The 144,179-nt window shown below is 42.5% G+C and overlaps 1 protein-coding gene and 1 non-coding gene across 2 annotated transcripts; one reads left to right on the forward strand and one right to left on the reverse strand.

Moving 5' to 3' along the window:
• Nucleotides 1–3,457: 3,457 nt before the first annotated feature.
• Mrps9 (mitochondrial ribosomal protein S9) lies at nucleotides 3,458–63,977 on the forward strand. Its single transcript, XM_021161505.2, has 11 exons — nucleotides 3,458–3,617; nucleotides 14,442–14,621; nucleotides 31,678–31,740; nucleotides 31,819–31,849; nucleotides 45,650–45,729; nucleotides 53,750–53,817; nucleotides 54,472–54,547; nucleotides 56,821–56,989; nucleotides 57,818–57,926; nucleotides 61,611–61,780; nucleotides 63,694–63,977. The coding sequence occupies exons 1-11, from the start codon at nucleotides 3,465–3,467 to the stop codon at nucleotides 63,783–63,785; spliced, it is 1,191 nt and encodes a 396-aa protein (XP_021017164.1). The 5' UTR covers nucleotides 3,458–3,464; the 3' UTR covers nucleotides 63,786–63,977.
• Nucleotides 18,649–18,780, reverse strand: LOC115032463 (small nucleolar RNA SNORA17). Its single transcript, XR_003838138.1, has one exon. It is a non-coding gene; the product is annotated as a small nucleolar RNA SNORA17 (small nucleolar RNA).
• Nucleotides 63,978–144,179: the final 80,202 nt, after the last annotated feature.

A 144,179-nucleotide genomic window follows, 5' to 3' on the forward strand; every position in this document is an offset into this window, starting at 1 on the left:
CACTGTAACTAGGCTTCAACAATAGCCTCTCATAGGCTCTCTTCATAGTGCCAAGCCTCAACTCCTTTGCATGACCCATTCAGTCCTGGGCCATCAATTGCAATTGAGGCTGCACCTTCACCAATGGCCTTCCATGGTCTCTCACAGTGCCTTCAAAACCAGTACCACCTGGGTGACTCTTACACATTACCAAGTCCTGCTGCAGCACGAGGTACAACCTTGGTTATCTCTGGAACACAACCTCTTTGTGCTCTCAGAAAACACTTCCCAGAAAATGTCATCTCAATGATGCTGGTCTCTTCTTAATCACAGCTAATTTCTTAGCTCCAGCTAACCAGCATCAATAGTCCCAGTAATGCAAAGTTTTCACTTTAGTAGTTCTGGTATCTTGTTAATCACAGTTGATTCTTCAGCCCCAGCTAACCAGAACCACAGAATCTTCATATTTGATTGTGATTAAAAGTCTTTAATCTTTCCTCTGAAATTTCACAAGCCAGGTCTCCATCTTCGGCACTGTTCTCAACATTATCCTCCAAGCTCCTACACAACATCCCACAGAGCTCTTAACACTGAATGTGTCTTTTGACCCAAAGTTCCAAAGTCCTTCCACAGTCCTCCCCAAAACATGGTCAGGTTGTTACAGGAATACCCCACTATGCTGGTACCAATTTGCTTCATGGTCATGATGTTTCGTCCAGGAATAGAAACCCTGACTAAGACATTGGTCTAGGATTATTATTCCTTGGTTTTCTTGTTTCTTGGATGTGGTTAACCTCTTCTGGTTGAAGTTTTCCATCTAGCACTTTCTAAAGGGCTGGATTTGTAGATAGTGCTTGGATTTTTTTTTTTTTAAATCACAGAATGTCTTATTTTCTCCATATATTGTGATTGAAAGTTTGGCTGTGTATACTAGTCTGAAATAGCATCTGTGTTCTCTTAGAGCTTGTAGAACATGAACCTAGCCTGTTTGACTTTTAAAAATCTATGTAGAGAAATCAGTTGTAATTCTAATTGGCCTGCCTTTATATGTTACTTGGTTTTCTACCCTTAGAGCTTTTGATACTCTGTCTTTGTTCTGTACATTTAATATTTTGATTATTTGTGCCAAGAGGAATTTCTTTTCTGGTCCAATATATTTGGTGTTCAGTAAGCGACTTGTTCCTTGATAGGTACCCCCTTCTTTAGGTTAGAAGCAATTTCTTTTATGATTTCATTGAAAATATTTTCTATGCCTTTGACCTTCCTCTATTCCTATTATTCTCAGATTTACTCTTTTCATAGTGTTCCAGTTTCCTGGGTGTTTTGTGTCAGGATCTTTTTTTTTTTTTAGATTCAACATTTTCTTTGACTGAGTTATCAGGTTCTTTATGGTGTCTTCAATGCCTGAGAATCTTTTTACGGTTATTTTGACAAAATTCCATTTCATTTTACATATGAGCCCTTATGCCTGAGATTCTTACTACCCCCTCTTATATTTTGTTTGTGAGGCTTGCCTTTGAGGTTCTTGTTTGAGTCCCTAAATTTTTTATTTTCAGATTTTCCCTCAGTTTTGGTTTTCTTTATTGATCCTGTTTTCTCTTTCAGGTCTTGGACTGTTTTATTGATTTCCTTTCACTGTTTGTATTTTCAGATTTCTTAAGGGGGTTTATTAATTTCCTCTTTAAGTACCTCTATCATATTCATGAAGTTTACTTTAAAGTCTTTGTCTTCAACTAAGTTTCAGTTCTCGGGGCCTATTGCTGGGATCTAATGGAGACGTGTTACACTGGCTGGTTTTTATTCTGTTTTTATGATGGCATGTAGGCATCTGGGTTTGGGGATGTTTGTAATTCTAGGTGCTGACATCTGGTCTTGCTTTTGTTGAGTGGGTTTCTTTTCCTTGTTTGTTTGTTTGTTTGTTTGTTTTCTCTGGTTCTTAGGAGTCTGTGGTGGCTGTGTGTTGCCTGGTAGAATGCTTCTCAGATCCAGCCAGTTGTGGCTACTGGGGGTCCCAGGTACAATGTGTTTCTTGGTATTGAGAGCTGACATTTAGGAATGAAGATGGGCTGGAGGGGAGGAAGTAAGGAGGGCTGCAGAGGGAGGGAAGCAGGGTGATCTACCAGGGTCTGTTTAGTCCCCTGGGAATGGGATCAGAGAGTGAGAAGAGGCCACAGCAGGTCTGCTACAGAGCTGGAGATAAGACTAGAGGGTTGGATTTGGAGAGATAGAGGGAGAGGTAAAGATCTGGAGTTAACCTACCTGCTTTTCTGGCCGGCACTGCCTCACCTCTAACTTATTCTTTTTTTCCAAATACTAGTCCTGGACTTCTGCCACTGACTGAAGAGATTTTTCACTAATGTAAAGGAAACAAACAAAGGGGAAAATAATGATTTCCCCCCTTTACTACAAGTATCCTATTTGGAGGTTTTTGTTTTTGTTTTTTTTTTTTTTCTATTTTTTCTGAAGCTATGCAATTTCTATTTCCCTAGAGCTGTTTTGTGAGGTGATAACTGTATGATGCCAGCACTTACTTCATAACTTAAAAAACAGACTTCTAATTTACATGTATAAATATTTTGCTTGTTTGTATATGTGTCTGTACATCACAGATATGACTGATCCCCTTGAAATTCAGAGAAGGTGTCAGATTGTCTAGAGCTGTAATTATAGATAGATAGATAGATAGATAGATAGATAGATAGATAGATAGATAGATGTGATTTTCCACATGAGTTCTGGGGACCAAACCCAGGTCCTCTGAAAGAACATCGAGTGCTTTTAACTTCTCAGCCTCTTACTCGGTCACGTTGATCTCGTTTTCTGAGTATGTTTTAAACTTCTAATGGTAATTTCAACATTATCAAATTATCCAATGATAATTTTCAACATTGGAAAACCCTTTAAGAGTGACTTATTCAATCACTCGTACCTGGTAGAGATAACCCTAGACTTAGGGTTAGGAAGTTCAAGTTTCGGAAGGCAATGACAGTTCACGTCGCTGCAGCCGCTCTTAATGGTTTTAAGGCTCAGAGGCAATCATAGGGAGAGCCATGAAGTTGAGCAGAGAGGTGCTTTTCCTCAGCCTGTGGGTCAGACAGCTAAGAGTCAACACAATGTGTTGGAAGCCAGAGTGGTTACTTGCTGGAAGAATGTCTTGACATAGATCTTTAAAACAGGCAAGTTCGAGGGGAGCAGAAGGCCTTGCGGGAAGGCAAGCGGACAAGAAAGCCAGGTTGGATTGGTGGAGTGAGAATAAGACTGTGGAAGGCTTGTCTGAGCGTGGGTACCAGGAACTCAGCTAGGACTACAGCTGCTAGTAAGCCGAAAGCCACGTGCAAGGCAACCCGCTGCCGCGCACCCAATCAGCGGCGAGGGGCTGGACTACAGAACTCCGCCCCTAGTTGCAATTGCTAAGGAAGCGCTTCCGCCTGGGAAGTCTGCGCCTGCGCAGTCTCCAGGCTCCACCCCTTTCCCCTCCCGCCAGAATGTTTCTTACGGCCAACATGGCCGCCCCCTGTGTGTCCTGCGTCCGAGTGCTTTCCCTTTGGCTCTCTCCCGCTGTTAGGGCTAGCCTCTGCCAGAGGCCCGGGTATTGGACAGCCTCGGCGGTTGGCTGGCAGACAGGGACCAGGTTCCAGGTAAGGTCCTGGGAGCTGGAGATGGCGGTCCGTGTGGTAGGGTGACGTGAAGCCGGCCCACCTTCCAGGGCTGCCAGAGCCCTCAGGTAGAGGTCGGAGGTCACGCTTGGGGGTCGGGGAATCGGCCGCGGACGGATCCTCTGCAGCCTCTCCCTGGGCTTTGAGGAGCAAAGGGTTCCGCAGATGGAAAGGGTGGCTGCCTGGGTCTTGTGATCCGTCCCGGGGTTGAAGGGGAGCCGAACTCTGCGCGACCCGGAAGATGTCGTGGGCAGAGACAGTCTGTGGAGCGAACAGAGACTTTACAAGTGCTCTGCGTTTGCGGAATTTCAGTTTTTGTAATTTTCCCGAAACTTTTTTTTTGTGTGTGACATTAGGAGAGCAGAATTTGACCGCTTCGCTCAATTCTGGGGTCGGTGTGAAGCTGGGATTTCTAGCTTGAGTCTTTGCTTGTCGCCCGTTTAATGTGGCTCATTAAAAGTGGGAGAAAACGAGCTTCGGCTGTAATTGCACTTAAGGTGTCTGTGGCATATTCTACCGGAGATTTCCAGTAGTCCTTTCGGTGGGTGTGCCCGTGACTCAGGAGGAGACCTAACTCTGAAGTCTTGTTACCTTGCAGGTTCTAATGGAAACCCAGGGAATAGCGCTCAGACGGTGTCCTGCAAGAGTAGACAGAGGAACAGGCCAAAAGAGAGGTCTCAAGAGATTGAGAACACGCGGTCAAACAAGTGGGGGGTGGAAAACAGAACAGTTTGAGTAGAAAGAGTACGAAATGTTGGAAAAGCAGTACTACCACCAGATATTGCCGAGAGGTTAAACGCTGGATCTTAGAACTGTTTTGCAAAATGACTGGCCACCTTTTTCTGTTATTTGATGTTGTAACATAAACCAATCTGTCCATTGATCTGTTAAACATCTGGGTTTCTTGGTTTTGAAAATTGGAAAATGTGTTGGACATTTTTATTTCTTCTATACATCTCTTTGAGACACATAATTGCATATGAGAGGAACTGTAGCATACAAAATATGTTTATTGGTAATGATTATATGGGGCAGGTGGCTCTCTCTTCCTCTCCTATATTCTGAACCTAGTGTACCCTTCTTCTTTCTCTTTATTCTTATAATTATGTGTAAACAAACACATTTTACAAAATGAGCCTTGCTGGGGTCACATCCCTTTTACCTTTTTAAATTATAGGGAAAATACATGTGTCTTTTATTATGTCTAAAGCTCATTCCGGCTGCTCACTACTTTCTTCCCACTGATGCATGCATACACATTGTCTTGTTACTTTTCTGTTGCTTCAAAAAGACACCTGAACAGGGAGAGACTGGGGTTGGCACAGGGTTTTGAAATCTTAAAGCCCAGCCCCCAGTGGGATACCTCTACCAACAAGCCCCCCCCCCCACATGTATGTATACACACACACAAAGACATTTAGAAACCTTTTTTTTTGTACAGTGCTTGTCGGAAATACTAATGTTTCTTAATGTTCATATTAAAAATCACTTACCCACTTCTGCATACAACATTAATAGCTGTATTTCTCTTGGGGCCTATGTTTTATAAAAAAAACACAAAAAACTAATGACTTTATGAGCAAATAAAACACTAACCAAGTAATTCCCTCCCCATTTCATATTTGGGTCATGTCCCATTAATTATGGAATCTCTTCAAAGGTCGTAAACAGCTTGAAAGGAGTAGAGGTAATAGAATAATAAAATGCATTTTACAAAGTGTTTTCATGTTTTGTTTACACTGGCAAGTGTATAGTAGGTACTGATATCAACAGAAACTGTGGGTGACAGTAAAAAGTTTTGAGAAACACTAATGTCACTAACATAAGGAAGCAAGCTTTACTTAGGTGTGACTTCTGGTTCTCACTTGGGACCCTTGCTAGCTGGCTTCCTCCTCTGCTGTCCTTACAGTATTTATGGGTTCTTACCCATTTCATATTATGCCTCAACACAACCACAAACTCTGAACATCCCAAATATATAGCAAATATATCCCAAATAGATAGCAGCCATATATGTGAGTGACCAAACTTTTCATAAAGTGCACCTGTACATGTTTGGATTCTGTAATGTGCTGTGAGAGATTTCCAGAAATAATACAGAAGAACCACAGACATGTATTTACCTGATTCAGTCTGGAGTCGACAGAGGGTGACACAGGTGATCAAAGGCAGCCCCCCAGGGAATGTGACAGTATATTGGAAGCTTCAGCAACAATTAGTCATTTCATATATATGAATGTACTTGTATAAGCTGTTTATATAGTATCTATAAATATTATGTAGTGATTATGCTCTAGAAAGATATAGTTGTACAACAATATAAAAGGGTGCATTATAGTCAGAGTAGGCTCTAGCAACAACAGATAATTGGTTAGAACTTAGGGACTGAGTCAGAGATTGGAGTTACCAAACCAGACACATTGTGACCACTACTTAATATGCCGATCCCTGAAAGAATGCATTTTGAGGGAAAGATTTGTTCATCTTTCAAACCAGTGGACACTGGAGAGCAAGTTTCAACCCTGCCTCTCTGTGGTCAGAGTTTATAGTATTTATGAGATAGAGGACAGTTGTCTGGGGTGTAGGAAAGGTAATCGGAGGTGGGTAAGAGTGCCTCGATGGTGGTGGTCTGTCATATATAACCAGCTTCCTGGATCTTCACACAGAACAGCTGTATTTTCTTTGTATTGCTATGATTAAAAACTCATGACCAAAAGCAAATTGGGGTAGGAAAGGGTCTTTTGAGATTAGAAGTTACAGTCCATCATCAAGGAGAGCAAGGCCAGGAGCCTTACTACATCAGTTATAAATCAAATCCCACAGGCTAATCTGATGGGGGCTGTCCCTCATTTGAGGGTATCTTTTTCCAGATGACTGTAGCTTGTGACAACTTGAAAAAACTAGCCAGCACATTGGCCATATTAGCATGAAGTCCAGAGGTCACTTGTTATTGGACAAAGAAAGAGCTGCCATTTACAAGGTTTGAGTTCTTTCCCAATTCTTGAAAAGCAGCATTGATCTTGTGATGTGTAGTTAGTGGTGTAATGTATAAGCTAGAAAAAGTCCACTGCTTAGCTAGTAGTCTCTAAGGTGGTAAAAGCAAGTAGCTAAAACAAATGGAGTAAAGGGTTAATCTTCCTTCAGTCTCAGTGGCATCAGGAGTTGGACATTTTGTTAAGTCCTCTTTCTGGTAGAGGAGGAGTTTGGTTTTTTTGTTTGTTTGTTTGTTTTTTTAAATTTTAAATTTGTCACAAGTAAACTAAATAGTGTTGGCGTTGTTGCGAACAGTTGATAGTTCCCTTTTATGGTGCTCTGGAAAAATTACATATGAGTTTAACAACCCTCTATGATAGAGTGAGTATGCTATTTTCGCTTTTTATATATTTATAGCTTTTTAAATAAAATTGGAAAACCACTGCTACTTTGAAAAATATTGCTGCAAATTTTGATGAGATAGATAGCCTTTTACTTTTTGTTTTCTAGTAAGCATTTTATTTAGTGCCTAGATCCTTAATTTTCACCATCCCAACATGATGCCCTTGCTTACTTGGATGGTCTCCCAGAGAAGGGGCATCACTGGCACACCTTCTGTGCTGTGGTTTCATGATAAATTTGTTCTTGTGTCTATGTAAGATCCCTATTCACTTTATTCTTCATGAACTCCCAACAATTGTAACATCTTAGATTTAGCGTATATCCATGTTGGTCTACAGTAAGGGCTTTATAAAAAATTACATTTTAATCAGTGACCAAAGGTACTTTGAATGATGCATGCTAAAGTTGACTTGCATCTTAACAGACATGTATTCAGTCTTGTAAATTATTTATCTTCCTTAGTTAATTTTTGACTGTATTATCACACACACACACATGTATGTATGTATGTATGGATATATATATGTATATATATATATATATATATATATATATATGAAAAGTGTATAAACATACACATATCAAAAGTACACAGGTCAAACTTTAGGACTTGTGCATGCTAATCAGATATTCTACCCAGTCCTAGAGTGTATATTTTTAACTATAGTTTTTTGGTAGTAGGGAAAAATAGTCTCTTTTGAAAGGTGTTTGCTGTATCGAAAGATGGCCTAGTCGGCCATCAATGGAAAGAGAGGCCCATTGGACTTGCAAACTTTATATGCCCCAATATAGGGGAATGCCAGGGCCAAAAGAATGGGAATGGGTGGGTAGGGAAGTGGGGGGCGCTATGGGGGACTTTTGGGATAGCATTGGAAATGTAATTGAGGAAAATATGTAATAAAAATATTAAAAATTAAAAAAAAAAGAAAGGTGTTTGCTCCCTTTAAGATGTTATCCTGTCCTAGACAAACTTTAGTGCATCTCTTATTGCCTTAATTATAAAAGTACCTGTCCACTGAAACTGATGTTTTCCTTATGTAGCCATTTATAACTTTATTGTTAGAGAGCTTGGTAATAGATGTTACCATCATGGCTTTCTCTTTTTCTACTTCCTACCCACTCTGCCTCCCCAGGGTGGTTAGTGTACATCCAGACATGCTGTTATCAGACATAATCTCTGTACAGTCCATCTCTAACAGAACCAGGGTTTTTCTTCTCTAAACATAGTTGCCATACAACCATTGTAGCTAAAGTGAATAATGATTTTCTCACAGCACTGCTTATGCTTGCCATAGTCACATTTCCCTAACAGTTGCACTCATAACTTTTGATTGTTATTGGGTTGTTTTAATCATCATTCAGTTATGGTCTATATGTTTTATTTGGTTGGTAAATATGCTGAATGTCTTAATATAGGTGATTGTGGAGTGAAAATGAGTGGTGATTTTTTTATTGGCAGGTTTTTTTTTTGTTTGTTTGTTTTTTGTTTTTTTTAATTTACGTGAGTATATTGTAGCTGTCTTCAGACACACCAGAAGAGGGCATCAGATCCCATTACAGAGGGTTGTGAGCCACAAAATGGTTGCAGGGAATTGAATTCAGGATCTCTGGATGAGCAGTCAGTGCTCTTAACCACTGAGCCATCTCTCCAGCCCTGTCTCATTTAATCTCCATGACCGCATTCTAATTATATTGAGCCTGCTGTTGATCTTTAGATTTTGTGTTTTTCCTTCCCAGAGAATTCCCCAGCCCCTGCCTGCTTTCACATGTAACTGCGTGCTCTCTTTTTTAACTTCTTTGTTTCTAATGGTGCGGGAGAGATGGCTCAGGAGTTAAGAGCATGTGTTGCTTTTGCAGAAGAACTGGATTCAGCTCCCAGCGCACATGCCAAATGAGCACAGTTGTCTGTAACTTCAGTTCCAGGAGATGCAGTGCTCTCTTCTGGCCATGTGCTGTATATTCAGGCGAGCCGGGACACACAGACACGTTTTTTAAAAAGCTATTAAAGATCACGAAACTAAAATGCTCATTAGTATATATTAATTATGCAAGATAGGTTTCATTATCACATCTTCATCCGTATTCCTAGTGAATATTGAGCATCCTCCCTGCTCTCCTCCCTTGCCCACCTCCACTTGTCTCACCTAGCAGTCCCTTTATACTTGTTGTCTTTTGATTTTTCTCTAGGCTTTTGAACCAGAGAGTTTCATTAGAATTGTGTACAGGAACATGGGTACCTTTTACCTAGTTAAATCAGACACCTTTCTTTTGCCTGTATCTGGAAGCTTCTAATTGATACAACTGTACATATAGTCAAAAAAAAAAGCTTACTATAACTCCTCTATTGGAGCCCGTATATAGTTTCTTTCCAGTCACCTTTTTTTTTTTTTTCCTAACGTGAATTCAGTCTTTACCTTTTTGAAAATTCCTCCAAGTGTTTTCCCACCTTTCCTATGTAGGTTAGCACCACAGTCTTCTTTGTTACCTTTTTATCCATTTAAACTAAAAAGAAACCACCCAATAGTGCTATAATACCATTAAAGTAAGTAATGTTGACACTGGCATCTGGCCAAATCTGGGACATCATAGCTGTCAGGATGTGTCTGTCTCTTTGGCAGTCAGCTTGATTAAAATTATAATTGTCTGACCTACTGATTATCTTTAGAAAGAAACAAATTTGTCACACTGTGTCTACTATTCCTTGAACAAAAATCTCATGAATGTTCTGGCATTATCACTGACTGCATTTGGGGATGGAAGCTATAGCTGATCCTGTCAGAACTGTTTCACAGTGGCAAAGAAATTATCTTCTGGAATTAAGTGTTTGGCCAAAAAGCTGCTTTTCTGCTTTGTTTTTCATTCAGCATCACCTTAATGGACTGTACCAAAGAGTATTTGGGGTGTGTGTGTGTATTATGTGAATTCATTGCTAGAATAATTCATATCTCTAAGAAATGTATTCATTGGGCTATTTCTTATGATATAACAAGTATTGTGAATTTCAGGATGTTGTATTTTTATGTGTTTAAGGAAAGATCCTAAAGAGCTTTTATGAAAAATGTTCCAAATTAGGGACATCTCCAAAAGTCTATTTAAGTGAACAGTAAAAACTTTACTGTTTGTAAATATATTTAGGCATCACTTATGTTAAAATTAGGAAACTGTCATCTCATGTCACAAACTCCAGAGAATATGATTGACAAGTGAAGAAACAAGTCAAGTGAGGCAACAACCCTTAAAGTCAACAATCAACTCTTTGACTTCAGAAAATGCTAAAATGTGGGAATCAAAGACATAAAGGACCAGTGGCCCAGGTAGATGCCAAGCCTGCAAATGGACGCTCACTCAGCTGAGTGGGAGCACCCACAGCAGGCCTTCTCTCTTGCACTTTCTATTCTTTGTGCTCCCAACGCATTTGTCTTAATTCTCAATTGCAAGACCACATTAATAGAATTTTTCTGTCACAGTATATAGTTAGATTTGTCCATATTATTATTGAATTACTGTTGGTAATCTACTGTGCCTATTTAAACTTAAGCTTATATAGAAATAGTAGATAGGATTTTGAGCTGTCTGGGGGTTCAGTTACCCCTGGGGGCTTGGAATGTTCCTCTCTACAAAATAACGCCCGCCCCCCCCAAGAAAAACCCAACCAACTAAAAAAATCCCTCGTCTTTTTACCACAACCATTTTACATTACATCAAGGACATTCTTAATAAGTTTGGGCGAGGGGGGTCTCTGTGAGTTGGGGCATGACCGGCTATGCCTAAGCGAAGCTGTCAAGGCATGGATTTTGAAGATAGACCAGCAGCAAAACTTATAATCTAGAGTGGCTGCAGGAAATGGGAAGGACTGCAGAAATGAAGTTTTAAGAACTGTACAGAAGGTAAAAACCAAGGGGTCAGAAATAGACCAAGAACATTTATATAAGCAGAAAAGATCATTGCCATGACTGAAATGCAGAATATTGGGAAAATTGAGTGGGTATTATTTAATTTCCATAGCTGATAGAAAACTTTAAAAAAAGTAAACATAAATGGTAAGATGGAAGCTATTAAAATCAATGTAAACAGGATGTTTTCATGTATTAAAAGCTCTGGTTATACACATGCATGCATGCACACACACACCCACACACACACACACACACACACACACACACATACACTTTCTAGTGGCTAGAATTTAAATGAAAAGTAGAGACATTGTATTCCAGGGTAGCATAAGTAGGAGGTTGACAGGGTTGCATTATGAGCCTACTGTTGAATTCAAGATAAAGTGCTTCATAAGGTGGGAAAGGTTTTAGTGCTAAAGGGTGCCATGTGCTCTAGCGTGCAGCTCTCTTCAGCTGCTGCATCAAGTATACCACTGTAGCATATAAGTTGATGGGAAAGGAAAATTGACAAGGAAATTATTACAGACACAGTATGGATGGACTTCTGGCTGCACCATTATGAAGTGCTTGTTTTGTAGTTTCTCCATGTGTACTTTAAACTGTATTACTGCCTTCTGCATGGGAAGGATTTAGTGTTAGGACCAGCAGGTCGTTCTTCAGTTACAGGGTCCTGAGAGAGAAGCAGATCAAAAGCTAAGGGGATAGAAGACCTTGGGATCTGGAGGTCTTGCATAAGCTATGTCATATGTCCAGCAAGCTTAGTAAGAAGAACAGCTTCTTACTATTTTGCAGGGAAAAAATTGGACAGAGCCAGCAAAAAGCTGACAGTGGGTCAAAAGTCAGTGGGAGCTAATTGAGAGTGTTTGTACTAGAGGAACAAGGAGGACTTCAGACTGATAGCTGGTAGCCCCTTAGGGTAGGAAGAGTTGAGATTTCTGGCTCTCAACTTCTCTAAGGCCCTGTCCCCAGGCTATTACTGACTCTGCAGAGTATATTCCTGGTTTTAGAGAAGGAGCTATGTCCTCCATACATCAGAACTCAGGGAAAGCATAGGATCAGCCTAGCCCTCAACCCTCTGGAAGAGCAACAAGTTCTCTTAACCATTGAATCATTTCTCCAATCCAGGTTGTCCGTCTGTCTGTCTGTCTATTTGTTTGAGACAGGCCCAGGCTGACCTCTGACTTGGCATATAGCAATTAAAGTTGTGTGTTGTCATGTCCAACTTCAAGTAGTTTCAAACACATACCTTTATCACAGATCTCTCCTGTGCACAGCCACAGAACCATCTACTTTCTGGGGTGTTTATCAGACATCTCAACCTCAGCTCTCCTGCAGTTGGACTATTAACTTCATACCCCGATTGTGCCTCTCTAGAAGCCCTTCCTGCAGAGCATGGACTCCCATTCACCTGAGGCTCGGACCCAGTGCCTGTGGATGGCTGCTGGAAAGTGTAATGTAACCTGAGAGACTGTCCTCGGGGTTACTTTAAACCTTGGGTTCAATAAACTGCATTTGAGTGCACTCTCCTCACCATGACCAAAATATCTGTTTGTACTGTGTGCAGATCTTCCTGGTATTGAGACAGTTGAAATGGTAATCTATTGTATTGCTTTTGCCCACAAATTCATGCTTTTGCCTGGATTTTTGAAGCAGAAAAGCATTTTTTTATTGCTTACATAGTAAGATTCCTCATTGCTGAAATTAGACCTAGAATCATAAAAACAACCAGCTAAAAGAATATGTAAAATATTAAACATCTTATATGATGAAATTCCTAGATTGAAGAAATGGGTGCTCTAGTCTTCGAGCAATGGAATTAAAGTAGGCTCTGTCTGTCTTCCCATAGAGGATGTGCTGAGCTTGCTTCATGCTCAAGACCGCAGGCAGTGCCTGCCCAGCTCTACCTATGCTGTGCTTTCCCCATTAATTACCTGCGATAAGATTTACTCTTATGAATTAGACACAGTAAGAGCTTAACAAGCATTAACTAATAACAAAATACAGCAGGTATAGAGAGCAGTATGTAAGTTAGGTGGATATATCGCTCTCCACTGGAGAGTAAACGTGACCCACTCATTCTCTCCTCCTCAGGTAACTGAGTCCAGGAAAGACAAAGGCAGGCAGGACACAGTGCCGGGACCTGAGCCCCTGGGGTCTCGTTTTTACTTATTAATAGTAACACCGTGCAAAGCATCGTTTGGGAATATAATTGTTGAGTAATTATATTTTTCAAAGGTGAAGCTCTGCTTTCCTAAGCAAAAATAAACTAAGGTTTTATGGAATTTTAAATTGCTGTTTCTTGCCCATTAAAGTGTGGGTTAAAATAGTTTTCACTCAATTAATTCACTGGCTATTCAGAATGTAAGTTTTACTGTTAATTGGGTATTGTAATATTTTCTATTTTTTCTTTCATTTTTGTTGCAACTGTAGTAGCAATTTACTGTAGAATGTTCTGAATTTAGGATTCTCAGAAAGGAAGGAGAAACATGTAGGAAGGACGGGCCTGTGTGTGTGAAGGAGATTTTTAATGTGTATGAGACCGAAGTAAGGGTATTACTGAGATTGTGAGTCTGAAATCTAAGTATTATTAGCAGTGTTTAAAGTCACTGCGGCAGAGACAAAATGGTGCAGTTCAGATTTGAAGAGAAGACTAGAAAGGTATGTCTTATTTTAATATTTGACACTGTTCATTGAAGGTTAAGGGCTCCTGCCTTGGGAGTATTTCCTTGCGTTGTAGCATAGGAGGACACACAACAGCAAGTGTGTGATAACTGCTGCCTCAAGGATGACAGGGAAAAACAAGACAGAAAGCCTTCATTTGCACAGAGAGCATGTTGAGCCAGGTTTACCAGAAATCTTAACATTGAGTCATTATAGGGTCATTATCTTCATTATCTTCATTTTTATATGTGTATGATATGAGAGAGAGAGAAGTCCTAAGCCATACTTTGTGTTTCTCCTTCAAACAGGGTGTGCCCACAGGCCACAGCACTATCCTCAACCCTCGTGTCTGGTTGAGTCGTGCATTTGCCTGTTTGTTTGTATTTTGAGAGGTCTGTTTATGTATCCCTGCAGGTATACCAAGTCTGGAAAACTTGTTCTGTAGACCAGGTCACCCTCATACCCACCCTGTAAGCACCGCTGCCTTCTGCGTGCTGGTTAAAGGTGTTCTGCCCGGTTTTGTATGTTTGTTTGCTTTAAGTGGTGATTTTCTCTTTATTCCTTATGTATCCAGTATGAGAGCTCACTGTCACCAACCAAACAGGACAAATGTGCTTATAGTCAGGAGGCACAGTGTACTGCTTGCAGGGCTTGACTCAGACGTGCTGAGCTGCTACTGAATCAATGGACTTGCAAGGTTTTGAGCAGAGGTTAGTTCTAGCACTTTGGTTGGGTGCTCTACCTCTTTTCTTTGTTACAGAATGCCTGTTAACTAAGGATGACAAATTATACTTTGTTGTATTTAGAGACAGTGGCCTGCTAATTCACTGTTTAATTTCAAATACTTTCTTTTCTTTCTATTTATGTCCCTTAGCTATCAAAGCTAATACATACCACAGTTGTAACAACAAAGAAAAATGTCCAAGCCTCAAGACAGGAATCATATACAGAAGATTTTATTAAAAAGCAGATTGAAGAATTCAATATAGGGAAAAGGCACTTAGCCAACATGATGGGAGAAGACCCGGAAACTTTTACTGAAGAGGATATTGATGTGAGTACAGTTAACTCCAGTGGGAAAGTGACTCTACAGGGCTGCGGGTCTGGACAGCACTGCTCTTAGCATAAACCCCTCGACTGCAAAGTTTACATCGGGTTATCAGAATAAGGGAAGACGCCTCTACTGTGGCAGTTTGGAAACATTTCTTTTTCTTTTTTCTTCCTTTCTGATACTTCACGTTGTTTGAGTAATTTTTAAAATGAATTCTGCTTTGATAAATGTACTTTGGCTTGTTTCCTATTTGTTTTTATTTTCTGTTTTCGCCATCTTCTTCCCCTTGGCTAGAGAAAAAAAATTTAATGTAATACTCAGAACCATAATTTCAAAGAGATATGCCACTCTGTTTGAAGCCTCACAAACTGTGTTCTGTTTTATATCCAGAAATGAGTGGCTTTCTTGATTTTTGATTCAAGGCCATCGAAACCTCTTAAGTACTTGTACAGTATTTGGGGATGTTACTTTGTTGTGTAGTTTAGATGATTTTATGTGTTGTAATAGAAGTACAGACAAGGAAAATCCCATAAGTAAGTTTTTGCCAATGTGTTTATTAAATATATATTTAAATTTTCAAAATGAGGATGTATTCTATGTCTGAGCATTTTGCCTGTTTGTATGTTTGTATGTATGTATGTATGTATGTATGTTTACCAGTGCACAATTGGTGCCTACAGAAGTTAGCAAAGGGCATCAGATCCCTTAGAATTGGAGTTGCATGTGGTTGTGAGCCACTACATGGGTGCTAGGAACTGAAATCAGAGCTTCTGCAAGAGCAACAGGCACTCCTGACCACAGAGCCATTTCTCTAGCCCTGGATTTTTTTTTTTTCCAAATTTGTTTATATGAGTACTATTATTAAAATCATCTCTACCCTTCCTTCTTGCCCTCCAACTCCTGAATGTCCTCTTCTCCTTTATAAATTCATGACTTCTTTATTGTTCACACACACACCCTACTGAGTTGGTTTAATGTTGCTTTTATGTACTTGTGTTTAGGGCTGACCACAGCTGTTGGGATTGAATAACCTATCAGGGGCTTGTCCCTAGAAAAAAACTGACCTGACATGTCTGTCTGTCTGTCTTGTCTTTTCCCTCTACCCATTACTCCCAGCAGCCTCCTATTGCCTACAGGGATGGACCTCGTGAAATTTTCCCTAATTACATTGGCATATTGATTGGTAGTATTGTTAGCCAATCTTGTTAGCAATAATATTATTGAGGTTTCATGGATGCATCTTCCTTGTCCTGTGTAGATACTACACGTTAGGCACCCCAGTCCTATGGCCATTCCCTGAGCAGGAAGTGTAGGGGTTATATTGATACCATTTGGGGTTGTGTCTACCATGGCCACTTACTTTATCCATTTTAACCAGCTGCAGACCTCTGTTCTGTAATGGTCTTCGTCTGATGCAGAACGAAGCTTCTTGGGCTGGAGAGATGGCTCAGTGGTTAAGAGTACTGACTGCTCTTCCAGAGGTCCTGAGTTCAGTTCGCAAAACTTACATGGTGGCTCACAGCCACCTGGAATTGGATCCGATGCCCTCTTCTGGTGTGTCAGAAACAGACAGGGACTCACATGAAATAAATAAATAAATCTGTAAGGAAAAAAGAAGCTTCATTGATGAGGGGTGAGAGCTACACTCATCAAGCTGGGTGACCCTAGCTAGCCATGGAGTGTGGGATGGCTGGGTGGGGAGTACTTTTAGCGTTGCTAGACTCCCCAGAGAAGAAGGAAGCAGGAAATTTAATAACTGTACAGGTGGATCTTACTTTTTAAAAGCAAAATCTAATATTGCTCTATATTTTAACTGAAGAATAACATTTTTAAAAACTTTGCATTGTGAATTTCATGTCAGGCACCCCAGTCCCACTCATTTCTCCCTCCTCTCCTACTTGCCCTCCACCCTTGCAACCTCCTCCCCAGCAGGGGAAAAAAATTTCGTTGTGGAAGCTGTCGTGTGTCCCAGTATGTCCCACAGGATACTCCTTTTCTACTCTTCCCTGCTTGCAGATGTTCATTGTTTTGATTTGTTTTGATCTGATATGGGGCCTCTGGCTTCTGCTACGCTAATGATACTGGAATCTCACTGGGACTCCTCTGTTGTTGCCCTGGGTCAGATCTTTGAATCTAAAGGCCCAGCCCCTTCATGCACTCCAGCAGTTCATCGATGGTGTAGATGTCTGGGTGGGCCAATTCAAAGCCCTGGATCTGGACCTGAGAGGTATCTGGCTCTCCCACTCTCCCACCCTCAGGGTCAGCTCACTAGCAACAACACCCACGCCAACCCTCAACCAGGGCCAGCTCTACTCTGCCACCCAGGTGAGGTACAGGGCCTGCTCTCCCAAGATGTGCAGCTGGTGAGGTACTTGGCCAATTTTTCCACTCTCATGACTCCAGATCCAGTGCTTCTGCCTGCCGTATATGGCAAGGGACAAGGGAGGGGAAGAGGGTGCTTCTCCCTTATCTATGCTACTGCCTAGCAGACAAGAAGCAGGGCTGGCTCCCCCATAGTTATGCCTTTGGGGGCTGGCTCACCCATAATCCCCACATGCAGGGCCAGCCCTACTGTGGTGCCCGGGTGAGGTGTAAGACTTATTACTTCATGAGAGCTGGGCCAGGGCCAGACCTCCTGCTCTCATGACCTTAGATATGTCTCCTGCCTGCCATTGGTGGCAAGGGACATGTGAGGGTGATCTCTCCCTCCCTGTACAGAAGACAAGTGATTGGGCCAGCTCTCAACCAGGCTCAAGCCCTCAGGACTGGCTTTCACATCCCACCTTCCCACACCCACCCTGCCCCACTCCACCACCATGTGCTCTACTGTGCTGCCCAGGCAAGGTATGGGCCACTCTTCTGAGTGCTGCAGCTGGTGAGGGGCAAGGACAGCTCTTCTGTGATGTCTAGGTGAGGGGGGTGTGGCCATTTCTGCACAGTAATCAGACATCAACATGTCCCTAGCCAGCAGCCAAGACCAGGGATGTCCCTCTGACTTTTGGTGGTAACAAACCTTTGCTGCTTCAGGGACATAGGCCCATATATGACCCTGGTGGCAGCACAGAGCAGGACCCAACCGAGGTTGGTCCCAGGTGGCATCACATCAGGCTGCTCCTCACTACCCTTAACTCTTCAGTTCTGCCTTCATTGTACCCACATCCTTTTGTTTCTCTTTCTCTTCTCAGTCTCCACCACTTGCTCTTCTTAGAGGTGCCCAGGGTCTCTGACTATCTAGGGTCTTCTCAGGAGTGGTTTCAGGAGTGCTATTTCCTGCTCACGTTATGGTGCAGGTCAGGGGTCATCTCTGGCATGGTCTGTGTGTTGTTGTCTGGTCTGCCCCCCCCCCCCCCCCACACACACACACAACTTCCCACTGGACTGGTGGTTGACTCATGCTAGCTTTCTGTCCAGACCCCATGGCACTGGTCTAGTGGCCATTTTGTGTGCCCTTCCCCCAGCCTTGAGTAAGCCAAACAAAACAGACCTTGAGTGGGCTAAACAGACCTTGAGAGCTTGCCACAATGGTTTTACAACCTAGGTGGAGTTGCAGCATTTGCAGCTTCCTACAGGAACTTTGAGGAATTGACCACCTGCTGAGCTTGCTTTGCAACTCAGTCCAGCTGAAACAAAGGATGGGTCTGTGGGTTCTCCCTATATAAACACGGTGCTGAATATGAAACCTTGAGCCTTGATCAGAAACTTTGTCTTGGCTTCATCCTTCTCTCCAGGTCCCTTTTCCAAAAAGCTTCAAAGCATCAGGTCCTTTTTCATTTCCTGCCCCCTTTTCAGGTAACCGAGTTAATCCATAGCCACTGGATGGCCACAATTTCAGGCACTCCTTGCCTGGCCTGCCTGGGTAGCTCCATTCGAAGGACTCCATGCGAAAAGTTGTCTGCTTAGGGTTCACTCCTGCCTGGGGGCCTTCAGTCCCAGGCGGAGAGTTCTTCTAGTCTCCCACTTGCTCCTGGTTCGGAAGCCTATGCAGCATAGTACTGGACTGGTGGTTGTCTCAAATTCGCTTTTTCCAGGGACTGTTAGATTTCTAGTCATTCAGATGCTCATAGGTCAGAACACTTAGGATAGACATAGCCTCTCTCCTGTCTGCCACCTACTGATGCACATGTGGCACAGCAGCCACACCTGCAACATTTCCAAGGGGAGGGAGGGAAGAGTAACATTTTTACCTTTTTTTTTTTTTTTTTTTTTTTTTTGTAATTTTAACTTTCTGAGTGATGTGAATATAGTCTGAGAAATTTATCAGTAAATAATTTTGTCATTTTGCAATGAGTGCTTTTGCACAAACTGAAAAGGTTATGGTATTATTAGTCAATATAATTTATAGGACTACTTTCATATATGCTTTCTGCTATTGATTGAAACATTATTCAGTATGTGACTGAGTACAGTTACCATGGAGGATTGATTCTAAATCCCCACTGATACCAAGATCTCAATATAAAATTGGTGTGTGTGTTTGTGTGTTTGTTTGTGTGTGTGTGTGTGCACATATGCACACCAGAAGAAGACATCAGATCCCAACTGAACCTAGGTCCTCTGCAAGAGCAGTAAGTGCTCTTAACCACTGAGCCATATCGCCTACTCTTAGGCATCTACTTTCTATCATTTGCTTGTTTCAGAACTTGTTGTATAAATAGAACCATACAACATTTAGTCTTTTGTGACTTAGCACAGTAGCTTCAATATTTGCTCAGTTTGTAGCAGTATTTCCATTCCTCTGTATTACTGATTTTCCACTGTTGGGATGGAAACTTACCCATCAGTTGATGGGTGTTTGGACTGTTTGTCTCCTGGGAATACTGCAGCTGTGAGCATGTATGCTCTGAGGACACACTGTGGTTTAAACATTCTTTTTACTTCTTTAGGATATTTACTATCATTGCTACGCTAAAGTCATGAAGATTTGCCTTCTTCTTTTGTTTTTGGGGTTTTATGATTTTATCTCTTACATTTAGGTTGTTGAAAGAAAAGGTCTGGTGTCTTCTTTTACATGTGGGTACTTTCTTATTCCAACATCATTTGTTACAAGGAATTATTTTCATCCATTGAATTCTTTTGTCATTTTTTTAACCCAAATACCAACTATGTAAACATGTGAAGGTTTTATTTCTGAACCCTCTGTTCGTTCTTTCTGTCTGTCTATCTATCTATCTCCCTACCTACCTACATATCTATCTTTCTGTTGTTTTAGTTTGGTTTTCAAGAACAAGGTTTCTCTGTGTAGCCCCACCAGGCTGGCCTTGAACTCAGAGAGCCTGCTTCTGTTGGGATTAGAGGTGTTCACCACCGCCACCCAGCTCATTATTTATATTTTTATTCTATTGCTATTGTAAGTCTGTTTTGACAGTTGTAGCTTTGTAGTGCATTTTAAATTGGAAAATATAGATGTTCTTATCGGCCGTTCTTGTATGATGATTCTGGTTATTGTCTGCCTGTGAATCTTTGAAAATTTAGGAGTAGTTTGTTGCTTTCTTCAAAAAGCCACTTGGGGTTGTTGTTTAGAACTTTGCTGAATGGCTATACCAGTTTTGGAACTGTTGCCACCTAAAGTTTAAATTCTGATCTATGAGAACAATAGATCAGGCTAGTTTAAATTTTTAGTATCTCTTAGGAGCATTTTGTAGTTTCCAGTCTAAGTTTGGCGCTTGTTAATCTTATATCTTTGCCTTTGTTTCTTAAAAAAAAATCCTGTAAGAATTATTTTCTTACTTTCTGTATTCTTCAAGTATGTAAAATTGATTTTTTTTTTTTTTGGTAGAAAGATGTCTGTTTCATAAGTTTACGCTGAGTGTTTAGTTTTCCTAAGATTTCTGTTGTTTCACTTTGGAAATACATAAAGCTGTATTTGTTTTACATCTGAATGCCTTTTAATTTCTTTTTCTCGTCTGCTTTTTTCTAATGGGACAGAATGTGAAGGTAGACACGGCCATCTTGCACTGGTGCTTAGGAGAAAGTTCGCATTAGTTTACAGTTGTGTAGGAGGCCAGTCCCAAGCATTTTGTAGCTGCTATGTCACATTTGGCAAGTTACTTTACATACCTAGCTTGTTGAATCTTTTTGCTGTTAACATGATGAATATTGCTTAACACTTTTTCTGTGACCGTATGCTGTCTTTTATTCTATTAATCCACCTAGTATATCATGCTAATTAATATTCAGATATTAAAATAACATCTGTGTTTATGAGATAATTCCAGTCCATCGGTTTGTGTAATTTTATGTATTTATGTATTTGGTTTGTGAGCATTTTGTTGTGGATTTTCGAGTTTGATGCTAGTTCATAGCTCTTTGGGTTTGGGGTCTGGTTTTTTTCTCTATGTAGGAGGAGGAGGAGGCTTTGAACCTCTGATCCACATGCCTCAGCCTCCCCAGTGGTAGATGATAGGTGTGTGCCAACATGTCCATGTTACATTACCTTTGATGTGCATGGAACCTAAGCAGCCTTTTGAAAGAATGACAGTCACTCAACAGTTTCATTGTTCTATCTAAAGAATAAGCATTTTCTAAAAATATGACAGACAATGAAGAACCAGTAGAAAAACACTCCTGATGTGCCTGTGACTTAACAGGCTTCTGAATGTGTCTGGAATCCACTGAGAGGGCTGGAGAAGCCATGAGGAGATGCTGTACCAGCTACTATGGCCTTGAAACAAAGCTGGTGTCTCTCTGGGCTTCAAAATTATTTTTGTGCAGTTTATTTTATTTTTGTTTAATAAATAAACAGAAGGTTTATCTATGGACCGAGAGGTAAACATTTTCACACTATATTAAAAATGAATTATGTTTTTTGGAGTTGCTAGTTCATTACTTAAATGTTTACTTTGAATATTAGTTTGGGAAATTAAAACTGTTTTTGGTAACTGTTTACATACTGTAGACATGGCTTATAACTTCATTCAGTTACCTCATTAAAAGTTTATAACTATAATTTTCACAGGTAAATTAAGTGACATTGAGACTATTAGTTATTTTACATATTTTCTTAGAAATTGATTTGCCTTATTACTTTGCTAATGCTGAAGTAGTAGGATCCCCCAAACATGCTATTGTATTAGGCTAATACATTTAAAACTTAAAACAATTTTTTATGGAATATAGTATCATAAAATGTTTTTGTTGAGGTGTCAATGACAGATATAAATTTGAAGACCATTTAGTCTGTTGTTGTTTTTGTTTTGTTTTGTTTTTGTTGTTTTGGGTTTTTTTTTTTTTTTTTTTTTTTTTTTTCCAAGACAGGGTTTCTCTGTGTAGCCTGGTTGTCCTGGAACTTATTTTGTAGACCAGCTGGCCTCGAACTCAGAAATCCACCTGCCTCTGCCTCCTGAGTGCTGGGATTAAAGGCGTGTGCCACCACACCCAGCTAGTCTGTTGTTTTAATAACAGCTTTAGCCAATTAAGCAATGAAATCATGAGTTAACATAAAAAAATATCCTATTGCTTTTAAAGTAGACTTTTAAAATGGAGTTGGATTTCTCTGAGGAATATAGATGCACAGCATGCAGAATCTTGATGTTATATTGGTTCGTATTTGTGATAAACCTGTTAGAGTTGAAGCAGTACAGGAAGCTATAGTACCTAGGCTGAGAAGGTTCCTTGCAGTGTCTCTAAAGCTGTGATTTTTAACAGGTCACATTGATTTTCTCATCAGAGTGTAAGGAGTATGAGCATGATATAATGTTACTGTTCTCATCAGTATTGTAGTGACAAATATCATTTACTGCAGCTAGAGCATGATACAGTGTTCTCATTGTATTGTAGTAACAAATACCTTCTGTTGCAGCTAGAGCCATTACATATGCCCCAGTTACCTTGTCACACTGTGCCTTCCTCAAGTGTGCATTAGGCAGAACCACTTGAGACACTGTTGAATACCGTGATTTGCCATTGATTGATTTCTTGGTCTCCTGTAGGATGGTGTGGCTTACCTAGATCCATACCCAAAAGCCCATATGGAAGTGAGTGTTTGCCATTTCCTCGATAACAGTGACATAATTCTGCAGTGCTAGACTGGGCTGTGTGTGATTGATCAGCTTCACTGAGTCTCACGTTTTATTACAATTAACTCTTGGCCTTTTGTTAATTTAGTGGATTCCCTTTGGCATTTTAGAAGGAGATGTAAAAGCAGACGCCGACAGTGACAGTCAGCTCTCATCAGAGCACTGCAGTTATCTACTCGGAATGGTTCCTCTTTCCTCTTATAAGAGCCTTAGTTATATGTCTACATATCTCTATTATCTATATACACCTATATATCTATATCTCTCTATATATTATCTATATAGATATTGAAAGGGAGATGGTATAGGTGATGAGCTGCATTTGGCAAATTCCTCAAGATACGCTGCTTAGGTATTTCCAAAGACAAAAACAAATTATCAAAAAAAATATAATAATTTGAAGCAGCCATTGCACTTGCTATTATGTATTTAGACGTCATAATGCTTATCTCTAATATGTGTTTATTGTAACATATTAATTAAAATAAAATACTGTAAGTTTTCCCTTTTTTACTATATCAGGAGTTCAGTATTTCACAAAAGTGAGTTTTCCTGTGAAGGGAAAGAACTGCCACAGATGGAAACCCTGTGTGTGAGATGCTCTGAAGGAGCTTCATCTGCTGTCACATGTAATCTTCTCCAGCAGCCCTGAGGTGGCCTTATCTGAAGGCTGTGCTCTGAGCAGTTTTCAAGATCAGGGTTAGGGGTTCGCAGCTTCTGAAGTCAATTGCTGTCTCATTCACAGAGCTGAGTGGACTTGGGTTTGCTTCAGGATTTCCCTTCCACTCTGCCTGCTCACTCCGGGCTTGTAGTGCATGGTTGCCCCTGTTGTGAATGGCCAGGGCTTTGTCCTCTGTTGCTGATGCTTGCCCTCTTTTCCTGTCTGTGTCTGTCTGTATATCCACCTCTAGCTTAGCTTCTGCCATAACTGAACTTGTTAGGAATGTGAATTACATTGGAGAGCAATTGATTTCTACTTTTCAAAGTTACCTTAGAGAATCAAGGTTGAGTAGAAATCTGGCTTCACTGAATATTGCATATATAATTTATGTGTGGAAATTATATTCAGCTAATATTACTATTGTTTTTTATAAGGCATTTTAAAGGGTACTAAGTGTTGTAGCAAAAATGAAAAGAAATCTGAATTTTTTTTTAAATAAAAACAGCTCTTGACAGTATTTGTATTAACTTTAGAATTATATCACTTGGAAGATGTGTTATTTTTAAGGCTACAGTAATATATATTTGGAATTTCTTAGTAATTACTTGCTATATCTAGCTATGCTAGTACAAGCCTGCAATCCCAGTATCTGGGAGAGGGATTAGGAGTTCAGGGGCATTTGGTATATACCAGGTGTTAGGCTAGCCTAAGCTACAACAGATCCTGTCTGAAACAACATCAAAAATTTAAAAAACTTTACTATTATTGTCCTTAATCTTTGTATTAAATTTATGTGGGAAATGTATTTTTAATTTTTTGAGGTTTACTTATTTTTATTTTATGTGTATGTGTGATTTGCCTGCATGTATATCTGTGCATGCAGTGCCTTTGAAGGCTAAATAAGATGTTAGATCCCCCTTTTAATTGCAGTTACAGAAGGCTGTGAGCTACCTACCATGTAGATGCTGGGCACCCAATGAGGATCCTCTGAAAGAGCAGTCAGTGCTCTTAACTACTGAGCCATCTTTCAGCCATTGTCTTAATATAAATAGCAAATTAAAATGAAATTAATAACTGACAGGTAGAAATTCTCCCTTACTTTCAATATAATGATTTAAGTTTTGCCTACTAACTTTAAGAGTTATATTGAAAAGAAGCATAGGAACCGTTGGCTCTTACCCACTGAGCTGCTCTGGGCTGCTGAGAACACTCAGAAGCTGGAGTGGAGAAGGGCAGATATTGGAAACAGTTGATGGTATGTGTGTTGTTGCCATGGCTGTTCTAGACCACAGGCTACTGCCTTATGTTGATGGGTGTGTAAAATTATCTGTCAGATAGAACACTGAGCTGAGAGGATTTATGTAGTGGGAAGGAGTTAGAGAAGAGACATCTCTGTGTACTAACAGCACGTGAGTGTGGGACATTTGACAGGGCACGTTCAGTTTCCTTCCTGAACTGAGGGCAGAGATGGGCTGGGGAATGGTGTGATCCAGTACCTGTAGCTCTTCTGGATGCTTGGACACACTGTCGAGCTAGAGCAGACGTGAGCAGCCCTGACTACTGACCTGCCGATCTGCAGGGTGTTAGTGAGTTTCCTAGTCTTTCTTCTGCATCAGGAAACGATTGTAGTACAGTCATGCCCTCATACTCTATTTTCCTTTTGACTAAGCACATAGTGGTGATAAATTCTAGGTTGGAGACATTGGCTTAATATTAACTGTGGTGAACACAGACGTGTGCTCGAACTTACTATTGCCTTTATTTGCAAATAAGAAGGTAAGTTCTACATTACTGTAGGATTTCAGGAAGAAAGCCAGCAAACTGATGTATAACACTGCTGAAGTCTACCAATTAGTTTTTAATTGGTATTATAGACCTCATTCTAAATGAGAATGTTTCATTCTCCGTAGTGTGAATGTGCTGTATGAAGTTTCTCTAATTGATTTGCTGTGCCCATTCCATTTGATGTATCATTTTTCACAATATTTCATAATTTGTGCTCACTTCTAATGAACAGAGTCGTTAGGACAGGCATGTCTAAGTACAACTGACAGCTAACATTAGGTGCCAGATGCAGTTTATAAAGCTATGTAGAACTGTGGAGAACAGTTTAAATAAATTAGCACCTGTACATTAGTCTCACTTGCTGGTAATTTATAAGCGAATCAGTAGAGATGACATTTAGGTAAGTCATTGATCAAGTTAACAGCTGCAGACCCACTGCCCAGCTGGGATACCTAATTAATAGAGATTGCATTCCTGACCCAGTGCTTCTGGGCCGAGCCTACAGTTCGTTTATACTTTTGACTGAAGCCTAAGAATGTAGTCAAATACAGTGCCTTCATTTTAGGAAACTGTTGAGTTGCTGATATTATGATTAAAACAAAACTTACATATCTAAAAAAAGAGATATTTGTTAATGATGCTAACTTTGTCACAAAACTTATATTTTTGCAGTTTACATTCTTTGTCTTTCTGGTAAGCCCATTTGTTTGGGATTAGACCAGGCATCCACATCATACTGTAGTGTTTGTACACTACAGAAATATTTAAAGGGTCTTCGTGTACTTAAATTGGATGTGTGTACTTAAATTGGATGTGCGTGCGCTCTCTCTCTCTGCCTCCCTCTCCCTCCCTGTGTGTGTGTGTGTGTGTGTGTGTGTGTGTTGGGAAGGGGAGGGCAGCCAGTCATTGAACCTAAACTTTATATGTAACAATTTCTTAACATTTGACAGTGTAAAACATCAGAGAACTTTGCCATTCATACAAATTTTGGGAACCACAAGAAAATCCCTTTTGTTTTCTTTTCCTCTAGCCAACGTTTTCTTTGGGTGAGTTTAAAACTGACAGCCTTAATTGTAGACTAGGATAGAGGTCTTGACTTGTTTGCGGTGTATGTACATATGTATTGGAGGTGGTTGAATCCTGGCATATAGTGCAGAGCATGCCCAGAGTCGGATTCTTACATAGAGGAGCAGTCTCCTAAACACACAGGCGTTTGGCCAGCTCTACCATGTGAGCTTACTTGAAGAGTCCGTGGCAGACTTCCAGCTGACACCCCCAGATTTCTTTTTATGGAAGATCGGTTATCTCCTAGTTTAAGTAACTGTTCAGTGTAACTGTGTTCTATGTAGATTGCTTAGGAAGAGAATTACAAAATTATGGTTACTTCTGTTGTAGTTGGGAAACTTGGTCCAATTAGACCCAAATCACCATTTGAAAATGAAGCAGCCTTCTTGTAAGATACTTGAGGGATACATGAGAGAGTAGACTCGGCCATGACTGCACTGGGTGTCCAGCACAGTGGAAGTGAACAAACAGCTCAAGGTGCAGAACATTTCCCTCACTCACAGACATCACCTATTATAATATTGACATTTTACACTATTTGTTATGCCAGTGTAGATGTTTTAGAGAAATATAATCTTTAACCCTAGTTTAAAATTTTATTTGATAACACCTTTCTGTCTGCAGCTGTATTTGTTGTTTATTCTTTGCAATAATTTTTTTTTAAATACTCCCTGGGTGTGGTGGTGGGCACATGTGGTCCCATCTAAAAGGCTAGATGTTTCTAAGTTTATATAATCTTCGGTATAGATTTCTTAGAAGGAAAATTATGAAATCTCGGGAGGCTTGTGAGGTGTGGCCTGCTGGAGGAGGCTTTGAGAGTTTATATAGTTAGCTTCCAGCCCTAGTCACCATACCTATCACTAACGCCACATCTCCCTGCCTCTGAAACTATAAGCCAAATAAACCTCTTTAAATTGTTTTGGTTCATGGTGTTGAATCAGTTGCAGGATTGAATAGAGGCAGAACAGAAATCAGCAGGTAGATGGGATACCTAAGGACAGGATTGAGTTTGGGAATTGAGAATTACCAATATTGGCCTAGATGTCACCATGATGTGGACAGTCTAATTGAGGTGGCTTATTCGCTTTAGTCTGCTCACAAAATGTGACAACAGTTGGAATGTTAAGGAGCCTTTGTGGTAGCTGTAAGTCACGTGGATGATGCTGACAGTGACAGGGTGAGAAGAGGGCGCTTCTTTGACAGAAATGGCAGAGGATGGGAGAGTGTGCAGAGCATTCCACCCCATGGAAGGAGGGAAGGAGGGAGCCAAGTGCATGTGCAGTGGGAATGGAACTGTAGTGTAGCGGACACTGAGCACAGGTCCTGGTTAGAAGGAAGGAGCTGAGTGATAGGAAACCCAGGTGGGAGGTGCTGCTGTAACAGTAACTGATGCTTTCTGTGAGATCGGCTCCTGTGTCTGGCACTATAGATTCTTCTGTCTCCTGACAGAATGAAGTGGGAGGCCATATTGTTCTTATCTTTCGAAAGTGGCAAGTGTCTACAATCGGGTTGGGATAAATATTTGTTAAATAAAACTTACAAGGTAAATGAGTTAATTTCTTTGGGAATTTTCTTGTTAACCTTACTACTAAATAGCTGTGTCCTTTAAAGCCAGTGAGGAAGTAAGTCTGTGATCTGAGAGGCTATTCCAGAATTAAATCACAGATTTCAGTTCTGACTCAAGGTATTTTTGGACTGTGTATTGTTACTTAACTGAAGATTCATCTGTAAAATAGAGTTAATACATATATGACTTATTCTTTTTATTTTATTATTAATCATCCCAGTTTACATTTGTTTACATCTCAATGATATCCCACTTCCCTGCTACCCCTCCACCAACCTCCATCCCACATCTGCTTCCACCTCCCTTTTGCCTCTATGAGAGTGCTTCCCTACCCATCTACAGTCTCCGCCCCATTGCTCCAGCATCCCCCTACTCTGGGGCATCAAACCTCCCTGGGACCAAGGGCCTCTTCTCCCATTGCTGTTGGGCAAGGCCATCCTCTGCTACATATGTATCTGGAGCCATGGATCCCTCCAGGAACACTCCCTGGTTGGTGATCTAGACTTTGGGAGAACTGGGTAGTCAGGCCAGCCTATGTTGTTCTTCTAATGGGGTAGCAATCCCCAGCCTTTCCTCCAGTCCTTCTGTCAGCTCCCCCACCAGGTTCCCTGAGTTCAGTCTGATGGTTGGCTCCCAGTATCCACATATGACTTATTCTTAAAATAGTATGATGTATAATATGGTTTCTACAAACTGAGAATTTTGTATTTGTGTAATATTTATCAAGAACCCACTTAGCCCTGCCTTTTTAAAGTATTTTATTTAATGTCACAACCAGCAATCAGATTCCAGGAGTGGTGGTGCCTGAAGCACAGGGCTGTGTGCTCTCCTGTCTCCACCCCGGCTCCTTCACTGCTCCCTTTCTCTGCAGTGTAATTAATGGAAGTCAGGTTTTCCCTGTATAGTGCCTAGGGTGTTCAAAACACACTGTAAGCTGTTCAACACAACACGAACGTAAAAGCTTATTCTTATTAATCCGTTGTTTATTTGAAAGTGCTTTCACCTACATTTTAACAACTGTGTATTAACTCGTTAAGTGAACCCAGAAAGCAACAGAAAAAAAAAATGTTTTCAGTAAAACCAGTGGGTCCTTTGTTTGCTTCAGAATTTGTGGGGGGAAAAATCTGCATAGAATGCCCATAGGAGCTGGTTGGAAGTAATAGGTTAGGTCAGGTCTGTACTGTCCCATGCATACTAAACAGATGCAGACAGCATTCTGAGAGCCTGTCTTCACTGTTCTTACTTGAACAACTGGGTTATTTTATTTACTATTCTCTCTCATTCCGTTTTTTAGTCATTACCCACCTTTAAATCTTTCAACTAGATTATAGCATTGGGTTTCTGTCTCTAAGTTAGAACCACCTTTCACTTGGATTTCGCAATTTTCTGCCAGGGTCTTTGTTCACTTGTTTTTATGTTTGAAGAGTGTTTCGCTCATCCTCCAGGTCCTTGCAGTGGGTTTCTTTTCCTTTGTAACTACCCTCTACCAATTAACCTTCTCACGATTTTCCACTGCTTACCACACTTGAGAAATATAAAGTGCAATGGAATTCTTACGTTTGCATCTCTCTTTAGGATTATTCAGTGATCACATGATGCAGTCAGTTTCGTGCTTGAAAGTGATGCCCGTGATAGCCTGCTGCTTATTGGAGGATGAATGGCTTGTGAGCTGACAGGCATACTAAATCTTCTGAGCCTGTGCACTTGCAACCCGGCCTCTGCCACGGTGCTGACAACCCTGGAGTTGCTTTGTGGATGTAAGGACAGGGCCTCGCAGGTGATTTAGGCTAGTCTTCAGACAGCAGCTTGGGTGTGGGAAAATCTGTATTATTTAAAATTTTTTTAACATTTTTCCTACCTCTTTGAAATGTTTCAAATTTCCACGAAATCTGAATGTTCGTTGAATACATGCTCTTCACATGGGTAAATCTTGACAGTGTTTTCCACATTTCCTTCACCTCTGTGTAGAATAATTTTTACTGACCAATTGAAAATCAGGTACACACCCGTCCTGTCAATATCTCCTACAGTGCAGTTGTCACTTCTAATATAACAATTCTATAATGTCACTATGTAAATGGTCTATATTTAGAATTTCCAGGTTGTCCCTCATTATCTAGTTGGTTAGATTCTAGACACCTGCTTGGTTGTTACACTCTGCAATTGTGTTCTTCCTCCTGCTCAAGGTTGGGATGGATGGAGGCACTCCCCGCAGCTTCACCCTGGGAGGCACATAGTCAGTCTCTCCCACTGCGGTTGAGTGCTGATGTGACTGCCCTTTGCCTTCAGTATAGCTCCACTAGAACTCTTGGGAAAGCGCCCTTTGCCCTTTGTTCTAGTTGTGGTGGTTTGAATGAAATGTTCCTAATAGTGTTCCTCATATTTGAAAGCTTGGTGTCCAGTTGGTGGCACTGTTTGGGAGGCTTAGGAGGTCTGGACTTGTTGAAGGAAGTGTGTCACTGGAGGTGGGCCTCAAGAGCTAAAAGACTTGTGCCATTGCTAGTTTTATCTTGCTTTTTGTTTGTGGTTTCATATGATCTCTGAGATGTTACTCAAGTTTCCTGACTGCCGCCATGCTTCCCACAATGATGCCATGGACTCAGACCCTCTGGAACTGTAAGCCAGAATAAACTGCCTTTCTCATGATATCTTGTCACAACAATGGGAAAGTAACTGACAAAGGAGGGTGATATTTGAGTCTGAGTTTTCTGGTCCCTGGTGGTGTGTCAGCCAGGGGCTTGTGATCTTTGCCTGGATCATGACTGACTGGGAAATTGTAAAGTGATGGGCTTTCTTCCTGTGCCATCTCTTCTATTCTTCTATTCTTATGGTTAGTACTGTTTATTCTGTTAAGCACTTTTCTTTTTTCCCCCCTGCCTCTTCCTCCAGTGTATATGTGTACCTGCCTACTAGATTACATCCATGCACACCTGCTTGTTAAGAGTGCCGTAGGGCATTGTCATTGTCTTTGATGTTCAGATTGTCTTGTGTGTGGATTGAAATTTGTCCAACTCTGGTGTAAGTGGAAATGAGTGAGGAGTGTTCAGCGATCTTTGTGAGGGGAGAGAATGTCTGTAGTGGCACTGGCTAAGCAAGGCCAGTTACATTCCTTGTGAGAAACGCACAGGAGGACTTGTTTGAAAAGTATAGTTTAAAAACTCACCGGGGCCAGAGTTGTTCAGTGTAGAGTGTGTGTTCAGTGTGTATGAGGGCCCACATTCAGTCCTCAAAAATCAAGATAAAATCTCTAGGGTAAAATATCAAGGACGCCATGGTGAACATTCTGCTATAAGTGAGAACTGCTCGCCAGATTTGTGTGTTGAGAGCTCTGTCCCAGCTGGGTGCTGTTTAGAAGGAGATGGCAGGACTCAGAGCGGCTGGGGCCTGCCTGCTAGAAGAAGTAGGCACTGTAGGGCAACCACAGCCCTTTATGCATTTCTCTCTGCTTCCCGGTCACCATGAGGTAAAGGTCCCTGCCATACGTTCTCAACACGATATTCTGCATTTGCTCAGAACCTACACACCTTACTGAAATGATGAGCCAAGATAAATCTGTCCTTTAAACTGTTTGTCTCCAGTATGGCACAGTGAATGAAACACAAGCCTGCTTGCTGCTGTGTGCTGGGGTTGGAATGACTACCCGTGGGCACAGTGCACAGGGCTGTGTAGGAACACCTCTAGTCTTTACCTGCAAAGGTAGACTTGTGGTATCACATTGTAGGAGTGACACCTTCTACAGCGTTGACACTCGAAAGTTGTCAATAGCCAGGTTAATAATTACTACATTTGTTTTATTTTTTTCTTTTGGGGGTATATGTGTACTAATTGTGCTTTGTCATTTGAACTGACATAATACATATGAAACTCTAGTTCAGTGTCTGCTATACAATAAGCATTCCATAACTTGGTTATAAGTTGAATGTGTTTTTATAACAGTTGTTAATTAACCTTTGTATATGTTTTCAGAGAGCTATTGCTTACCTTTTTCCAAGTGGTTTATTTGAGAAGCGAGCCAGGCCAATGATGAAGGTAATCCTAACTACTTGTTTAAGAATGCCTTTTACAATTTATAAAGTTACCTAATAACACTTTACATTTATCTTACAGCATCCTGAACATATTTTTCCAAAACAAAGAGGTAAGTTTGCTCACGACTAAGACGGTGCACTTTCCTTTTTCTGTATTACAGTTTTGGGTTACACTTCGGCAGTTTGTCTCATGGAAATGCCGTATAACAAAAGTACTCTATATAATAACTAATGGCTAGAGTTTGCAGATTCTGTGTAGGATATGAAGCTTAGACGAGTTAGAGCTTGTGTCTGTGCTGATGGCACACTAATTACTTGTATCCTGTACCCCGCTAGGCGTCTATGAGGAAGAATTGGGGGTGTAGGTCTGTGGGTGACTCGTGCAGCTCCTGTTTATGTGAAGTCTTTCTGTTTTCGTTTTTTAGAGACATAATTTTACTGAATGTGGAGTGTTAATCTCTTTTCTTCTCTTTTTGCCTTAGCCTCTTGCGTAGGTGGGGGTGACAAGCTTGTGCCACAGGCCACACTCCACCTCAGCCTCATTCTTTCTGTCCTAGTGCTTACTTCACTCTTAAAGTGCCTTTCAGCATGTGTGTGTATTTCTGAACAGACATATACATAAGCCACATACACATGGAAAATCGGAAGACAACTTGGAGTAATTGTTTCTCTGCTTGTATCACATGTGTCCTGGGGCTCAAACCTAGGTCAATAGACTTGACGGCAGGCGCTTTAACCATTGAGCCATCTCTCAGACCCTCTCCTCACTCTTTGAAGTAACTTTTATTTTATAGTTGTTACAAGTATCTTAAATCTCTTTCTAAATGTCCTGTGTTTATCAATTCTTTTTTTTTTTTTTTTTGTTTTTTTTTTTTTTCTTTTTTTTTTTTTTTATTATTTTTATTACATATTTTCCTCAATTACATTTCCAATACTATCCCAAAAGTCCCCCATAGCGCCCCCCACTTCCCTACCCACCCATTCCCATTCTTTTGGCCCTGGCATTCCCCTATATTGGGGCATATAAAGTTTGCAAGTCCAATGGGCCTCTTTTTCCATTGATGGCCGACTAGGCCATCTTTCGATACATATGCAGCTAGAGACAAGAGCTCCAGGGTTCTGGTTAGTACATCATGTTGTTCCAACAATAGGGTTGCAGATCCCTTTAGCTCCTTGGGTACTTTCTCTAGCTTCTCCATTGGGAGCCCTGTGATACATCCAATAGCTGACTGTGAACATCCACTCCTGTGTTTGCTAGGCCCCGGCATCATCTCACAAGAGACAGCTATATTTGGGTCCTTTCAGCAAGATCTTACTAGTGTATGCAATGGTGTCAGCGTTTAGAAGCTGATTATGGGACGGATCCCTGGATACAGCAGTCTCTAAATGGTCCATCCTTTCATCACAGCTACGAACTTTGTCTCTGTAACTCCTTCCATGGGTGTTTTGTTCCCAATTCTAAGAAGGTGCACAATGTCCACACTTTGGTCTTCATTCTTCTTGAGTTTCATGCGTTTATCAAATTGTATCTTATATCTTGGGTATCCTAAGTTTTGGGCTAATATCCACTTATCAATGAATACATATTGTGTGAGATCTTTTGTGATTGTGTTACTTCACTCAAGATGATGCCCTCCAGGTCCATCCATTTGGCTAGGAATTTCATAAATTCATTCTTTTTAATAGCTGAGTAGTACTCCATTGTGTAAATGTACCATAATTTCTGTATCCATTCCTCTGTTGAGGGACATCTGGGTTCTTTCCAGCTTCTGGCTATTATAAATAGGGCTGCTATGAACATAGTGGAGCATGTGTCCTTTTTACCGGTTGGGACATCTTCTGGATATATGCCCAGGAGAGGTATTGCTGGATCCTCCGGTAGTACTATGTCCAATTTTCTGAGGAACCGCCAGACTGATTTCCAGAGTGGTTGTACAAGCTTGCAATCCCACCAACAATGGAGGAGTGTTCCACTTTCTCCACATCCTCGCCAGCATCTGCTGTCACCTGAATTTTTGATCTTAGCCATTCTGACTGGTGTGAGGTGGAATCTCAGGGTTGTTTTGATTTGCATTTCCCTGATGATTAAGGATGTTGAACATTTTTTCTGGTGCTTCTCTGCCATTCGGTATTCCTCAGGTGAGAATTCTTTGTTCAGTTCTGAGCCCCATTTTTTAATGGGGTTATTTGACTTTCTGGAGTCCACCTTCTTGAGTTCTTTATATATATTGGATATTAGTCCCTTATCTGATTTAGGATAGGTGAAGATCCTTTCCCAATCTGTTGGTGGTTTTTTTGTCTTATTGATGGTGTCTTTAGCCTTGCAGAAGCTTTGTAGTTTCATGAGGTCCCACTTGTCAATTCTCGATCTTACAGCACAAGCCATTACTGTTCGATTCAGGAATTTTTCCCCTGTGCCCATATCTTCAAGGCTTTTCCCCACTTTCTCCTCTATAAGTTTCAGTGTCTCTGGTTTTATGTGAAGTTCCTTGATCCACTTAGACTTGACCTTAGTACAAGGAGATAGGAATGGATCGATTCGCATTCTTCTACATGTTAACAACCAGTTGTGCCAGCACCATTTGTTGAAAATGCTGTCTTTCTTCCACTGGATGTTTTTAGCTCCCTTGTCGAAGATCAAGTGACCATAGGTGTGTGGATTCATTTCTGGATCTTCAATTCTATTCCATTGGTCTATTTGTCTGTCACTATACCAGTACCATGCAGTTTTTATCACAATTGCTCTGTAGTAGAGCTTTAGGTCCGGCATGGTGATTCCACCAGAGGTTCTTTTATCCTTGAGGAGAGTTTTTGCTATCCTAGGTTTTTTGTTATTCCAGATGAATTTGCAGATTGCACTTTCTAATTCGTTGAAGAATTGATTTGGAATTTTGATGGGGATTGCATTGAATCTGTAGATTGCTTTTGGCAAGATAGCCATTTTTACAATGTTGATCCTGCCAATCCATGAGCATGGGAGATCTTTCCATCTTCTGAGATCTTCTATAATTTCTTTCTTCAGAGACTTGAAGTTTTTATTATACAGATCTTTCACTTCCTTAGTTAGAGTCACGCCAAGATATTTTATATTATTTGTGACTATTGAGAAGGGTGTTGTTTCCCTAATTTCTTTCTCAGCCTGTTTATTCTTTGTGTAGAGAAAGGCCATTGATTTGTTTGAGTTAATTTTATATCCAGCTACTTCACCGAAGCTGTTTATCAGGCTTAGGAGTTCTCTGGTGGAATTTTTAGGGTCACTTATATATACTATCATATCATCTGCAAAAAGTGATATTTTGACTTCATCTTTTCCAATTTGTATCCCTTTGATCTCCTTTTGTTGTCGAATTCCTCTGGCTAGGACTTCAAGTACAATGTTGAATAGGTATGGAGAAAGTGGACAGCCTTGTCTAGTCCCTGATTTTAGAGGGATTGCTTCAAGCTTCTGACCATTTACTTTGATGTTGGCTACTGGTTTGCTGTAGATTGCTTTTATCATGTTTAGGTATGGGCCTTGAATTCCTGATCTTTCCAAGACTTTTATCATGAATGGGTGTTGGATCTTGTCAAATGCTTTTTCCGCATCTAAGGAGATGACCATGTGGTTTTTGTCTTTGAGTTTGTTTATATACTGGATTACGTTGATGGATTTCCGTATATTGAACCATCCCTGCATCCCTGGGATGAAACCTACTTGGTCAGGATGGATGATTGTTTTGATGTGTTCTTGGATTCGGTTAGCAAGAACTTTATTGAGGATTTTTGCATCAATATTCATAAGGGATATTGGTCTGAAGTTTTCTATCTTTGTTGGGTCTTTTTGTGGTTTAGGTATCAGAGTAATTGTGGCTTCATAGAATGAGTTGGGTAGAGTACCTTCTGTTTCTATTTTGTGGAATAGTTTGTGAAGAACTGGGATTAGATCTTCTTTGAAGGTCTGATAGAACTCTGCACTAAACCCATCTGGTCCTGGGCTTTTTTTAGTTGGGAGACTATTAATGACTGCTTCTATTTCTTTGGGGGATATAGGGCTGTTTAGATCATTAACCTGATCTTGATTCAGCTTTGGTACCTGGTATCTGTCTAGGAACTTGTCCATTTCATCCAGGTTCTCCAGTTTTGTTGAGTATAGCCTTTGGTAGAAGGATCTGATGGTGTTTTGGATGTCTTCAGGATCTGTTGTTATGTCTCCTTTTTCATTTCTGATTTTGTTAATTAGGATGCTTTCCCTGTGCCCTCTAGTGAGTCTGGCTAAGGGTTTATCTATCTTGTTGATTTTCTCAAAGAACCAGCTCCTTGATTGGTTGATTCTTTGAATAGTTTTTCTTGTTTCCACTTGGTTGATTTCACCCCTGAGTTTGATTATTTCCTGCCGTCTACTCCTCTTGGGTGAATTTGCTTCCTTTTGTTCTAGTGCTTTTAGGTGTGTTGTCAAGCTGCTAATGTGTGCTCTCTCTAGTTTCCTTTTGGAGGCACTCAGAGCTATGAGTTTTCCTCTTAAAAATGCTTTCATTGCGTCCCATAAGTTTGGGTACGTTGTGGCTTCATTTTCATTGAACTCTAAAAAGTCCTTAATTTCTTTCTTTATTCCTTCCTTGACCAAGGTATCATTGAGAAGAGTGTTGTTCAGTTTCCACGTGAAGGTTGGCTTTCTATTATTTATTTTGTTATTGAAGATCAGCCTTAGTCCATGGTGATCTGATAGGATGCATGGGACAATTTCAATATTTTTATATCTGTTGAGGCCTGTTTTGTGACCAATTATGTGGTCAATTTTGGAGAAGGTACCATGAGGTGCTGAGAAGAAGGTATATCCTTTTGTTTTAGGATAGAATGTTCTGTAGATATCTGCCAGATCCATTTGATTCATAATTTCTGTTAGTTTCACTGTGTCCCTGTTTAGTTTCTGTTTCCATGATCTGTCCATTGGTGAAAGTGGTGTGTTGAAGTCTCCCACTATTATTGTATGAGGTGCAATGTGTGCTTTGAGCTTTACTAAAGTTTCTTTAATGAATGTGGCTGCCTTTGTATTTGGAGCATAGATATTCAGGATTGATAGTTCCTCTTGGAGGATTTTACCTTTGATGAGTATGAAGTGTCCCTCCCTGTCTTTTTTAATGACTTTGGGTTGGAAGTCAATCTTATCAGATATTAGAATGGCTACTCCAGCTTGTTTCTTCATGCCATTTGCTTGGAAAATTGTTTTCCAGCCTTTCATTCTGAGGTAGTGTCTATCCTTTTCTCTGAGATGAGTTTCCTGTAAGCAGCAAAATGTTGGGTCTTGTTTGTGTAGCCAGTTTGTTAGTCTATGTCTTTTTATCGGGGAGTTGAGTCCATTGATATTAAGAGATATTAAGGAAAAGTAATTGTTGTTTCCTGTTATTTTTGATGTTAAAGTTGGCATTTTGTTCTTGTGGCTGTCTTCTTTTAGGTTTGTTGAGGGATTACCTTCCTGTTGTTTCTAGGGCGTGGTTCCTGTCCTTGTATTGGTTTTTTTCTGTTATTATCCTTTGAAGGGCTGGATTCGTGGAGAGATAATGTGTGAATTTGGTTTTGTCGTGGAATACTTTGGTTTCTCCATCTATGTTAATTGAGAGTTTGGCTGGGTATAGTAGCCTGGGCTGGAATTTGTGTTCTTTTAGTGTCTGTATAACATCCGTCCAGGATCTTCTGGCTTTCATAGTCTCTGGTGAAAAGTCTGGTGTAATTCTGATAGGCTTGCCTTTATATGTTACTTGGCCTTTTTCTCTTACTGCTTTTAGTATTCTATCTTTATTTAGAGCATTTGTTGCTCTGATTATTATGTGTCGGGAGGTATTTCTTTTCTGGTCCAGTCTATTTGGAGTTCTGTAGGCTTCTTGTATGTTCATGGGCATCTCTTTCTTTAGATTTGGGAAGTTTTCTTCTATAATTTTGTTGAAGATGTTTGCTGGTCCTTTGAGTTGAAAATCTTCATTCTCATCCACTCCTATTATCCGTAGGTTTGGTCTTCTCATTATGTCCTGTATTTCTTGGATGTTTTGAGTTAGGATCTTTTTGCATTTTACATTTTCCTTGATTGTTGTGCCGATGTTCTCTATGGAATCTTCTGCACCTGAGATTCTCTCTTCCATCTCTTGTATTCTGTTGCTGATGCTCGTATCTATGGTTCCAGATTTCTTTCCTAGGGTTTCTATCTCCAGTGTTGCCTCATTTTGGGTTTTCTTTATTGTGTCTACTTCCCTTTTTAGGTCTAGTATGGTTTTGTTCATTTCCATCATCTGTTTGGATGTGTTTTCCTGTTTTTCTGTAAGGACTTCTACCTGTTTGATTATGTTATCATGTTTTTCTTTAAGGATTTGTAACTCTTTAGCAGTGTTCTCCTGCAATTCTTTAAGGGATTTTTGTGCTTCCTCTTTATTGTCTTCTGCCTTTTTATCAGTGTTCTCCTGCATTTCTTTAAGTGTGTTATTAAAGTCCTTCTTGAAGTCCTCTATCATCATCAGGAGATATGCTTTTAAATCCGTGTCTAGCTTTTCCGGTGTGTTGGGGTGCCCTGGACTGGGCGAAGTGGGGGTGCTGGGTTCTGATGATGGTGAGTGGTCTTGGTTCCTGTTAGTAAGATTATTACGTTTACCTTTCGCCATCTGGTAATCTCTGGGGTTAGTTGTTATCGTTGTCACTATTTAAAGATTGGAGCAGAAGCTGTGTTCCACTCACCAGCAGTCTCTAAATCCTGCGGCGGGGGTCGTGGGTAGCTGACGGTACCCTGGTGCTGGTCCAGCCGGAAGAGGCCTGTGGTCCTACTCAGGCCGTTTTTCTGCTTCCCTAACTAATGCAGTCTCTGGTCCTGCGTGCAATTGGATTGGAGCAGAAGCTGTGTTCCACTCTCCAGAAGTCTTAAGATCCTGTGGTGGGTGTTGTGGGTAGCTGGCGAGTGTCAGCTGACCCTGCGCCCCAGCTGCCCAGGTGCTTTTCTGACCGGAAGAGGGTTGTGGCCCTATGTAGGCCGGATTTCTCTCTCCCCAACCAGAGCAGTCTCAGGTCCCGCGTGATTGGACTGGAGCAGAAGCTGTGTTCCACTCACCAGCAGTCCCAAAATCCTGCGGCGGGTGTCTTGGGTAGCTGGCGGGTGTCAGGCCACCCTGCGCTCCCGCTACCCTGGCGCTGATCCGGCCGGGTGAGGCCTGTAGCCCTACTCAGGCCGGTTACTGCTTCCCTAACTAATGCAGTCTCAGGTCCCGCGCAATTGGATTGGAGCAGAAGCTGTGTTCCACTCACCAGCAGTCCCAAAATCCTGCGGCGGGGGTCGTGGGTAGCTGGCGGGTGTCAGGCAACCCTGCGCTCCCGCTACCCTGGCGCTGATCCCGTGTTTATCAATTCTTAGATATGATCAATTATAGCCTACATAACATTTGTTTCACAATAGATTTTGGGAAAATGAATGAATGCTGTGTACAGGTATACATTTATATGAAGTTTGAAGATCCAGTCACTCCAGTGAGGCACAGCAACTTGTAGCTTTCCCGATAAATATTGGAATAGCAGGAATTTGTTTTATTCTTCTCTTTCTCACTGGCTTCTTTGTGCATCAGCAACTCAGGCTTCTCACCGGTTCCTCTCTATCTCTCAGTTCTCTTCTATGTATGTGTGAGTTGTGTCTCTTTTGCCTTCTGAGGCTTTTTGAGTTCTTCAAAGTGTACCACTATTACTAGGAGATAGAATATGATATAGAATAATATAGAATAGACACCAAAGCTTCAGGCTGTTGCTGCAAAATGCCCACGTATAATTTTGAAAATATGCCACTATTGCTAGAATTGTCTGACATTGCAGCTAAGTGTATTTAACAATGCTTCTTTAGAAATAGCAGAAGTTCTGCTCTCTGTTCTCAATCTTACTGTATTTCTTATAGGATAAATCAGTTTGTAGGTATTTAGAAATTTAAATTTGGGTAAATTATGGCACTTGTACTGTACTACCATTTGTTTTACCGAACGATGGAAGCTTCTAGATTGAGTTAACATAAAACACATGTACTGTAAAGTGGTAAAAATATTGGGGGGAAATAAAGATACATGGCAGGTTGATGACAGAACCAAGAAGGAGCATTGATGTTAGACAGCCTGGAATTGGGAGGGCCTGGAAAATGATTCAGTGAGACAATAATGTTAATTTATGTTGAAAAGCCTGTCGTCAGTAAGTGGATTTGATGACCTTGAGCCTTTCTGTACCAATTACTTAGCACTGACAGATTAAAAAGCAGTGCTGTTAACTAAGACTAAAGAATTCAAATCGTCATGGTTTTGTAGTTATAGACACAAACCCAAAGAATATGTTTTCTATGCAGATGATTACCAAATAGTAACATACTTATGCATGGTGAAGTGAAACATTGAGAAAAATATAAACAAAGGCCCAAGAGTAAAAGTCATCAGTTAAGTTTTCTGACTTAAGGTCAATAGAAGTGTATCACTGTTGTATTAAAGAATCAAAATTGAAATTACCTACTATTTGTAAGTATTTGACAGCTTCCATCAAGTCCTATGGAATATGGTCATTATATCATGCAGGTACAAAATATGTCATTAGTAATTGAGAAAGAAAAATTAAGCTGATGAGTATAATGGCGAATTTAAAAGAGGGGCTGTAACACTGAATCACCTTTGAGAAAGCCAGTCAAGTCAGTCAAGAATAACATTACAAATATTTACTTATGTTTATTACTCTTATTTTGTGTGTGTGAATTAAACCTTGGGTCTCCTGTATGCCAAGCAGGCACACACTTTACCAGGAAGCTGACTGTGGTCCAGTGTTAACACTTAAATGGCAGTATTTACCTACTGCTCTAAGGACATAAGATATCTATGTTGTTATTGTCTAAATATGAAACAGTAACTCCATGCTAATTAGAAAAATCTTCCAGTAATAATGGTGGCATTTATTGCACGTTAGAGTAGGCCATTCACAGTTCTAAGTGCTTCATGTCTTATCTCAAAACTTTCTAATAGTTTTTAAGGCACAAACTGTTATTTTCCCCATCCTTTTTAATTTCCAGGGATGTCCTAACAGGAAGTGGCTGGGCATGTAGTTTGGCTCAGGCAGTGCTGATTCATGGTACAAATGTGTGACCCACACTCATAGACACATAGCTTAAAGACCAGTTTAATTGCCACAGTTACCTCAATCAGGAAAATTCTGGGTAAACTAAAATCCAGCCAGGCCACAAGTTATCAGGTTTGCTGAAAAAAAATACTGTCCCAGCAGTGGGCCAGTTAGTGATTCTTATTATGCCTTGAAGTAACAGAAAACTTGTTGTTGTATATATTGTTGTTGACCAAAACCAAACCAAACCACCACCAACAACAACAACGAAAACAAAGACTTCTAGTTTGCTTGCAAAATCACATAATGACTAAATTTGGACATAACTTACCCAAAAAGTGAAGCTTTCTTCCCCAACCCCTATGCCTGGGAGAACAGGGGGTCTCACTGTATATTCTTATATAACCTGAAACTTTCTATGAAGAGCAGGCTAACCTCGAATTCAGAGAGAGTCACTTGCCTCTGCCCCCTGAGTGAGCACGTAGAACATTTTTAAGAAACTACCAGGGAATATAACGTTTTTCTCAGAATTTTAAGTATGGCTTAACATTACTTAATGTATTAAGATAAGTGTTTTTATTCAAGGAGAAAACATTTACATAGAGAAAACAATTAACAAAATGGAGCCTTTTGTTTTGGATAAAAAGGCTTCAACTAGAAATGTAAAGAATCCTTGTTTGAGTAGGACTTTTCATAAGAAAACAGAAACATCAGATCTTTAAATGTGTCATTAAATTCATTGCATTCAGAAATAGCATACATTATTGACAGTTATTTGGAACCCTGACCATTATAATCTTATAAGAAACATGCAGGACTGGATGTTTATGCAGCTCAGTTGTAGAGTGCTTGCCTAGAGTACATGAAGTTCCAGCCCCAGAACCACAAAAACTATATTAAGAGAGTAAGTCAAAACCAGATAACTAAGGAAATTAATGGCACACAGATCATTTGGCAAACTCAAGGCCACGGGAGACAAAAGCTGTGGATGCAGATAAGTGATGGAGTATACTGAGCATGTGCAAGGCCCTGGGTGTAGATGGGTGATGGAGTGCACTGAGCATGTGCAAGGCCCTGCTCAGACCTCAGCACTCTAGAACAAGTAACAAGATACCAGAAAGTTCAGTTCTGTTCATAGATCACAGTTGCCTGCTGGAAGGAACTGATAAAACGTAAATGAAAAACTGTATTAAAGCATTACTGGGAAGTTATTGTTTGGGTGTCTGAAGTCATAGTATTAAGATTACAGGGTAGAATGTAAAACGTGGAAATTATGTGAGGATCTTGCTGCCCAGTGACATCAGAGTAGCCAAAACCACACAAGGAAAAATCACTGTGGATTGGATATGATACTAGTCTGATAGCTCATGAATTGCTGTCTTTCTCTTTGAGTAGACACAAACCATCTTAAAAATACTAAGTCCAACTATGTTAATACATGTGTGTGTGTGTGTGTGTAGACATGGGGAAATTTGTGGGTTTTAACCATTTTAAAGAATATTGACAGATGTATTCAGATGATGAAATTTGGATTAAGACATTAACAACATTACGTGTCAGGTTCTGAAGTCAAACATGGAGGCTCACCTCTATAATCCCAAAGCTCAGAAAGTTGAGGCAATAGAATTGCCAGGAGTTTGAGGTAAACCTAGGCTCTAAAAAGACGCACTGTATCAACCTTGAGCCTCTCCCTCTTTAAAGAAAGAAAGGAAGGAAGGAAGAAAGAAAAGAAAAAGTCAAAGAAAATTCACTCTGTAGAGTAGTAGTGGCTAATACAGCTAGTAATATTTTATTTTGAACATGAATGTGTTTGTGTTCCTGTCACTGCATTCATGCAGTGCCCATGGAGGCCAGAAGAAGGCATTAGACCCTCTGGAACTGAGAGTTACAGACAGTGAAGAGCTGCCATGTCAGTGCTGGGAAGCAAAGTCCTCTGTAAGAGCAGCAAATGCCCTTGACCACTGAAACATCTTTCTTACCCTAGCTATCAAAATGACAGAAAATCAGAAAACATAAAGATCATAAATTATTTTCAAGGTTAAAACTTTTCGTTGACAAGAAGACACCAGAAAATCTGCATGAACTTTGATATGGGCTTGATTTCTAAAATAAACTATTCTTGTATATTAGCCCCCCCAAAACAAACAAACAAACTGGATGGAAAAATAAGTGAAGGGTAGCATGCAGCTTGTAAATGAAAGCAATAAAAGTAGCCAGTAAGCACTGTAAAATACCTAAGGTCAGAAATGGTGCCCTACAAAAACAGTAACCAGGACTTTTTTCACTCCAGAGATTAGGAAGTATAAACATTATGAAGCAATTATTAGAAACCATTTAAATACTTATCATAAAGTTCCTGAATAAAATCTTAGAATCATACCATCATTTAGGCGGTAAAAGTATTGTGTTAACTCATTAGTCTGGAAAAGCAACTAAAAAAGTTTAGTGTAAATACAATAGAATGCCATATTTGTTTACAAAAAAGGAGATGGGTTGTGTGACTGACTGTGCATACAGTAGAGTGGCAAGGGTGAGGCCAGCCATCATTAAGTGGTGAGCAGTGAGCCTCACTGCACAACTACACTGCTGAAACCCAAAACAAGTAGAGCCAGCAAGATGGCTCAGCAGGGGAAGACACTTGCCACCAAGCCTGATACCCTGAGCTCAGCTGTAGGATCCACAGGGAGTATCAGAGAATGGGTTCACACACCATTATGCCCCTCCCTCAAATAGAGTAGTATGTTACTTGTGTAATTTAACTTACGTGTTTTGAACTCTATGACAGGGAACTAAATGGGAGGGGCCTGTATCAACAGCAGACATACTCTGCTTAGAACTACAGGAACATGGACAAGATTTTCATGGAAAATTAAGCTAAAAATCTTAAGGGAACACCTGATAAGTGAAAAAAAGAAAAGAAGATGATGATGAAGAAGGAAGGGAGCAAAGAAAGATAATAGCCCAATGTTTCTCTTTACCTTTTCCCTCCCTGTGTTGGCCAGTGAGCCAAGGCACTCCTCATGCTTAGATAAACAGTGTCACTGAAGCCCAGCTACATCCTTGCTGGTTTCCTAGACTAGTTTTTGAATTGCCTGTCCCATTGGATCTGGCTCTGGCTTCAAAATTACTAATTGGCTATGGTTGGTAGGTGTTGGGGGGAGATCGTATTATGTTTGAAGGTGTTAAGAAGTGGTGAGGGGTTTTGTAAGGAAGAGTGAGGGTGGCTTCCTGCACCGATCGGAGCAGAGACAGAAAGACAAGTAATAAGAGAGCAGCCCACGACAGTGCCGCTTAGCCAGACGTCAGGAGTTGGAAGCTTCTCACATGTTGGCAGCTTTAAGAACGGATGCACCTGAAAACCATTAAGTTCTGATGCTTGCTGTGATACAGTAAGCTGTGAGGTCTATCAAAGTAACAATACTGCATCGCAAACTCTATTATAATGTAGATTGAGTTAATCATGTATGTTTAGCAAGAATGTATGTGTGTGCATAGAGTTTATGAAGTCTACATTTGTGAGCACAAATGCACACAGAGCTGTGATTCAAGGTTCTACCCAAACTTAACAGTGGTCTTAGCATCACCAGGATGCTTGTCTGGTTTTGTTGGTTTTGCTTACTTTCTGACTGACTTGAACTATGCAATGAGAATCCTTTGTATAGAGTGCAGGTTCAAGTACTGGGTAATGTGGAAGACAGCATGGAGCATGTGAAAATGCCCCTGGAAAGTGTTCAGCCACCTTACCTCGCATGGCTGTTCTTTTCAGTCTAGACCTTTTCAACATTCATTCAGTGTTGTTCCTCCATTTTAAGTGTATTTACAATCCAATAATAATTATCCTCAGAGAAGAAAAAAGTCCTGCATATACAAGTATTTCAACAGAAAAAAATGTTTACTATTTAAAAACAAATAAAGGCTTTCTGCTTCCCAAGTACAAACTCTAGATACATTGAATACCCAAATATGACAGAATTCCAGAAAAAAAAATAAGAAAATAAGTTTAACCCAAAGCTCTAAAGGGTGTGTTCTGGCAGAGATGGATGTTGTTTGGAAAGGGTAAAGGAAGCCTGGTTGTACAGGAGCTTGTGGCCTCCAAAGATCCACAGCACACGGCAGCTGTCAGTGTGTCTGCTGTAAGAACAGGTCACGAGAAGCCAGCCATGTTCAGCCAGGTTAAACATTTCTGAAGAGTGGGCTCAGTGGTGAATACTGCCAGGAAGTACCAGGTCCCACTGTTATACTGATTATAGCATATACTGCAGGTTAAAGACATGGGGGGGGGGGGTTATACTATGTAGTAAGCCAGGGGATATGATTTTCTCTGTTTTCTCTTGACACAGAGTTTCCCCCTTATGTTGTGGCTGTTTTCAACTCTCTCTGGGAGCTTACAATGGGGTTGGAATAAATGATATAACAGGCAGGCTGTCCAGTGCAGGTGTGTTGTGCTGGGTTGCCTCAAATCTCAGAATATGCTCACTGACTATTGACTGTCATTTTTCATTTGAAAGATGTGGATCCTAAATACTTTTATTCTAACAAAGTGATTTGTGTTATCTTATAGATTTTATTTAAAACAAATGAAATAGCTCTTCAGGATGGAACATTTTATTAAGTACAGACATTGTTTTCTGCTAACTAATATGAAACAATAACTATCCTAAGCATTTACATATTAAATATGCCTAGTACATGCATTTTAAATATGGATAATTTTGTTATTTTAGATACTTTTGATAAGCTAATCTGAATCACAGATGTAGCCCATACTGTTGCTAGACTCAAAGTTTGGTTTATCTCTGACATGTTTTTGTTTTTATTTTCATTAGCAACCCAGTGGGGAGAAGATGGCCGTCCATTTCATTTTCTCTTCTATACTGGCAAACAATCGTACTATTCATTAATGCACGTAAGTATATTTATTTATAAGCTGTAAAACTCTTCTGGAGACTTCTCTCAGTGTCAGAACTCTCTCAGTGGGCAAGGACTTGCTGAGGTTTCTGATGAGAACCTCCTGTGCTGCCTCAGCCGCTGCATCGGTGTTTATGCAGAAAGTGCTCCTGCGCACACCTTCAAGTCCTGTCCAGGTGCGGGACCAGCGTGCTGTCAGGATTGTGAAGTCTTATGTCTGCTTTGCTTCTGCTACTCATATTACAGGTTGGACCATCCATTGGTCAGTGCGGTGTGTGAGAGCGAATCCAGGTCACAACAGGCTTTAGCAGTGAGGTCCTACTGTGCTTTTGCTTTTCAGTATACTGGGGGATTTTTGTTTTGTTGCCTTCCGAGAACTGTTTCATAGTATGGGAATTTGAGGGTGGTCCCCAAAACTGCTACTAGAAAAAAAAAGGTGGATGCTGGTCATCATTTTTAAAGACAGAACACATTATATTTTTAGAATCATGGTGTCAAGTTCTGTTTTATCCATACTATGACTTTTAAAGCTATGGAGATATTTGTGGGGCTTCCCCCATTTACAGTCAGAGGCTGGGGCCTCTGCACTCACTCCTCTGCCTTTAGGCCGATCTGCTGTTTATTTGTGCTTCACAAACCCAACGGACGAAGTCCCCACTTGTCAGGTACATTTATTTCTTAGGGAAAAAAGAAAACCTTCTTTTCGCTTTTTGTTGACCTTGGGCAAATGAGCTTCGTGCCCTGGCAGAAATGAAATGAATGACAAATGTTGAGTGTGTCTTTGCTGAGTAATGGGGCTGTGCTCCGGCTTCCACGGAGCCTCCCGCGCACAGCCCGCGGCTGCCCGAGGACCCCTGCTGCTCATTTAAATAGGTATGTCAAATCTGCCTCCAAACGCCGCTGGTTTGATCTGTGGTAATATTTGTGAAGGTTCCATATGGACTTGAGCCCCCTGCAGTGCTAAGAAATAATGTACAACGCTTCATGGTGCAGACGCAAATTTCCCCTGAAAAGGGATGCAGTGCCGCGTTTTAGCTGTCGGAGGGGATGATGGAGCTGACGCGCTAGGCCTGTCAACTTGTTACACGGATGGGTTGCACGCAGTGAAGCTGTGGAAAATCTGTGCCTTTTAACTTTTCTACTTAATCACGGTTGTAGCATTGCCTTTAGACTGTATGCTACATTAATTCTCTTCCTGCCTTCTGCCTTCATCCCAAGTTTCACGGGAAAAAGTAAAGTGTGCAGGTCTTACAGAGGAGCCTTATCAAACAGCTGTCATCTGACAAGCCATTTGCATTTGTTTTGGCTGAAACAGAGCAACCCAAGGGCAAGATCTTTTGTTGCATTCCATCATAATGAAGAAATTACACATTGTGTAAGAGGCCTGGCTTTATTTTTAGTTTGCCTGTGTGCTTTAAAAGGTATTGCTCCAGAAACTGATGGGATAGAATTTTTCTGTCCTCTGACTGAAATGTCAAATTATATTTGACTAATAAATGCTCTTCCCCTGGGTTGGGCTGAGTTTTGTTGCACATCGGAGAGTTCTTTGGGCTTTTAAATTTCCCTAACTCAGGAAACTCTGTTTGCCAGTCACATCAGCGTCACTTATGGCAAATGCCATTAATTAGAGCCACACTCACAGCCATATCATCTCATAGAGCACACACATCACTGGCTTCTGAGGTGCTTGTACTTGGAAATCCTCTAAGTGTTCACTGCTCAGCCTGCAGAGGCTCTTTCATGCTGAAGTGAGCAGTGCACTTAAAGTCCAACAGAAGCAGGCCAGCTGGGAGCCTTTCTCTCCTTTGTTCCGCCCTAACAGCCTGCAGCGGGGTTGCCTTCCCTCTGCCCCCGGCAGCCAGCGCAGGAAGCAGCCCCTGGAGAATGACAGGCTGAAAGCCTTAGGAATGAAGGAAGCTTTGTTGCTACCATTTGCTTTTGCAGATACAATTTTCTCTCAGGGTGACAGGGGGAAAGACACTCAGCCAAACAGCCTTTCCCACGTCTGAGCCGCTGTAACTGTGTGAGGCAAGACAGTCCGTGGTCAGGCTTGTTGATAAGGAAAGTGATCTCAAGCCTGTGTGCAGCTGTGTGAGGAGACCTTTCTCAGCTCTGTGAACCTTTCTTACTGTTACAGTCGTGCTGAGTCTTTTTAGTATGGTTGGCTGTTTGCATAGTAAGTATATGTACCTCATTACAACTAGTCTAAGATAGCTCTGATGCACACTGCAGTTAAGAACAGCATATAAACTAGGCATGGTGATGCATGTCTTTAATACCAGCTCTCAGAAGGCAGAGGCAGGCAGATCTTTGAGACTGAAGCCATCCTGGTCCTCAGAGTAAGTTCTGGATTAGCCAGGACTGCATCAAAGACCCTGCCTTTAAAAATAAAAGGCAAAACCAGTATATAGCTAGGCAGGACCCATGTAAGCTCAGCATTTGCAGGGCAGGTGCAAGAGGATGGCTGCAAATTCAAGACCAGCCTGGTCTACACAGGGAATTCCAGGCCAGCAAAGAAAGTTAGCAAGACCCTGTCTCAAAGTTTAAAAAAAGGGGGTGGAGTGTGGTATATAATGCTTTAGTGAATACTGTTTCCTGTTCCTGTACAGCTAGCTCATCGATTTTTGGGACATAATGAGATTTGTGAGGAAGAATGACCATGATAGAAACATGTATCCTATTTGTCCCTATGAGGAAATGAAGCGTACTGGGGGGCAAGTATGGAATGAAGGCACCCTTGGATCTGTGGGGTGCTCCTACTCCACGTCACATGTCACACGCTAAGGGCTCATTTGGAGGTCTGTTGCATACCCAACGTTGCTGTGGACATAACAACTCCTGTGTCTTCAGGATCCTGGGAAAATCAGTAAAAACACTGTTAGCAAGATGTACATTTATAATGAAAACCTGTAAAAAAATCTTGACACAAGTTCTTAAACAATTAAAAGTGGTTTTAAGAAATAAGAGACTTCCTGGGTTTTGTAGAATGGCTCTGAAGAGCTGAAAGGGAGTAGGTGCTTGACAGCTGTCTCCACCTGACCTGCCTTCTTTATTGAAACTTTATGGTTACATTCCCTCAGGAGCCATGTAAGCAGGAAGACATGCATACTTCTCAGGCATGAGAAGCTGCAGCCTAGGTTTCAAGAACAGAAGATGGGAAAGAGCAGGAACAGAAATTTCCTGGAAATGCTGAGCAAAGGACAAAGAAGGATCCCAAGAGTGATAGATGTGTGTTTGGAAAAGAAAGTGGCTGTGGCTCTGACAGATGAGGCTCTGGAGCCCATCCCTAGCACTGTGAAGTGAAATTGCTATAGAGCAGATATGCAAACAGTGGCTGGTCTAGAGAGACCTTTATATATGACTCGGTGAGATGGACAGAGGGCAGGGCCAGGAGTAAAGGCTGGTATAGCCTTGGCCTTAGCCCGGCTTTCCCAGAGCAGCCAGGTGGGAGGTTTGGTAGACTGACTATTCATGTAATTCACTTACTACAAGTGAGTTGAAAATTAATTGTATTAGTTTTTTTTTTTTTTCCTTTCTTAACTTGCAATGTTAAAAAAATTACCTATGATAACAAGATGTTTCACTGGCACAGTTTTGGGACTTTTAGTCAATGGTAAGCTATCTGCTATTCAAGGCTGTTCATCTTACAGTAGAGAAGTGGAAAAGGAGAGCAGGGGCCATGGTTGCTTTCAGTCACTGGAGAATGACCAGAAGGTGTTTTATGGGCCCTAGCTCCTCCCAGTAGCACCACCCTGGAGACAAAGCGTCCATACCCGGGGCCCTGGGTTGAGCAGGACAACAGTATCCAGACTGTAACAAGCCATTTACATCTTACTCTAGGAGGTGGTTATCTGACTCTGACCTGGGGACCCCTTTGTCTAATTTAATTACTAAGACATGGGTAGATGGTAGGACCCTGATATAGCTGTCTCTAGTGAGACTATGCCAGGGCCTAGCAAACACAGGAGTGGATGCTCACAGTCAGCTATTGGATGTATCACAGGGCCCCCAATGGAGAAGCTAGAGAAAGTACCCAAGGAGCTAAAGGGATCCGAAACCCTATTGTTGGAACAACATGATGTACTAACCAGTACCCCGGAGCTCTTGTCTCTAGCTGCATATGTATCGAAAGATGGCCTAGTCGGCCATCAATGGAAAGAGAGGCCCATTGGACTTGCAAACTTTATATGCCCCAATATAGGGGAATGCCAGGGCCAAAAGAATGGGAATGGGTGGGTAGGGAAGTGGGGGGAGGGTATGGGGGACTTTTGGGATAGCATTGGAAATGTAAATGAGGAAAATACCTAATAAAAAAATTAAAAAAAAAAAAAAAAGACATGGGTGGAGTGCACCACATTACCTGGAAGGCTCTTCAAGAAAGGGGACTTGAGACTTAGTGAGTCCAGCTTAGAAGTGCTGCATGTTGTGCAGTGGGATCTCTCATTATTGCTTAAGAGGTGTGGCCTACAGTTCTTGTACCCAGAAGAACACTTTGATATGTCCCATGAAACCCATGCTGGGACAGACAGACAATGTGAGTTTTTACATACATAAAGCTCGTTTGCCTTGTAAAAGAAGTTACTGGCATTTCAGAGATTCTGCAAGTTTTTTTTTTCTGACAACTTAAGTAACCCCAGTTCTTGTGCCTAAGGACCACAGCCCCTTGGGAGAGGGCTGCCTGCTTAGGCCACTGTAGACTGCCAGCCAGGGTCCTGGGATGAAGTGTCACAGCATCTGTGCTTGGCTTAAATGTTTCTAAATGTTCCTGTAATCCCGTGAATATTTAAACCTCTTGAATGTAATGTTTCTGTCTTTAAAAATGCAGTTAAAATAACTGTTATTGAGTAATTGTTTAACGACTGTGTGGAGTGCTTGTTTTTAAAAAGTCATGTACTGGGCTGGAGAGATGGCTCAGTGGTTAAGTACTGGCTGCTCTTCCAGAGGACCTAGGTTCAGTTTCCACCAGCCACACTGTGGATCACAGCTGTATATAGTTGGAGTTCTAGGGCATCTGACACTCTCATACGTCTAGACTTAAACACAGGCAAAACACCAGTGCACATGAAATAAAAATAAATAAATATTAAAAAGTGTGCACAAACACATATATATGCCTATTTAAGACTTCTTGGCATCAGGAATTAATTCAATCATTAATTCAGCAGTCTAGAGGTATTTTCATTTTCTTCATATATGAATAATTACTATTTTATATCTCATATATTCAAAGTGTATGGTTAGGAAAATAATGTTTTAAAAATAGGATTTAACTTGCTACCTCTGTTAATTCAATGAGATTACTTTTGTACACTTATTTATAATATGTGACTTTAATTCAAGCTGTAGGAATCTATGGGATGGGAGTCCTAAGCACACCAATGTCCTCACTGCTATCCCAGAGTGGTTCCTATGGCCTGGAGCAAAGACTTTTGCCATTTTTTGTTGAATGGCCTTTTTGATAGGTAAATCATTCACCAAGGGGTGGCAGGGGTCTGTAACAGAAGCATGTCACTTGCAACCTGCAGTACATCAAAACCTTTCTGAATTACATTGGTGCTTATTTCTATGGCTTTGTTTGATTCTCTGTGATTCTTCTAACAGATTGCAAACTGTTAGTGATCGCACGGTCTAAACTGGAGATTACCATTAATAACTACTTGGTATACCAAATGCGATTGACTTCTCCTGTGCTGCCCTCCAATGCAGTGTTATTTGTTTACTCGTCCTAAAATTGGAATTTCCACATGATTAGTATAACCCAAACAAATTGTGAAGGATACTGAGATTCATACTGCTAAGTCTCCGGCAAGGGCTGTTAGTTTAAGGATTTCTTTTTCAACCTGAGCATCTGGTATTTTCAAATTAAGGCACCTTCTAAATTTGACTCATACATTATGGAAATCTGATGGCACAAGGGGTGGATAGGCTTGCTTTGATTTTATGAAATATTAATCATAGCTGTGATTAATGATTCAGCATTTCACATCTGGGTTATTCCTGTCATATTTGAAATTACACTATTAAGTACAGTATATAAGCTTAGAGTAGGTGGGGTCATTCTAATTCTCTAGTGCCCCTAAAAAAATCAAGTGGACATGTAATAATGTACCAAAAGCTACCAGTGATAATCTGTGATGTTGACAGTTCCTGGCATATTTTATGCCCTCCACGATTTTCTATGTAAATCGTAACATATCTCTCCCGGGAATTGAAGCTATAGAATTTACTTCCCAGAGAACTGATGCTTTTAGCTGAACTGCATACAAGGCAGACTCTTGAGAGTCGTTTCTTACACTAACAGAGAGAATGCGTGGAAGTGAATGCCAGCACGGTGCTTTTACTAACTTGACTCTCGACAGCATCATTGGCCACTGCTATAGGCAGGCACTGTGCTAAGTTCTTTGTGTGGATTTCCTTATTGAAGAGTGTTTGCAGCTGATAGTGTAGATCAGCATAGAGGCGCCTGCATGCTCCAGGCTCTGGATTCATGTCCCAGAACCTCCTGCTCGAGAAACCCAGGGAGCAGCAAGTTGCTGGGCTTCACCAGTTCAGACATTTGTCATCAGTAAGTAGAACCCACTGTGCTTGACATTTGATGTACACTTCGCCATGCTCCCTTTGACATCTCTTTACTTAAATTATGTGGGAGTGATTATGGATATGAGCAACACCAGAAGGAAACAGTGTAGTGAAAGAATATTCGTAGAAAAATAGAGACTTGAAGTGCAACTTGGGTGGAGTCTCGGAGTGAAGGCACTTGCTGAGTTCACTCCTGGAACCCATGTGGAAGCAGAAAGGGAGAGCTGACTCTCCAGAGGCATCCCTTGGCCTCCACACATGCACCCACATACAGACAGTACACATGCTTACACAATAATAAGTAGAAATTAGAAAAAGATTTTAAGTGAAAACTGCAGGAAAGCCATTGGAAAATGGTTAATTTACCAGTCTGAACTTGAAACTCATCTATGAGGAAGGTCTTACTGTTACAGTAGTTGCTTGGTAACTCTAGAAAATTAAACCCTTTCAAAGAGAAGAAGGTGTGTTCTGACCATGCTAGTGTTCTCTGCCTGCATTTGAAGCCATGCCTCCAGCACTGCAGCCTCAAGTCCAGGGGCTAGTTGACTGGTTCTTTCCCTGGGGCAGAGCTCAGGCACGTGGACATGCTGTGTGTCCACTCGGTACAGGTGAGGAAGAGCTTACCAGTTGAGGATGTTCAGAAGGATTGATGAATGGCTCTTTAGAAACCAGTGTGCCGAGAATGTTTGCTCTTGCTTACCCTAATGCAGTGGCTCTCAGTGGTTCTCCACCTTCCTAATGCCACAAGCCTCTCATACAGTTCCTCACATTGTGGTGACCCACTCCAACCATAAAACTAATTCATTGCTACTTTATAACTGATTTTGCTACTCTTCTGAATTGTAATGTAAATATCTGTGTTTTCCAATGGTCTATGAAGGGTTCTTCCCTGGGGTCTCAACCCACAAGTTGAGAATTACTGCCTTAATGTGTTGTGTTAGCTGCTGAGAAGAGCATTTGTTTAGCATGATAAAATCTAAGTTTAGTCCCTAGCACTACACATACCAGATACAAGTACCCTAACCACAGTCAAAGAGTCTCTTAAAATCTTACATTCTAAGATTAAGTGTTAGGTAGTCGCTGTGCTATAGATGGCTCTCAGTGTAAAGAGTATATTGTTTAATAAATTAGAATTTTTAAAAAATGAAAATCTGTATTTTATTTATGAAACTGTAAGGAAAAGACATAGTTTTCAGGAATTGTGTTGTTTTAGCCATACTCAGTGGTGTGAAATGTAAAAGTTGTTGTAGACATTTTAAAGTCAGTTAAATGTTATAAATTTTCATTGAAATTACGCCCCTTGGTTCAGATGAGAACTATTTACTCTGAAGCTAGAGTGAGAAGGGAGCCCTAGAGTAAGGGGTGCTTGGAAGAACGATAAACCATGTCATCAGGCGCACTGTCCACCTCGCTCACTATCTGGGCACTGTTTCCCGTAGGACGTGTATGGAAAGGTCATGCAGCTGGAAAAGCACAGAGGGCCACTGTCAGCAAGCGCTGAGTCCAGGTAAGCTCTTGTCCTCCACTGCTTGCTGGAGGCCTCAGGTTTGCACACTATTTCAGCACTAAAGTTAGGTTTCTAAGTAGGTGATTCTTCCTTAGGGGAAAGCATTCTGGACTTACTCTTATGGATTACGTGGTATTTAATCATTCTTTTGGATTATGATATACTTAGCGTTTTCTGTATAGGTGATCGATCAGTCAGCTCCATGACCCTGTGCATGCATCCAGCTTATGACAGACCGACTCATAGATTTATATTTGTTCTTATACAGACGACACCTTAGTCAACTTGTCCAGCTTGTGGCTGTGGCTATGATTTTTTTTTTTAATTGGGACTTTATTACTACCTCAGCCAGTTGATAAGAAAATACTGTCTTCTGTATGCCTTCTGCGTAAATTGTACAGGCACACTTTTAAGCTTTAAAGAATCTGGTAGCTTTTAACTGAAGTTCATAATAACACATTTAGCGCTTACAGCAAAATGTTTACTCAGGTAGACTGAAAGAATGGAGCGTTTCTCCAAAATGGTATATGTAGGAGTACTCCTGACTAGCTTGAAAACTTGACTCCACATCATGAATTGCTACTGTGTGTAGGATCTTTTGTGATATAACTCTAATTGCATGCTTAATTAAAAATATATGTGATATTTTAACAGAGACCTGATTGGCAGCAGATGGCTGATTAAGGAGGAACTAGAAGAAATGTTAGTGGAAAAACTGTCAGATGAAGATGTGAGTAATTAATCTTTTTAATTTAAGGGGACCTGTGTCATGAGAATGCAGACAATTGCTGTTAAGACCCTGAGAGGGATGCTCCTCAGAGCATCCCAGGTGTGCCCCAGACACTTACCCTTGTTCTCACACAGCCCTTGTTGATTTCTGCAGTCAGAGGAGTGACACAGCTCATCTCCAGATCCTCCTCCTCCTTTTGTAAGTGCCCTCGTGTCTCCTGCCAGTTGTTTTAGGGAGTGAAGCAGATGTTGGTTTTTGTTCTCTTCAGTAAGGCCAGTGGTTAATTGTTTAAGCTAATGATGAATGCAAGGAGCCATCAGGTAGAAAAGGATTCAGCGCATGGTTACCTTCATGCATCTGTGTCTTTCTGGCTTACCTCATTCACATGCAGGTCTGTGAGGGCCATGGTTTGTGTCTTGGGACCTGCACATCCACTGTTTCAGACACTAAGAACGATGGCTCTGAGCTGCATTTTCTTAAACTTCACCTCAGACCTCACATAGAATCCTTGGAGAGCCATCCAGGAATCCCAGGTGAATCTGTGCCCTGTAAAGTTCAGGAGCCCATTTTAGGTCTTGATTGTACTTACTGTGTTGAGTGTCCTGATAGCTCTCTGCATCATCCAAGGAAGTTGGATGAATTAACCTGCTGTAGAAGTAGCCACACCTACAGTAGCTAGTCCCTTGCCACTATAAGGTTTTAAGTTGTGTCCATTGCTAGTTCTCATTTAATACTGGAGAAGTTGGTTGCTTGGAAAAGTTGCAGTTTGCTTAGATGATGTGTCAGGAATTTGGTTGGTGGCAGATCTGGAAGTGATTGCTAGGATCTTAACCACTGAGTCCTGCTGTGCTGCAATTGAACTGGAAAGATCTCTTGTTTCTTTAGTAAATGCGTTATTTCATTTTCTTTCTATTTTCCAGCTGCCACTTTGATTTTTGTAAAATCTGTGGATTTTTTTTTGTCTGTTTTTTCCATTTAGAAACGGTCTAAGGAGTTTACTAACAGCATATAGCTATAAAAACCAAAACACAGAACAGGTAATAATCCTCTATACATTGAGAGTGACTGGTATTAACAGAAGTCCTGGAACTTGTGCCTATGATAAAGCCGAAGGCAGTAGGAGCAGATTCTGGCTTCCTAAACCATAGGCTAGTTCATGACCACAGCCGTATCCTACAGAGACCCGTTGATGTCTTTTTAAAGGGTCAGAGAAGAAATGGTGAGAGTGCCTGAGTACAGGGATACAGCTGGGGAGGAAGAGGAAACGGGCTAGCAGTGTGGCCATGGGTACCGAGCCAGCATTGTCACAGGTGTGTAGGTTCTCTGTCCTGACTTAGAATCCGCATGTCTTCCCTCTTATTATTGTTTCCCAGGAAGATGTATGTATTTGAACAGTTGTTTTAATACTGCTTAGACTGTTGAGAGTCTCAAATATTTCGAATTAATCATTAATGGTTTTTCAATGGAAAGGCAAGTGTGGCAAAGTTGGGTATGACTTTTAGGGTTGGCAAGGAACAAATAAGTCATCAAAAACTGGGCTCCCCAATCCATCTTAACTAAGGCTCTTAAGTGTAGTTGTTTCCTTCTCCACAGACACTCTAGAGTGATTATTCTGGCTTCTAATTTTAAGGGGTTAATACCAAGTTGTTTACTTTCTAATCACATGTTCAAGAACTATTAAAAAAAATGCACAGAGTAGCAAGGATAATTTATTTCAAGAGGTTGCCCTTTAAGTCAAGTATCTCTTGAATTTTTAAATAGCTTGATTGTTCGGTTTTAAAGGAAATCATAAACATTAAAGTAACACAGCTTGAACAGCCAAAAATATATTTGCCAAATGTATTATGAAATATAACTTAAGGGGAACATTTTCTCAAAATCAGACTCTTCTGCTATTTATAACTGACTAGAAATTATTTCTAATGTTCCTTTTGATGCAGTTCTATTGACAGACTGGAAGTTATACTTTTGGAGATCATCTAAATATTTTTAAAATAAATTTAAATATCAATTTCATGATCATAATGCAGAGAAATTGATTTTTTTGAGTGATAAATCCCTTTGTTTTTTTGAGAGGAAAGCTTGAGTACGAACGATGCACGAGAAAGTGATGCATCTGCTGCTGTTTGAAAAGCAGCATGAAGATGCACAAGTGTCATCCTGTCAGAATTCATCAAGAAAAGCAGCATTGGAAAGATCAAGTATATATAAATAGCAAAACTTTAGCAAATGCAATTACACTTGCTTCTCTTAATGAAGTCTATTGTCTGCAGTATGCACAGTTCATCCGACTGCTGGAGAAGCTATTGACATTGCCGTGCGGGCCTGCCGAAGAAGAATTTGTGCAGAGGTTCCGCAGAAGTATAACTATTCAATCAAAAAAGCAGCTGATTGAACCCGTGCAGTATGACGAGCAGGGCATGGCCTTCAGCACCAGCGAAGGTAACCACATCCCACAGAGAGACCATGTCTGTCATCAGGACTCAGACAAGGATGGTGCTTGGGCAGCTGCTCTCCAGAACACGCTGGCTTTGCTGGCTCTGCTACTGCTCTGTTAGGTTTCCTAATTTTAAGACTCTATTGGAGGTTTTTTGTTTTTGTTTTTTAAATTGACCTCCAGTGTTGCAAGAGAAAGTGTGGATGGATCCACAGCGGTGCAATCGTTAAACTATTTCACCTTTTCCTCTGGTAGAGTCAACAACCTGTTAGCAATAAGGGATTGTTCTCAAAACTACAGTGCGCAGTGACTCTGCAGTTCAGATGTAAAAATGAGACATAAAAACTTGAGGCCTCAACTTGAATTTTCCTGGACTATGAGTGAAGGCATTAGATATGACCTCTCTTTTGAAAATTGACCTGTTACATGTATTTACAAGTTACCTTTGAGTGTCCCTTCCCTAGGGTTCCTTTCACTTCTTCCGATTGCATTTCACTCTAGAATTCACATATTTTTAGAAATCTGTCTTGATTCACTTTTATTAAGTATAATAAAAGGACTGTGAGTCAGTGGCTGGCTCTGTAGCATGACAAATGAGTGGGAATGACTGGGCTTCTGAAACAAACTTAAAATCGTGGGTGTTTCTGAGATGGAATTGCAGAGCATAATTCCCCCACAGTCGGTCGGCCTCATGACTCAGGTGTAATTTTTGACTGTAGTAGTCGTGGAAGTTTCCTCTTTGCAGGCTTGTGCAGTCAGCGGGAAGTGTGATCTTACTGTGACCTTGGGAAGCTCGGTCCTGAACTCACTGGCGGGCTTTCCCATCCCTGCAGGCCGGAGGAAGAGCGCCACGGCACAGGCGGTCGTTTATGAGCACGGAAGCGGGAAGATCCATGTGAACGGAGTTGATTATCTAATTTACTTTCCCATCACACAGGACAGGTGAGGTTTGGATTCCTGCTTTTAAGGAAAGCATGCATTATAATCCATCATCATCATTAAAAAGACCCACGGTTTTCTGAGCGTTTACCTGAAGGATTATTTCTCTTCACTAATAAGCTAGCTAAGTAGAAACTATTGCTATTTTTCTAGGTAGTTTTTCAGATTTTTAGAGAAACCTCCCCTAGAAGGCCTGTGAGTTGACTCATTCTGTCAGCTCCTCCTGCAGTGTGAGTGTTGTGAGATGTGTCTCACGTTTGAAGTGCAGAGCATGCCAATGCCAGAGTGTAAGGGAAGCGCATGCCCTCCTTCTGATGGAAAGATGGTGTTCACAGAAAGCAGCTGCCCCAGAAACCAACGCTGGCAAAGCAGGGGAGAGGAGGGGAGAGCTCTGGAGCTTTGGCTCGTTTTCCAGAATTGTGAACACTAGAAAGTGTCTGCCTTTTCTCTTTCAACTTCCTCCTGCTGGAGGGAATTAATTGTACATATACGGAGGAAGCAAAGAAACCTGTCCGCTGTAAAGTCAAAACACAACTTTTGTTTTGTCCGTTCCTGGTTCTGTGTGCATTATTCCTGAAAAGGTAGGTGTTTTCCCAATCAGGCATTTCACAGCTTCTGTTCATTCGCTGTCCTCCCTTGGAGCTCTGAGTGAGTCGCCATGCAGAGCTCTTCTTGTGGATGGCAGCTTTTCCATGACTTGGCTCTGTGCAGACCAGGTGCTGCGAGATTATTTCCTACCTTCTACTCCTGTGTCCAGAGTGTGTGCTGGTGTGTAAGGCAGAGGGGCTGAGGCTCCTCTATGCCTGTGCTTGTGTAAAGAAGCAACAGTAACTGCCTCAGGAAAGTGCATTCCTTGTATTTGAATGTGTTCCCGTGTCAAGAAGGAATTTGTTCTTAACTCTGTGTGATACAAATTAAACGTACTCAGCCATTATCTCACTGGAATAGATGCAGGGAGCCTAGGAAAAGCCAGAGAGAGGCCCACAGCACAGGGAACAGCCAGGCTGGCCGGCCTCTCTGTGACTTGGTGTGCAGACATAGTTCCCTATGATTTAACCACCAGTCTTACCCATAGCTTAGTCTGCAAATTCAGTTTCACCTTAAATCTTACATCTCCCCAACTCCCTACCACCACCCCAGTTTGAGACAGGGTTTCACTGCATAGCTCTGGCTGTCCTGGAACTTGCTGTGAGACCCACCCAAGTCTGAGGCACAGAGATCCACCTGCCTCTACCTCTCAAGCTCTGTGATTGAAGGTACTTCCACTACTCCTGGCAGCAGGAACGTTTAGTTTGAATTCAACCAGCAACATTATCTGTGGCCCTTTATGGGGAAGATGTCAGTGTCTACTATTAGATGGTCATGACTACTGTTAAAGCCTGACTTAAGATAGTGTTAGGGAATAAGGGGCCCCGCTAGCCATGAGCTACCCTTTCCTTCCAGAGAAGCAGGGCTGGTAATTTTGAGTCAGCAGTGAAGAGACCTCTGTCACTGGGAGATGGCAGAAGCAGGGGTCTGTTTCTGAGCTGTGTAACTTCAGACGCAAAGCTTCGAGGCCAGAGCTGCGGCGGCTGGGGAGAGGGAGCTGTGCATGATGATCCCCGAGCTGCTCTTCTTAAAGCCACTGGACCTGTTCATTCTGTGAGGTTCTTTCTCCCAGAATTCCTTTTGTGAGGGCTGCCATTTTACAGAGGGAACGCTGATCGTGAGGATGCTGCAGCGGTGCCTCCCCGGGGTCATCAGAGTCTTTTCAGTTGCTCTTATTTACAACAAACATGGATTGCTGTATGCCTGGAATTTGGGACACAAAAAAAGTTGATAACCTTTCTGGAAAGCTGAACTCACTGATACTTACATGCGCTAACCGCGTAGTAGAAGGAACATGCGTGCATTTGAAGCAGCTACACAAAAATCAGTGTCTGTATTTGGTACTAGAGGACTTGCATTCAGAGAACATATTGAGGAAATCATTTATTTGTAAATTTTTGAAGCATGCCAGTTTGTACAACTAAAACAGTGTGGGGTTTTGCAGTGAAGGATTTCATCGGCACTCCTGAGAGAAGAAGTGCTGCGCTGTGAAGGGTTTTCCTTTGATGAACCTGCAAGTCTGTGCTGGTTTAAAACTGGTACCAGTGGCAGCAACATGACTAGTTGTTAAAAGTTTGGGGTGAGGCTTGTAGATTGTGTTTTACACTCAGTGTCCTTCCAACCTCCCGCTCTGCAGACTTTTGTCATCTGTCTCACCTTGACCATTCTGCCTCCATGACTAATGTAGCTGCAGAAATTTTATTCTGCAGGTCAGTTTTGTTTTTCTGAGTTTTGGTCTGGTGATTGATTATATAAGCATGTATTTGGGAATCTGAAAACCTTGAGTATTGAGACAGATAAATGCTTATGGTCTCAAACAAATGGTTGGTCAAAAGCCTCTTTTGTAGCTTCACTTCTGTTGCAAACTCTCTTCCTGCCAGGTGATGTGGGGACTTCCTCAGTGCATGCATCAGACAACCCCACTCTGCCCTGCAGGGTCAGACTGTGGTTATCAGTCTCTGGCTCCCTTGGTTTCCATGATATGGCTATTGCTTACAATAGTATGGCTAGTTTTGTCTGATTGCCTTATGTATTCTTTCATAAAAAGCAGACAAAAAGGCTTATGTCTGTTGTAGAATTGGCCAGTCCTCGGATGCACCGTTACAGATACAGCTTGCTGTGGCCTTGAAGTGTTTCTGTGGCTCCACTCACAGGGGTTATTTCCTTACCTGTTTGGTGTGAAAAGTTGCATTTGCATCTCCAACTGTACTCAGCTCAGAGCGAACGGTAAAATCAACTTCCTTTGGGAGTCTAGAAGCTGCAGTGGCAGACAAGGCAAGTGATGTGATATAAATGGATTTCCTGAAGTAAAAGTTCAGGAGATACTGGAGCTCAGGGATAGAGTGCTTACCCAGCACCCACAAGGCCTTGAGTAAGTAAATAAATTAATTAAAATTAAAATTAACAAAATCCAACTCCTATAGAGATGGCAGTGAGCATCATACTGATGTAATGGTGTGAGCAGGTGCTTGTTCTCCTGGGTGAGAGGGGCTCAGGACCATGCTTGTGCATGCTGCTCTTTGGTGTCTACCTGTGGTTTGCTCCTTGGTCCTGAAGGGCCTGACTGTACATGCATCTTAGAGAGCTACAGTAGGGATTTGTGATTTGGGTAGAAGGAAGGTAGTTATCTTCACTGTGATTTTAGAAACTTTAAACACCGCGTTACACAGCTGAGCACCCTCCATCCTGCAGAAGTGAATACACCCCGTTTAGGAAATCCAAACGGCATCTGAGTTTTGCTTGAGAAGGCCTGTTAATGTATACCTGATCACTGAATTCAAAGGCTGGGTTCAGTGGGCTAATGGTGCCCCTTGGCTGTAAGGCTTCATTGCATGGTGATTTTCACAACTTGCAAGGTTCTCGTGAGAGTATCAGTAAACAGTAACAGTTGATGTACTGCTCTACTCTGCCCATGCCACCACCACACCAAAAAGAAAAAAAAAATCTTTGAGCTGTACATAAGCCAAGCATTCTAAACCCCAGGAGGAGCCATGTTTCTGTGAATGGTGTAACTGCGGCTGGCACCATTTGGTTTTTGTAACTATTCACAAAGTCACATCTTCATAGGAGGCTTAACTCATGTGTTGTGATGTGCCCTAGAGAACAGTTGATGTTCCCTTTCCACTTCCTGGACCGGCTGGAGAGACACGATGTGACCTGCACCGTCTCCGGGGGAGGGAGGTCAGCGCAGGCAGGAGCCATACGCTTGGCGATGGCCAGAGCTTTGTGCAGCTTCGTCACGGAGGATGAGGTCGAGTGGATGAGACAAGGTGGGTTTGTGTGTGTGTGGTGGTGGTGGTGGGGGGGTGTTGTTAATGCTGCCTCACACTGGTGTGGATCTCAGGACACCTCTAGTTCCCTCCATTCTCCAGAACCACAACTCTGATTTGCAGGCTAGATTTCTACAACGTAAACCGAGACTAGGACAGGAAATGGTTCTCCCTCCCAGCCATTGACATTTGTCTCTGCTGAAATATGCAGCCCAAGGCCTGCAGGAATTACTTTGGCCTTAAAGCATAATCTTTTGTTCAGCAGACCCAGCATATAACTCAACTATATTTGAAACAAATTGGATTATTTTACTTTATCATAAGAGTCAGTGATAATTTTTTAGTTAATGATAGATTAACGGTTTCCTAACATTAGGGCTTTTCTCTTTTATTTTTGTGATATTACAATTTTATTTGCTTTTCTTTTTCATTCCACTTTGTGACCCTGTCTCCTGGGTAGTGAATGAAGAAGACTGCATGGGAGGGTAAAGAGTGTACCTGATCCTGCTGGATATTACATAACACGCAGAGGCCATTCAAGCTGAAGGCGGCCTTTGCTTCATCCACAGGAAGAAAGCTCTGTATGTGCAGCAGATGCAGCAGGCTTTGGAAGCCACGTAGTGCTTCCAGCTTCCCTCACTTCCACCCATAGAAGGTGGTCTCCCGACTCTGCCTGTGAAGCAGCCACTGGGATCATAGAAGTAGAGCTTGTGGCTTAAGCTACTTAATTATTTTTTTAATTCTCTTAGAATGTTGCTCACATAAATAATTTGACATTTAATGGAATTCACTAACTTGTGAAAATCTGTAGTGAAGGGGGTTTGGATGGATTTCACTTAACCCTTGTGCTCTTTGGAGCGGTGTGCATATGGCTTTGGATATAATGTAGAACACCTCTATTCCATTCATAATAGTTATTTTATTCCATAAATCCCCTACTAAATACCACCATATGCCCTGCGCCAATAACAAGATTGCTAGTGTTACAAAAGTAAGAAGGGCCAGGATCAGAAGTGCACACCATTAATCCCAGGACTAGGGAGGCAGAAGCAGGCAGATCTCTGAGTTCAAAGCCAGTCTGATCTACATGTAGAATTCCAGGTCAGCCTGAGCCACATAGTGAGACTTCAACAACAAAAGGAGAACTAAGAGCAATAGTATGTACATTATACAGCAGTTGGATTTTCCTAGTGTCTGTGATGGTGACTAACATTCCCATCGGACCATACACTGAAAGTAAAGTAACCCACGAGTTGCCTCAAACCATTCTTGCTTCTGATGATTACACAAGCTGCAGCTTCCAGCTGAAAGTGACTTTATTCTTCTAGAACAGTTTCTATCCAAAGAATAACTCTGAGGTTACTTAACTTCTTAAGTAAAACACCAAGGAATATCATTTTCACAGAAGTTCTAGGGAGATACTTCCTTCTTTCAACGACGTTCAGCAAACTCTGTTTGTATATGAACCTCAGCTGTGCTGTTGGCAGGCGTCTGTGTGCTTCCTCCCTGCCCAGGTACAGTGACATACACCTGTATCTGCAGCACATGGGAGACAAAAGCATGAGAATCAGAACTTCAGGGCCAGCCTCAAAAACAAGGAGAATGAATACATTCCAGCGTGGTGAATGATGACCGACCATAGAAAAATGGCTTCATACTAAGTTGAAGAGTATTAAAAACCAAAGAAAGACTCATAATTCTCCCAGAGTGCAGAAAAAAGACGCATAAATTGTTGCTGTCAGTTGTATCTGAAATTGGTAAAGTACCCCAGAGGAGTGAAATGACCTCTTGGGAACAGGCTGCCTCTAGGGTTTTCTTAGAGCAGTTGCTGTGGGGCTCAGGTGGCTCCCTCGTTTATCTGCTAGGCAGCCAGCATTCCTCACAGCTCACAAAGGCTTCTGTTTATGCTGCAGCTGGACTACTTACCCCTGATCCTCGAATCAGAGAACGGAAGAAGCCAGGCCAGGAGGGTGCCCGAAGAAAGTTCACCTGGAAGAAGCGCTGAGACTTTTCCCAGGAGAACGAGGAGCACCGCGTCTTTGTCATGAGCACTGCTCATGGTAGAGCACAGTCATGCACTGACCAAGGGAGGCAGCATGTACACATTGTCTTGAGTTTAAGTTATGGCATGATTTATTTTTAGTGCTATTTTGTTATATGATTGCCATTGAAAATAATAAAAAGAATGTTGGTTTCATTCGCCCTTTTTTTTTAAACTTTTTAAAAAGACAGTAGTGTAGCTCTGCATATTAGACTTGAAAGTTACAGTTATCTCATTATGCAGGGAGCTCTTATTTGAAAGGTGAAGCGGCCCACCAGAGGCGGACCCTTGCTCACTGATGCTAGGTAGTTGTCCCACACGGTAGTTCTTGCAGTGTGCTTTTGGAATTGAGAGAATTGAGAGCTAAGAGTTCAAAGATTGGAAGGATTTGGTTACAGCGGGAGCTCAGCAGAGTTGGCGAGCTCTGAGCTTCCAGCGTTGGGTGGCTGGTGAGGCTACAGCCAGTGAGGGGCCCAGTTCAGCTTTTAATTTCTGGACAGAAGAGGGAAGAGGCTAGGCCCATTTTGGATTAGTTTGGAGTTTGGGTTTTATAAATTTTTAATCATATATTTAAGGTATACAATAAAGTATTTTGGTGTACATAATTAAAGGTTTAATGCAATCAAGAGAAATATCACGTCCGTCATCTCTCGTGGCTCCCTCTGCGTGTGGGATGAGAAGCAGACTCCTAACCTTCGTGCTGTGCATAAGCTATGTTCACTCACTCTTCCTATGGTGCTGAGACTTCTTACCCTTGACCAGGGCTTCTCATTTGTCCTACCACACCAACCTCCAAATGCAGTAACCTCTGTTTCTCACAGCGCACCTTTATAGACTCCACAGCTAAGTAAAATTGTGTGCAGCATCTTTCTGTGTCTTCCTGTTAAACTTATAATGTCCTCCAGGTTCATCCAAGTCAATTGGAGAAGATATTTTTTTAAAGTCTGAATTTATATATATATATAAATAGCCCTTAGCACAAACCTTTAAGCCCTCTGACTGGAATATAGACATACCCTCAGTATATACCTTTAATCCCAAACAGTGATGATAATGTTATTTTGGAGAAGTAAGAACCCATTTTTGAAAGTGATGTTGAATTGAGACAAAGTGACAAATCAGAGAGAGATTGGACAGAATAGGATATGCCGAACCCTCAGGAGAAAAGTCTCCTCTTGGGAAGGAACCTAAGGAACAGTGCAGAGAGAGAGAGTTATACCAGGAAAGTGTTACACAGACAGGTTGAAGAGAGAACAAGCTAACAGATAAAGACAGCAGGAGCCAGCGAATGAGGAGTTGGAAGATTAGAGCAGATTGCTTGAATTAGCTTGAGGCCGAGCACAGTAATTCAGTCGGGAGGCTGGGAGAAGCCAGATTGAATCAGTCAGCGTGGAGAGGAGTGTGAGCCAGAACAGCTGAGTAGACCGACCAGCCAGCCAGATCCCAGTAAGAACAAGAAAGGGATGAGCTTGTTCAGCAGCAAGGCTCAGGCTGAAACATTCTAGGTCTAGATAAGACTGCAGAGGCTGGGAGCTTCCAGGACGGCCTAAGCCTCCCAGATGACAGTTACTTCCAGAATAAAAGTGACTTACGTATTTATGCTTACCTTGTGTCAACTTGATGCAACTTAGAATCACATAGGAGACAAAGCTCTTACCAGTCTACCTCATTTCCAGTGCCTCAAGCTGCCAGCCCTTCTCTGCCACAACACCTTGTATCCTCTAATCCCAACCCAAAAGAAATCCTTTCTCCTGTGAGCACATTTCCCCTCAGTATTCCACCGTAGCAATGAAGCAAGCAATCCCACATACTGATTTCTGTATTGGTCCGTTTTGGAATCCATTTCCATCCAGCAAGGTGGTCATTGAGCTTCTCCCCAGGGGAGCTTCACTGGAGCTGCCTGGAAAGCAAGGAACTGGCAACAGGGTGCCTAGGGGGAAAGTGCCTGGGCTAAGAGGGCTGCCATGCAAATGACCTCCTTCAATTGTAGCCAGAGATGGGTGGCCCCCAGGCCAGGTGTACAGACCCCGTGAGATCTGCCAGGTAGAGTGGTTGGATGGGAGCCATCCCAGAGGTGTTTGCCCAGGAGTGGGACTTTCAGTCAGAGCTGACAGTTCAGTTTGCTCTAGGGTTCCTGGCTGCCCTGGCTTAAATGAAGAAATGTTTTTATCTTCTTGCAACTTTGCAGTGGGTCTTTGAGGGGGAGGAAAAAAGCAGTTTGTGGCAGAGAACTTCAAATGAAATGATTCAGTTGCATCCCTGTATGTCTGCTTATAAATATGCCTCAGTACAGCGTTCTCGAATGTGTACATCCAACACCTCGTCAGTATTCAGCCGACACGTTGCGCACCTCTGCCCTCTCCTGCATTTATTTGCAAGTCTTTTTTTTTTTAAATCTAGATCCACATATAAACAAACAAAAACCCATGATATTTGTTTTTCTGACTCTGGCTTATTTCACTTAATCTGAAATTATGACCCGTTCTGTTTATTTTTCTACAAATGACATCATTTCATGTCTTCCTTGTGGCTGAAAAGCCTCTATTACAGCACAATGCTTAAGTTTGGCAAAAAGACCCCTTCAGTAGCGAGTACGCAATTCTCAATCTTCCTCACCAGAGAGGGGGTTTGGTGGTGAGTTTTTGGTAAATTTACTTTTTGAAAGTGAGTTTTGACGTATTTTGTACTCACCAAATCCTTCGGGAGTGAGATATCACTGCACTGAGAACAAGACAAGGGGCACTTGTGTGTCAGTGTCCAGTGCATCACGTGAAGTTGCAGTCAGTGAACTTTCCATGATTCTTACCATATAACAGACTTTCTAAGTGACATGTTGTCTGGCCTTGGTCAGCCACGTTTATTTCGCTGTAGTCTTCAGGCACGATCAGTGTGATGAGAGAGGCAACATCGTCCCTCTGAGGCATCGATCTGTAGAGAGTGAGCGGTGGTTCTGCCAGTCCTTCCGAGCACTGACTGGGCTGGCTCCTTATCTGGCACGCTTGCGACAGCACGGTGCTGACTGCATCAGTGTTCCCCATCTGATCCTTACCTCAGTCACTTCGATGCCAAGGAGGTGATACTCTTGTGGAAACCAAAACTGATGTAATAATAAAGCCAAGGGAAGACCAAAGCCAGCTCTGACTCAGGCAGAGAGGCATCTGGGGGCAACAGCAGAGAGAAAGGGAGAGGGAAATGGGTTCATGGAGCAAACCTCCAGGATGGCTTCTGACCAACCACTCTACCTGGCAGATCTCACAGGGTCTGTACACATGGCCTGGGGTCCTCCTGATCTCTGGCTGCCATTGAGGGAGGTCATTTGCATGGCAGCCCTCTTGATCCAGGCACTGCTACCCAGAGAAAAATTACTTGTGAAGACTGGTTGGGAAGAACTGAGGCAAGTCTGGAGGGCCAGCCTGCCATGGAGAGTTGACCACACTACCCCAGAACAGCAACTCGACCTGAGTAGAAGAGTGGTTTCCAACACAGTTTTAACAAGAGGGTCCTCTTAAAGCTATGAAGTAGAGTCACCATAGAATAACACAAGCCTCTTAGCCTTATTAAATCTTACCTTCCTAAGTAGCAGTTGTCATAGCCTTGGAGAAAACATGTTTGTTTAAAAAAAAAAAATCTTCAGAAAGCTGAAGAACCATTTGCAGGAGGAAGATGGTGGGCTGCCCGAGTACATCAGATCAAATACAGAGGGAGACGTGTTTCTCAGCTCACCTGGGCAGATGCGGTAACGCCATCACAGGAAGTGAACTCAGGCTGTCCATCGGATAGAACTTTGAGGAAAGCTGGGGGGTGGGATGTAAAGAGCTAGGGGACCGTGGAGGTCAGTGTGGGTCTATGCGCCTCTGGCTACAGCACCTAAAACTTTTGGCCCACATTTAGAAGCAGGAGACTGGGAACTTGCTACTGAAGACTAGGGAGGCTGGCCCACTGAGGAGATTAGAAAGTTGGCCTGGAAGTACAGCCCCAAACGCTCTCCAAATGTAAAGCCCACGAGAGGGGGCAGAGCCACAGAGGCTCAGGAGACACCAGCAGATGCCGCCCCAAGAGGCCCCTGGGAGTCCCTCCCTATTCCTGTAATGTCTCCTTCAGCCTAACCATTCACAGTAGTCTGTTAGGCAGATACTGAGAAAAGCATCTCTCAGCAAAGGCAAGTAAGTTCTCTGTCCGAGCCCTGCAGCTAATGCCCGAGTCACGCTGAGACCAGAGTCCCCGCCCCAGAGCTCACGGAGTGGAGAGAAAGCGCATAGCTAAGTATTGCTAGGATTCGGTGCCAATGGGTGAAACACATGGCCCCCCAGAACGTTGTCTGTAAGTGCTGGTGTGAGTGTCCAGTCTCTAACATCCAAGTTAAGTAGAAATCCATGGTTGTCTGATAAGAGTTTGGAAGAGAAATGAGGAAGAAGGGGACTAAGCTGGTGGTTTTCTTGAAGATAAATGACAGTCATTTAATACATCAATCCTTTCAGCATCAAGTTACTTGACTACGTGAGACAAAATGAATGATGTACATGACGGGACAATTGGATGTTTTAGATCAGGTGTGCATGTCTGCTGACGTGAGTAGGCTAGTCCTGGCCCAGGAAACCCCACAGCCAAAACGTTGTTTGGCCTGCAAGCCCTCAGAACCATATTAGATAGCTCCTGATCGGGACCGTACAGCTATTTATATATATAAAAAAATTAGGGGCTGGTGAGATGGCTCAGTGGGTAAGAGCACCCGACTGCTCTTCCGAAGGTCCAGAGTTCAAATCCCAGCAACCACATGGTGGCTCACAACCATCTGTAATGAAATCTGACTCCCTCTTCTGGTGTGTCTGAAAACAGCTACAGTGTACTTACATATAATAAATAAATAAATCTTTAAAAAAAAAAAAAAGAGCCGGGCGTGGTGGCGCACGCCTTTAATCCCAGCACTCGGGAGGCAGAGGCAGGCGGATTTCTGAGTTCGAGGCCAGCCTGGTCTACAAAGTGAGTGCCAGGACAGCCAGGGCTACACAGAGAAACCCTGTCTCAAAAAAAACCAAAAAAAAAAAAAAAAAAAAAAAAAAATTAAAGACTATTATACTGTTTTATAAATATTGGTGTTTACAGAAAGAATCAAGGATTAATACATTTATTAATATCATTGCTAGTTATTAGTGTTAATGCAAAAAATATACAGAAAACAAATGGTTGCCACTTACTTTGTTAAAAACACTATCAGCTATAAAACTGTACCTGCAGGGAAATAAATCTGAAGCCTGATCTTTCATCTCCAAATTAGATCGCCTTGTACCTAAAATTCCTCCTTTGAAAAACCTGACATTCTTCATGCCCAGTTTGGTAACAGAATGAATGTTCTGTTAATTACAGGGCCTGTGCCTTTTAGTGGTAAAGAAATGACTGACTATGAAAAATCCAATAACAGACAAGCATGGAAAAGTTACACTCTGGCCTCTCCGTTCTTCTAATGCACTAGCAGGGCCTGAGGTTGGAGTTCTGGCCTAAAAAATGTACACATTGTTAGTGTTTAATGTGATGAGAAGGGGGGAGGGGGCTCCAGAGTAGGAGACGTAACAAGTACAAGCGCTGGTTACCCAGCTGGCACTTGCTACGCGGGATGGAGTCTTTCTGGAGGCTTGGAGCCTGAGATCCTACTCTTTCGATGGCTCCTGTCAGTGGCTCCCAGGCCCTGACACCTCAGGGTGTCACCACCCTTCTTGATGCCCGCAAGGTCCGCAAGGTTGGTGTGCTATCCAGGCTGGGCTCTGTCTCAACACTGCTCTCCCTTAAATCACTGTCCCTAAATGAAAACTGCAGGCGAATAGCAGATTTTTGCCTTTTTTTTTTTCATTCCCTGGCTCTTGGTTGCCCTCCTAAAAATGATTGAAACCTCCAGGGGAGCAGGCCTCACAGTGTGAGGTCTCTCTGTGAGACAAATGAATGCTGAACTCTGCCCAGGGCTGCCTAGCCTTACCTTCTCTTCCTAGGGTGGTGTTCTTCCCTGAGTGAGCTGGGCTTTCCCAGAGAGCCTGTTGTTTAGGTGAGTTTCTCCATTTGTATCCTGTGGTTGCAGCAACAACTGCTTTTCATGGTGGTAGTCAGTAGATAAACCCAGGGGGCTGAGTTCTGCAGTGCAGTCTAGGCTACAGTAGAAAAAGCTTAGGACTCTGGTGTAGGTTAAAAGGCCCGTTTGAACTCTCTGGAGGGGTATTTATTGGGAAAGGCTACTAAGAGAAGTCCAGCAGAGCCAGCCTAGAGAGCCAGCTCTCCACACCCCACCCTCTGTCCCCTCCCCCGCTGCTTCCTCCCCCTTTACAGAAGAGCGGCCCCACCCCTCATAAGCTGCCCTCAGTTCACGTTAAGAAGACATCCTGGCTAGTCATCCTGGCTAAGTGTGTGCCGGAGCAGAAGGTACCATTCCCAGGATACAGCCTTTCATTTTCCCAGAAGGTGTCAGGTTGCACAGACAAGAGAACTGCTCCAAGGTTGTATGTACCTGGGATATTCTAATATAGAATTCGTCATTTTGGACATATACAGTATGGTCTGAATCTTCTGCAAGCCACAGCTAGTGAGCATTCTAGACCAGATTACACTGTCTTACCTCCTGTCCCAGGCTTATTGTCCCCTCCCTACCCTGTCTTTCTGACAGCCCTCTGGAGGGCTGAGCCCAAACATGCCTGCCTTATTCACTGGCCCTATGCTATCACCCATGGCCTATGCATTTGCTACAATTTCTATGAGGAGAGAGCTATAGGTATAGTCTAGAAGCCCAGCCAAGATGCAGGTAGGGCTCTACTCCCCTTTGTTCTGTCCCAGAACCTGTACACAGAAAGAGAAGTGTTTGCCTGCTAGTGAATGGACCACGTTGCTGATCCACAGACATCTTCAGATTGCTGACCAGAGAGCAGACTCCCCTAACTCGTACTATCTGGCTTCTTCGCTGCGTTGATGATATGCATCCCCTGACCTTTGGTTCAGTATCAAGATGGTTATAAAATAGTTGAGTTTCTCTCCTCAGAGTCTGCAGTCTAATTAGAGAAATACCAGTCCAGAGAAAACAATTAGAAGGTAATTAAGTCCTGGCTGTGAGATGTCGCCTCTAAGTGAGAATAGGAATGGGCCACCCCTGTGGTGGATGATAGGGACATGACCACACCTGTCACACGAGGCTGTGGCAAACAGGTTGAGAAAGGGCTGGCAAAATATGCGGCACAGAATACATGTTCAGGACGTCAGTCTTTGGGCCTCCTAGGCCTCCCCTTCCCTGCTGGGAAATGAAGCTAGAGCCTCTGCTCTTCCAGGTTCTGAGGACCATGCAGAAGAGCTAAGTGAAACCCTGACACCATGGCACTGGACAGACTTCAGAACAGATACTCTCAGGGCTGGCTAACACCTTCAAAACCACTCAAAGGAGAAAGCAGTGTTTATTCAGTTGACCACTCGGCTTTCCTTCCCCAACAGCCCCTGGCTGGCGAGTCAACTCCCTGGGTTTCTCTTTTCTGTGGGAAGAGTCTGGAAGCCTACACTAACAATTTTTCACTGGCTATGAATCCTGCTCAAAACATCTTGTTTGGGATCCATGCTGATGTTGGGGCTTTGTGGGGATCCTTCATGGCCTAATTTCCCTTCCCATCTTGATTTGATCAACTAAATGACATCCTGTAGCCTTCTGGTCTCCAGCCCACACCTTGATTTCGGTCTAGGAAGAGCGATCCTACAGCCCCTTAGTCCACTAGGGTAGTACGAGAGTACTTCATTCCTCAACCAGCTTGGCAAGTTACTGAAGTCACTTAAGGCTCTGATATCCCACGGTAACAGGAGACTCACTGGTGTGACCAGAATACAGATTAGCCTGCTCTTGCTTATTTTAGGAAACGGGGACTAGAGGAATCTGGGAGCTCACACAACAGGTCACTTGTACCATCACAGCTGACGGTGGCTTAGACTAGAGTAGTAACAGTTGAGGCTGAGACGGGGACAGATTGGCTTGATTGATCAAAGCAAACTGGATTGATGTGAAAGCCAATCTCAAAATCAAGTGGAAGGGATTCTTGATATATCTAAAGGTTGTTACCACCCCCTGTAAGTTGATGGAGCCTGCCAGTAACTACCAGCAGGACAAAATGATATAATGCATATTGTGATCACAGCTGAATTATAGTCTATTCCCGAGTGGAGGGAATACTGAGAGAATGGAGAAAACCAGGCCAATCAGAAAGAGTAGGATTTTTTTTTTATTGAAGTTTTATTGAAGTCAGTGAAGCTCAGAGTTAATGTTAGTTAACATCCACGAGCATTACCTGGAGGCTTTGTAAGGAAAGCTGTAGTCCTTCTCCCCCGAGTCTCTGAGGAGCACTACTTGCATGAGTAAGTGTTCTCAGGAGAGGCAAGCGTGGTGAGCACCTGGAGCCCCAACACTCGGGAGACAAGAGGAGCAGCGTGGGATTCCAAGACCAATCCAGGCCCTGCAAGGACCCATCTTGAACAAATAAAAACTATCCTCAGGACGGGAACCGCATGCTTAGATGTCTCTCTCTGACAGCTGATCCAGCTGTTGCAACCAAATCCATTCCCAGACAAGCAACATGAACACACAGACCAAGGCAAGGCCAGTGGGTGGAGATGGAAGAAAAACCCTGTCACCAAAATTACTCTGAAAACGTTGAATTTGGATTTGAGCTCCCATTGGTAATTCCCCATACTCCCTTTAACAAGAGGTTCCTGCCTAACCAGTGGCTACTTAACCTAATTACCATGAAAATATTCAGTTGCTAACTCAACCTACTGACCAGCTCTCCTCCCTGAATTGAGTTGAGATAGTGATTCATCGGAAGCCAAAAAGGCAGAGGAGGGGGCAGAGAAAGGTCTTAGCAGGTAAGAGTACTGGCTGATCTTCCAGAAGACCTGGGCTCTATTCCAAACATCCACATAAAGACTAACAAACTACTAACTCCAGTTCTAGAGGATTCGATGGTCTCTACTGGTCTCCTTGGGCAAAGTGCACACCTGATTCACATACATACATGTAGGCTAACATTTATACATGTAAAAATAAATATTTAAAAAGAGACAATTACTATTCCTAGATAAATTCTTATTTAATGAATATGCACGTGGCTGTATTTGACTTATAAGAGACATATGTGAAGGTGTCTCTAGTCTATGGGATTATGAGTTATTTAAAAGCTTTCTTTCCCCTTTATATATGTTTAGAGGTTTATACATCTTGTTCATAATTATTATATAGCTTGAATTCATGAATGTAATTTTTTTTTGTGACAGGATCTCATAAAGCCCAGGCTGGCCTCAGACTCAGTGTGTGGCCATAGATGACCTTAAATGTCTGGTCCTCCTGCTTCCACACCCTACATTCTGAGATTATGGGTGTGCACCACCATTCCTGGCTTTATGCAGTGCTGTGGATCGAACCGAAGGCTCTGTGCATGCTAGGCAAGCACGGTACCAACGGAGCCCTTGGTTTGAATTCCTTAAGTCACATAATTTGTTAAGCATTATAGAATATGGTAGTTTGCCTCATCCTGAGACTCTGCATTCCATTGTGCCCATTATCTGAGTGGAACTGTGGTCTAAAAAAAAAAAAAAAAGCTAAGTTGAAAAATTCCAGAAGTAAACATTTCACACATTTAAAAATCCATTCCTCTCGGTGTGGCCTGATGAGCTGGATGTCCACTGTGTTCTGGTTGGATGTAATCACTCCTCGGTTCAGCACACTCAAGTGTGCACAATACAATTAGTTTTCTCAGTAGCCATGTTAGTCATTAGGCTAACAACTAAACTGATATCACAGGGCTGGTATCCAAGTAACATTCATCTTATTTAACAGTGGCCCCAAGGTGCAAGAGTGAGTGTTGATGCTGGGAATTCAGATAGACAACACACAAGAATGGAGAGGAGGAGGGGAGGGGAGGGGAAGGGAAGAGAGAGATCAAGAGAGAGCGGAATACATTTATGGGTCTTTAATTACAGAATATTATAATAGTTCTATTATATAATTAGGGTTTTTTTTAGTAAAAAACATATGTGGCTTGTTACCATCCATGCTCAGGTATGCACGGGGGTCTCAGAATGTATCTTCACAGATGGGGGAAATGCTACTGTGCACTGGCTTTTCTATGTGAGAAATGGTAGCATCCTAATTAGTACCCTTGTTTAACCACAAGATGGAGTAGTGTACAACAGAATAACCAACTGACTGCCCTAGCCCTGAGCATGGGATTTCAGCCTCCTCCTAGATTTAAGCACAGTGATTCCTGAGCAGCTATATGCATTATCTTTCCAAATCCTCCCACCTCAGAAACACTCATAAGTTCTCATTTATCCCTTTATGCTTACATTTGTAACTGCAATTATCTCACGATTAAATCCTAATGAAAGACTTGCAGCCAAACCTCTGGGCCACTCCTACTGATGGGCCCTTGCCCTTAAGTCTGGTATTCACTCCTTCCATCTCAAACTGGTGCAGTCCCCAGAGCTAAATGACAGCCACTGGACATCAGTTATCATTTCCAAATTGTGTTTGATGGATGATCTGAATCACTTGTAAGCTCTCTAAATGCTAATGTACCAAAAAGCGGGATAGAGAAGAAACAGAGAAGGCATTTGATTCAAAGTAGATGAAGGCAAATGCTGAGAACCTAAGACTCCCCTTCAGAGCAGGGGAGGGGTGATGTTCATACAAGGCCTGAGGGTCCAGGGAGAACCTCAGTTTCAATGCAGATCGCAGGGTTACAAGAGCAACTTGCTTGCTTCTTTCCTTCCTTCCTTCCTTCCTTCCTTCCTTCCTTCCTTCCTTCTTCCTTCTTCCTTCTTCCTTTCTTTTTCTTTTTTGGTCAGTGGTGGTTTGAGACAGGGTTTCTCTGTGTAGTCTTAGCTGTCTTAGACTGTCTGTAGACCAGGCTGGCTTCAAACTCAGAGAGCCACCCACCTCTGCCTCCCAGGTGCTGGGATTAAAGGTCTGCTACACCTACTTACCCAGCCTGGCGTGGTGCCCCAGCTGCCAAGGTGGCTGCTTTTCTTCCTTTCTTCCTTCCTTCCCTTCTTCCTCTCTCTTTTCCTCTCTCTTCTGTTCTTTTATATAAACAGGTGAATGGTTTATATTTTGCTTCTACTTTTAAAAATAAGTATTTGTCTCTAACTCTTAAACTTCTGATTGTTATGGTGAGAAATTTCAAAATCCTTCTAGCTATTTTGAAATGTACAATTCATTACTATTTAAGTGTGATCGCCATATTGCACTAAAGAACCCTAGGGTTTGAGCCTATCTTAACTGTAACTTAGTGTCCCTTGGCCAACCTCCCCCAGCTCTCCCTCTCCCTCCTCCTTCAGCCTCTGAGCACTGCCAGTCTACGGTCAACTTCTGAGGTCAGTGTTCTCCTTTGTCCTCATGAAGGAGGACAATGCACAATGCTTGTCTTTCTGATGCTCACTCACTTAGCTTATTCTAATGCTCTCCGGGTCCATTTAGGCCAGAAGTTCTCAACCCATGAGTCACAACCTTTGGAGGGATTAAAGGACCCTTTCACAGAGGTTGCTTATCAGATATCCTGCATATCAAACATTTACATAAAATTCATAACTGTAGCAAAATTACAGCTATGAAGTAGCAACAAAAATAACTTTATGATTGGGGGGGAGGGTCACCACAGCATGAGTAGCTGTATTAACAGTTGAGGACCTCTGGCTTAAGCATATTGCTTCTCTCCGAAGGAACCTGAGATCCTCAGAAGGATCGGCTGGAAGCACCTGTTCCTGGCAATGCTCAAACCTGAATGTAGATTGTGGTGGTTTGAGTATGCTTGGCCATGGGAAGTGGCAAAATTGGGAGGTGTGGCCCTAGTGGAGGAAGTGTGACCCTTTTAGAGGAAGTGTGTCACTCTGAAGGCGGGGCTTTGTGGTCTCACATACAAGCTCAAGTCTGGCCAGTGTGACAGACCCTCCTTCTGGCTGCCTGTGGAAGACAGTCTTCTCGTGGCTGCTTTCAAATCAAAATGTAAACTCTCATCTCCTCCAGAACCGCATCTGCCTGCAGGCTGCCATGCTTTCCGCCATGATGATAAAGGAAACTCTGAAAATCTAAGTCAGCCCGGATTAAATATTTGCCTTTGTAAGAGTTGCCTTGGTCATGATGTCTCTTCACAGCAGTAAAACCCTAAGACATAAGCAGTAAATAGATTCTAGTAGTGACTCCACCATAGGAAGTCCTTACTGTCAGAGCAGAGAGGAGAAAAATTAAGCGATGTCACAGATAGGATAGTGAGTAGTAGTGGATTCTGCTCTTGGTGACCCAGAACTATAGCATTAGGATTCAAAACAAGATTACTAAATGGAGAAGGAAAAAAAAAAATTGTCCACGATCTTAGTTTTATCCCCAGCCAACAGCTGGCAAGTATTAAGGTCTCTCCTGCGGCTTGCTGGCAGGAAAGGGTGCTCTCTTAGTTGCCGTCAGAGCGCACACAATTTAAAAACCGATCTTCATTTATAGTCATCACCATCTTTCGGTAGCGCTATAAGCTTCATAATTATAATTTTAATGACCTCATAATATTCTATCCATCCAGCATATGTTCCATAATTTACTTAACTAGTTTCCATACCATTAGCCACATGCGCTTTTTTAAAAATAATACTGTAAATAATGAGCCACAAGCATATTCATATGGATGCATTTTCCACTTATCCTTAGAGTATGTCAACAAGATTCACCAAGAACAGAATTCAAGAGAAGTGGAAACTTTATTTAAAAAATAAATAAATAAATAAATAAATAAATAAATAAATAAAGGAAGAAAGAAAATAATTTGCAAACCATGAGGCATGGCAGCCTTCCTTACAGAGAGGAAGGGTGTGTGGAGGGCCAAAGGGAGAGGCTGACTGCTAGAGAACGCTCTCACCCAGATTCCTCTATTACTGGCTGCTTATAGAAACCCAACTTGCCCCTCTTCCTTCCCCAGCTCCCCAGTTCTCCCTTCTTCCCACACATCCCATACCCCACCCACTTGAGTGTAACCTGAGAGGGCAGCACCAGGTCAATCCTGATTGGTCTTTTATGTGTAAATATGTAAATGAGGAAAAAAAAACAACCATGCCCATTCCTGATTGGTTGACATTTACATATGATTTGTAGATCCTAGTGCATTGGTCAGGTTCCACAGCAAAATTAGGTTTTTCTGAGTCTGTTTATCTTGGCACGTGACTCTTGACTAAGACCACAAAACCTGGTTTTGATACCAGGAAAAGGGCGTTTACTCGTAAAGCATAACCATCAAATGCCGAGGACCCTTTGGGGATGCTCTCTTATTCTTGAAGTTCACGGGTTGACTAACTTTTTGTCAGTGAGTGGGTAACAGATGTAAGTTTACTGCCAAATGTCTTTTCTAAAGGAATTTGCCATTTTCAGCTCTTCAGCAGCTTCTTTGCAGGAAGCTCTGCGCTGAGAGACCATTTTCGAAGGCTCCTCCTACAAGCAAATCCTCACATGGGGGTACGCGCTCTCCTGTCCCCACTGGACCCCACCGCTCGCCCTGACACAGCCCTCTGGAGTCTGGGAAGGAGCTCCAGGTGCATTCGGCCTCCAGCCGGTTAGCTCTGCTGCTAAACATCCAGGACCACTTGCCAAGATTTGCAATATAGAAGAAATGGGAAATTAGAATCAAAATGGAGTCACTTTTGCCAACCCTAACCAGCAAACAAAGGCAAGGCAAGCTAAGTTATGAACACTGAGGTCTGTCAGAACCACAATCTCCCAAAAGCAGCAACCTTCAGAATCTTCTGCCTACAGACTCATTCAACCTTGGACTGACGAATCGTCCTTGTTATTATAGACAGAACGCCTCCATTGTTTAAAAAAAAAAAAAAAAAGTGAAAGAGGATTCCTATGAGATTGCAGTAGATCTTGTTCTGCCTTGCTCAACCCAGAAAGGAATATTTGCAGAAACAGCCTGTCTCCCGAGATAATCTGTCTTGCCTGAAGCAAACAGTTGCTGGAAAGAGGGATCACAGACCCATACATTAGCCCAAAGACAGCATCAACTTCCTCATTACCAAGCCACCATAAATGGTCAAATATAGATCGGACCCTTTCCCTCCATTTCCCCAAAGAGAGAGGCTGCCGTTCGCTGTTTGTGCTAACAAATGCAGTCTCATCCGTTGAGATGGTCTCTGATAGGTTCTTTCTCTACGGCTGGTGAAATGAGCCAATTTAAACCAGATTAGACTATATTCAAGGCAGGTTTATTAGGAAGCTGTTCTTGGGTGGGTGAGTTCACTGCCCTCCAGGACCAAGGCCAGGGAAGTCATGGCGTCGGGGGAGGAAGGGCAAGCCCAGCCTCTTGGCTGGAAAGTTCAGGGTTGGGGGCAGGGTATGCTATGTAGGGACTGAAGGATGCTGGGAGAACCTGGAGGCCAGGTCTGCTTTGGTCTGTAAACTCTGCCCCTCAGTCTTTAGACCCAGGTAGAAACATCCAATGCAAGCCTCATCTTTGCTAAAACCGCCCTTGGCCTCCATTCTTTGCACCCGTCCATATTCTTCTGGGCCACATGGCCACCACTGCATTAGCACATTTTAGAGAAACTCTTTTTTTTTTTTTTTAAGATTCCATCCACAAACGGTGTGCATTCTCTGTCCGGTCTCAGTCCAGGTCTCTCTCTCTCTCTCTCTCTCTCTCTCTCTCTCTCTCTCTCTCTCTCTCTCTCTCTCTCTCTCTCTCTCTCTCTCTCCTGCTTCCATGCCTTCCACAGGCTTTTCAAAGCTGTCAATCAATACGGCCAACCAGAGTCGGTCTGCACTCTCTGTTCCATTTTACGTATGTCTGTGAGGCGTAGGACGCTGTTGTTGGACTTCTCTTCCTCCTGTGTCCACGTCCTCTTACCCTGGTGACACTCCTCTCCAAACGTTGTCTCTTCCTCCTAACTGTCGTGTTCCCCAGGATGGGAGAATGCTGGAGGATGGTGACCCAGGCAGTGCTGCGTAGCTCCGCCCTGTTACCCTTTCCTTCTACAGTGACCTGTGGACCAATTCAGCTACTTAAAACATCCTAACCCCGTCTTGGGCTCACTACTCCCAGCAAAGTCTTCCTATGGGATCTGGATTACCTTCAGGTTGCCTTCGTTTTAATATGTCAGCATCCTATTTGAGTCTGGGGTATCCTTCTTTGATGAATCACAGACCTTTACACCACAAGTCACAGGGCAGAGGTCAGGTGATGCAGTGTGACCACATTAATCTCTTCAAAGAACCAGGTTTTCTCTTTCATTGGCTCTTCGTTTTATTTCCATTTTGTTAATCTCTACCCAGATCTTCATTTCTTTCCATATTATGATGAGGCTTGCCCAAAGCATCTGGCTCCCTTCAGTTTTTCCAAGGCGCTACTGTGCATCATTAAGTTATTTAAGATCTCTCTGACATTTCAATATAAACATCGTTAGCTGCCGATGCCCCTCTGCTTTCATTGTATGCCATGGTTTTCTGTGTGTTATGTTCTCATTTTCTAGGACCGTTTAACAAATACTTCTTGGGATGGCTAGTCTAAATTGTCAACTTGACTACATCTGGGATTAACTAAAACCCAAGTGGCCAGATATAGCTGTGAGGAATTTTTCTTCATTAAATCACTTGAAGTGGTAAAACTCACCTTTAATCCAGATCTTCTGAGGTGGGAAAGACGCTCCTTTAGCCACACCTTCTGCTGGCGACCTAACTGTAAAGGACATGAATTTATGAAGTGCTGGCTCTCTGCCTTCTTGCCCTCTCTCTTGCAGGCAAGTCCTTTACTTCAGTGGTATTAGGGCCTGCTGTGGGATCCCAGTGTACATTGAAGAGCAGCTGAGACATTCAGCTTGTGTGGGCTGGCAGCCATTGTTGGACTAACTGGACAACAGATTTTAGCTGCTCTAGTAAACCCTTCATCCTGTCAATTCTGCTGCTATAGAGAACCACTTCCTTGCTTTGTCTCAGTGACCCTAGCGTGTGCCTTAATCTCCCCGAGCTTGCCCAGATTCTGTAGGTTCTCTTGCTGTTGATACAGTTCTATCCCACAGCAGTCAGATAAAATGCAATAAGTAGATATTTAAATCCTTCATATTGGTTCAGACTTTCTTTGAATCCTATCACATAATTTTTTTTTCTTAGAAAAAGATCTATGGGCTGCTAAGAAGTATGAGTGTTCTGCTGTGTTTGTATGGAAATATCCTGTTAGGTTTGTTTGACCTAGGATATCATTTAACTCACGTGCTTCTCTGTTGGTGGTGATGATAATGATGGTGGTGGTGGTGGAATGACCTGTGAGACTGCAGACACTATTATGATGTTGGGGCAAATCTAGATTCAGACTTCATGTCTAGAAGTATTTGTTTTGTGAAATTGGGTACACCTGTTATTTGGGGTACATAAGTTTAGAATTGTCAGTGTGAAGTCTGACTGGCTTTGGTTTGAAGTCAGTCGTATGGTAGAAAGTGACACCCGCTGGTCATGCGTGTGTCCGACTCGACCAGCAAGAACGACGCTGCAACAGGATCCTTCTGCACACGTTTATTAGGAGAGCTTGATTGTAGAGGCGAAGAGACCCCGAGCCCAGAACTGGTGCTGCTTATATAGGCCTAGGAGAGGCGTGTCTCACACCCAGATTGGTTATGCACTATGCCTCATTTGCATGTTCCTCATCTGATTGGCTACTCTCTCTCAGTATCTCACAGTACCTCATTAACATACCTCATTTGCATGTCTCACATCTGATTGGTTATTCTCTCAGTACCTCATTATCATACCTCATTTGCATGTCTCACATCTGATTGGTTATTCTCTTAGTACTTTGCAGAGCCTCATTATCATGCCCGGGCCAGGCAGTGTTTTGGCAAAAAAACTTTACTGCATAAGTAAGCATTGGTCGTTTGCCCAAACTTATGCGTGGTGGCCAGCAGAAGCCTGCGCCACTCTGCAACGGCACATGTGGCTTCCCACACGCTGGTATCCCTTCCATCTGGTTGTAGCGCCTCTGACATTGGCCTGGCACTCTGAGGTGGCTTCTGTCTGGTGATGAGGTGAGTTACTTTCAGGCCACAAGTCTGTAAGTCTGTGTGGTTTTACTGGGAACTAAGAACCATTGATGGCCGTCGATACTGTTGGCAGGTGTGTGTCAATGCCTGCAGTGTTGATCCCGTGTTCTTTGCTGGTTTTCTGACCCTTATGTTCTAGCACCATAAATATGTTTATTTTTCTCTCCAGTCTGAAGGATTCCTTCGTAGAGTTGATTTTATGGTCCTTTAGCCTGTTCTTTTTAAAATCATAAAAAATTTTATTTTTCTTTAAATTATGAAAGATCATTTTGTTCAGCACAGTAGTGTGAAAGGGTTTATTTCAGTTTACAGCTCTCCGGTTACACTCCATTGCTGGGGGAGCCGGAACTCACACAGGGCAGGAACCTGGAGGCAGGAGCTGATGCAGAGGCCATGGAGGAGTGCTGCTTACTGGCTTGTTCCTATGGCTTTCTCATCAAGCTTTCTTATAGAACCTGAGATTCAGCCCAGGTGTGATGCTGCCTGCTATGGGCTTGACCCTCCCATATCAATCCCTCAATGAGAAAATGCCCTACAGGCTTGCCTAACAGCCTGATATTAAGGAGGTATTTTCTCAATTGTGGTTTCATCTTTGCAGATGACTCTAACTTGTTTTAAATCAACACAAAACTAGCCAGCAAAACTTGAGCCCTTGTCAACTTGACACACAAAATATATCGCTTTTCAATTTGAGCCTTTCCTTTCTCATTTGTCCTCAAAATGATATGTTAATAATATTTCAGCATAAAACTTAAGTAAGTTTAAAAGTCCCACAGTCTGTACAAGTTCAAAATCTTTTAAAGCTGTTTCTTTACAAATATCCAATCTTTTTTAAAACCCAAAGTCTCTATAAAACTACAGAATCTTTTTAAAAGTTCAAAGTCTCTCAACTGTGAGCTCCTATAAAATCAAAGCCAGTTAAATGCTTTCTCATTCCAAGAGTGAGGAATGATCACAATCATGTCAAAGCAAAACCAAAATCCAACACTGGAAAACTCAATGTCAGACTTGCAGGACCCATGATCTAGGCTCCAAAGGGGCTTTTGCCACAGCACACAAACCCTGTTCTCCTAGGGTGGGGCCAGCTCCACTCCAAGGCTCTTGCTGTCTGTCCTTGGTGGCTGTCCCATGGTGTTGGCATCTCAAATAAATGAATGAATGAAAAAAAAAAATCCTTGGGTCTCCATGGCAACCAGTCTGCACTTTCACCAATAGCCTCTCCTGAGCTCTTTTCAGGGCCTTAGACTCTGCCAACTGATGTCAAGCTGCAGCCTCTCTCCATGATTCCTTCAACCCTGGCGTTCTCACTGCTACTGAGGCTGCATCTTCACCTCATGGCCTCCCCTCATGGCACTAAGCCTCAGCAACTCTCCGTGAACCCTTCACATTTTCAAAACCAGCACCCCCTGGAAGGTTGTCACACTACCGAGTTCAGCTGCCATCATGAGATGCAGCCTCAGCCACCTCTGGACCACAGTTTCTGTGTGCTGACTCTGAGTAAACACTTTCCAGAAGATTGTGATAGTCACAGCAAAGCAAAGGTTTCACTCTCTTGGCTCTGGTCTCTCCCAGTTCTTCAGTTCCTGTTGACCAGAATCATGATTCTTAATTCAAGACATCATATAAACAGCCCTGGTTGAATTATTGCTTATCTCTAAAACTTCACAAACCAGGCCTCCATCATCCACACTTCTTTCAGCATTCACTTCCAAGCATCCAAAGAATAGCCCAGTGAGCTGTGAACACTCAACAGCTTTTCTCGCCCAAAGTGCAAATGCTACTGCAATCCTCCCAGAAATACTTGGTCAGGTCAAAAGAGCAGTAAGGCAGCAATTAAGGAGTTTTTAAAAGGCACTCTCTGTGGAGAGAAAAGAGAGGAACCACAGGTTATTGAATAAACATCCCACTGGGAGGAGTGAGCTACCTCCCAGTGAGTTGTTGACCAGGGATGTTTCTGAGGCCCCACAATCCTAAAACTCATTGTCAATGCTTTTGGCCATATGATAGAACAAGATAGTAATTCCCTGTTGCTGAATCCTTCACACATTTTAGCTTCAAGGTATGAAGGAAGCTGGCTGGATCTGAGCTAAAAGAACCATCCTATATGCAGGTGGTCAGTTGGCAGAGAATTATCAGCACGATTCCTGATCAGCTATAGACCCAGCGTGCCATAGCAACAATGTGTCAGACAAGATGTGCCTACGGGTGCCTTAGTGGAATGACTTTTATGGATGTGATCATTTGATTTCTGATTAAAGAGTCTGTCCTCCAGTACATCCAGAACTGTAAGAACAAAACCTCACAGGTAGGGAGGTCCCAAAGGCCCCATTGGGAAGCCAATGCTGTTTTATTAAATGAATGTGATACGCCTTTAAATATTTCTGGTTATACCCATACATTATTGCTACTATGATCCTCAGTTGGTCACTGGAGGAAACTGACACATAAGAATATACATCATCCTATCCAAGGTTCAGGGTAGCATTGATAAGAGATGTTAGAAAGGTTTTAAGAACTAAAGGAAAGAATGAAGTGTTTTATAGCAATTTTTCCTTCAAACTGAAACATTTCACCTTGGAGGGAGATTCTTAAGGCCCCAAAAGTAAATGGAATTTACTAGGCTCAGGAAATAGCCAATCAGCAAGTCTCAGGATGTTTCTGAAACTTAAACGATTCATAAGACCCTTCCTCAAGGTTATATAAACAAGTAACAATTGTTGGAAAGAATATGGAGCTACCTGTAGGTCCTTTGCCTGTAAAGACCTCCAGTTCTGAGGCTTCCATGAGGGTGGAAAGCATTTCCCATTCTGGGGTGGGCTTTCGGGTCAGGCAGATATCTTTGAGCATCTGTGCTCAAAGTTATCCCACACCTATACTCTTTTGAGTGACCCCATTAAACTCACTGTTTCACCAAGCTGGACTTTGGTGTTCCACACTCCACCAGGATGACAACTTACTATATGCATTGTGTGACTTTTCCCGGGGAGAGGGAACACATGTATGCTTACTCCTTCCCTAAGCACTGCCTCAAATCCAGAGACAGACTTCTGCTCTAGCTGACAAGTTCTCACTAGTACGCATAGAAGCATGGCACTGGAGACGAGTGGGCATTCTAGGTGAGTGTTCTTGTTTACAGATGAGGAAACAGAGCAGCAATTTTCCTGAAATGTCAGCAAGTTAGTGGTGAAACACACACACACACACCACACAAAATGCGTGCCTCCCAACCTGAAGAAATTGCTTACACTGACTGTGACACTAATGAAAACATTTGTGCCAAGCCAGGAATGAGAGCAGAGAGCAACACGTACAGACTGGATCTTGTGTAGCTTTGGACACATGTATTCATTGATTCACACACATCCACACATGATCTATCATCTATGCTTTCGTTCAACTGAGAGGCAGCATAGCAGGAGCCAAGGTCTCGGCTTTTTGATCTGAATCCCAGCCATCTTGTTTGTCAGGCTCTTAGACTAGGCATGTGCTTTCCCGTGCCTCATTCCCTTCTCTGTGAAATGCTACTACTGTGCTATTTACTTCAAAAGGTTTTCTTAAGAAATAAACTGGGTAGTTTTATTGCATTAAAAAAAGATGCTTACACCAGTTCCTGGTGTGTAGGAAGTTGACCTCAAATTTTTTGATGTTATGAAAAGAGAAATACTTCTGGTTTGAGTGCAAAGAAGGCACAGGCTAGATCCTTTTCCTTCAGCACCTTCTCCTCCACCACCTTCAATACCACTAAGTCATGGTGGTAAGGCAAAGAAACGTCACACCTCTTAGAAGCCCAGGCTCCTCAGAGTGCAGAGGCTCAGGAGTCACAGCAGTTAAGTTCACCCTAGTGTGCATGTAGCTCTCTGCATCTGAAGTTAACTGAGACGAATTCATATAACGTTTAGATACCGTGCATGTAAGGTAGCAAGGCTATTTAAAAACATTAGCATAAGTAGAATGTAAAGTTTATGATTTTTTATTTTTTTTTTTAATGAGAGACAAGAAATGAAGCCGAGAGGTAATTTTTGACAATTCATACTGGTGATAAGAGGTACCTCGGGGAGGAACCGTGGGGCTCTCGGCCTCTGTACTTAAGCCAGAGAGATTTCTCTACCTCTTTCTCCCAAATGATATTTCAAGTATTAGGAAATCTTCTTAGCTATTAATATATTAAATGGAAAACTCTTCTCATGCAAGATCTGGTCTGCCCATTTGCATTGCTTGCAGAGCAGGAACTAATTTCATGAACAGTGTCGGCTGCTATTAGTCTTATTTATTTCATGGACAGTGTCGGCTGCTATTAGTCTTATTTATTTAAGTATGGGAATGTTATTTGTGCAAGGACTGAAGAAACTAAAGCTATTTCTTTTTTATTTTTATCATCTAAGAAACATGTATACAATATATTTTGATCATATTCTTTTCCTCCTCAGCTCCTTCCAAACCCTCACAACCTCGATACCCACCCAGGTTTGTGTTCTTTATTTTTCTGAAGTTATAATATAATTGTATCATTTTCCCTTCCCTCCCAGCCCTCCTAAACATCCTATCTTGCTTCTTTCAATTTCATGGCCTCTGTTTTTCATAGTTGTTGCTACATGCATATATGTATATAAATATATATTCTTAAATATAACCTGTTGGGTCTGTAGATATGTTTCCAGGGCTAACCATTTGGTACTTGATAATCAGTCAGTGAGTTCTTCCCTGACAGACACTACTCCTCCCACTCTCAGCATCCCTTAGTTGATCTATGGCAATTTCTTATCTCTAATTTAAAATATCTTTTCCTCCAGCTTGAGAACAAGTGAAGATTGAAAATGTGCATAGAATTGCACAGGCATCAGTCTCCATTCCTCTTGGGATTCCACAAGTGCAATTGCTCGGCTGTGTGAATGTGTGTGAGGTGCTATAAAACTGTCTTCTAGGGTGACCACCTTCTCCAGACCTGTCAGCAAAGCTTAGAGATGCCTTTTTTTGTTCATATCCCAAAGACATGAAACCATGTCTATACAAAATTTGTTTGTATTCACATTTCATAGAGGCTTAATTCTCAGGTCACAATGGAAGCAACTCAAAATGATCACTGGTATGTGAGCTTGCAATGCCTCCAGCATAATTGCTACTTAGAAATAAAGAGTGTTCGGCCATGGTACATTCCTCAATGCAGGAAACCTCAAAAAATATAGAAATTGAAAAATTAGCAGACACAAAACAACACAAGCCAGTCACTGGACTGAAGCTGGTAATTTGAATGAGAATGCCCCACCCATAAGTTCATGTATTTGAATGCTTGGTTCCCCAGCTGGTGGAACTATTTGGGGTGGATTTGGAGGTATCTTGTAGGAGGAAGTACGCCATTGGGATTGGGCTTTAAGACTTCAAAATCTCATGCTATTTCCAATTACCTCTCTTTGCTTCTGATTTGCAAATAAGGATGGATGATCTCAGCTGCTGCTCCATACCATGTTGGCAATCTGTTGCCCAACTCCTCACCGTGACAACCATGGACTCACCCTCTTCCTTCTATACTTTGTGTTGGTTATATGGTGCTTTGTTACAAATAATAAAGAAAAAAAATCAAGAAGCTAACATAGCAAGAATTTACCAAAACAGGCATAATTAAGTGTTGGGGTTGATCTTGACTACAGACAGAAGGAAAATATGAAGACCAATAAAACAGGAAACTTGTGTCACCGGTCCCTTCACATGGGATCCAAGACTGCCAGCTCTGAGATGGGCTGAGACAGGAAAATGTTTCCAGCCAGAACTTAGATAAGCATAGCTAATAAATCTTGCTGGCTACAGAATCCTCAAGACTTGTCAAGTCATCCTTTCAAATGGCATAGATAGAAAATTACATTACACTTTGATTATACAATCCAGACTAACTTATAAAGAAAGACAGATGCCTTACCTGCTCAAGCAGGAAGCAGAAAATTATCTTGAACTGAATTGTGCTGAATTACATTCTATAATTATGTTAGTGCAGGAAAGTATATTACCTGTAAAAGTTTATATGTTCACAGAAAACAAAACAAAACAACAACCAAAACCAGGAAAGCAACCATGACAGGATTCACCCTCAGGGATGCTGAGATGCTGAGACATATTTATTCCACGATCCTGTTTGATCCTACCTCAGTCTACCTCAGTAGCTGTTTCCTCAAAAATCTGCATCCAGAACAGCTTCAAAGAAAGCTGCTGTCCCTAATTGGTCCAGACTTTCAGACGGCACCAACCAGGATGTCATTTAAGCCCTGTACTTTCACGGCACGCAGAGACTGGACAACAAATGTTACACCTAGCCTTCTTAAGACTGGCCTGTAAGCCGGGCGTGGTGGCGCACGCCTTTAATCCCAGCACTCGGGAGGCAGAGGCAGGCGGATTTCTGAGTTCGAGGCCAGCCTGGTCTACAAAGTGAGTTCCAGGACAGCCAAGGCTATACAGAGAAACCCTGTCTCGAAAAACCAAAAAAAAAAAAAAAAAAAGACTGGCCTATATCCCAATTTTCATGGGCCTTCAAAAGGAAACATCACTTTAAGAGAATGATGCCACATTTCCCAAGAGGAGGGATGGATTGCTTTTGGTTGTTTGATGGGCCATCATCATTAAGAGGGAGGTTGGATACAAGTTGTAATTGGTCTTGGTCAGGGAAGAAACAAGGTATAAGAGTTTAGACTTGGGGATCTTTCTTTTTTTGTTTTCTTCCCTCAATAACTCTTTCTTTCTTATGTAAGGGAGAAGGGTCGGAAAGAAAGAAAAGGGCGATATAGGAATAATATAAGATAAATAAAAATAAGGATAGATTATTGAATTTAAACCAAAGAGCATTCTATAACCAAATATTTTATACTTGTTATAGACTTTGTATATTAATACAGTTTAAGGTTATAGTTTTATAAGAATACTAGGATAAAAGTTTAGATTATTAAATCTACTTCTAGACCAAAGGAAATTAACAAACCAAATATTTTACATTTGGTATGCACTTTGTATATGAATACATGTTAAGGTTATATTTTGTTATAACATACTATGTATATATGTTTCTACTAGCCCTTTTGAAAGCTGCTGGTATCACAAAGTTCAGGATAATTAAATAGTGTAAGTTAGTCATTAGTCAATCAAACTCATAGCCATGTCAAATACTAGTCTACTTTATTGCAGAAATATATTTCCTAGGTTGAACAGATAGTAAATAGCAATGTTTGCCTATTCAAAATAATATAGACAGCTAATAGATAGATGATCTTCAAAAAACTCAGAGAACCGCAGAATATGGCATTTAAAGATATTTTATTATTTTAAGACTTTTTTTTTGACAATGAGATGTGTCAGCTCCTGGTAACACCCTCATTCTACTTCAAAGATGATGAGCATCAAAGAACCTCAATATGGAATTTGCTTAAAATGTGGCTAACTAGCCACTGGGCAAGAAACTGTCCTTACTTCAACTGCTGACAATATGCGGTCCAAAATGGACAAAATCATGAGATAAAGGAAAGTCAACTGCCAAGCCTTGCAAACCCTTCATAATTCCTGCTTCACAAAAAGTCTCAGATACTCTGGGCCAGAAGGCGGAAGATAGATGCTCCAACATTATAGAAAAAATTGGGACGACTCTTCAGGCAGCCAACTATCTCTGTCACCTGTATAGTTTAGGAAGCTGCTTACTCTGTACATTCTGTATACTCGGGTAATATTTATTCCTTCTCAAGTAAGTCTCTGATGGGATTGAAGACTAAATAGTTACAGTCTCACAATAAAAGCTTACTTAAGTTGTTTAGGATTTAAGAAAATATTTTTAGATATGACGTTTTTAGATTGGCAATTTAAGTTATGGTAGAAAATGATTTAGGTACAGAACTCTGAACTCACCAGGAAGGAGGAGATAAAAGAGTATTTCCTCCTAAGTGACCATATATGAATGGACTGGACATTGTGAATGTAACTCTTACCTGATAGTATTCATAATTGTTCTTATGCATATAGCTTATTATTGTAAGAGAAAGAACCCTTATTGGACTAAAAAGAGGAGATGTCGGGATTGGTTTTGTGCACTGTGTGCTCAGATGATCTGTTCTGTAGGCCAAGGTCAGATTGCAGTCTGGACAAGGGCGTTGTATTGACCAATGTGGTATACAGAATGCTCCCCCAATAAACCCTGATCGGTAATAAAAAGCTAGAGCCTGTGGCTGGGCAGGGGAGGGAGGGAGGCAGAATGTTGGGTTGAGTGAGGAGATCTTAGGTAGGGACCCTGAGGAGAGAAAAGGGCAAAGGAGAGGAGAAGGAGGTCATCGTGAAGCAGGATGGACCATGAGCACGTGGCCAAGAGAAGCTCACCCTGAGGACACACGGAACAGAGCAAGAGTCCACTGGCAAGTAATGGGGCATTTATCTGATTATTAATAGACCAGTCAGGTTAGAGTATCTCAGAACCTGCTTAGCCTGTTAATAAAATCTGGTGTTTCTCATTTACTCAGAAGTTAAATAGGATAGAATGGGGCAGAACACCCCCCTCCCCTAAAATTACTACCTCGAGTAAGCTGAAAGTATAGAAGCTAGAGAGATGGCTTGGTGGTTAAAGCCCTTGCTACTCCTCCAGAGATCCCAAGTTTGGTTCTCAGCTCCTGTAGTGGTGGTTCACAACCGCCTATCCCTACAGTTGTAGGGAATCCAACGTCTTCTCTGGCCTCTGCAGGCAGCTCACAAGAATGGTACATATTCATGCAGACACATCACATATAAAAAAATTAAAAGATTAATCTTAAAGATGACAGAAACTCCACATCTCAAGGGTGACAACGGTCATACAGGTCATACTTTATACTTTGTCAGAATGAGCATGTCTTTATAGTCAGAATGGAAATGCTTTGTTCTCTGAGAGTAATACTAAAATAAAGTTGACTTTTGAAAAAAGATGAGAGGAGCTAGTAAAAACAACACAGAATGTCTTAGAAGAGAATTGTGGGTAAGAAAACTGTGTCTTGGTTCTTTAGTGTTCTCCAAAGGACCCCCCCCCACACCCTGTGTTAAAGATATGATTGATAGCCATGGTACTATTGGCAGCCAGTGAAACCTTTAAGAGGATATCAGGAGATTTTCAGATCACTGCAAGTGTGACATCAGAAGGAACTGTGTGCCTTGGAGGCTGCTCTACTTTTCCTCTCTCGTTTTCCAGGTATGAATGGAGGAGATTCACAGCGCCAGATGCTAGTATTATGATGTGCCACCTACACCACTACTTGGAAACAGTGTGGTCATTGCTGCCACGGACCAAAGTAAACCTCCTGTGTTTGTCAGCTGTTCAGTGTGGGTGGGTTCTCCTAGTAATAAGACACCAGCTAGCTAGACTCTCTCTAGTACTCTTAGGGCAGTGAAGATAGTAAAAATGGTTTTTATAAAATACTGAAACAAAAATCTAATGTGCCATAATGAGAGAGGCAGAGAAAGGACAGAGGAACTTGTCTTTATGTAGGAGTCCATATCTAGGAAGTCAACAGGTACAAAACGTGCAAGAATGGAAGCTGAGGAAGTTATGGGTGTGGAGGAGGGGCTGAGCACACAAAGGGATCAGGAGCTGGGGGAAGTAATGATCCCACGGACAGCCACTTGTTAAGCTATGTTTGTCTGTGTGCAGACATATTTCACAACTTCAAAAGCAGTCTTCATATTCAGAGTAGCAGCCAAGTAGCCCATTTTAAAACGCCACTTCAGCCCACTGCCTCCATCTCTCCAACCCAAGCACCCGGTGCATTTCACCAAGGCTGATATACAATTAAAACCTAGAAGTAATTTTTGCAAAAAAAAAAAAGTTATTTAATAAAAGCTATTTTCAACAAATGGATTTTAGGACTTCTTAGAGAATACAAGAAAAGAAATACCAAGTTGTCAGAAGAGATCTCCCTCCGTAATGAATCTTTTCTCCTCATTCCAGAAGGCTCTGGAAAGTCCTCAATCTATGAAATGTCTACTCTTCTCCAAAAATGGAAAGAGAAGGCAAAACTACAGAATCTCCTTAGTGTGAATTAGGAAGTGAGCTGGCTGGTTCTACCTCTTCCTCAATATATTAAGTTATTAAGAGGAATCTGAAGACCTGGAGACCCGATTGGCATCTCATGCATGCAGAGGTCAGTGCCCGGGCTGGAGTGGGCCTGGCTTGGGGCTAATTGATGGGCAGTGTTTGTTCATTTCTGCTTGCCTCGCTTCAATGGCACCTGCACTCGCCTGTTATTACCTTGAGAGTAAAAGGCTAGGTGATACAAATGGAAAGTAACAGGGAGATTCTATCTCTCCTAGCTCAATCTTGGGTGAAAATCTTTTCATCTTTCTGGGGGATTTTCCCCCTTTTCTTCATTTTAACACATTATTCCATCTTGCCCAGAAAATGGTTTTGGTTTCAAACAACTCTTATTTATTCATTCTTGCGGATGAAAGCAGAAGCCTGGATAATGTAAAATGATACAAACCCAGAATCCTTTTATATTTGACTTCCAAATTTGGGGTTGTATTTACATTTGATTATGCAAATATTTAATATTTGAGCAACTCAATACAGGCAAAATGGCAGAGCCACTGGCTAAATGCCTCCTTGGGAAGGCCTGAGCTGCTACCCTGGGCAGCACTCCTTAGCAATATCTAACCCCAGAGGACAGGACAGGCTCGTCAGCAGAGAATACACTGAAGAGACCCATGGTCTCTGCTTACCTTCTTACCCTCTTTCCCAAAGCAATGGAACCCTGCCCTTCCCAGGCCATCCTGGGTTACTGTGCGAGGCTTATTGTCTTGGCTGTAATGACAACTTTTGCTGACAGTACCAGAAAGGAGTTTGTGACACAAAGATTGCTGCTTCCCAGCCAAAGGCTGCCTTTTCTAGTCTGCTGTCCTAGGCAGTGCTGAGGGTCAGCTGATAGCAAAAGTGTTACCAACTCTTTAAAAGATTATTTGCACAGAGAGCTTGCCCGTCCCTTACCTGAGCATCTTTGGAGAGCTGGCCCCAGGGCATGAGAGCAGATTAGCTGGCCCTACCCCTTGCCAGCTGAAGCACTTGAGAAATTCAGCCCTGCACCTGACCTGGGCAGCACAGCAGAGCTGGCCCTGGGGTTGTGAATGCAGGAAAGTCACCACAAGAGTGTGAGAGCGGGAGAGCTGGCCCTGCTTGCCCTCCACCTGGGCAATGCTGGAGACCAATGCTGGCTGACCAACTCAACTACCACCCAAGCCCAGATCCAGGGCTTTGAGTTGGCCCACCCCAACATCTACCTCATCTATGAAATTCTGGGGCACGTGAAAGGGCTCTTCCTCCAGAACCAACACTGCAGGATCTCCATGACACGGGACAACAACATGATATCTGAGAGGAGCCCCAGTGAGTGACCAGTATTAACAATAGTGTAACAGAAGCCAGAGGCCTTGAACCAGACCAATGACTCACAGCCGTAAGCATCTGCAAGAAAAACTGGATGAAAGGATATTTCTTTGGGGGGAAAAGTTGTAAAGGCAGAGGGAAGATATGGAGGGACCAGGAAATGAGTGGGACTGGGGAACATGATGTAAAATCCACAAGGACTCAATAAAAAGTTTTAAAAAATAAAAGATTAGTTGCTTTTATATATATATATATATATATATATATAAATATATATATATATATTCTTTCAGAATTTTTGAGTGCATACAATGTACATTGATCATTACACTTCCAATCCTGTACTCTTCTCTTTAACTTCTTCCAGATCTGCCCCACCTCCACCACCCAACTTCTGGGTTTATTTATTTATTTATTTATTTATAATAATCTGCAGAGTACAACTTGTGCTACCCATATAATCATGGAGATAGGGCCACCCACTAGAGCAGTGGCTGAGCCTTTAATGAAAGCTGACTCACAGAGAGGCCAACAAGAGTCAATAGCTGCTCAGCTAAGGGTGGGGATCAATAAGCGCCTCCCCCTCAATGTTGTGCTGTTGACTGGCTTGGTCCTCAGCTGGTGTGGACTCGTGAGTGCAACTGACCATGTTGCACCTGTCCAGGGACTACATAAATCACAGAAAGAACAAATCAGTACCTTTATGGCAGACACCACAACAGTTCTTCCCAGTTTCACTCACCTGGATCCCGGATTCTACTGTGGAAACTGCAAAGCCACCATTCACCCGGGCTCTTTCTTTGTAGTCAGAGTTATGGACACCCCCACCCTGCCAACCATCCCCCTCACACACACACACACAAAAGAAGAGAATTGAAGGATATTGGTAGGAAATTTGCATGGTCAGCTCTGAACTAAAGAAAGGTCAACAGTCACACATTGCTAACTAAAGCACGAAGGGAAAGGAGGGGGGGGGGAAGGAGAAGAGATTAAGAAAGAAAGAGAGGCAAAGAAAAGGTGGGTAGAGGAAGAAAGAGGAACAGACTGGAGAGAGAATAAGAAAGGAGAGAGGGAAGGAGAGAGGGTGGAGGGAAGAAGGAGGGAAGGAAGAAGAGGTTAGCCCATGAAACTGTGCTTGAACGATGGAAACTCCACCCCATCCTGTCCTTTCCTCTAACATTATCTGTGAGTTCCAGGATGGGGAGGGTCCCAGGGTAGGTCAGGCCTTAACCTGAAGCCCACCCATCCTCTTGGCCTCTGTGCCCTGTCTTGTGCTCTCTCCTGAGAACACTCCTCCACATCCCTCCTGGCATCTTCAGAAGCCCTGCTTTGTCCTCTGGGTGGGAAATCTGCTGCTCCTGGGTCTTTAGCAGGACTTAAGCATGGTCTTGAGCTCAGGACACCACCTGGCTCTGGATGACTGATGTGCGAATGAATGCTTTCGAGACACGGAAGGAAATTAAACCCTGTACCATTTCTTACCCATTCCAGCCAAGTTGAAAAGAACACATTCCTTGCAGGAACTTAAAATAGCTCATTGTCATGTAAACCCAAGCGAAGCCTTCTACCTCTGGGCATTTGCAGCCTCTCTTTCCAGCTCTGTCTGCCACCAAGTCAATTCAAGAGGAGGCTGCATCAGGTACAGGGAGGGGAAACAGAGCAATTTAATATTAGGAAAGCATCCTGTTGCAGAATTCTTCGGGAAGATCAGTAGGGCTGATGAATTAAACATGGTCATGCCTAGAGACAGGGAGGTTACTGAGGATGCTGCACAAACATCCATGCAAAGGATGATGGCAGAGGAGCTAAGGTTCCCGTAACAGAATGAAGAACAGACCAACTAGGAGCTACATGGATATTAATATTAATATAATAAACTAAAGCTACATTCATGGCTGTTTGCTCTCTGGGGAGATGGTGTGTGTGCTCGTCAGGGTGCAGGGATAGGGAGAGCCATGGAGAAGACCAAAAGAGGAGAAATATAAGCCAAGATCAGGCTAAGACATTTGGAACTCAGGGCTCACTGTTCTACTCACTATCTCGGGCTGAGTTTTCTCAAAGCAGATGCTAAGATAGGGCTTGGAGATCAAGATGCTCATTAGATAATGTATAGGTTGAGTTGTGTGTGCTCAATATTTACATACTGAAATCCTTACTCTCTAATCCTCCGAACATGATCATATTTGGACACAGAGCTGGTGAAGTTACTTCGTTTGAAATGAAGATCATTCGAGTGGCTTCCAATCATGTAAGGTTGGCATCCTCTGTTAATCCTAAAAATGGGAGGAGAAAGGCCACCAACCGGAATCATCATGGCCAAGTTAATTAAAGCAAGCCATTTTTATTTGTGTACAACAGGCTGCCCTCCCCCTAAGGCAGGATTTGAGAGGTCAGCATTGAAGGTGAGGTAAACAAGGCTTCTATAGAGCTCTGGGTTCAAGGGTTTCCAAAATGAGGGGAAAGAGGCAAGATTACGAGAGCAGAATGCATCAGTTGGTCAAGGTAATCAGATAGAATTGCATAAAACCCCAAAAAGTGGCATCCAACCCAAGAGAGAGCTGTGGAGTGGGTGATTTTGCTCTCATGTTCCACCTCACTATATCCTCAGATGGGGAGCCTCTCGACACACTTGACCTTAGGTCAGACCACTCCAACAACTTTAGTGGCCTTGACAGAGACAATGAGTAGTATGTGCCGTGGGCTGCCTTAGAGCAGAGCACATGCCTCTTTGTCTCTCACAGAACTTTTCTTTTCCTGCTTAGGCTCCTGTGATTCCTCCAGGACATTAGCAGACCTTACTTCTCTCTCCCAGAGGGAACTGACTTATAGAACCAGTGGATTCCATGGTTACAGACTCACTGCCTCTTTTGCTGTAAAACAAGCCATCGAGTCCAATGCCATCTGGGGTCTGTTGTAATGAGTTCTGAATGTTCTGCAGTTCGGTGCTGACTGTGGTTCACAGCAGCATGTAATCTTTTTGTTGCAGAACTGTAGAAAGGACCACAAAGACTCTAAAGAGGGAAATGACATGAACAAAGAAATGCTAATTGCTCTTGTTGATCAGGACCCATGTGGATCAAAATATTTGCCACAGAGACAGGAGGCAGTATATTTAGTTGTTCATCCATGGCTAAGTCCACCAGGCTCCAAGGGACAGCTCCAAACTCAGGTAACACAGTAGCCTTGGTTAATCCCAGCCTGTCACAAAGCAAAATGAATAGATATGAATGTGAAAAAGAGATCTGTGGGGAAGTGGGAGGGTGGGTGGAATGTTAGGGAGGCAGGAGAGTGGTCAGTTCATATGGCGTGCATGTGCAAAATTATACATAATCTATTATACATGATTAATTATTACAAGTTAATGTTTTACAAAAGAAGAATAATTAAGTTTCATCTCTTATCTAAGTTGGATAAGGCCAACATATAACAATAGAAAGGCTATAGAACCAATAGTTTATCAGCGTTCCCAAGCGGAGGGCATACCACGGTGGTGGCATGGGGAAGTACCAGAATCTGTTGGGAATATGGAAGAGTGGAGAACCTAAAAACAAACTTTACTGTAGTCTTTTCCCACAGGAAAGGATAGTTGGGGCTTAGGATTGGCTGAGTAGGGTGGTTTCCATGGGCTTTGGGGTGTAGGGATTGTCACTAGTTGTCTGGTGTCTGACCTTGTGGTGATTATGGTAAAATGACCCAGCGTGTGAACGCCCCGTGTAGGACGTAGTTGTAGATATGGGCTCTGAATTGGTTAGTTTGCATTCAAAATTTACATTCACAGGTGAATAATTTACTATCTCTGGGAAAATTGTACAATTTCCCCCAAAGAGAGCAAGACCGCAGACGACAAGTGACAGGATTAATACTGAATCACTCGTGAATCAAACATTATGATAGGTTTTAGAAGATGTTCTTGATGCCATGTGAGGCGAAAGGGAAAAATCTTACCCTAAAAACCTGTCCTTCTAATTAAAATGAGTGGAGTTATTTTGCCACAATGTGACCAGTTGTATTCTTTGGGGAGTGGGGCCCTATTGAACATTTATTTTTGGTTTGTGCTTTAGTCAGATTAGAACAAATCATTCGGCCATCATTTGGCAGAGATAGTAGCAAGCTCAGCATTAGTAATGGAACTCTGAGCTGCTGTGCTTAGGGCAGCCTTCACCTTGATGCTTGGCTACCATGGCATGCCAGTTACTCCTTTATCACCTTGATGCAAACAACTTAAAGAATGAACATTTCATTTTGCTCATGATTTCACAGTCTTCCATCCTCAAGGTGGGGAGCATGGTAGAGCATTTACATTATAGCAGACAGAAGCAGAGTAGAGCAGTAGCAAGATAGAGCCAAGGCAAAACACACTTACACCTGCCTCTAACCAGGCCCTACTTTTCACAGTTCTATGCCTTCCAACACTACATTTAGTGGATTGTCATGATTGGGCTATATTGTGAAATGAATCCACCAACAACAAACCATTCCTTAAGTCAGAGCCCTCATGGTTTCTGAAAATGGCCTCACAGACAGACCCTGATGTGGGCCTCAATCTCCTGGGCATATCTCAATCTGGTCTCCAGTTGAGATTAACTTTTGTTTTGTTAAATAGAACAGGATCAAGCTGCTTTCTAAATATTTATGAATTACTCCTGCTCCCAGTCTTGGGCAGAGAAGCTTGTTTTCTAAAATGGGCAGCAGTTAATACAGCAACTCATAACTAGGCAAAGTGCTGTTAACAAGAGACTGGAGTAGTCGGCCCTCAATGGAACATATTTGTAAACTCCCATAAGCCTCGGGGAACAGCAAGGCAAGGGAGTGAAAAGAATGTAAGATTGAAAAGGAAGGGAACAACACTCTGAGATGCTGTCTGCTGGACATGACATGGCATTTTGTCTTAGTTAGGGTTCATTGCTTTGAACAGACACCATGACCAAAGCAACTCTTATAAGGACAACATTTAATTGGCGCTTACAAGTTCAGAGGTTCAGTCCATTATCATCAAGGTGGGAACATGGAAGCATCTAGGCAGGCATGGTGCAGGCAAAGCTGAGAGTTCTACATCTTCATCTGAAAGCCACTAGGAGAAGACGGGTTAGGAGGAGGGTCACATTGCCCACCCCCAACAGTGACACGCTTCCTCCAACAAGGTCACACCTACTCCAATAAGGCCACACCTCCTAATAGTGCCTCTCCCTGGGCCAAGAAAATTCAAGCCACCACACAGTTATACTCAAGAGCTACTGCAGTTATGGTTAGCTGCACAAGAGGAAGCCCAAAGGATCAGTCAGCATTCTAGGGGGTAGCAATAATTGGACTCAATAGGACTGGGAAACAAAACAGGAAAGGCTATGACAGTGATATGGTGATGGGTTAGGGTGGGAGAGCTGGGTGGGGGGTGTGAGAGGTTGGAAGTTGAGGTGGATGGAACCAAGTTACATTGCATATAATGAATGAACTTGTTAAGGAATATGAGATACTTAAAAACAACTGACCATCATAGATGGCTATTTGCAAAAGGTGGTCACCCTGCTGTCAATGGGATAGTGACAAAGGCTCATCACAGTGAGTGTTTGAGTCATTCTGTCAATTTGATTGTTTAGTGTGATGATCCTTTATCAGGAAAGTATTGGTTTAGATTTTTCAAAACCTCCTTTAATAGGGGTTCTTTTGCCACACACTCCGGTCGAGTCAGCTTGACAGGCTGAGGCTTGGAAGCTTCTCACGAGGTAAAAGAGTTTCACGGAAACTCACTCCTGGAGTCTGGCATTCTCTCTAACCCATACATTAATTTTCCATTCCCACATTAGTCTAGTGTATGGATCCACGTGCTCTCTTTTAGTATTATCCTATTATAAGTGCCTTTTAAGATTGAATTCTGACATAGCTAAAGCCTTCGTCAGTGTTCCAACAGTCCTAGAAAGTCCTTGAGCAAGACCATGGGCTTGGAAATTCAGAAAGAATGTTGCTATTCAGTGACATTCAGAATTGCCTCTGGTATCACTTTGAATAAAAGCTAAGTCACTGCCCTACACAGGAATTTACCATCACCAAGGAAGAAGGAAGTTTCAGACCAAAGGAGAAACCAGAATAGATACTTAGAACTATAGCTGAGTTACAATGGCCTAAGGGGAAGGTGGACTATACAATAGACTAAAATAGGGACTATGGCAAGGGCAGAAGCCCTTGACCCTGGCTTCTAAGATTAAGTGAATCTTAAGTGGAGCCCTTGTTGATCCCAGTTGTTAACAATGAATTCTATCCCAGGTGGTTCCTGTTAGACCTTCTGTGTTTGCATTCCTCTGTTTTATGTAAGAATCCAGTAACCTCTTTGTACCTTGCTGGTGTGTCACCCAACTTCCTTATTTTCTTCTGTATAAAAACTTTGATGCTCGATTTGACATTACATTCAGATCCTACACAACCTCTCCTGTGTGCATCTGTCTGTCATTCCATCCGACACTTTGCCCACCCATGACTAGAGACCCGTTCTACGCAGACAAAGGGGCCCAGAGGGTCTGCGGCATTCTTTAGCACTTCAACCTCCCTTCTAGCCCACAATCTACCGGAGGTAGGGGAAAGAAAGGTTAGTAGGAAACAGGGTTTGTGGACCTGTTTAGAAACAGTTCTTTGGGGTGATTCCATTCTTCACAGTCAGCAGTCCAGTCCACCAGCAAAGCACCAAACATGAATCAGTAGCAACGGCTCGATCCAGAAGAAGCTATGAGGCTCCACCAATGGGCACAAGTCTGCCGGAGTGGCAGGAAGCAGCCAGAACACCACCAGAAGTTCTTTGGTGTGTTACTCTGTATGAAGTCATCACAAGCGAACATCAGCAAAGAAAGCAAGGCGAACCAATGCAGGAGTGCCGTCTACTGTCTGTTGCATTACACTTCTACTCTTCCCAACTATGTGTCCACTCAAGCATCGCTCCAGCAAAACATCACATGCCCTTTCACCAGAAAGCTTCCAGAAAAACATCACATGTCTGCTTCAGCAAAACATTCTCTCATCAGACACTTTCCAGAAAAATATCACATGGCACAACTGAGTCACCAATGAAACCAGAAATTCACACTTGAGGAAAGTTTTATTGCCACCTTCTTCTAGGAACATTTACTAATACCAAAAGGCATTGGTCAGAGGCCAGTATGTCCTATAACAGCACTAAGCTCTGATGTTGGCACTGCATTCTTCACCCTTCACAGTCATTCCCACCACCATGTGACCTGTTGCTTCCAAGAACCTTATGTTCTTCTTCTCAGTCTCATGACATTTCTCCAGTCAGTGACCAAGGACACACCAAAGCTTGGACCTTTAGCAAAGTTTTCCTTTGTCCTTTTCTTTCAAGTCATGGTTTATTTTGTTCTTTATTATCATATTCTTTGAAAATTATATATATGTATTTACATTACATATGTGTATGTACATATGTGTGTGTGTGTCTGTGTGTGTGAAATAATATTATATCCATTCCATTCTCCCTGCAACTTTCGCTAAATCCTCTTAACACATCCCTCTCAAAGTTTCATTCCTTCTCCTCCTCTTTTTCCTCCTCCTTTATTTTTAATAACTCACTAAGTCCTATTAGTGTTGTTCATATGTGCATAGCTATAGGACAATCCATAAACCAGGGAAAGTTTCTTTGAGAAATCATCCTCAAAAAGGTCCTCCCTTCCTCAATAGCTCTCAACTGCCAATAGCTCCTCAGTATGGGGAGGGGCATGAAGAGCACCTCTCTGACGTCAGAGGTCAGGAGTTAAGGTAGCATACTTACTGTTCGTTTGAAGTTTTCTTCGTTCATTCACAAACCAAGCAAATTCACTTGTAAATTCAGCTCCAGGCTTTATTTCCCTCCCCCTCCTCCTCTACCTGCTAATTCCTCCCTCCCCCTCCATCTCACTGTGTCCCACAGAGCTTTGGACAGGAGTTGAGATTAGGGGAGCCAGCCCCGTGAAGGTAGACACCATGAAAGGCTGGAACACCTGCTGGTACAGTTGTTGACCCTCCTGATGATCCTGATGGTGCTCAGTCCTGGATGTATTATACATAGTTGCTTTTTAGTCCACTCAATCCGATGGCTTGGAAAAGGGCTTCTTGCTGTCATAACAGCAGAGAGTGACACATGTGTGCAAGAGGTAAATGACTTTCCAGGTAACCTTCACACATTATAATGAAGGGCAATTGATAACCTTGGGGAAAACTGTATAGACAGAGCATCTATCCAGATATCTAGAGATAGAGCAAGTGTGCTTCTTCTCCTCCTCCTCCTCCTCTTCCTTATAAAGTCATGAATCCCATCACAGGGGCCTCATCTTCATCACCTAATCTAACCTTGATTACCTCTTGCATTATTTACTTTTCTGTTGCTGTGATAAAACACCACCCATAAAACATCACTACCAAAAGCAAGTTATGGAAGAAAGAGTCTATCCTGGCTTGTGATCACAGAAGGGTGAGTTTATCCTGCTGGGGTGGCATGGCAGCAAGCAAGACAGGAAGCTGAAGGATCACATCTTCAATGGGAAGCATAAAACAGGAGAACGATCGGGAAGGTGGGCAAAGCTACAAACTCCCTAGTGACATACTTCCTTCAGTAAGGCTCCATCACTTAAACCTCCTCAAACACTGCCACCAAACAGAGACCAAGCATCCAAACAGAGTCTATGGGGAACATTTCTCATTTAAGCCACCACATGTCCCAAATACCACCTCTAAATTCCAGCAACATATGGACTTAAGGTTACATTTCTAACACACAAACTTTTGGGGAGTGAGTGGGACATTACAATCATAGCAGGTAGCATAACTGTGCTACAGAACCTTGGGGTTCTATGGGCCCCATTAAAGCTTGTCAAAAACTCCATGCATCACCTCTGATACTCTCAATACTGGAGGATCAAAATGGAATGTGTGCTAACCCCAAGACCCACTGCAAAGCCTTTCCTTGTGAGCCTCACTCAAACATGGGAGGTATCTGTGACACTTGGTATACAGGCAGAAGCAAATAGGAATATGCTATGAAGCTCCTTTTGAGAGCGTATCTTCCTGTATACTTCAGGCTGGCTTCAAAGTAGCTATCTACCTGCTTCAGTCTTGCACGTGCTGGGATTACAGGCATGCACCATCTCAGCAGGCTATAGAGAAAATATTTGGACATACATCAGGATGCCTATTGGTCTAAATTAAGAGATCTGAACACACTTTAGTTCATGGACAGGGGCCTGCTCTCTCCTTCTGTTTTGAAATGTTATGACAGGATACTATAGTCTGGAAAATTATAAATAATAAAAGTTTATTATACTTTAGCCGTATATAATTATACATACAGGAGGCTGGAGACCCTAAGATAGTTACCACATTTAGAAAGGCCTTTATGTCCCATCATCCCATGGTATAAGGCACCATATAGCAGTAGAGAAAATGAAGACTGAACAGCATACCCATTCTTCTGATAAGGTATTAGTCCATTAATGTGCATAAAGTCAGTCATCATGACCTATTAACCTCTTAAAGATCCTAAGTCTCAACACTGTTGTATTGGGGATTAGACTTCCTCGCTGATAAAGGACTTATCAGAGGGAGGAGTGCAGATAAAGTTCTAGGAATGTTCACTTTAGGGATGTTCACACTAGGAATACTCACCCTAGGGATGTTCATTCTGGGGATGTTTATCCTAGCGATGTTCACACTAGGAATGTTCACACTAAGAATGTTCACATTAGAAATACTCACACTAGGAATGTTCACACTAGGAATGTTCACTCTAGGGATATTCACCCTAGGGATTTTCACACTAAGAATGTTCACACTAAGAATACTCACCCTCGGGATGTTCATCCTTGGGGATGTTTATCCTTAGGATGTTCACACTAGGGATGTTCACACTAAGGATGTTACACTAAGAATGTTCACACTAGGGATGTTCACCCTAGGGATGTTCACACTAGGAATACTCACCCTAGGGATGTTCACACTAAGAATGTTCACACTAGGAATACTCACCCTCAGGATGTTCATCCTTGGGGATGTTTATCCTTAGGATGTTCACACTAGGGATGTTCACACTAAGGATGTTACACTAGGAATGTTCACCCTAGGGATGTTCACACTAGGAATACTCACCCTAGGGATTTTCACCCTGGGGATGTTTATCCTAGAGATGTTCATGCTAGGAATGTTCACACTAGGGATGTTCACAGAGTAGGAAGGAATCAAGAGTCCTAAGGAGAGAGACATTGGAATCGTGGCTCTCATAATAAGCAGATGTACAGACCATATATCCTGTAGCTGTCCATCAACCCTTTCCTTTTCACCCTCTATTGTGACAAACTGATCCTGGAAGAGAAATGGGGATGATGAAGGGCCAAGCAAAAGGCCTTTCCTCTCTCAAACTTGCTGCTGGGTACTTTGAACAGCAATCAGTTGAGCCCTTGCTAAAGCTCCTTTCTCTAGACCAGTGGTTTTCAATCTGTGTGTCATGGCCCCTTTGGGGGTCACATATCAGATACCCTGCGTATCAGACATTTACATTATGAGTCATAGCAATAGCAAAATTACAGTTATGAAGCAGCAATGAAAACAGTTTTTATGGCTGAGGGTCACCACAACATGAGGAACTGTATTAGAGGGTCTCAGCATTAGGAAGGTTGAGAACCACTGATCTAGATGAAGGCATGTGATGGTGGGTAGTTTGCTAGCTTTTGAGAGTTTCATCATACTGGTCTTTCACTGTGGAGATAGTAGTAAGCGTCCTTCAAAAGGAGAAGTTCATGGGGTGTGGTAGTTAAACTTCACTGTCAGCATGACTGGATTTTAGAAACACCACAGACACACACTTCTGGATGTATTCCCATAGAAGTTTCCAGTAATAATTGACTAAAGAGAGAAGACTCATCTTAAATGTGGGCTGCACTGTTCCATGGCCTGGAATTTAAAAAAAAAAAAAAAAAGCACGTGAGCCTCCACAGCATATAATGTCACCACGGAACATGTTAGGTGAGCCTGGGCCTGTACTGGCTAGTTTTGTGTCAACTTGACACAGCTGGAGTTATGACAGAGAAAGGAGCTTCAGTTGAGAAAATGCCTCCATGAGATCCAACTGTAAGGCATTTTCTCAATTAGTGATCAAGGGGGAAAGGCCCCTTGCGGGTGGGACCATCTCTGGGCTGGTAGTCTTGGTTCTATAAGAGAGCTGGCTGAGCAAGCCAGGGGAAGCAAGCCAGTAAAGAACATCCCTCCATGGCTTCTGCATCAGCTCCTGCTTTTTGACCTGCTTGAGTTCCAGTCCTGACTTCCTTTGGTGATGAACAGCAGTATGGTAGTGTAAGATGAATAAACTCTTTCCTCCCCAACTTGCTCCTTGGTCATGATGTTTGTGCAGGAATAGAAACCCTGACTAAGACAGCCCTCATACTGCCAAACCAAACTGTCTACAGAGAATTACCAGGCCAAGCATGGCTATCACCAGCACTCGTAATCCTGCCTGGGAACATAATATGATCAGTTATCTGAGTCTGCCCCCAGGCTTTCCTTACCTTGATGGATGATACCCTTAAACGGTGAGCACAAATAAACCTTCCTTCTTAGGCTACTGCTTATCAAGTATTTTTTTTGTCAGAATAATAAGTAAATTAACTGACACACGTGGGTTTGAATTTTCCTCTCCTCTCCTTGATACCCTGCCAGACTCACAGACTTTTGACTTGGGGCGGGGTTCCTTATTGACACCTACAATGTGCCTTACAACATGAACTGGAACCAGAAAACACATTTTGCGACCACAGGAGTTCATGAACTGGGTGTTTACTGCCTCAAGCTCCCCCACCTAGGAGCAGCATTAATTAGCAGGATCCTGGAAGCTCAGTTATGGTCGCAGAAGGGAGGTACCATCCTTAAAGCTGTTGATTACTTGATTACGCATCTGTCTGGAGCCAATGGCCAGTGTTTGGTTGTTGTCTGCCCAGAAGCAAGATACACGGTCTAGGAAACAAAGGGTTGTGTTAGCAATGTCTTTGAGTCTATTACATATAAGAAGACAATGGAAAAATTTCTTCTCATACTGGCATCTTGAAAATGTTAGATTTCACAACATATGGGGACATGTTAGATGGTGAGCCTGGGCCTCCACTGCCAAACCAAAATGTCTACAAGGAACTGCCAGGCCAAACATGGATGTAAGGACATCAGCCTAAAAAGTCTGAGAAAGCTTTAGTTTACTGTCACACACTAGAGATGAGGGATTCTGTTGATATGCCAGGGGATGCATGGAGCCACAGGCTTGTAAATACTCTTTAATCATAGCAGACTGCAATCAAGTCAAAGCCATCAAGAACTCAGATCTTTCTAGGTCAAAACTTTGTGCTCCACCACGGGATGCTCACCATCCCCATGTCATCAGTTAGGTCCCTTTCATGCTGTGCTCTAGATGAAATCATCCAATGGGGGTCCCTTTGGGGGGGAGGTAGAGGTATCTACTCCACTGCTGTGTCCCTTGGCTGAATGTCCTGCCTGGCTGTTCTTTGCAGGAATGCTAGCAGTCTTCTCTCTTTGCCTCTTCCCGTGTTATTACAGTTAAATGTGTCTTCCAAATTTCATGGGTTGGGAACTTCATTCCCAAGATTATATCCACAAGGTTTTTGGGGTGAGTCTTTGGGGAGTTTGGGCCATAAAGGCTCAGGCTCCTTTCATAGCAATGGCTTATTGCAGAATGTCTTTGTTAGAGATCAGCTCTGTCACATCGTGTGATATCTACTACTGTGTTGTGATGAAACATGAAGGCTTCATCGGATCTGACAAGAGGCCTGCATCATCCTGCAAGATGTCTCAGCCTCAGTATGACTGTAATACATGACAGACTAAGCAGTCACTATCCTGTTTGTGTAATGCAAGCCCTGGTCTTTTTCTATCCCATCATAAAATTACCTTTGAAGAGAAGGTCATTCTCTGTCTCTGAAACCATGGAATAAAGACAAGGCATCCTCCTATTAAATTCTCACTTCATTGATACAGCAGCCCCAAGTATGACTCCGAAACTGAGAGCCAAATGGAGAGGCTCCCAAAAGAAGTTGCAGCTATGACTTACATTTCTCTGAAATTTCCATTTTCCACAGGGGTGGGGACAGGAAAAAAAAAACTCTCCAGCATGTCGTCTCTATCAGATGCATGGTTTGTTTCATGTGAGCAGAACGCTATGCTCGTTAATGGCTCTGGTTACAAAATGTGTCTTAGGGTCATTATTTATAATGGGCAGCAACAAAAAGCAGTAACAATGCTGGCACGCAGCAACGGGCAGTGTAAAATTTTAATTGAGAGGCATTTTCTGGACTTTGATTTTAAATGTCCTGGTGTTAAAAGGTAAAGCAGCCTTCCAGAAGATGAGCCCACCACAGAAGTGAGTGCCTGGCATGTTTATTTGAGACACCAAAGAAAGGGATGCTTGGCAATTCCCTTCCCCTGATACTTAAATTGCATCACCATCAATGATAACATATAATTATATAACAACTGGGAGCAACTGACCACTTCCCACACACGTAGCATGGATAGAAAAAAAAAAAAGTACAGGTTAGTATTTCTTTTCCAGGATCAACTCCAAAAAGCCCATCTGGAGCCCAGTCTGTGTTGGGTATGGTGCTTGGGTTTGCAGAGACAGCGGCATCCACCTGAGATCCTGCACCACAATACAGGATGGCCCCTCAGTTATGAAGGATGCAGAACTGCACTTCATTCTGAAAAGACAGTGGGCTGGGTGTCTTGGAGGGGTGGGAAGTACAGAAAGTGGGGGAAATTAGATGAATCAGACAAAAAACAAAACAAAAAAACAAAATTACTGTAAGGAATCTGCCTAGGTCAGGACTAGGGCATAGAGACAGAAACATAGAAGATGGTGGTATTCTATCATCTCATGGGATTGTGGTGGCTGAGAGGTCACATGAGAGGTCATTTGCTAGGTGGATAATGCAGAGCCCCTGGTTTAGTTCCAATCTAAACCTAGGGGCCTGAGAACCAGAGGGCTAATGGTCAAAGGACAACAGAAGATGGTTTCCCAGCTCAAGAGAAACTTGGCATTGCCCTTTTCCTCTGATTTAATGTGGGAACTAAATGGGTTGGGTGATGCCAACTGAAACGGAGGAGGGTGAGTTTCTCTAGCCCTGATTCTAGCACACGTGCACACACACACACGCTCATGCACACACACACACACACATACACACACACACCTACCATACACACCATACATACACACACATACACCTCACACACTCACTACACACACACACCTACCATAAACACACACACACATATAGCACACACTATACACACACACACACACACCCCACACACTCACCCCCTCCTCCAGCTTTCTGGGCATCCTTTAGGCTTGTCAAGTTGGTACCTAAGATGAACCACTTCAGAAACTATACAAAAAAAAAAAAAAAGAAAGAAAGAAAGAAAGAAAGAAAGAAAGAAAGAAAGAAAGAAAGAAAGAAAGAAAGAAAGGAAGGAAGAAAGGAAGAAAGAAAGAAAGAAATTACCGCTTGGCTTTTAACTTGTACATTTTGATCTATTAGTAGACTGTGAAATCAAAGTAATGTGTTTGGAAGAATAATAGTCCAAGAGAATGGAAAGTGTCAGTGGGCAGTGTGTGTATTAGAGGCTTGCTGTTTCATCAACATCCGAATATGCGTTTACATAGGTAGATGCTATGTGCCCGGCTCACAATGTGTCTTTCTCAGTAGGCAACAATTCAAACAAGAGTTTAAAACTCTGACTTAAGGTGAACTCACTATAAAACTACCAGGACTCGTCAGCAAGCCCATTATGTGACTCTACTGTTGTTGAAACAGAACTCATTAAATGCTATGGCTGGGAAGCAGGAGCCGTCCCCACCCCCACCCCATCCTATCCCCCCATGCTCTGCCACTGAATAGGTACCACCTGGTGTGTGATACTGTTAATAATGACCAACACCTATGGACAGTCCATGTTCAAATTCCCCTGTGAAGGAGATCAGATCCTTTTATTTTATAGATGTAAGTAGGAGGCCACCACTTCCCCAGCCCTGTGGAGCTGTAGGTGATACATGATACCTTGAGATTCAGTAGGATCGCTATCTTCTACTTCAGCGTTTTCACCACGGGGCCTTGCTAAGACTGAACTTTGTGGTATGAACTCTCCTTTGGCACATGCCTGTATATTGTTTAGTATACTTGTTATCTCTCACTTCAACTACCCAAATTTCATAGCAGTTAAGCAACTTTACTTCACTGTGCTACAGAGTTGGGAGATCAGAAGTTTAGTCATGTTATCAAAGGGGCAGCAGTTCTCTCTATGATGCTTAGAGTCTCACTTAGAAACACTTAACTGGAGGATACTTGAGGGTTGGTCACAGCCATCATCTAGAGGCATCTTCATTCCTTATCTTCTGCCTAGGCTGAGATGCCAGCAAAGCTGACACTGTTGACCTTAGCACACCTTCATGAATTCTTCATAAGTCTGGGTGTGGTCTGGGGTCTTCTTTAGAGGGAACATGAGGGGAAACACTTCCAGTGGACCTGATGGACTCCTGCATTTACCAACTGTCTTAGTTTGGGTTTTCCAGCTGTGAACAGACACCATGACCAAGGTAACTTCTATAAGGACAGCATTTAATTGGGGTTGGCTTACAGGTTCAGAGGGTCAGTCCATTATCACCAAGGCAGGAGCAGGCCAACATCTAAGCAGGCATGGTGCAGCCACAGCTGAGAGTTCTACTTCTTCATCTAAAGGCTGCTAATGGAAGCCTCACTTCCAGGTAGCTAGGAATAGGATATTAAAGCCACGCCCAGTGACACACCCACCCCAACAAGGCCATACCTTCTTTTTTTTGTTTGTTTGTTTTTCGAGACAGGGTTTCTCTGTGTAGCCCTGGCTGTCCTGGCACTCACTTTGTAGACCAGGCTGGCCTCGAACTCAGAAATCTGCCTGCCTCTGCCTCCCGAGTGCTGGGATTAAAGGTGTGCGCCACCACGCCCGGCCTAAGGCCATACCTTCTAATAGTGCCCTGGCCCAAGCATATACAAACCATCACACTAACTAACTTCAGAATGTCACTTATCAATTCTTCCATTGTTTCCCTTGGCTGGCAAGTCCACTCAGTTCACTTCTTGGTACAAACCACTCTCTGAGATATTCTCTATTTTTCTTAGTCTCCAACCAGCATCTGCAAGCTTCCTTGCTTTGGGGATGACTGGATTTCCCTTGGTGTGGGAGAGTAAGTGGCTCAAATTCTTTGTGATGCATAGGGCACTTTGTGGTTAATAATCTACTGTTCATTATAATGATCTGTAGTCCCTATAAGAGTAAATGAGCTGGAACCACAGATATATTTACTGCCTTAATTTAGTCGCTAGCATTAGGTTTATTTTAAAGTATTTTCTCTCCATTTGGATGGAATTTCTTTTATCTGAGCTTATCTTCGATGTCAATAAGTTTAGCACTCCCCAACAGCTGGAAGCCCAGATATTATACATCTCCCCTCCTATTAATCTTATGTAAGTTGATCTTTATAGCCATCGAGCCCATTCATCACTGCAAGCTGTCCGCTTACATTTGTATGGTCTTCCATTTAGCTAGCGGAACTCTATTTCTTCATCTAGACTAAAGTTCTTTGTCATTTTAATAGTTTATAGAGTTCTCCCTCAGAGTGTCAGATTGCCCACAAAGAACAAATGGATGCTAATAACATCCCTCGTTCTGTTTCATCTTAACCCATTCCCAAGGCTCTTTGGAAAAGTTCTCTCTGAGACTCATAAGACATTCCATGTTCTGTAAATACACTTAGAACCTGGCAGCTTTTCTATGACGAGAACCAGACACCATGCTTCATTTATCTGTCTATCTCATCCAACAAAGCTGATCCTTGACTTTATTCGCCTACGTTTTCCTGAATTTGTATAAAAGGTTTTTAGACCCAGTGTAATGAGATACCGTGACACGGCAAAGAGCACCGGGGTTGATGGATCTAAGGAAAACGGAGGAAAATCAGAGAGAAATGAAACAGAGAAGACAGAGGAGGGGGGTGTTTGGTTCAGATTTTAAACGCCTACCAGAGAGGCCCACATGCCCAAGGCTTGGTTTGCTGTAACTTAGGGAAATTATTCCTATCATTGCTTTACTTCCAAATGAACGGGACCCAGACTCTGGTTTATTTATTTAGCTTTTGCACAATAAGTGAGGGATTCCCCCGAGTCTTATTTTCTGATAGCTAGATGTGCTCCCTAGATGTGCTCCCCAAGTACTTGCTGTTTGTGTTTTCCTGGGTTCTTTCTGCTCTATCACCTTCTCCTCAGGCTCTGTTTTCCTCAGGCATACACTCCTGGTCTATCATATCTAATGGAGACCTCCTGTTCCCTCTGTCTTCTTCCTCCTACATTCTCTCTCCTTCTATTCTCCTCTATTCTTCCCATGGTCCCTACCTGTGACCCTCAGCCAGATAACTGAAAGCCCAGTTCCTTCTATTCCTGCCAGTCATTAGCTGTAGCCACATTTATTTAACCCATTGTTTTAAATGGGGGTTGGGGGGAAGTCTGCACAACAAAAGCTAGCACACATGGGAATTCACTTGTCTCCGAGTAACCAGATCTTGGAGTACAGAATTTAGCATTTGAATTCACAGCAGCACCAGACCAACCCCCAACAGATTGCACTATTTGGAGATGACAGAGCCTGTAATGTGTTGGGTATAGTCGCAGGAAGCTAGGTTACTGGGGGGTGTGCCCAAGAAGGACCATCTTTGTCTGCTTCCCAGCCACCACGAAGCGAGCAGCTTTGCTCTACCGAGTTCCCCACCGTGAACTTCTGCCTCACCTTTTTGATGCTCTAAAGCAACAGAAGCCAAGGGACCACAGAGAACCTATGAGACTTTCTCTAAACTGGGTTTCTCTGGTTCTTTGCCACAGTGATGCAAAGATGACAGACACAGCACAACTCTCATTAGAAAACGTCAGTGAAGTCCTGAGCCCCACTAGAGCAGAAGGCTATGATTCTTGCTGCACATGAGATCAGAGATCAACCAGGGGATGAACAATCCAAACCAGGGAGTCATTATCAAGGTGCTAGATACCTACCCCAGCTCCAGGACACACATGCCTCAGCTTTTCTAGGCCCTGCCCCACCCACCCCAGGCAAGGGTGAGCATGTGGGCAAGTTCAAGTCACCTGTGCCAGCTGCTGGGTTGGCTAAGGATTGGGATACGCAGTCCAGGGCCAGCCCTCTTGGGAGGATGGGTTTTGCCTGCTCATTCTAAAAGTAGTTTGCACAGCATGGGGTTGAGCAATGCTGAGACTGTCACAAGGATAGCCAGGAGTAGACATAGACAGGCACCAGCTCAATTCCATGCACAGCCTGGATGCCTGACAGCTACTGCCACCAGTGTGGCCTGGGGAGGCTGCTGGGGACAGCTCATACAGACTCAGGGCCCAGCAGGCAGACCAGGCATTTATTTTCTAGTCACTGTGGCCAGTGTGGCTGAAAATGTGGACAGAGAGTGGACATTTCCTTTCAAACACTGTGCCCTGGAGTCATGCCAGAGAGAGCTAGGAGGAGTTCTGCAGAGGCCTGCTGGCAAGTACTGGCATGAACCTCTGCAGGCCTCTGGGAAGAGAAGAACCACTCTGCTATCTGTACACTGAGCTTCTGCAAACGAAATGGGGCTGGGCCTCTGTCCCCCTCTGAAAACAAGGCCACAAATCGTTTGGAAGAGCAATCTCTTTGGACTCCAGTCATTTTGCGGCCCCCCGTGGAAGGTTAAGAGCTTACCGCACCTTCTCAGCCTTTCTAGGCCAAGCATTCTGCATGCACAAATGCCTCTCAGACAGACTCCATCCACACTCCTAGTTTCTCCCAGGAGAAAACAAGGCTCAGAGTTGTCAAGTCATTGGCCTGAGGGCACACAGCTGAAAAGAGGTGAAGGACAGAAAGCCCGATAGTCTGAGACCAGAGTCTTCATCTCGATCTATTTACCTCTCTTCTGCACAGCACAGCTCTTCAAGACACTCACCAAAGGGCACCCCTCTGCTTTGCCAACATGAGGCATAAGGCACACAGTAAACCCTCAGATGGCCTGAGTCTGACCCTAGCATGCTGCCTACCGAGGAGCAGGCAGGAACCAATCGGCCATGGATCTTATGCTGTGTGTGGACCCAAGGACTCCAACCCAATCAGTGAGGAATCTGGTTCTCTTAGTAGCTGCCCAGCTTTCCCCTCAACACTCCAAGGATCTGCAAGGAACACCTCAGCCGACCTCTATGGCTTGTAATCTGCACTTGGGTTCACTGAGGTAAGAACTGAAGCCTTGGAATTTAAGGCGACATCCTGCCTGTTCACTTTTTTTTTTTTTTTTTCTGGAGGGACAGGCATCAGTCAGTCACATTTGGCAAGGAATTTGGGAGACAGTCGCAGCAGTCTGGCCTTTGGTGGATCATTGTTGATTAGCTCATGGTATATAGGTTCCCACCTAAGCCAAACAGCATAAGTGAAGCCTGGGGCCCCAGGGAAGCTCTGACAACTTAGAGCCATGTTTTCAACTGGAGTGGATGAAAGATTGGAAAATTCTGGCGTGTCTTGAGGTTGAAGAGGGTTTGTTTCACTATTCTCCTTTGACTTCACACACACACACACACACACACACACACACTGAAAAGTTTTCAGAATATGAAAAAAAAAAAAAACCAAAATACCAAAATCACTCTTGTCACCAAGATGCAAATGACTGAGTCAAGCCATGGAGTTACTTTTCCCAAAGAGTCGCCCATGGGAGACTCAAGATCTCACCTACCCAATTGTCATCCTTAGTGGTCCTCTATATACTAGGATCGGTGCTAGAGAGGAACAGGTGCCCAACAAGGTGGTTCGCAAAGGGCTCCGACCCTCCACCACCTCTCAGCTGGCTCTCCCTCACCAGAGCCTCCGGGCACTTAACCTTCAGGTCTGTTCATCGGTGGAGGTGGATAGGGTTGGCTGGTCTTGGGTAGAGGTCTGTTGACACCTAGGGAAGTGGGCGCGGGTTGCTGGGAGCCGGGCAGTTGAGGCGGGGAGTCTACCAGGTTCCTAGGGTTGCCCGCAGACGCGGGGGTGGGTGGAGAAGATCACGATTGAGGAGGAGCACACAGGCGCACTCACCGCCTTCCTCCTTCCCTTCCTCTTCCTCCCACCCCGCCCCAGGGGGGGCGGTACCCTGGTCCCTAGGGGAGGTCTGCACCCTCGGAGGGTGGCGGCCCCCGAGGAGGGCTGGGGTTGGGACTGCTGCGGCGGGTGGCAGACGCCGCGGGCCCCTCCCCCACGCTCCCTCGCTGCCTCCCCCTGCTCCCTGCCCCTCCTCCTCTCCATCCTCCCCTTCTTCCTCCTGGTCCCCGGCAGCCGCGGCTAGGGGAGCAGCCGGCGGCACCCGGGCCGCTCAGCCTTTGTCTCGGGCCGCTGGGCGCACCCGGGCCCAGTGCAGCGTAAGTGACGGGGGCCAGGGCCGGGCCGCGGGGGGCTCGGTGGGGCGGGCCCTGGCGCGGGTCCTGCCTTGCGGGGTGGAGTGCGGCGGAGGGGAGGCCGGGCCGGAGGAGCCTCGGTTGTGATGCTCGGGCGGCGCCGGCGTGGGGGCGCAGAGGGGCGGGTGGCCGGCTCGCGGGGCGCCGCAGCCTCGCGCCCGCGGACGTGCGACTTGGGTGCAAATCCTGTTTCTCCGGGCAGAGGCCACGCGGGGACGGCGGAGGCTGCGAGGACCTGCAGTCATGAAAAAACGGGAGAGGAGCCGGCCCAGCGTCACCACCGCCACTGTCACCACCATCACCATCACCACCACCATTACTGACCGTCGCCCATCCCACTACCCCGCCTCATCCCCCATCTCATCTCCCCGTGTACTGCCAACTTTGTTAGACCATTTCCTTTACATCGGGTAATACTTAGACAAGAGATCGCGAGTGAGAGCAGCTGCTGTGGGACGTTCATCCAACAGGCCACTGAACTGCCTCGGTTTTCCCCATCAGAGAAAGGGGCCTAGGACGCCTCCCCAAATTGCCACTGAGGTGGGCTGGGTGTCCGTTTAATCTGGGTTCTAGAAGGGGCAGGGAGACATGTCACTTGTTAATGATGAAAGTGACACCAGGGTAATGGCTTCATCAAACCAGAGGTTTGCAGTTTGAGAGTTCATCTCTTATCTTTTAAGTGTCAAAGTATTAATAGAAAATGAAAATGTAAAGAAATGAAACTTTGACCGAACTGTTCCGAAAAAAGAAGCAGAAGCAAGTATTTTGTAGAAAATTCACTTCAGCTTGCTAAGGGCAGTTCACTTTTATTTAGAGTGGACAGTGTCTTTTTTTTTTTTTTTTGTGCTGCGTTTGTGATGAAGCTCATTATTTTAGAGGCATACCATATACCCCTAGGTGCTGTTCACCCCACCTGAACAGCGTCTTAATTACTGGGTTTCAAAACAGCCTTTTGCCAGCTCAGCACAGAACAGTGAGAATAAACAGGCGTTCCTAGAATGTGTCCAGGCACCTGCCTCCTTTTGAAAAGACACAATAAGACCCTAAGCCCGTTCTTTATTTCCCTATTGTTCCTGGAAAATTTGGGGAACCCCACTTGGGTTGCCACAGGTTTCCGGGGAGGCATTAGAGGCTCTTTTTAAGGATTCTTAGTCTTATTAATAAAGGAATTTAAGAATGGGCTTAGAAGGAAGCTCGAGGACAATTTTGAATTTATTTTACCTGAACCCCAGGGCAGGCAAGGTGTAAATCTCAGCAGTTTCCAGGAGGGAAACTGGCAAGAGAGGAAGAGACAGCCCTACTACATGGTGGAACTGGAGAGGAGTGGGTGTTAGGGACGACTTCAGTGTGCAGAGCAGCACCCTCAGACTTTTGGCAACTATCTGAAAGAAGGAAAGTGTTTTTAAAAAAATGGAAAAGAGAAAGTTATGTTTCTCCAGGTAATTTAGAAAATTGGTGGTGGAGCCACACAGCCAGGAGTTATGAGAAGGGATGGTACATTCGCTCAGGAAAAGAACAATTATTGCTCTCATCCCTTTGGCACGACTTAGGGTGAATCTGCCTTTCTGAAGGGTGGTCCCTTTGTCCAGGAGACCAACGGGTCCAGCTAGATTAACTCTTGTGCTCTGGATAGCTTAGAACCTTCAGTCTCCATCCAAGGGCAGAGGTGGATCCCATTCTTTTCACCATGAGAAAAACATGTTTTCCTGAGTGGCCCCAACAAAGCCATGATCCAGGGCTCTATAATATTCTCTATAATAGGTCTATGAGGGTGGCCCTCATGAGGTGGTTTACTCTGTGTCTTCCATGAAGTAGGAAAAGTAAAGTTGTTAAAAATGATGAATGTGTGAGCGTGGTCAGCATGCCTTGTGTACATCTGTGAAACTGTCCATGAACAGACTTTAACTCAAAAAAAAAAAGAAAAATAATTGTAAACACAACATAATAACAGCGATAAAGAAGACTCAGCAAGCAGTGCTGGCCGTTACCACAGTTGGAAATATCTCAGATGCGCCTCATAGACTCCGACCTCCCTGGTTTATGAAATGGAATTTCACGAAAATCTCCAAAATTTGTAATTTTGGGGAGCAAGCCTTTGAAACAATTTCTTGTCTTAAAAATGTTTCAAGTCCCAAATTTATGTAAGGCATAGCCAGTCACACACAGTCACGTTTCAGAGTAGAAACTAAAGAACCACCACTTTAGTGTGTTTTAAATTCTGACTCTTTGGGAAAGAATTAGCATCTTAATGGGCTCTCATGCCTTTGGTTGTGTTTTAGCCTTTTTTTTTTTTTTTTTTTTGCTGCAAATTCAAAATAACTGATTTGTTTTATTTTGGAGTTTGGGGTACTGGGAATTGATCCCAAGATCTCATGCACACCAAACACACACTGAGCTACAGCCCTGTATTCTCATTTTTTTTTTTAAGTATTTACGTACATAGAATGTGCAGTCCCTCATGTCACTTATGCATCTTTGCCTATGTAATTTTGCTTCGTGCCCCTTCTCAGTCAAGATGCTTTCAGATTATAACCAATACTTGACTTTGACCAACACAGAAAAGCAATTCTTTAAAAATAATTTCTAAACATTTTTTTTTAAAAAGAAACATACTCGGTTAAGTCTGCTTGGCATACAACAGTTCTGCGGATGGAACCAATGGTCTATAGATATGGGGAGTGATGTGGGCAGCACCTGCCAGAGTCAGGATGTAGGACTGGGAGGAAGGCAGGTTCTAATCTAGCTTAGTTTGGAGAGGGAAATGGGAAAACTCCAAGAAGCTGTGAACTTTTCAGTTGGAGACAGAGAAATGAGCATTGATGAGCTACAACACCCAGGAGGAAAGGGAAATGTTCCACGTGGAGGACGCATCTGAAGTCATTAGCCGGAAGAGCAGGAAGGCAGAGGACTGAAGTCAGTTGCAGACAGTTGGTATTTTGGGGTGCCAGGATGATCAGGTGTTCAAAGGTCTACTCTTGAAGACTTTCAGCACTGCTCCAAGGTCTGCACAACAAAAAGAAAGCTAGGAGTGGGGTAATCCCGGAGCCCTTACTTACTAGATCTTACAGTGATCAGTTACTTGCTTGCTGGCTTGCTTACCTACTTAGTTACTTATTCCTGCAATGACCAGTTACTTACTAGATACAATTCCTTGTTACTTCATTGTGTGTAGCACTTCTGGTTCTTCATAAACATAGGAAGATACTCCTAGGTGCTTCCCTTCCCTACTACAACCTCTCGGTTTGTTTTTGTTGTTGTTGTTGTTTTGTTTTGTTTTTCTTTTTGGATACAGAGTGTCACTATGTAGCATCAGCTGGCCTGAAACTCACTACATAAAAAGACATTGATAACCTGGAACTCAGAGATCCATTGCCTCAGCCTCCTGAGTGCTGAAATAAAAGGGGTGCACCACCATACCCACCCCATTTTTTAGATAGTGTCTCACTTTGTAATCTCGGCTAGACTTGAACTCACAGCAAGCAAGCATCTTGCCTCAGTCTCCCAAGTACTGGGATTCCAGGCAAAAGCCATCACATCTGGCATTGACACATCCCTTTCTGTATGCATGTAGCTTTGACTGCCAGATAGCATGTAGTGCATTTGGAAGGGATGTATACTACAAAGTCCTCTGCAATACATATGAATTGAACATATTCTTTTCTGGCCATGCTCTGTCACTAGAGGGGCAAGCAGGTAGGAGATACAGCTCTGGAGCTACTGGGTACAAGTGATGCGTCACAGCCTCCCAGAGGAGCAGTGGCTCTTGGAGACGGCAGTGCAAGAGTGGTGGTGGCCTAATGAGATCTGAGAAACTGCTAAGAGGGGAAAGAATTGTTGAGGTCTTATTTCTATTTGAAAATTTCAAGCATTTCATTTTCTTTGGCATACTTGAGTTCTTTCCTTCTATTTGGTATATGTCCTGACAATGGATTCATGCTGGCTGCTCATTTTGGTGACCAACTGATGCCTGCCTTTATGGGGACTCCCTGTCCTCAAGTACCCTCACCACTGACAATGGTTCTCTGCCTTCTGCCCAAAACTGAGGAGTGAAGACCCCAGATAGAGCATGATCCTTCCAATCCATGGATCTTGGCTCTGAACTGCAGCCCAAGAAAATGCTAGGTGCTTAAATTAGCAGATCCCAAAAGTTGTGTACTGGGAATGGATGTCTAACTATCTGAACTTGTTTTGTGTGGCACGGCTGGAAGTGCATGTCCTTTGTGTCTCAAGTGCTCCAATTATGTAAGCCCCAGCTACTGTGGTTTTGACAGACTTACCAAGGGAAGGGCTCTTAAAGGTGTCTGGGGTTGGTTTTCTTATCCTTTTGTCTTCAGCCTCCCAAGATTTTTATCTTAGTTGTCAGAAAAAAGTAGAGCATATTTTCTTTGTTTTGCTGGAGTCAGGGAAAATCCACGGTGAGTGGGGAAAGACTTTCAGAGGCATCGCTCTTACTGCTATTCCTGTTCAAAACAAAAACTTAAGCTGTTTGTGAGGATGAGGTCTGGGGGAGAAGGCCGAGGACCTCTGATGTAGAGAAGATAATCAGATACTGAGTGGATGGATGGACTATGATGGATTATAAGGGTAGGCAAGATGGATGGGTGAGTAAGTGGATGGGTGGTGGTGGTGGTGGTGGTGGTGATGATGATGACACACACACACGTGTGTGTGTGTGTGTGTGTGTGTGTGTGTGTGTGTGTGTGTGTAAAGGAAGATTGAAAAATGGCTATGCCCTGCTGGTAATATGGTCCAGTGGCAGTGTTTGCTTGCTTACTGGATAAATCCTTAGCATTGTGCATATGTATACAAGTTCCCATAGACAAACAGACAGACAGTCAGACACACCCCCAGAGAGGGGAGATAGATGTATAGGCTGTCAGAAGTGGATAAATGAAAGGATTTGGGTGTATGCATGAAAGGGCAGATGGATTAGATGGGTGGATGAATGGATGGATAGATGGATGGCTCAGGGGATAGATGGGTGAATGGATGAGCTAATGGACGGATGTGCAGAAGAAGAACAAATGAATAGAAAGATGGTGTGAGGGTTCTGCCTAAGTAAGGAAAAAAACAGATTTCTTTAAAAAATTATACATATATATCTATATCTATCTATATATATATATATATATCTCCCCTGAGCAGGGCTCAGTGAAGGTGGAAGGTTGTAGAAATGCTGTGCACTGTACCCCTAGGGTTCTTTTGGGAATCCCCCACTGTCTCAGAGGCCTTGTAGAAACAGGTTGCATCATGTGCTGCTTTCTCTGTTGTGGGGACCACACTGTCCAATGGCCATCCATGGATGTGTTAAAACTGAGACTGACTACAGGAACTCATGTTAAGTGTGGCTAGATGGTGAATTATATCTTGCGATGGCCCTTAGCTCTCTCAAGACTGCACTTCTGCTCTGCTGAGGAGCATCCCAGTCATTTTGTGTGTGTACAAGACACTGGCAGGCCTCTCTCGGAGGAGACAAACATCCCTTGTCTGCAGTAAGCCATGCGGTGGTCTTTGGCTTGGTTCTCCTGCGTCAGTAGTGTGCGTTAGAAGCTCACCACCAGCGTGTCAAACCTGTCAAACTCGTGAATCATGACAATATGAAGATTCACAGGGAACTAACTTCAGTTTGATACCAGGGGAGATAGGACTCGTGCCACAGGTAAGAGTCAGCTAGATACTATGGCAGGAAGCACAAAGGTGGCTGCACGTGAGTGGCCAGCTCAGGGGAAACTCAAACTTACTGTTCCTAAGGGTGGGGTGAAGAGAGGTGATCTGAGGTTGAGAGTAAATCCCGAAAGAGTTGCTTCCTGGTCCCAGAGCCAGCCAGAGACTCGCTGGGACCAGCCTCTGCCGACACCTGCTGGTGCAGACCCTGATTTGAGGCAAGCTTGTTCATCTGGTCACTGTTGGCAATGCTGTTGCAGGTATGTTCTGCTTGTACACATTCTGTTCATCAGATTTTTGCTGTTGCCACAACTGCAGATGGAGAGGAAGCTTGCTGGAATTCATTATGGTTTACATGTGGTTTGTACTACAAGACTCAGGGGTTAGAAGCTTAGTACCCAGCCTGTGGACAAGAAATAGTAGGACCTTGAAAAAGTGGGTCTTTAGTAATGATTTCAAGACTGGCCCATCCCTGCCTTCTACCTGTGAGTCTTGTCATGGGTTGGCTCATGCTCTCTCTCTCTCTCTCTCTCTCTCTCTCTCTCTCTCTCTCTCTGTATCTCCATCTTTCTCTGTCTCTTTCTGTCTCTGTCTTACTCACTCTCTATCCCTCTCTCCCTCGTTCCCTCCCTCCTTCTCTCCCTCCTTCCCTCCTGCCTTCTCTCCCTCCCTCCCTTGTAATGCCATTGGTCCTGAGTTCCTCACCAGAGTCAGTCATAACTCCTAGCGGTTCAAGAATTTTTTTTATTGTGGAGGCTTTCAGCATCCAGCATTTTGTCAAGGTAACAGAAAATGGGCTAACAGAAGACCAAAGAGCCAAACACCAGCTCAGGCGCGCTGAAAAGCCCAGTTTCCTCTTCACATGATAACTTGGTGATGTAGGTTTCAGTAAAATGTGCATTGTATCTCAGAGCTGCCAGCCTGTGAATCTTTCCATCTTGCTTATTTGAAGAATCATCAAATAAGTAGAAGTAGGATCAGAGTGGATCTGTTGCCAGCAAATAGCACAAAGTGTACACATTACCTCAAAGAAAGTCAGTGCTCACTCCCCTCACCCAGCCTCACACTTTCTGCTGATCCTGGCAGAAGCTTGGGGGCCTCCTACTCAACCCTGAGTTGCAGGCTTGCAACACCAGTGTGAGCGGTGGCTAAGCTGGCACTCTGCTATGTTCACAAAGTACTCTTGCATCAAATATATAAAGGTGACTTTTTAGCAAAGAACCAGTGCATGTTCTCTGGGTGCAGTTTATCCAATCCCTGTAAAACTGACTCTTTAGAACAGTCTGCAGGGAGACAGTAGCTGATGTGTTCATTTCTGATTACTTTATCCAGTTATTTGACAAGCATTTGTGGGATGTCTGATATAATGCAAGGCACCAAAAAGATAAGGCAGTTTGTTTGCAATTATCTTTTCTTCTTCTGTGTCCACTTAACCTTTTACTCCCCCCCCCTCAAATTGAGATGCAAATTAGAAAAAAAAAGGGATTTTTGAAATGGTAGTGTTGCTGGGAGCATCTCTTTTACTTTTGTGTTAATTACTAGCCTAAGACAGTCAGGATCTTGCAGAATTGCATCTCTGCTCTGTGGACTTCAATGGAGAGCTCAGTAATAACAGAGAAGTGTTCACAGAGCCTGGTGCTTGGATTTGTTTAGGAAATGGCAAATCATTTCTATTCAAAATAGGTGACAATTCTCCCTAGAGGAGATGTCTGGAGCAGGTGACTGGGAGAGGGAGAGAGTGCCAGTGTGCTAGAGAAATCATGTTTATGAGTGAAAAGAGTACAGACCTACATCCGAGACTCTGTTAGGCCATTGCACATGCCAGTTGCCTCAGACTGGGATGTCTTCCCTTTGTACTTCAGTTTCTTCATCTGCAAAATAGAGATTTTTTTGTTTCCTCTGCATGCTTAGTTCCCCTGCCATCAGGTGGCAGGCTAGACACTCACATCAAGTTTGGCTATGGCTGCATTCTGTGGTACCCCCCCCCCCCCCCTGAAGTGAGTCTTTACGTGTTTGTGTACTGGTCTCAGCTCCATGTCTGGAGCTTGTGTCCTTCACTGTCAGTAGCTCCACCTTAGAGTAAGTCCTGACTGTATTCTAGATAAGGAGAGGCAAAACTGGGGTGGGGAAGCTAACTCCGTGGATGAGTGCTCTTCTTTATGGTGCTGGCATCCCCATTTCTCATTGACCTGATACATCTTATCAAGTGACCATCTGGTCACAGATAGGCTTCATCAGTCTTTCCAGACTGGCAGAAGGAGGTTCTGCCGAGTGTGCCTTGGTCAGGTTTGGATGGGTCTTCAATGGTGAACGGGGATTGTGTTTTACTGGTGGTTGGAAAGAGGAGGAGGAGGAGGAAGAAGAGGAAGAAGAAGAGGAAAAAGAGGAGGAGGAAGAGGAACTGAACTGAAGAAAAGAGGAAAGGCAGGCACATAACTTTGGCAGAGATCTGTTTGTTAGTTCAGCAAGCTAGATGGAAAGTGACATACCTCAATCTGGATTACACATTATGGGTGGAATCTTGTTCTGAGCTGTACAGTGAAGTTACTGGCTCCTCTCCTTAGGGAGCTCTGGGTACCTTCATTACAGTGACCATCATCTATATTATACAGAACTGCTAACCTAAACATTAGTAAGCCCTTTATCTGATGCTCTCAGTATCACTATAGAAATGAAATTTAACAAACTTGAAGTTGGTTTTGTTATTTGTAGGTACACAGATAGCTTAATGAATAGAAAAAGATTTGTAACACCAATTTTTCTTCTCTATATATCATAGGAATGAGATGGCTATGATGGAAAGTATTTCTAGGTCTAAGGATATAGCTCAGGAATAGAGCACTGCTACAGTTCCTGTGAGCCTCGGGGTCCAATCCTCAGCGAGGAAAAGAATTCAAGCCATTTTCAGATATTCTAGATATTCTTTCTAGAGTATTCTGTCTGATGAAGTTTTCCAGAGGCAACATGGGAGGGTTGAAAAGAATGCAGACCAAGAAAGAGGGGCCTGGGTGCTGAGTCTGTATGCCTGGCACCTACAAGTCACTTGCCCTGTCTGGATCTTGGTGTCCTCTTTGGTGGAATGGGGCCTCTTGGCTTGGTCAGGCTGACTTCCTGTGCTGTGTCCTTCTTTTTACATTCTGAGCTCTGAATCCATTAAGTGTGCACTGTTAGCCTAATTTCCCAATCACTGCGCACCACATGATGGAGACGAAAGTCATGACTATTTATATTAAGCTGTTTCATTATTTCAGAGGGAAGGCGGGAGAGAGCTGAACACATGAAGCTCTAATTACAGTAATACGGTACATTAGATTACAGCTCTCTTTTGCCCTATTTTATTGATGATCATAGCCCAAGAAAGCCAAGAATTTTGTTTCTGTGCTTCCATTGCCTGTATTCCACAGATCCACCCAGAGCCCGGTACTCATGAATGAAAAAACCAAAACCACACTGAGAGCATGAGCCTTGCTCCTTAGAGCATCAGTGAATGGCTGGGCAGGGTCTGTCTCCACTTCAGACAGCAATCATCAGTGACAAGCACACGTTCATGTGCTAACCTACTTTGCCTTCCTCTGTGTTTGGGGTTCAATATCTGTAGAGACTGTTCTCCGCCAAAATCTAGGAATGTGCCATTAAGAGGTTCTACTATAGACTAAAGGAACAGGGGAGAGCATCTTTATAGAGCAAAAGTATTTCCTATAGCCAGAGAGTAAAAGAATTCCATGTTCTATTAAAAGCCCAAGGACCTACATAAGTGATGGCCTTCTTACTGCAAACGCTCTAGGATATTACAGGGAGTAGGTCTGTGTGTTTATTTCCTGCCTCTCTTTTTATGAAGCTGCAAGGATTGAATCTTGAGGCTCCAACCTGTTGACTTCATCTTAATCCTCATTAACCCCCACAGGCCTTTCCTGTAAACACCATGATTAAATGGAGCTTCCCCCTCCTAAGAACACAATAGGGATTAAATTTCAGCCTTTGAAGTCTTGGGAGACTTATCCAGATGCCATAAACATAGGTTCCAGAGGTCTTCAGCGCATTGAACAAGAAGATCCAAATACCAGTCCTAAGTGAAGGCTTCTTCCACATAAAAGGCAACAAATTGCAAATAACACTGTGGTCTCTGCCTACAGCAGATGATACAGATACAGTGTCACCAGAGACCCCACAGTGGTGCCCTAAACAGTCTTTCACTCACAGGAAGGAGGCAACATGTTGCAAGACCAGTAGGGGTGGTGGATGCCAGACTCTGATGGTCAAGTTCCTCCTGGCTGCTTGCACAAAGCATCAAACATAAGAAAAATGAATATATAGGAGTTAAGAGAAAGAAAGAAGGAAAGAGAGAGAGAGAGAGAGAGAGAGAGAGAGAGAGAGAGAGAGAGAGAAAGAAAGAAAGAAAGAAAGAAAGAAAGAAAGAAAGAAAGAAAGAAAGAAAGAAAGAAAGAAAGAGAAAGGCTAACATGGTAGACTCCAGTCCCAATACCAGTGGTTACATTAAATGTAAATGGCCTAAATATTCCAAATAAAAGACAATTGGCAGAATGGATTTTAAAACATCACTTAAGTATATGATATCTATAGGAATTCTTCTCCAGATATAATGATATAGAGTAAAATGATGCAAAAATTATACCTTGCTAATATTGATTCTAAAAGGAGAAATTACTACAATTTCGAGTATCAAATGAAAGTAGCTCAGGCCAAACAAAACAAACAGATACAGAGAGGGACACTACACCAAGAAAGCATGTGCACATACCAAAAATTGAGTGTATAATATAAAAAAACAGGGTAGGCCTGAACAAAAACTGATAGAAAAAATAGGTAAATTGTAACTGTAATTGGAGACTTCTTAAAAGTAATTTTTTAAAAAGTCATATATCTCTATGTGTGTTTGTGTATGAATTTGTACACCTAAGTTCAGACACTCATGGAGTCCCGAAGAGACCACTGGATCCCTGAGAGTTTGAGTTACAGGCATTCATGAGCTACCTAAGATGAGTCGTAGGGACTTGGGTCCTTCACAAGAACTGCTTGTACTGAGACATCTCTGCAGTCACCATAGTGGGAGACTTCAAAACTCTCTCTCAGCAACAAACTAAATAACAAGAGGAAAACAAATAAGAATTTAGGGCAGAGAAACATCACCCTTTCAACATTTATAAAATGCTCCACCAACACACCCTGCTCAAACACCCAGGGAACATGAGTGAAGATATTCTGTGCCTATGCCATAAACTAACCTCGGCAAACTTAAAAGAACTGAAAATGTAAATGTATTTCTTTGATTAAAAACGGAGTCAAACTAAAAAGTTGATGATAAAATATTCAAAACCCTATAGGCTAAACCCCAGACTTCTAAATAACTCCTGCATTAAAAAGGGTATCTCAAAGGAAATAAAAATAAATTAAAATGAATCGAGATGAAAATACAGCATATCAAAATTTATGGAACACAACCAAGTCATTTCTGAAAGGGAAATTTGCACATGGACACCTCTCAAGTCAACATTCTAAATCTTTACCACAAGCTACTAAAGACAAGCAAAATCTAAAGAAAGACCAAAGCAAGGAGAAAGAAGCAAATAATAAAGATACAATTAAAGATGTGTGGATTTAGGATGCTGGGCAGATGTCTCAGAGAATAAAGCAACTTCTGTGCAAGTGTGAGGATTGAAGCACAAATCCCCAGGACCCAGCAGAAAACAGTAAGTGTGGGAAGCCACCAGTAACACAGCTGTTGGGAGGCAGAAACTGGGGATAAATCAGCAAGCTCCAAGTGTAATGAGGGATGCTGCCTCAGGAAGTAGCGACTGATTGCAAAGGAGGCTCAACAACAACCTCTGGCCTTCAAAGGTATGCACATAAAGATGTGCTCACATACCCACACATGTGAGCATGCACATGTATACTCTCACACAGCACATACACATGCAATTTTGTAATGGTTTATCTACTGTGAGTGTGTGTGTGTGTGTTTTGGGGGGAGGTATGCTTACCTGAGTGAGGGTGCCAGCAGAGGAAAAGGGATTGGATTTCCTGAAGTTGGAATTAAAGATAGTTGTAAGCCACTTCCATGTGAATGCTTTTTAGGCCCATATAATTTGTTTTTTAACATTTAGTGTGTGTGTGTACATTCACAGCCAAATGAGTCCTTGCATGCATGTGGATGGTAGAGGAAACCACATGAGAGTCAATTCTCTCCTTCCACCACGTGTGTTCTGAGGAGTCAACTAAGGTCGTCAGGCTGTGGATTATCAGCCTCACTGACCTAAGTAACGTCACCTGCTGAATCATCTCTCCAATTCCTCCCCCAGGCTTGCTTTAGTTGTTTCAATTTGGAAACAGAAAAAAAAAATGAGAAAGAATGAAATAATTCTTCAAGCAAAATGCTAAGAAGAAACTGACCAATTAACACCAAGATAGACAAGGAAAGGGTAAAAAATGCTAGTTCCTAGCAAAATAACATACTTCAATTTCTGCAAATGCCAAAAGGATAACAAGAGAATGTCAGGGCCTACTCTAGTCAAGAAAAATGAAACTTAGAGGTAACAGACATGTTCCTGAATGAGAACAAAAGAAGAAAAAGGAAAAGAAAAACAAAATACACAAGCGACCACAACTTCCCTGGGCTGGTTAGTTTAAGTCAACTTGAGCTCTTGGGAATAACTTGCCCAAAGTAGTGCCATCTTGTTTTCAGATTCTATATAATCATAGAGGGAACTAAATTCAAGGTCTCAGGCCCTAGGAGACCTGGGGACTTCACAATAGCTGAATAGCTTCTGTTATCTTCTACTCCAAAACATAATGACTGTTCCTAACCATAGCTCCCATTATCCATCCTTTGCTCCCCCAAATGACTGTTCCTAACTACAAGAGAACAAATGGATTTGATTGGTTGGACAGTAAAATCTACGTTCTGTATCAGTTCACATAGATCAACCACATAAGCAAAGCACTTATTCCTCAATCCTGATAGGTGGAAACATATAACAGTAACTTGGCACAGATGTTTGTGGTTTGCAAACTTAAATATTCTGTGATATTCTGGCTCTGGGTCACAGTTCAGTTCCTGAGTTTGTTCTGTGGCCCTGATAGATCAGTAGTGGCTTGATTACTATAGATTTTTATCATCTGCATTGGTCTGGTGTTTGAATTATGCTGGACCTAAGCAGGCCCCATAACAAAACATACTATAGCCACCTGGGAAGAAGAAACCTTAATTGAGACATTCCAGCCATCAGGTTTTCCTGTAGGTGTTTCTTGCTTAATGATTGAAGTGAAAGGGTCCAGCCTACTATAGGCACTGCCACCTCTGGATAGACGGCCCTGATTTTATAAGAAAGCAGACTGAGCAAGCCATGAAAATTGAGCCAGCAAGCAGCTTTCCTCCATGTTCCCTGACTCTGTTTCTGCCCTAACTTCCTCCAATAATGGACTGGAACCTATAAGCCAAATAAACTCTTTCCTTCCCAGGTTGTTTTGGGGCTGTGTTTCAGCACAGAAACAGAGGGTGACTAGAACCAATATGAAATAAATACTTCAAATAGATCTATGATTCTTATGGTAATTGACTCCTAATTTAAGTCTATCAAGAAAGAAGTCTCAAGTCAAGGTGATTTCTTTGAAAAATGCTGCTGAAAATTTAAAGGAAGATTCACACCAGTTCTACTCAATGACTTCCAGAAAATACAGGAAAGAACATTGTTGTTTTCGTAACAGGGTCATTATTTCCTTGATGCAAAAACCAGTTGAGAAAAATACAACAAGGAAGACTAAACACCATAAAAAATATGTAAACTACTGAATTCAACAATATATGAAAACGTTAAACATGCATCACCACTGACTGAAATTTATTTCAGGTTTGCAAGGCTGGTTCAATTCAGTAAAACCAATCAATGCAATATACCATATTAATAGACTGACAAAAAAGAGACTCATGTTACTTGATGAAGAAAAAAATGTCTGACTCAACCTCCAGTACCCTTTTATATTTAAAATGATTAGAAAATAAGGAGTATAGTATAACTGTTTCCAACCAGACATCCAGATATCCAGAGAGACTTAGAAGTAAAAACATATTCCATGTTGAAAGACTAGATGTTTCCCCCTCCCTTTGCTCTTTAGTTTTATGTCAGTATGATACAAGCTACAGTCATCTGGGAAGAGGGAACTTCAACTGAGAAAATACTGCCAGATTGACCTGTGGGAAGTCTGTGGTGCATTTTCTTGATTGATGGTTGATCATGGTAGGCAGAGCTACTCATGGGCTGGTGGTTCAGGGACCTATTAGAAATCAAACTGAGCAAGCCACAAGGAGCAGGCCAGTAACCATCACTCCTCCATGATCTCTGTAGCAGTTTCTGCCCCCAGGTTCCTACCCACTCAAGTTCCTGCCCGACTTGCTTTGATGATGAACTGTAATGTGGAGATACAAGCCAAATAAACTCATTCCTCCACAAGTTGCTTTGGTCATGGTTTTTTAATCACAGCAATAAAAACCTTAAGATCAAAATAAGGAAATCTGTTCATTTTCCACTAAGAAACTTAGTACAGGAAGTTCTTATCTCTGTAATAAGACAAGAAAGTGAACTGCAAAGTTCAATAATCACAAAGAAAAGAATAAAAAGAATCCTTTGTTGGTGGCATACCTATATATAAAAAAGTTATCTCTTTAAAACATTCCTAGAGATAGCAAATAGCATAGGACAAGATTAGAGGTGATGAGGTAGCCTTTGTTCACAAGCCTGATGACTTGAGGTGGACCCACATGGTGGAAGAAGAAAACTGACACTTGCAAACATCCCCATGACCTCCACATACATGCCCTAGTATGAATTCTCTCCAACATAGAAAAAGAAAAGAACTTCCAGATACAAGATTAATGAAGAAAGATAACAGACACTTAGAAACTAAAATTAAAAATGTAAAACCATTTGGTGTCATGTAAAACACTAAAATGCTAGTTGTAGTATTTTAAAACTGATATAAAATACATAAGCAAACTGCAGAACACCGATGAGGGAAATAAAAGAAAACACAAATCAGTGGAGACAGTTTTCATAGATCCAAATAATCAACATAGCAAAGCCGTCAAGTCTCAAAATTGATGTGTATTTTCAAGTAGTTTCTTACTATATTACCAAGATGATCTTGTGAATGAAGATAACATTATGCTAAAATGTATCAAGAAAGGCAATAAACATTAGAATATTTTAAACAAAGTGAAACTTGACTTAAATTTCCTACTTAGACTAATGAGTAACATGTGATCACAGATCACTATGTCAAAGAGTATAAACTTGTAGAAGAAAACCTAATAAGAGAGTGTTGAGAACATGGTTTCAGAACATGAGGGGCTTAATTTCAATTTTAAAAATTATAATATAATCCCATTGTGCTGGTTTGAATAGATTTGCCTGCCACTGACTCCTGTGTTTGAATGCTTGGCCCACAGGCACTATTCGGAGGTGTGGCCTTGGAGTAGGTGTGGCCTTGTTGGAAGAACTTTGTCACCGTGGAGGTGCACTTTGAGGTTTCCTATGCTCAAGCTTCACCCCTTGTGGAATCTTCCTCCTGGCTACCTTCAGAGGACAATTGCCTCCTGGCTGCTTTTGAATCAAGATGTAGAACTCTCTGCTCCTCCAGCCCCATATCTGCATACATGCTACTATGCTCCCCACCATGATGACAATAAACTAAACCTCTGAAACTGTAAGCAATCAGTAGTTAGATGTTTGCTTTTATAAGAGTTGCCTTGCTCATGGTGTCTCTTCACAGCAGTAAACTGTAACTAAGACACATCATTTCTTTCCTGCCCTCCTTCCAAGCTCTTCCATGTACCCCCTCTTGCACTCTTTTAAATTCATGGCCCCTTTTTCTTTAATTATTGTTACATATATGTGCATTCACATTCCTAAACATATAAATACAATGTTCTCAGTCTGCATAAAATAAAAATTTTAAAGGAATAAAATAAAGACAGAGATGGGTAGATCTCTGTAAGTTCTGGGCCAACCTTGTCTACAGAGTGAGTTCTAGACCAGCAAGAGAGGAATTTTTTTAAGAAAAAAAGTGAGTTAATCACTTGATGTCGAGATTTATTACATACATTATTCAAACATGCAGAATATTGGTAGAGGGATGGACTCCTAGGTCAACAGAGGTGAATAAAGACTGAGTTATTCTGCCAAGTGTGACAACAGATCTTGGTCAAGCACACTAAGGCAGTGCACAGACCAAAAGGCGAATCTGTACTTAAATCTTCTATCTTGTACAAATGATTAACATGTGATCCCAGACCATGATGTCAAGTATAAACTTTTAGAAGAAGACATAACAGAGATTGCTGAGAACATGGGTTTCACAGCATGATGGTCTTTTGTAGGTGGAAGGGGAGATTCTGTGAGGCAGTGATCATGGTCTCTACACCCAGGGAATAGTCTTCCTCACCCATGCATGTGTCTTCTTTTCTCTATGAGGAACATCACAATGGCTTCCACCCCTAGTCCCTACCCTGTTGCTGTGTAGCTAAAACCTAAGGAAGTGTCCCTCCAGCAAATATGACTCAAGGAACAGAAAAGACAAAAGGAGAGAGCAAGGTACCTGTTAGGTGAACCCAGTACAGTGTTTTTTCATACCACAGGATCCTATATATCAATCAATATGGGGTAGTCTCATAGTTAGTGTTACTAATTGCTGTGATGAATCACAACAATGATCAAAAACAGCTTGGGAAGAAAAGGATTTATTTCACTCCTATGTCTGTATCACAGTTCATCTTTGAAATCAAGTAGGACAGGAACTCAAGCAGCACAGGAACCTGGGGGCAGGAGTTGAAGAAGAGGTCACTGAGGGGAGCTGATTACTAGCTCAGTCCTCTTGACTTGCTCATCTTGTGTGCTTATAGAGCCCAGGACTACCAGTCTAGGGGTGTCACTACCCACAGTAGGCTGGGCCCTACACCATCAATCATTAATTAAGAAAATTCCCTATAGGCTCAATCTTATGGAGGCATTTTCTCATTTGATGATCTTTCTTCTCTGTTGACATTAGCCTGTGTCAAGATGACATAAAACTGGTTAGCATGGGTAGTTTTATTGCAGGTATGTTTCTCATTTTTGCACCAGACATAGTTATGGGGGAGATTATCTATCACAAGTGAGATGGACTAGGTTTTTAAGTGTTACCTCTCTTATATTATAGATTTTGCTTATGTAGACTAACATGGTCTGCCTTCCCTCAACCATAACCTATTCACCCCAGGAGACTGAGGCAGTGAGATGGACCAGAAGAATGCTGTGCAGTGCCGTGGAACAACAACAAAGAACAAAAACAAATAATAAAAAAAAACAAACCTGGTACCCTGGGTATTAGTTATTCTATGGACCTAGCTTACCAGGTATGATGGGCTGACAGATCACCTGACAGCTTTCTGTCTCCAGACCCTTAAGGAAGTTGAGTAAGCTCAGTACTACATACAAGTGGAATATCAGGATTTGTTTTTTGGTGTTGGCTAGATTCACTTATCATAAGGTCCTCAAAGTTCATCCATATTATATCATGATATAGTTTAAATCTAAAATGTTCTCCCAAGACCATAGTTAAAGACATGGTTGCCAGCTGTGGCTCTACTAGGAGATGATAGAACATTTAGCAGTGTGGCTTAGGGGAAAGAATTACTGTCATTGTAGGGGTCAATCTGGTCAACATGACCTTGAAAAGAAGTACTGTGGCCCCTGCCCAACTCTTTTTTTTTCTGACACCTTTGTGTAGTATTGTTCTCTGCTCCCTTCATGATGTTCAAGCAACTATGAACAGAGCTATGAATCAAAATAAATGCTTCTTGAAATGAATTTTTGCAGCTACTGTGTCATCGTTATAAAGGGCTGACACAGGACGGTAGTATAGGAGTTGTTGTTGTGACTATAGAGGATGATCTAGCCCAGAAGCTTTTGGAACTAGTTTGTGGGAGGAGCAGTTTGGAAAAGTTGAAATGACAGGTTAGAGAAAGCATGTTGCAAGTAGACCTTGGGCCATTCTTGTAAGGGATCAGACAGTCAGAAAGTTGTTCATAAGAATGAGACAATGAAAGCTGTTCTGATGAAGAGTCCAATGGAAATGATAGCTCTGTTCAGAACAGAATAAGAGTCCCTATATGTGCAAAGACCACATATACACATATACATACTCTGAAGCTTTATGGGTATGGACCATTAAGGTGATCGATTGCATTATCTGATAAAAGAATTTGTTGTACCTGACAGTGTGTCATTCAGGCAGTGGTATGGGTTTTGTAGGGTGTTCTAGCTAGATTTGCATTGAGAATCAAGAACTAACAGCAGAACAGAAACATCTAAATCTGTGAGGCAATCTTTAAAGTTTTGACCAAGAACTATATAGGAATTAGCATTATTAAAAAGAAGACAGCCATTTTTGACATAGTGGTGCATGTCTGTAGTCCCAGCATTTGTAAAACTTAAACAGGAGGATTGCCATGAGTTTGAGGTCAGCTTGGAGTTTTATAACTCAGGGGGAGGGGGGTGTCCAAGTGGGGGATTTGGAAGGCGAAGTAGGTGGGGGTATAGGAGCAGAACTCAAGCATAACAAGTTAGTCATAATGACCTCTTGAAACAAAGGTGGTTATAACAAGGTAGTCCTAACAACAGTTAGCCATAACAACCTTTGAAACAAAGGTAGGGTTGCAAGATGTGTATAAACAACTTTTTTGAAACAAAGGTACAGTTGATGCTTTCTAGAACAGGCAGTACAAAACCATTTGCAGTTAAAATTATAGGCCGGGCATAACCCAATTTCTGAGAAACAGATTTAGTCACAAACAGGAATGAGTCTAGTTTGGTTTTATTATAAGATGGTTTTCATGAAAGCCTAAAATGGTTTATCAGTGACCCCAAATTCCATTTTTTTTAATGTGCAAGTAATTTCATGAAGGTTTTATAGTAACAAAACAAAGAAAGTCATAAATTATATGTAAAGAAAACCACATTGGTAGAAACAGCGGAGAGGTGGGTTTCAGATAGGTGTAGAAAACTCAGTTATTCGTCTTAGATGCTATCTGATAACATTCTTAACCTTTTGATTCTTGGATAATAGGGTTTTATTTCAAACATTCCAAAGGCTTTTATCTGTTTGTCAGAACATTAGGTCTGCTTTTATCTACGAGTTACAAAATATTAGATCCAACACAGGAGTAGACCAGCAATAGCTTTTTAAGGGGCTAATGATAGCCCAAGATAGATTGTCATTAGACTCAGGATCTGCAATAACCCAACCTCTCCAATTGCTGAAAAATTTAATTGATCAGCCTTTAGAGAGACAGTATCTTTGCAGGAATTCTCATTTGCATCCATAATGTTAAGAGCGGAATAACAGGTACTACGTACCAGAGGATCCTTTATTCTAAGATTAAATAACATACTGATCTATATCTATATCTATCTATAATATGTATAATATTGTGTATATATATCCATATCTCAATATCCATAGAGATGGGCTCTAGAATCAATCCCCTTCCTTGGATAGCAAAGTCCAAACATGCTCAAGTCCCTTACATAAAACAATACAGTATTTACATAGAATCTATACTCATTTTCTTATATACTTTAAATCATCTCGACATTGTTTACAATACCCAATACAATGCAAATTCTACATAAGTAGCTTTTCTACTATATCATTTAGGGAATAAAGTCTGAATGTGTTCAGTAGAAATACAAAGCATTTAAAAATGCTTTCAATCTGTGGTTGACCAAATGGCTGTGGAACCCAAGGCTACAGAAGACTAACTGAATGTACAAATCTTGATTTTCTGTTCTCCCAGTCATGAGCATGTAGGTTGTATTTAACCATTGGGACTGTGCAAAATGGCCTATGAAATGTAAAAGCACTCATTAGAAAAACATTCTTATTTTTAATCCTTTTAGGTTAATGGCCACAGTTGGATTTCTAGGACTACCCGATAATACTGTGTAGCTATTTTAGGAACTTCCATATTACTGACAATGCACAAGTTTGGGCATATCCTTGCCATTTGGTTTTGCCTTGCATTACTTAATGATCAGGGAGGTTGAGTGTCTCTTCATGTAAGCATTGGCCATTTGCATACCTTTCTAAGATTGAACTATCTATTTGACTTCATTGGTCATTTTCTAACAGGAACATGTTTGCTGTTGTTGAGTTGTGGAAATCACCTAGTATTGTAGATATTAATCTCTTGGTAGACATATACCTTGCAAACATTATTACTAATTTGTCTTCTCACTGTTTTGATAAGGTCCTTTGATGCTCAAAAGCTTTGAGTTCTGATAAAGCAGTCTCCATTTCTTTCTTCTGCTTGTGTCATACCCCAGAGTCCTTTTGGACATTGTGGCAATGTATATATTTGATAACCTTTTCTCCCAAAGACTCACAGTTCTTTGTGACTCTTATCCTACATCCTCTATAGGTCACACTTTAAATACAAATTCTCTTTAGCACTCTTGTGTCCCAGGAGACTGGCTACCTTATTACCTATCCTGTTTATCCAGGAGCCTTGCAAATGCCTGAGAAGCACAGAACAGGGCTGTATAAATGTGGGTAAGTTAGCAGAGGAGAGACTGAATAAAGAGATACCTGCAGGACGAATTTGGCCTCTCAGCAGGGCTATGGTGCCTCAGACCTGGCTGTTTACAAAGCTCTATCTTCTTGTCTTTCTTTATTGCCCCAGGGGGTTGATTCTCAGTGGGACCTGGCTTTTATATAATTGTTTGCAGCATAACAATTCTCTTCCTGGTTCTCAGGCAGTGACCTAATTTCCCTCTTTCTTTAATGAAAGGGAGGTGTTTTCTCTGGGAAATCGGTGATCCATTGCGTCACCCAGCACTGCTTCTGTTTCTCTTAGATACCAGGATAGACAAGCTACTTATAAAGGCAAAGAGAGAACATGACAAGCTACTTCTGAATAGGAAATTAATTTTATCACCCCTGGTGTGTGCAGGCTAATTTGAAGATGGGTTCACCTTGATGTTCCCTGATAGACAGTCTGTACTCCTTAGGACATCCAATCTTAAACACTTTAAGAGTCGACCTTATATACACAACTCCCTGATGAGACCCCCCCCCCCAAGGCTCTCAGATGCAAATGCCATATGAAATCAACATTGGTAGCATTTATTTTTATGTCAAAAGCAGGTGCACTGAATGGAGCATGGAGGGTTATTAATTATCCATCCCAAGTTTCAGTTCATTTTTGGATGGCTGATTTTGATAACACTAACAGATAAGGGACTATAGGCACCAAAGTTTAGGAAAAACAATAGGAGAAAAAGATAAAATTCTTTCAGTTAACTTCTTGTACGAACTGACAAAAAGCTATTATCAGTCATTAACTTGAACTGCAGAACATCCAAGTCAAACTTCCACTGCCTCATTCTAACCTGCTGAAAAAGATGAAAAGCTATGATAGCCTAGGAACAGAGAGGGCTTTGAATTTTGCCAAACCCAGGCTCAGATTTGTACAGTGTATCTCCTTTCCAGTTTGACCTTGCCCAAGTGTTAAATCCACAGACTTCTACCCTAGCCTCTATCCCTGCCCCTCTTGGAGCGATGTGGAGACACAAAGGTGGAATCTCTATTTGCTCATCTCAGAAAACCAGAGATGATGACAAAGGCCTCACAGAGTGGCTGCAAGAACAATATCTGTGAAGCTTGCAGCCTGTGCTCAATCAGTATCAGCCCGCTATCTTTCACATTTGCCATGTACTCGGTAGCTACCTGAGGCCTCACTACTGCTGTATCTCTGACAGGTCTGGAATGCACAGAGATCATCCTGTCTCTGCTTCCTGTGTGTTGTTCCTAAAGGTGTGTGCCACAATGCCCAGCTATCTTCTTACCTCTCCACCAAATGCTCATGTTGGGCTTCAGAACTAGACTGATTTAAAACCTTAGTCTGTCCCTGGAAGGTTGCTCTATATTAAAGTTTATTTTTCATCCATAATTGTCTCCAAATTTTCCTGGCCATTGGGTTGGTTTGGCTCAACATGAAGGCTGCCTTGGTCAGTGTCTGGATTTTTTGGAACAGGTAAGCTCCAAGGAGAGGAACCATGAATCTCATTCATGGATACATCCCAGAGCACACTACCAAGAAAGAGACTTCAGTCATCACCCTCAGCCATCAACCTTTGACATATCTCATGCAATTTCACTCCTCCCTTCTTGAGATCCCACATCAGGAAAAAGGCTGACCTAAGACACAGGATACCTGATGGGCAATGTTCTCCCCTTATCACTTCTTTAGAGCAGAAGTGAACAGTGAGGCTCCTATTAGGTGTCGTTTCTGTCCCAAGAACAGAAGAAATGGCCATGTGTGCAGAAAATCTGGTGGTTTCAAGATCTTTAAGGAACCATAAGTAGATGGCAGTCTGGTACCCCAGATATTCGAGGAGAGCTGGCTCCTGCTCATTGAGAAGATAGTGAATCACTTCCTTTTATGTTATTACTAAATTCTTCATTGTGGAGAGATCTGTCTCCATAGATGTTTACAGTTCAGACTCCGTAAGGAAAGGAGCTTCCATTCTTCTGACTTGAAAGCTTTCTTCTATATACAGAACAAGAATGGAGGTCTTGCCCATCTACATGGCTGAAGATAAGGAAGACAGCCCAGCAAGGCCCTCCAGAAGTGGTTGTTGGTTTCTGCTTGGGGAAGACAAATTCTCAGCAGGGGTATTTCCATCATCTGTTCTTTGAGATTGAGACAGGATTTATATATGTATTAGCTCATGAAGAGAAGTTTACTTTGACTTATGGGACCTAGAAGTTAAAGGCCAACATCAGGCATTCCCATTTTGGAAGGGCTCCAATGATAGTGTCAAGTTATAGAGGGGGCACATATACAACTGACTTCTGTCACTTTTTCACCAAGAAGCAGAATGAGACAGATTGTATTCTGCCATCCCTTTCAAGACCATGTCCATAGGAATCTAGGAACCTCCTATAGGCCCCACCTCTTGTAAGTCCTCCCCAATCCCACTATTGCCATCCAGTGGGCTGAGCCTTTACATACAACCCTTTGGTTCACATTCTCCCAAACAATTGCAGTATTTTCATCAGTATTGTCCCCTGGCTGGCAAAGCACATCACCCATCTTTGTGACAGCATAGATGATACTCTTCCAGCCAAGAAGTCCTCCTCTGCCTGAGCTGTCTCACATTCTCCAGATACCACACCCTTGCATGCCTCCCTTGCTAGGCACAAGTGTCCACTCAGTTTGGCCTTTTTATACTGAGGTCATCCTGTTTCTGTATTGAATGACCATTGGAGACCAAGGCTGTAGCCCTCTCAATGATACTAATGATACTGAGATTTTATATATATATATATATATATATATATATATATATATATATATATATATATATATATAAACAGAGACAGATGGAGCTATATATATGAAGTTATATATGTATATCTATGTATTGAACATAAGTAAATATGAGGACCTATCTCTATATATTTATATCTATATCTGAATCTATATTTATATCAAGAGAGAGAGAGAGAGAGAGAGAGAGAGAGAGAGAGAGAGAGAGAGAGGATTTATTAGAGTGGGTTACAGTTTGTGGTTCTGCTAACCTAATAATGGCTATCTCCCACCAATAGAAAGTCCAAGAATCCAGTCGTTGTTTAGTTCATGGGGCTGGATATCTCAGCTGGTCTTCAGTATGTGCTGGAATCATCAACCCTAGCATAGAGATACATACTCTTTCTTCAGGTCTTCATTTCCTTATGAAAGTGTCTGTGCTGTGAAACATTTGTTTTGAACACATCTTGATGCTTTTTCCTTCCTGGTCTGTCTTCTTTTGCATTGGTATTATCCATGAACATAGCATAGGTGAAACAAAGATATTCTCTCCTACAGAATTATGGGGTAGGCATGAGTCAGGAAAAGGTGCACAGACCTGAAAGGGGCCATGGAATATGCCTGCATGGAGCCAGACAGGCAAAGAGTGTTCTGAGCAGGTGTGAGGATGTCACAAAGATCAACACTGAAGACAGTGCTTGACAGAACACAGGGCCAGGTCAGTCTGGAAATGTATGTGCCCAGAGAGGTGACAGCAGTGTGGGGCATGGGAATGAATGCTTGGAGGCTCTGGTACTTGACCATAAAGGCAGTGGGGTTCACTGCACATTTGGGCAATGTTGTCTTTTGTTTTGTTTTAAATTTTACAACAGAAATGAGATAACATATACAAAAATAAACTAGTATAACAAGTATCTTCTTACTTATTATCCAGATGCATTAATTATTAATATATGGCCAACTTTTTTCATTTAAATTTTTCCATTGCTTGCTTCTTGCCCACTGGGCTATTTGAATTAAATCAGTCCTATCATTTAATTTGTCAGGGATTCAATATGTATCTTTAAGAGAAAAAAAATCTTCCTTCTTTTAACATACCACAATTTCATTCCTACATCTTCAGAATGTACAATAATTTCATAATGGGATCTGTTTTAGTTTCCTTTCTGTTGCTGTGATTAAAGTGCCCTGGACTAAAAGTGCATTCAGGAGGAAAGAGTTTGTTCAATTTATAATTGCAGACCCCAATCCATTATTGCAGGAAATCAAGGCAAGAACTTGAAGCAGCTACATCCATAGTCAAAAGCAAAGAACAGTAAATGCTCTAAGGAAAATAAGTCAGAAAAGCAGACTGTCTCAATCTTAACAGTCTGAAGCTGCTTTGATGGATCAGTGGGGGCACCAAACTTTCTGCAGGATGCAGGCTGAGCACCTTCAGAGGGATTGGGATGGACGCATATGCTGGTTGTGGGGATTTGGGGCTTTTTTGTTTGTCTTGTTTTTAGCACTACAGATCAAACCTAGGGCCTTCTGCATCTTAGGTAAGTGCTCAGTCTACCTTAGAAGAGTGACATCCCTAGCCCTATTTTAAGTTCACGACTTGCAATTTGCTCACCTCTCTTCTGGTAGAACTTAGTCACATGATTATACCTACCTTCAGGGAAAATGTCATATGTTATCTAGTGCCATGTTAAGATTCTGGGGTGCTGTTACTAAAGTAGGAAAAGAAGGAGGTGAGGGAGGGGGAAATTGTGGAGAGTGAATGAAGGCTTGAGTGAATGTATTTTATTGACATGACACCCATGTCAAGGACCACAGTGCCTCTGACCTATGAGTCAAGTCTTATGAATGGCAAAGACTTGCCCTGCTCCCAGTAATGATTTAACTAAAACCAGGGTGCACATAAATTATCAACTGCAGCTTCCTGGTCTGGGATGCTGACACTGTATGCAAGATTGCTTGAAGGAGTCAGGTTGGGAAGGGTGATTTTCTGGGAAAGGCATTGGAAGAAAATGCTGCCATGGGGTGTTGGAAGGAGGAGTAAACGTTCTCCTGGCTTCCCGCTGCTATGCTCTACCCTAAAGCTCGTGAAGGAGCAAGAACAGTTCCACTGAGAAGGCCACCCTGAGAAGCAGGCAGCTAGGCAGATCTGATCACAGTAGCAAGCAAGAAAACAGCCACGGGGGAGGATTAATCTGAAGCCACAACACATATTTGTGTAGCTTTCCTCCAGGTCTGGGGGGCACCATCCAGGTGCTTGTCCATGAAGTTACATGGGGAACAGCTCCTAAGCCTGAGTGCTTGTTTGCAAAGTCTTCCAAGTGTTTATGAACATAATAAATGACTCTCTTGACAGGGAAATGGTCCTACAACTCTTCTGAGAAGTAAGAAGGCCGAGCTGTGCACTCAGGTTTCCCTCAGCCATCCATCATTGTCAAGGCTTGTGCAGACGCCCTGTCCTACCCCACAGTTGTGGCTGCAAGTCACGCCTCAATCTGTCATGGGACATAGCAGCAGGCCCCTTAGAGACTACGATGATCCAACAGTTGTGGTTCCCAACTATCCTGATGGTGAACCCCTCTTCCCCATGTATTAGGATGTGGGGCCTTTGGAGACTGTGCAGGTTGCAAGCATAGAGACCTCACAAATAGAGTCCTTAACCGGGAATCCCCAGCAACCTTCTGCTGTGTGGAGTCTGAAAAAGAGGTTTATGACCAAATGAAAACCCCCCATCATGACTTACTGGTACTCTGACCTCACACTTCCTGGCCAAGACTGTGAAGAATGGACTCCTGCTGTTTTAAATGGGTCAATCCACAGTGTGTTGTCTTAGCCTACCTGACCAAGGCATCTATCTGATCCAGCTACGTGGCTCCATTTGAAGATGATGCCTTGTAGGCAGCTAGTAAGTCAGAGTAGAACGTTTTCCTGAGTACCTACTATGTGCTAGCCACTCCCTACATGTCCGTTACTAAAGCCTCCTATATACTTTCTGTAGCTGATTGGAGGCATTGATAGGTACGTTTTGCTCACTTGGTGTAATACTGACCAGTTCCCTAAGCTATCACTGGTTGAGATTTAACCCAAATGCCAAGTCCAGCCCACTGGATCTGTCATGAATGCTCAGGTGATGCTGTTATGGAAGATAACACAGAGCAGCAAAGGTCATTTGTGGCGTGGTGTTCAACTTTTATTATGGATTCTTTAAGGCTTTTCTTTCCATGGACTCCACACATTGGATATGTGCAATAAAGTGAAGGCTGTCCCCGACCCGCCAAGGGGAGAAGTCAGGGCAAGTCTCACTGCTCTTATGCACGTATAGCCCCAAAGCATATGCCTCTGACAGCAGTCAGCCAGTGCAGACTCTGTCAAACTCAACCTCAAGGGAGAGAGGGCTGCCCTACAGCATGGCTAAAAGACCCACAGGAAAGATCTGACAGACATCACATGGCCACTGTGATGCCCGACCAGTGCCCCTTGTGGCTACAGGAGGAGGGTAGTGTGACCACAGCAGTATAGAACCTCTCACGTCCCGCCAGCCAGTCACCCTTGCTGCTTTCCTATGCTACCTTCAACTGACTGGCTCTAAACAGCAAAATTTTAACTTGTCTTGTAAACCAAGTGCACATACATGTCAGCAAATTCTTACAGGCTCCAGACATAAAAAATGAAATAAAGAGAGAACCAAAGGCATAGACATTGTGTCGTCCCGTCCCGTCCCCCCCCCCCCCCCCCGCTCTGTTTCTACTTTGTTTTGTTTATTTTTAGGGACAGAGTCTTGTTATGTATGTCAAGGCAGCTACTATTTATCTCAGTCTAGATTTGAGTTGTCATCCTCCTGCCTCAGCATCTTGGTTATGGGTACACACCACCAATCTGGACTTCCCCCATGCTCTCTATGCTGATGTTTACTTACTGCAAGCTAGTCTGGAAAGATAACTCCCTCCTCCAAAGTGGCTACATTACTTTGATTTAAAATAATTTAGAGAGGTAAAAGGTTTTTTTCTTCCAATTAGCCTTTTGGGTGTGTGTGTGTGTGTGTGTGTGTGTGTGTGTGTGCGTGTGCATGTGTGTGCATGTGCATGTGTGTGTGTGTGCATGTGTGTGCGTGTGCATGTGTGTGCGTGTGCATGTGTGTGTGTGTGCATGTGTGTGTCTTGGAAATATTAAACCTACGGACTGTGATCGCTTTAAAAGTGCAAATGCTTTAACACGTTCTTTTAGTTAATTCCATTTAACTGAAACAAAATATCCAAACACCAGATAGTTCACAAAAGAGTTTATTTGAATTACCATTCAGGGTGCTGGGGATTCTAAGGGCATAGTTATAATATCTGTCTGACATCTAGTCAGGACCTCATGCTATATCCCACCGTTGTGCAGGGCGTCATGTGGAAGGTCAGAGCAAGCATAGAACTGGGGTCTTTCTTCTACTCTTTATTAAACCACTCATGCCATCATGGGAGCCTATTCTCATGTCTTTATTTAATCTCAATTAGCCCCAAAAGCTCTATTCTGAAATACTATTAGCATGAATTTGGGGATAAAGCTCTGACACATGAATTTGGAGCACAGATTCAAGTCATAGCATACACCCATACAATAACAGTTGTTTGGATCTTTGGGACTGCCTCAATAAAAGAAGATGATGGGAATAGTAATGTGTGACTCTGAGCGGGTATAGACAGTGTTATAGAATTCTGACTCTGAGCGGGTATAGACAGTGTTATAGAACTCCTGCATGCTCCTTTCTGAGCGGCTTCTGAGGCATACGCCATACTATTCCAGTGTGAACTGCTCAGCTTCTCTTTACTATTACTAATCTCTTTAACAAATAAGACCTGCTTGCTCTTCACGTTAATGCTCATTTTATGGCCAAATCCAATATTTTTCTCATCTTCCTGCTCTGTCTTTAACCCCTATAACTTACTGAAAAACCTGGATATAAGCAGCCAAAAATAATGCCACAGGCCAAAACCTACGCTATTTTAAAATTTGCTCCACCAAATAAATTATCCCCTTGCTTTTAGTGTCAGTCTCAGTCAAAATGTAAAGATACCAACAAAACATATAAAAATCCTTTGCCAGAAAATATCTTGAAAGGCTTGTAGCTCAGTTACCAATACAGTTGTTCCCAATTAAAATCCTATGATTCTTGCCTTATTGCCTACATCTTCAGTGCATTCTAGTCTTACAAATCCCACCCTCATCCTAAAATCCCATGTAGTTCTGCTTATAGCACACCAGCATTCTAGGCCCTATTACCAACTCTTCAAAATCTCTCAATTAAAGCAGTTTCAAAGGCTCAAAGTTTAATAAAAAAACAATGACCCCACTCCTGGTACTAATTTTCTGTATTAGTTATTTTCAAAATCAGTGATCACAATAGTTACAAAAGTACCTAAAAGGGTTACTAGAGAGATAGCTCAACTGCTAAGAACATTGACTGCCTTTCCAAAGGTCTTTTGTTCAATTCCCAGCACCCATATGACAGTTCACAACAATCTGATACTTAAGTTCCAGGGGACTCAATATCCTGTTTTGGCCTCTTCATGTACAAGGCATGCCCTTGGTACACAGATATCCATGCAGACAAACTACCTATAGGCAATAAAAAGAAAACAAAATACAAAACCAACTTGAGAGTAAGTTCATTTTGGTTCATGGATTCAGAGAATTTCACTCTATGTCTACTTGACTGGTCCTACACACATGGTCTGGATTTCATGGAGAAAAGATCATGTAACAGGTAACAACTGTTCATGGCAGACAAAAATCAGAGAATGCAAGGAACTGGAAGCCAGATATCACCTTCAAAGGTCAGCTCTTATTTACCCATTTCTTCCAGCTAGATACCACTTTCTGAAGATCACACAGACTCCTAAAATACCACCAAACACCTAAAGAACAAGTGTTCTAAACCTGAGCTTCTGGGGGACATTTAAGAGTGACACTGTAGAACAATATACACTGTTGTGAGGATTGGAGAAAATCCTTAATCTGTGATGGAGATCTGTAGCAAGAACCAGCTTGCAGAGCTCAGTGAGTAGGTAGCGTTCAGGCAAGGCATACTAAGATAAATCTTCCTTTAAATTTCTAAGTCATGAGTAATATTTTACACAGCTATGGTACTAACTGGGTAATGAACCCCAAGTGCCAGTGTATTCCACCCTTAGCTTCAATAATTATCAGCTTATGGCAGTCTTGTTACATCTAAAGGGCCTCCTGATTGTCCCACCTCAAATTATCTTGAAGCAAGTCTCCTATTCCCAAAATGTCATTTCATCTATGAATACTTTAAACATCCCAATATTTATCTAAAGTGTGTGTGTGTGTGTGTGTGTGTGTGTGTGTGTGTGCCTGTGGCATGCATGTATGTAGGGAGTATATGTCTGGGTATGCATGTGTGCACAGAAGGCATAGGTCAATGTCATGTATCTTCCTAAATGACTCTTCACATTGTTTCTAGGACCCAGACAAGAGAACTTAAATGTCAAAGTTGTAGAATTGATTTCCCTCTGTTTCTGTTGTTATAGCTCCCTTTTTATTTCTGATTTTGTTAATTTGGATACTGACTCTATGCTCTTTAGTTGGTTTGGCAAGGGGTTGGTTTTTCTATCTTGTTGATTCTCTCAAAGAACCAGCTTCTAGTTTTGTTGATTCTTTGTATTGTTTTCTTTGTTTCTATTTGGGTGATTCCTGCCCTGAGTTTGACTATTTCTTGCCTTCTACTCCTCTTGGGTGAGTTTGCTTCTTTTTGTTCTAGAGTTCTCAGGTGTTCTGTTAAGTCGTTAGAGAAAGATCTCTCTAGTTTCTTTACTGGGGCACTTAGTGCTATGAACTTCCCCTCTTAGCACTGCTTTCATTGTGTCCCATAAGTTTGGGTATGATGTGTCAACATTTTCATTAAATTCTAGGAAGTCTTTAATTTCTTTATTTCTTCCCTGACCAAGTTATCATTGAGTAAAGAATTGCTCAGTTTCCATGTGTATATGGGCTTTCTGTAGTTTTTGCTGTTCTTGAAGACCAGCCTTAGGCCATGGTGATCTGATAGGATGCATGGTATTATTTCAATCTTCTTGTATCAGTTGAGGGATGTTATGGTTGATTTTGGAGAAGGTACCATGAGATGCTGAGAAGAAGGTGTATTTTTGTTTGTTTGTTTGTTTGTTTGTTTGTTTTAGGGTGAAATGTTATGTAGATATCTGCTAAATCCATTTGGTTCATAAAAGGATCTGGGAAGGAAAGTGAACAGGTTTGGGAGTGTGGGTGGAGTGGTGGGGAGAGGGGAACCTGATCTGGTATTGGGTGAGGGAAAAGAACTGAAGCCCTGAGAGCCAGCAGAAAGAATGGAAAGAGACAACCTCTGGAGATAGGAGGTTGGGGAGACCCTTCAGAATGCACCAGAGACCTGGGAGGTGAGATCCTCTCAGTACTCAAAGGGAGGGACCTTAGATCAAGTGCCCAATAGTAGGCAGAGGGAACTTATAGAGCCCACCACCAGCAGGAAGACAGGGAATCAAATGAGGGAGAGGGGGCCATCATACAGTCATGATTCTGACCCACAATTGTTCCTGTCTGAAAGAATTACAGGGATGGAAATGGAGAGGAGCCTGAGGAAAATAAGGCCCAGTGACAGGCTTAAAGTGGGATCCAGCTCAAGGGGAGGTCCCAAGGCCTGACACTATTACTGAGGCTATGGAGCACTCACAAAAAGGGATCTAGCATGACTGCACTCCGGAAGACCCAACAAGTCCCTGAAAGAGTCAGATGCAGATATTTGCACTCACCAATGGAAAGAAGCAGCTGACCCCTGTTGTTGAATTAGAGGAGGCTGAAAGAAGCTGAGGAGAAGGGGGATCCTGTAGGAGGACCAGCAGTCTCAATTAATCTGGACCTCGAGGTCTCTCAAACAATGGAACAGCAAACAGGAAGCATTCACCAGCTGATATGAGGTCCCCAGCACACATACAGTAGAGGACTGCTGGGTCTGTGTTCATTCAGAGATGATGCACCTAACCCTCAAGAGACTGTAGGACCCAGGGAGTTTAGAGGTAAGATGGGATGCCAGGTAGGGACATCCTCGTAGAGATAGGGGAGTGGGGAGGAGGTATGGGATGTGGAACAGTCAGAGGGTGGATGGCGGAGGGGATAAAATATGGAGTGTAAAAAAATAAATAAATTGATTAAAAAAGAAGATGTAGAAATGAAAGTTTTAATAAAAAAAGAGGCATGGGCTTTGGCCTCAAACAGACCAGAATTTTATTTCAAAATGAGCAGTATTAGCTAGAGTGTGTGGCTTTGGGGGAGTCTTTTTACACTCCAAGACATTACTGTGGGAAATAAATGGAATGGGGCCTGCAAATGCTGGTCCAAGGCCCAGCATGTGG

This window comes from Mus caroli, unplaced genomic scaffold, assembly GCF_978045245.1.
Source record: "Mus caroli unplaced genomic scaffold, Mus_caroli_1 scaffold_1, whole genome shotgun sequence".
Lineage (NCBI taxonomy): Eukaryota > Metazoa > Chordata > Mammalia > Rodentia > Muridae > Mus > Mus caroli.

What these genes read in the sequence shown, in the direction of transcription:
- Mrps9 (XM_021161505.2), top strand. Translation starts at nt 3,465, where the DNA reads ATGTTTCTTACGGCCAACATGGCCGCCCCCTGTGTGTCCTGCGTCCGA. An exon ending in TTACTGAAGAGGATATTGAT is followed by an intron (nt 14,622 to 31,677) that starts GTGAGTACAGTT and finishes ATATGTTTTCAG; the next exon opens with AGAGCTATTGCTTACCTTTT. An exon ending in AAAAACTGTCAGATGAAGAT is followed by an intron (nt 54,548 to 56,820) that starts GTGAGTAATTAA and finishes TATTGTCTGCAG; the next exon opens with TATGCACAGTTCATCCGACT.